General features: G+C 40.4%; 5 protein-coding genes and 31 non-coding genes across 42 annotated transcripts; 3 read left to right on the top strand and 33 right to left on the bottom strand.

Moving 5' to 3' along the window:
• Positions 1 to 127: 127 nt before the first annotated feature.
• Positions 128 to 246, bottom strand: LOC148786554 (5S ribosomal RNA). Its single transcript, XR_016062142.1, has one exon. It is a non-coding gene; the product is annotated as a 5S ribosomal RNA (ribosomal RNA).
• A 355-nt stretch (positions 247 to 601) lies between these two features.
• On the bottom strand, positions 602 to 720 carry LOC148786555 (5S ribosomal RNA). The gene has a single exon (XR_016068150.1). It is a non-coding gene; the product is annotated as a 5S ribosomal RNA (ribosomal RNA).
• Positions 721 to 1,075: 355 nt separating this feature from the next.
• LOC148786556 (5S ribosomal RNA) lies at positions 1,076 to 1,194 on the bottom strand. Its single transcript, XR_016068039.1, has one exon. It is a non-coding gene; the product is annotated as a 5S ribosomal RNA (ribosomal RNA).
• Positions 1,195 to 1,549: 355 nt separating this feature from the next.
• On the bottom strand, positions 1,550 to 1,668 carry LOC148786557 (5S ribosomal RNA). Its single transcript, XR_016062228.1, has one exon. It is a non-coding gene; the product is annotated as a 5S ribosomal RNA (ribosomal RNA).
• A 355-nt stretch (positions 1,669 to 2,023) lies between these two features.
• Positions 2,024 to 2,142, bottom strand: LOC148786558 (5S ribosomal RNA). The gene has a single exon (XR_016068151.1). It is a non-coding gene; the product is annotated as a 5S ribosomal RNA (ribosomal RNA).
• A 355-nt stretch (positions 2,143 to 2,497) lies between these two features.
• LOC148786559 (5S ribosomal RNA) lies at positions 2,498 to 2,616 on the bottom strand. Its single transcript, XR_016062143.1, has one exon. It is a non-coding gene; the product is annotated as a 5S ribosomal RNA (ribosomal RNA).
• Positions 2,617 to 2,971: 355 nt separating this feature from the next.
• LOC148786560 (5S ribosomal RNA) lies at positions 2,972 to 3,090 on the bottom strand. Its single transcript, XR_016068040.1, has one exon. It is a non-coding gene; the product is annotated as a 5S ribosomal RNA (ribosomal RNA).
• Positions 3,091 to 3,445: 355 nt separating this feature from the next.
• Positions 3,446 to 3,564, bottom strand: LOC148786561 (5S ribosomal RNA). Its single transcript, XR_016068152.1, has one exon. It is a non-coding gene; the product is annotated as a 5S ribosomal RNA (ribosomal RNA).
• Positions 3,565 to 3,919: 355 nt separating this feature from the next.
• Positions 3,920 to 4,038, bottom strand: LOC148786562 (5S ribosomal RNA). The gene has a single exon (XR_016062144.1). It is a non-coding gene; the product is annotated as a 5S ribosomal RNA (ribosomal RNA).
• Positions 4,039 to 4,393: 355 nt separating this feature from the next.
• On the bottom strand, positions 4,394 to 4,512 carry LOC148786563 (5S ribosomal RNA). The gene has a single exon (XR_016068041.1). It is a non-coding gene; the product is annotated as a 5S ribosomal RNA (ribosomal RNA).
• A 355-nt stretch (positions 4,513 to 4,867) lies between these two features.
• LOC148786564 (5S ribosomal RNA) lies at positions 4,868 to 4,986 on the bottom strand. Its single transcript, XR_016068157.1, has one exon. It is a non-coding gene; the product is annotated as a 5S ribosomal RNA (ribosomal RNA).
• Positions 4,987 to 5,340: 354 nt separating this feature from the next.
• Positions 5,341 to 5,459, bottom strand: LOC148786565 (5S ribosomal RNA). The gene has a single exon (XR_016062127.1). It is a non-coding gene; the product is annotated as a 5S ribosomal RNA (ribosomal RNA).
• A 355-nt stretch (positions 5,460 to 5,814) lies between these two features.
• Positions 5,815 to 5,933, bottom strand: LOC148786566 (5S ribosomal RNA). The gene has a single exon (XR_016068153.1). It is a non-coding gene; the product is annotated as a 5S ribosomal RNA (ribosomal RNA).
• A 355-nt stretch (positions 5,934 to 6,288) lies between these two features.
• LOC148786567 (5S ribosomal RNA) lies at positions 6,289 to 6,407 on the bottom strand. The gene has a single exon (XR_016062145.1). It is a non-coding gene; the product is annotated as a 5S ribosomal RNA (ribosomal RNA).
• Positions 6,408 to 6,761: 354 nt separating this feature from the next.
• On the bottom strand, positions 6,762 to 6,880 carry LOC148786568 (5S ribosomal RNA). Its single transcript, XR_016068042.1, has one exon. It is a non-coding gene; the product is annotated as a 5S ribosomal RNA (ribosomal RNA).
• A 355-nt stretch (positions 6,881 to 7,235) lies between these two features.
• On the bottom strand, positions 7,236 to 7,354 carry LOC148786569 (5S ribosomal RNA). Its single transcript, XR_016068043.1, has one exon. It is a non-coding gene; the product is annotated as a 5S ribosomal RNA (ribosomal RNA).
• Positions 7,355 to 7,709: 355 nt separating this feature from the next.
• Positions 7,710 to 7,828, bottom strand: LOC148786570 (5S ribosomal RNA). The gene has a single exon (XR_016061920.1). It is a non-coding gene; the product is annotated as a 5S ribosomal RNA (ribosomal RNA).
• A 355-nt stretch (positions 7,829 to 8,183) lies between these two features.
• Positions 8,184 to 8,302, bottom strand: LOC148786571 (5S ribosomal RNA). Its single transcript, XR_016068068.1, has one exon. It is a non-coding gene; the product is annotated as a 5S ribosomal RNA (ribosomal RNA).
• A 355-nt stretch (positions 8,303 to 8,657) lies between these two features.
• LOC148786572 (5S ribosomal RNA) lies at positions 8,658 to 8,776 on the bottom strand. The gene has a single exon (XR_016068069.1). It is a non-coding gene; the product is annotated as a 5S ribosomal RNA (ribosomal RNA).
• Positions 8,777 to 9,131: 355 nt separating this feature from the next.
• On the bottom strand, positions 9,132 to 9,250 carry LOC148786573 (5S ribosomal RNA). Its single transcript, XR_016061921.1, has one exon. It is a non-coding gene; the product is annotated as a 5S ribosomal RNA (ribosomal RNA).
• Positions 9,251 to 9,605: 355 nt separating this feature from the next.
• LOC148786574 (5S ribosomal RNA) lies at positions 9,606 to 9,724 on the bottom strand. Its single transcript, XR_016068044.1, has one exon. It is a non-coding gene; the product is annotated as a 5S ribosomal RNA (ribosomal RNA).
• A 355-nt stretch (positions 9,725 to 10,079) lies between these two features.
• Positions 10,080 to 10,198, bottom strand: LOC148786575 (5S ribosomal RNA). The gene has a single exon (XR_016068071.1). It is a non-coding gene; the product is annotated as a 5S ribosomal RNA (ribosomal RNA).
• Positions 10,199 to 10,553: 355 nt separating this feature from the next.
• LOC148786576 (5S ribosomal RNA) lies at positions 10,554 to 10,672 on the bottom strand. Its single transcript, XR_016068045.1, has one exon. It is a non-coding gene; the product is annotated as a 5S ribosomal RNA (ribosomal RNA).
• A 355-nt stretch (positions 10,673 to 11,027) lies between these two features.
• On the bottom strand, positions 11,028 to 11,146 carry LOC148786577 (5S ribosomal RNA). Its single transcript, XR_016068072.1, has one exon. It is a non-coding gene; the product is annotated as a 5S ribosomal RNA (ribosomal RNA).
• Positions 11,147 to 11,501: 355 nt separating this feature from the next.
• Positions 11,502 to 11,620, bottom strand: LOC148786578 (5S ribosomal RNA). The gene has a single exon (XR_016061922.1). It is a non-coding gene; the product is annotated as a 5S ribosomal RNA (ribosomal RNA).
• A 355-nt stretch (positions 11,621 to 11,975) lies between these two features.
• Positions 11,976 to 12,094, bottom strand: LOC148786579 (5S ribosomal RNA). Its single transcript, XR_016068046.1, has one exon. It is a non-coding gene; the product is annotated as a 5S ribosomal RNA (ribosomal RNA).
• A 355-nt stretch (positions 12,095 to 12,449) lies between these two features.
• Positions 12,450 to 12,568, bottom strand: LOC148786580 (5S ribosomal RNA). Its single transcript, XR_016068073.1, has one exon. It is a non-coding gene; the product is annotated as a 5S ribosomal RNA (ribosomal RNA).
• Positions 12,569 to 12,923: 355 nt separating this feature from the next.
• On the bottom strand, positions 12,924 to 13,042 carry LOC148786581 (5S ribosomal RNA). The gene has a single exon (XR_016068047.1). It is a non-coding gene; the product is annotated as a 5S ribosomal RNA (ribosomal RNA).
• A 355-nt stretch (positions 13,043 to 13,397) lies between these two features.
• On the bottom strand, positions 13,398 to 13,516 carry LOC148786582 (5S ribosomal RNA). The gene has a single exon (XR_016068074.1). It is a non-coding gene; the product is annotated as a 5S ribosomal RNA (ribosomal RNA).
• Positions 13,517 to 13,871: 355 nt separating this feature from the next.
• Positions 13,872 to 13,990, bottom strand: LOC148786583 (5S ribosomal RNA). The gene has a single exon (XR_016068049.1). It is a non-coding gene; the product is annotated as a 5S ribosomal RNA (ribosomal RNA).
• Positions 13,991 to 15,042: 1,052 nt separating this feature from the next.
• On the top strand, positions 15,043 to 30,804 carry LOC105172257 (Tetratricopeptide repeat (TPR)-like superfamily protein). Of its 4 annotated transcripts, XM_088885826.1 has the most exons (22): positions 15,057 to 15,232; positions 15,339 to 15,428; positions 15,546 to 15,758; positions 16,442 to 16,564; positions 16,657 to 16,740; positions 16,850 to 16,900; positions 17,518 to 17,610; positions 21,066 to 21,206; positions 21,293 to 21,373; positions 21,484 to 21,731; positions 21,806 to 21,977; positions 23,957 to 24,072; positions 24,162 to 24,219; positions 24,404 to 24,469; positions 24,598 to 24,810; positions 24,945 to 24,996; positions 25,195 to 25,568; positions 25,657 to 25,751; positions 27,830 to 28,072; positions 28,208 to 28,851; positions 29,127 to 29,330; positions 30,203 to 30,804. In XM_088885826.1, the coding sequence occupies exons 1-22, from the start codon at positions 15,230 to 15,232 to the stop codon at positions 30,379 to 30,381; spliced, it is 3,543 nt and encodes a 1,180-aa protein (XP_088741952.1). In that variant the 5' UTR covers positions 15,057 to 15,229; the 3' UTR covers positions 30,382 to 30,804. The 4 variants fall into 4 exon arrangements, with proteins under 4 accessions (XP_088741955.1, XP_088741952.1, XP_088741953.1 ...); XM_088885829.1 differs by lacking the exons at positions 29,127 to 29,330; positions 30,203 to 30,804 and having other exon boundaries at positions 15,043 to 15,232; positions 28,272 to 28,461; XM_088885827.1 differs by lacking the exons at positions 15,057 to 15,232; positions 15,339 to 15,428; positions 15,546 to 15,758; positions 16,442 to 16,564 and adding an exon at positions 19,762 to 19,848 and having other exon boundaries at positions 16,654 to 16,740; positions 17,515 to 17,610.
• An 18,994-nt stretch (positions 30,805 to 49,798) lies between these two features.
• Positions 49,799 to 60,026, bottom strand: LOC105172258 (myelin-associated oligodendrocyte basic protein). The gene is made up of 6 exons (XM_011093632.3): positions 59,182 to 60,026; positions 57,180 to 57,282; positions 55,495 to 55,550; positions 51,183 to 51,347; positions 50,213 to 50,326; positions 49,799 to 50,132 (listed from the first exon to the last, which is right to left on the bottom strand). The coding sequence occupies exons 1-6, from the start codon at positions 59,830 to 59,832 to the stop codon at positions 50,040 to 50,042; spliced, it is 1,182 nt and encodes a 393-aa protein (XP_011091934.1). The 5' UTR covers positions 59,833 to 60,026; the 3' UTR covers positions 49,799 to 50,039.
• A 4,131-nt stretch (positions 60,027 to 64,157) lies between these two features.
• LOC105172303 (putative F-box protein PP2-B12) lies at positions 64,158 to 76,235 on the top strand. 2 transcript variants are annotated; one of them, XM_088886077.1, is made up of 4 exons: positions 64,158 to 64,445; positions 75,405 to 75,493; positions 75,597 to 75,902; positions 75,955 to 76,235. In XM_088886077.1, exons 1-4 carry the CDS (start codon positions 64,158 to 64,160, stop codon positions 76,112 to 76,114), a joined length of 843 nt encoding a protein of 280 aa, XP_088742203.1. In that variant the 3' UTR covers positions 76,115 to 76,235. The 2 variants fall into 2 exon arrangements, 1 of the variants encoding a protein (XP_088742203.1); XR_016067928.1 differs by lacking the exons at positions 64,158 to 64,445; positions 75,955 to 76,235 and adding an exon at positions 75,092 to 75,301 and having other exon boundaries at positions 75,405 to 75,503; positions 75,597 to 75,732.
• Positions 76,236 to 79,296: 3,061 nt separating this feature from the next.
• Positions 79,297 to 79,369, bottom strand: TRNAA-UGC (transfer RNA alanine (anticodon UGC)). The gene has a single exon. It is a non-coding gene; the product is annotated as a tRNA-Ala (tRNA).
• A 10,723-nt stretch (positions 79,370 to 90,092) lies between these two features.
• LOC105172259 (zeta-carotene desaturase, chloroplastic/chromoplastic) lies at positions 90,093 to 106,303 on the top strand. Of its 3 annotated transcripts, none has more exons than XM_011093633.3 (14): positions 90,093 to 90,499; positions 90,851 to 90,975; positions 91,185 to 91,319; positions 93,422 to 93,494; positions 93,631 to 93,704; positions 100,127 to 100,231; positions 100,855 to 101,099; positions 101,194 to 101,281; positions 101,964 to 102,006; positions 102,091 to 102,247; positions 102,332 to 102,460; positions 102,543 to 102,615; positions 105,170 to 105,334; positions 105,793 to 106,303. In XM_011093633.3, exons 1-14 carry the CDS (start codon positions 90,346 to 90,348, stop codon positions 105,946 to 105,948), a joined length of 1,722 nt encoding a protein of 573 aa, XP_011091935.1. In that variant the 5' UTR covers positions 90,093 to 90,345; the 3' UTR covers positions 105,949 to 106,303. The 3 variants fall into 3 exon arrangements, with proteins under 3 accessions (XP_011091935.1, XP_088741961.1, XP_088741962.1); XM_088885835.1 differs by having other exon boundaries at positions 102,341 to 102,460; XM_088885836.1 differs by lacking the exons at positions 105,170 to 105,334; positions 105,793 to 106,303 and adding an exon at positions 104,048 to 104,458.
• A 7,553-nt stretch (positions 106,304 to 113,856) lies between these two features.
• Positions 113,857 to 117,859, bottom strand: LOC148786584 (uncharacterized). Its single transcript, XM_088885927.1, has 4 exons — positions 117,191 to 117,859; positions 115,833 to 117,136; positions 114,888 to 115,534; positions 113,857 to 114,233 (listed from the first exon to the last, which is right to left on the bottom strand). The coding sequence occupies exons 1-4, from the start codon at positions 117,857 to 117,859 to the stop codon at positions 113,857 to 113,859; spliced, it is 2,997 nt and encodes a 998-aa protein (XP_088742053.1).
• Positions 117,860 to 140,639: the final 22,780 nt, after the last annotated feature.

Genomic DNA, 140,639 nt, shown 5'->3' on the forward strand with positions numbered 1-140,639 from the left:
GATCGTTGGCCGCATTCGTGATGAGTCGGCCGTGGGGTCTCAGGGGGAGATATACAGGGGTTGGGGTGTGCGGAACGGTCGAGAAAAAGCAGGAAGCTGGACGGGTCGGAGGAGCATTTCGCAAAAAGGGGTGCAACACGAGGACTTCCCAGGGCGTCACCCATCCTAGTACTACTCTCGCCCAAGCACGCTTAACTTCGGAGTTCTGATGGGATCCGGTGCATTAGTGCTGGTATGATCGCACCCGCTGAGATATGCGCGCTTTAACCTTTTATGCTCTAGCAGCGGAGCGACAGGTGGGACGTCGAATCTTCCGGGGGGCGTAACTTTGCGCACTGGTGGAGCCACGCCGCGAGCAGCCTATGCACGCGAAGCTCGCCGCGAGCTCCACGACGTGGACAGCTGGGCTTGCCCCGTTGTGCCACATTTCGTGGCCCAAATTTTGCCGTTTTCGGTGGATTCCGGCGCGTTTTCGATCGTTGGCCGCATTCGTGATGAGTCGGCCGTGGGGTCTCAGGGGGAGATATACAGGGGTTGGGGTGTGCGGAACGGTCGAGAAAAAGCAGGAAGCTGGACGGGTCGGAGGAGCATTTCGCAAAAAGGGGTGCAACACGAGGACTTCCCAGGGGGTCACCCATCCTAGTACTACTCTCGCCCAAGCACGCTTAACTTCGGAGTTCTGATGGGATCCGGTGCATTAGTGCTGGTATAATCGCACCCGCTGAGATATGCGCGCTTTAACCTTTTATGCTCTAGCAGCGGAGCGACAGGTGGGACGTCGAATCTTCCGGGGGGCGTAACTTTGCGCACTGGTGGAGCCACGCCGCGAGCAGCCTATGCACGCGAAGCTCGCCGCGAGCTCCACGACGTGGACAGCTGGGCTTGCCCCGTTGTGCCACATTTCGTGGCCCAAATTTCGCCGTTTTCGGTGGATTCCGGCGCGTTTTCGATCGTTGGCCGCATTCGTGATGAGTCGGCCGTGGGGTCTCAGGGGGAGATATACAGGGGTTGGGGTGTGCGGAACGGTCGAGAAAAAGCAGGAAGCTGGACGGGTCGGAGGAGCATTTCGCAAAAAGGGGTGCAACACGAGGACTTCCCAGGGGGTCACCCATCCTAGTACTACTCTCGCCCAAGCACGCTTAACTTCGGAGTTCTGATGGGATCCGGTGCATTAGTGCTGGTATGATCGCACCCGCTGAGATATGCGCGCTTTAACCTTTTATGCTCTAGCAGCGGAGCGACAGGTGGGACGTCGAATCTTCCGGGGGGCGTAACTTTGCGCACTGGTGGAGCCACGCCGCGAGCAGCCTATGCACGCGAAGCTCGCCGCGAGCTCCACGACGTGGACAGCTGGGCTTGCCCCGTTGTGCCACATTTCGTGGCCCAAATTTCGCCGTTTTCGGTGGATTCCAGCGCGTTTTCGATCGTTGGCCGCATTCGTGATGAGTCGGTCGTGGGGTCTCCGGGGGAGATATACAGGGGTTGGGGTGTGCGGAACGGTCGAGAAAAAGCAGGAAGCTGGACGGGTCGGAGGAGCATTTCGCAAAAAGGGGTGCAACACGAGGACTTCCCAGGGCGTCACCCATCCTAGTACTACTCTCGCCCAAGCACGCTTAACTTCGGAGTTCTGATGGGATCCGATGCATTAGTGCTGGTATGATCGCACCCGCTGAGATATGCGCGCTTTAACCTTTTATGCTCTAGCAGCGGAGCGACAGGTGGGACGTCGAATCTTCCGGGGGGCGTAACTTTGCGCACTGGTGGAGCCACGCCGCGAGCAGCCTATGCACGCGAAGCTCGCCGCGAGCTCCACGACGTGGACAGCTGGGCTTGCCCCGTTGTGCCACATTTCGTGGCCCAAATTTTGCCGTTTTCGGTGGATTCCGGCGCGTTTTCGATCGTTGGCCGCATTCGTGATGAGTCGGCCGTGGGGTCTCAGGGGGAGATATACAGGGGTTGGGGTGTGCGGAACGGTCGAGAAAAAGCAGGAAGCTGGACGGGTCGGAGGAGCATTTCGCAAAAAGGGGTGCAACACGAGGACTTCCCAGGGGGTCACCCATCCTAGTACTACTCTCGCCCAAGCACGCTTAACTTCGGAGTTCTGATGGGATCCGGTGCATTAGTGCTGGTATAATCGCACCCGCTGAGATATGCGCGCTTTAACCTTTTATGCTCTAGCAGCGGAGCGACAGGTGGGACGTCGAATCTTCCGGGGGGCGTAACTTTGCGCACTGGTGGAGCCACGCCGCGAGCAGCCTATGCACGCGAAGCTCGCCGCGAGCTCCACGACGTGGACAGCTGGGCTTGCCCCGTTGTGCCACATTTCGTGGCCCAAATTTCGCCGTTTTCGGTGGATTCCGGCGCGTTTTCGATCGTTGGCCGCATTCGTGATGAGTCGGCCGTGGGGTCTCAGGGGGAGATATACAGGGGTTGGGGTGTGCGGAACGGTCGAGAAAAAGCAGGAAGCTGGACGGGTCGGAGGAGAATTTCGCAAAAAGGGGTGCAACACGAGGACTTCCCAGGGCGTCACCCATCCTAGTACTACTCTCGCCCAAGCACGCTTAACTTCGGAGTTCTGATGGGATCCGGTGCATTAGTGCTGGTATGATCGCACCCGCTGAGATATGCGCGCTTTATCCTTTTATGCTCTAGCAGCGGAGCGACAGGTGGGACGTCGAATCTTCCAGGGGGCGTAACTTTGCGCACGGGTGGAGCCACGCCGCGAGCAGCCTATGCACGCGAAGCTCGCCGCGAGCTCCACGACGTGGACAGCTGGGCTTGCCCCGTTGTGCCACATTTCGTGGCCCAAATTTCGCCGTTTTCGGTGGATTCCGGCGCGTTTTCGATCGTTGGCCGCATTCGTGATGAGTCGGCCGTGGGGTCTCAGGGGGAGATATACAGGGGTTGGGGTGTGCGGAACGGTCGAGAAAAAGCAGGAAGCTGGACGGGTCGGAGGAGCATTTCGCAAAAAGGGGTGCAACACGAGGACTTCCCAGGGGGTCACCCATCCTAGTACTACTCTCGCCCAAGCACGCTTAACTTCGGAGTTCTGATGGGATCCGGTGCATTAGTGCTGGTATGATCGCACCCGCTGAGATATGCGCGCTTTAACCTTTTATGCTCTAGCAGCGGAGCGACAGGTGGGACGTCGAATCTTCCGGGGGGCGTAACTTTGCGCACTGGTGGAGCCACGCCGCGAGCAGCCTATGCACGCGAAGCTCGCCGCGAGCTCCACGACGTGGACAGCTGGGCTTGCCCCGTTGTGCCACATTTCGTGGCCCAAATTTTGCCGTTTTCGGTGGATTCCGGCGCGTTTTCGATCGTTGGCCGCATTCGTGATGAGTCGGCCGTGGGGTCTCAGGGGGAGATATACAGGGGTTGGGGTGTGCGGAACGGTCGAGAAAAAGCAGGAAGCTGGACGGGTCGGAGGAGCATTTCGCAAAAAGGGGTGCAACACGAGGACTTCCCAGGGGGTCACCCATCCTAGTACTACTCTCGCCCAAGCACGCTTAACTTCGGAGTTCTGATGGGATCCGGTGCATTAGTGCTGGTATAATCGCACCCGCTGAGATATGCGCGCTTTAACCTTTTATGCTCTAGCAGTGGAGCGACAGGTGGGACGTCGAATCTTCCGGGGGGCGTAACTTTGCGCACTGGTGGAGCCACGCCGCGAGCAGCCTATGCACGCGAAGCTCGCCGCGAGCTCCACGACGTGGACAGCTGGGCTTGCCCCGTTGTGCCACATTTCGTGGCCCAAATTTCGCCGTTTTCGGTGGATTCCGGCGCGTTTTCGATCGTTGGCCGCATTCGTGATGAGTCGGCCGTGGGGTCTCAGGGGGAGATATACAGGGGTTGGGGTGTGCGGAACGGTCGAGAAAAAGCAGGAAACTGGACGGGTCGGAGGAGAATTTCGCAAAAAGGGGTGCAACACGAGGACTTCCCAGGGCGTCACCCATCCTAGTACTACTCTCGCCCAAGCACGCTTAACTTCGGAGTTCTGATGGGATCCGGTGCATTAGTGCTGGTATGATCGCACCCGCTGAGATATGCGCGCTTTATCCTTTTATGCTCTAGCAGCGGAGCGACAGGTGGGACGTCGAATCTTCCGGGGGGCGTAACTTTGCGCACGGGTGGAGCCACGCCGCGAGCAGCCTATGCACGCGAAGCTCGCCGCGAGCTCCACGACGTGGACAGCTGGGCTTGCCCCGTTGTGCCACATTTCGTGGCCCAAATTTCGCCGTTTTCGGTGGATTCCGGCGCGTTTTCGATCGTTGGCCGCATTCGTGATGAGTCGGCCGTGGGGTCTCAGGGGGAGATATACAGGGGTTGGGGTGTGCGGAACGGTCGAGAAAAAGCAGGAAGCTGGACGGGTCGGAGGAGCATTTCGCAAAAAGGGGTGCAACACGAGGACTTCCCAGGGGGTCACCCATCCTAGTACTACTCTCGCCCAAGCACGCTTAACTTCGGAGTTCTGATGGGATCCGGTGCATTAGTGCTGGTATGATCGCACCCGCTGAGATATGCGCGCTTTAACCTTTTATGCTCTAGCAGCGGAGCGACAGGTGGGACGTCGAATCTTCCGGGGGGCGTAACTTTGCGCACTGGTGGAGCCACGCCGCGAGCAGCCTATGCACGCGAAGCTCGCCGCGAGCTCCACGACGTGGACAGCTGGGCTTGCCCCGTTGTGCCACATTTCGTGGCCCAAATTTCGCCGTTTTCGGTGGATTCCGGCGCGTTTTCGATCGTTGGCCGCATTCGTGATGAGTCGGCCGTGGGGTCTCAGGGGGAGATATACAGGGGTTGGGGTGTGCGGAACGGTCGAGAAAAAGCAGGAAGCTGGACGGGTCGGAGGAGCATTTCGCAAAAAGGGGTGCAACACGAGGACTTCCCAGGGGGTCACCCATCCTAGTACTACTCTCGCCCAAGCACACTTAACTTCGGAGTTCTGATGGGATCCGGTGCATTAGTGCTGGTATGATCGCACCCGCTGAGATATGCGCGCTTTAACCTTTTATGCTCTAGCAGCGGAGCGACAGGTGGGACGTCGAATCTTCCGGGGGCGTAACTTTGCGCACTGGTGGAGCCACGCCGCGAGCAGCCTATGCACGCGAAGCTCGCCGCGAGCTCCACGACGTGGACAGCTGGGCTTGCCCCGTTGTGCCACATTTCGTGGCCCAAATTTCGCCGTTTTCGGTGGATTCCGGCGCGTTTTCGATCGTTGGCCGCATTCGTGATGAGTCGGCCGTGGGGTCTCAGGGGGAGATATACAGGGGTTGGGGTGTGCGGAACGGTCGAGAAAAAGCAGGAAGCTGGACGGGTCGGAGGAGCATTTCGCAAAAAGGGGTGCAACACGAGGACTTCCCAGGGCGTCACCCATCCTAGTACTACTCTCGCCCAAGCACTCTTAACTTCGGAGTTCTGATGGGATCCGGTGCATTAGTGCTGGTATGATCGCACCCGCTGAGATATGCGCGCTTTAACCTTTTATGCTCTAGCAGCGGAGCGACAGGTGGGACGTCGAATCTTCCGGGGGGCGTAACTTTGCGCACTGGTGGAGCCACGCCGCGAGCAGCCTATGCACGCGAAGCTCGCCGCGAGCTCCACGACGTGGACAGCTGGGCTTGCCCCGTTGTGCCACATTTCGTGGCCCAAATTTTGCCGTTTTCGGTGGATTCCGGCGCGTTTTCGATCGTTGGCCGCATTCGTGATGAGTCGGCCGTGGGGTCTCAGGGGGAGATATACAGGGGTTGGGGTGTGCGGAACGGTCGAGAAAAAGCAGGAAGCTGGACGGGTCGGAGGACCATTTCGCAAAAAGGGGTGCAACACGAGGACTTCCCAGGGGGTCACCCATCCTAGTACTACTCTCGCCCAAGCACGCTTAACTTCGGAGTTCTGATGGGATCCGGTGCATTAGTGCTGGTATAATCGCACCCGCTGAGATATGCGCGCTTTAACCTTTTATGCTCTAGCAGCGGAGCGACAGGTGGGACGTCGAATCTTCCGGGGGGCGTAACTTTGCGCACTGGTGGAGCCACGCCGCGAGCAGCCTATGCACGCGAAGCTCGCCGCGAGCTCCACGACGTGGACAGCTGGGCTTGCCCCGTTGTGCCACATTTCGTGGCCCAAATTTCGCCGTTTTCGGTGGATTCCGGCGCGTTTTCGATCGTTGGCCGCATTCGTGATGAGTCGGCCGTGGGGTCTCAGGGGGAGATATACAGGGGTTGGGGTGTGCGGAACGGTCGAGAAAAAGCAGGAAGCTGGACGGGTCGGAGGAGCATTTCGCAAAAAGGGGTGCAACACGAGGACTTCCCAGGGCGTCACCCATCCTAGTACTACTCTCGCCCAAGCACGCTTAACTTCGGAGTTCTGATGGGATCCGGTGCATTAGTGCTGGTATGATCGCACCCGCTGAGATATGCGCGCTTTAACCTTTTATGCTCTAGCAGCGGAGCGACAGGTGGGACGTCGAATCTTCCGGGGGCGTAACTTTGCGCACTGGTGGAGCCACGCCGCGAGCAGCCTATGCACGCGAAGCTCGCCGCGAGCTCCACGACGTGGACAGCTGGGCTTGCCCCGTTGTGCCACATTTCGTGGCCCAAATTTCGCCGTTTTCGGTGGATTCCGGCGCGTTTTCGATCGTTGGCCGCATTCGTGATGAGTCGGCCGTGGGGTCTCAGGGGGAGATATACAGGGGTTGGGGTGTGCGGAACGGTCGAGAAAAAGCAAGAAGCTGGACGGGTCGGAGGAGCATTTCGCAAAAAGGGGTGCAACACGAGGACTTCCCAGGGGGTCACCCATCCTAGTACTACTCTCGCCCAAGCACGCTTAACTTCGGAGTTCTGATGGGATCCGGTGCATTAGTGCTGGTATGATCGCACCCGCTGAGATATGCGCGCTTTAACCTTTTATGCTCTAGCAGCGGAGCGACAGGTGGGACGTCGAATCTTCCGGGGGGCGTAACTTTGCGCACTGGTGGAGCCACGCCGCGAGCAGCCTATGCACGCGAAGCTCGCCGCGAGCTCCACGACGTGGACAGCTGGGCTTGCCCCGTTGTGCCACATTTCGTGGCCCAAATTTCGCCGTTTTCGGTGGATTCCGGCGCGTTTTCGATCGTTGGCCGCATCCGTGATGAGTCGGCCGTGGGGTCTCAGGGGGAGATATACAGGGGTTGGGGTGTGCGGAACGGTCGAGAAAAAGCAGGAAGCTGGACGGGTCGGAGGACCATTTCGCAAAAAGGGGTGCAACACGAGGACTTCCCAGGGGGTCACCCATCCTAGTACTACTCTCGCCCAAGCACGCTTAACTTCGGAGTTCTGATGGGATCCGGTGCATTAGTGCTGGTATGATCGCACCCGCTGAGATATGCGCGCTTTAACCTTTTATGCTCTAGCAGCGGAGCGACAGGTGGGACGTCGAATCTTCCGGGGGGCGTAACTTTGCGCACTGGTGGAGCCACGCCGCGAGCAGCCTATGCACGCGAAGCTCGCCGCGAGCTCCACGACGTGGACAGCTGGGCTTGCCCCGTTGTGCCACATTTCGTGGCCCAAATTTCGCCGTTTTCGGTGGATTCCGGCGCGTTTTCGATCGTTGGCCGCATCCGTGATGAGTCGGCCGTGGGGTCTCAGGGGGAGATATACAGGGGTTGGGGTGTGCGGAACGGTCGAGAAAAAGCAGGAAGCTGGACGGGTCGGAGGAGCATTTCGCAAAAAGGGGTGCAACACGAGGACTTCCCAGGGGGTCACCCATCCTAGTACTACTCTCGCCCAAGCACGCTTAGCTTCGGAGTTCTGATGGGATCCGGTGCATTAGTGCTGGTATGATAGCACCCGCTGAGATATGCGCGCTTTAACCTTTTATGCTCTAGCAGCGGAGCGACAGGTGGGACGTCGAATCTTCCGGGGGGCGTAACTTTGCGCACTGGTGGAGCCACGCCGCGAGCAGCCTATGCACGCGAAGCTCGCCGCGAGCTCCACGACGTGGACAGCTGGGCTTGCCCCGTTGTGCCACATTTCGTGGCCCAAATTTCGCCGTTTTCGGTGGATTCCGGCGCGTTTTCGATCGTTGGCCGCATCCGTGATGAGTCGGCCGTGGGGTCTCAGGGGGAGATATACAGGGGTTGGGGTGTGCGGAACGGTCGAGAAAAAGCAGGAAGCTGGACGGGTCGGAGGAGCATTTCGCAAAAAGGGGTGCAACACGAGGACTTCCCAGGGGGTCACCCATCCTAGTACTACTCTCGCCCAAGCACGCTTAGCTTCGGAGTTCTGATGGGATCCGGTGCATTAGTGCTGGTATGATCGCACCCGCTGAGATATGCGCGCTTTAACCTTTTATGCTCTAGCAGCGGAGCGACAGGTGGGACGTCGAATCTTCCAGGGGGCGTAACTTTGCGCACTGGTGGAGCCACGCCGCGAGCAGCCTATGCACGCGAAGCTCGCCGCGAGCTCCACGACGTGGACAGCTGGGCTTGCCCCGTTGTGCCACATTTCGTGGCCCAAATTTCGCCGTTTTCGGTGGATTCCGGCGCGTTTTCGATCGTTGGCCGCATCCGTGATGAGTCGGCCGTGGGGTCTCAGGGGGAGATATACAGGGGTTGGGGTGTGCGGAACGGTCGAGAAAAAGCAGGAAGCTGGACGGGTCGGAGGAGCATTTCGCAAAAAGGGGTGCAACACGAGGACTTCCCAGGGGGTCACCCATCCTAGTACTACTCTCGCCCAAGCACGCTTAGCTTCGGAGTTCTGATGGGATCCGGTGCATTAGTGCTGGTATGATCGCACCCGCTGAGATATGCGCGCTTTAACCTTTTATGCTCTAGCAGCGGAGCGACAGGTGGGACGTCGAATCTTCCGGGGGGCGTAACTTTGCGCACTGGTGGAGCCACGCCGCGAGCAGCCTATGCACGCGAAGCTCGCCGCGAGCTCCACGACGTGGACAGCTGGGCTTGCCCCGTTGTGCCACATTTCGTGGCCCAAATTTCGCCGTTTTCGGTGGATTCCGGCGCGTTTTCGATCGTTGGCCGCATCCGTGATGAGTCGGCCGTGGGGTCTCAGGGGGAGATATACAGGGGTTGGGGTGTGCGGAACGGTCGAGAAAAAGCAGGAAGCTGGACGGGTCGGAGGAGCATTTCGCAAAAAGGGGTGCAACACGAGGACTTCCCAGGGGGTCACCCATCCTAGTACTACTCTCGCCCAAGCACGCTTAGCTTCGGAGTTCTGATGGGATCCGGTGCATTAGTGCTGGTATGATAGCACCCGCTGAGATATGCGCGCTTTAACCTTTTATGCTCTAGCAGCGGAGCGACAGGTGGGACGTCGAATCTTCCGGGGGGCGTAACTTTGCGCACTGGTGGAGCCACGCCGCGAGCAGCCTATGCACGCGAAGCTCGCCGCGAGCTCCACGACGTGGACAGCTGGGCTTGCCCCGTTGTGCCACATTTCGTGGCCCAAATTTCGCCGTTTTCGGTGGATTCCGGCGCGTTTTCGATCGTTGGCCGCATCCGTGATGAGTCGGCCGTGGGGTCTCAGGGGGAGATATACAGGGGTTGGGGTGTGCGGAACGGTCGAGAAAAAGCAGGAAGCTGGACGGGTCGGAGGAGCATTTCGCAAAAAGGGGTGCAACACGAGGACTTCCCAGGGGGTCACCCATCCTAGTACTACTCTCGCCCAAGCACGCTTAACTTCGGAGTTCTGATGGGATCCGGTGCATTAGTGCTGGTATGATCGCACCCGCTGAGATATGCGCGCTTTAACCTTTTATGCTCTAGCAGCGGAGCGACAGGTGGGACGTCGAATCTTCCCGGGGGCGTAACTTTGCGCACTGGTGGAGCCACGCCGCGAGCAGCCTATGCACGCGAAGCTCGCCGCGAGCTCCACGACGTGGACAGCTGGGCTTGCCCCGTTGTGCCACATTTCGTGGCCCAAATTTCGCCGTTTTCGGTGGATTCCGGCGCGTTTTCGATCGTTGGCCGCATCCGTGATGAGTCGGCCGTGGGGTCTCAGGGGGAGATATACAGGGGTTGGGGTGTGCGGAACGGTCGAGAAAAAGCAGGAAGCTGGACGGGTCGGAGGAGCATTTCGCAAAAAGGGGTGCAACACGAGGACTTCCCAGGGGGTCACCCATCCTAGTACTACTCTCGCCCAAGCACGCTTAGCTTCGGAGTTCTGATGGGATCCGGTGCATTAGTGCTGGTATGATCGCACCCGCTGAGATATGCGCGCTTTAACCTTTTATGCTCTAGCAGCGGAGCGACAGGTGGGACGTCGAATCTTCCGGGGGGCGTAACTTTGCGCACTGGTGGAGCCACGCCGCGAGCAGCCTATGCACGCGAAGCTCGCCGCGAGCTCCACGACGTGGACAGCTGGGCTTGCCCCGTTGTGCCACATTTCGTGGCCCAAATTTCGCCGTTTTCGGTGGATTCCGGCGCGTTTTCGATCGTTGGCCGCATCCGTGATGAGTCGGCCGTGGGGTCTCAGGGGGAGATATACAGGGGTTGGGGTGTGCGGAACGGTCGAGAAAAAGCAGGAAGCTGGACGGGTCGGAGGACCATTTCGCAAAAAGGGGTGCAACACGAGGACTTCCCAGGGGGTCACCCATCCTAGTACTACTCTCGCCCAAGCACGCTTAACTTCGGAGTTCTGATGGGATCCGGTGCATTAGTGCTGGTATGATCGCACCCGCTGAGATATGCGCGCTTTAACCTTTTATGCTCTAGCAGCGGAGCGACAGGTGGGACGTCGAATCTTCCGGGGGGCGTAACTTTGCGCACTGGTGGAGCCACGCCGCGAGCAGCCTATGCACGCGAAGCTCGCCGCGAGCTCCACGACGTGGACAGCTGGGCTTGCCCCGTTGTGCCACATTTCGTGGCCCAAATTTCGCCGTTTTCGGTGGATTCCGGCGCGTTTTCGATCGTTGGCCGCATCCGTGATGAGTCGGCCGTGGGGTCTCAGGGGGAGATATACAGGGGTTGGGGTGTGCGGAACGGTCGAGAAAAAGCAGGAAGCTGGACGGGTCGGAGGAGCATTTCGCAAAAAGGGGTGCAACACGAGGACTTCCCAGGGGGTCACCCATCCTAGTACTACTCTCGCCCAAGCACGCTTAGCTTCGGAGTTCTGATGGGATCCGGTGCATTAGTGCTGGTATGATCGCACCCGCTGAGATATGCGCGCTTTAACCTTTTATGCTCTAGCAGCGGAGCGACAGGTGGGACGTCGAATCTTCCGGGGGGCGTAACTTTGCGCACTGGTGGAGCCACGCCGCGAGCAGCCTATGCACGCGAAGCTCGCCGCGAGCTCCACGACGTGGACAGCTGGGCTTGCCCCGTGGTGCCACATTTCGTGGCCCAAATTTCGCCGTTTTCGGTGGATTCCGGCGCGTTTTCGATCGTTGGCCGCATTCGTGATGAGTCGGCCGTGGGGTCTCAGGGGGAGATATACAGGGGTTGGGGTGTGCGGAACGGTCGAGAAAAAGCAGGAAGCTGGACGGGTCGGAGGAGCATTTCGCAAAAAGGGGTGCAACACGAGGACTTCCCAGGGGGTCACCCATCCTAGTACTACTCTCGCCCAAGCACGCTTAGCTTCGGAGTTCTGATGGGATCCGGTGCATTAGTGCTGGTATGATAGCACCCGCTGAGATATGCGCGCTTTAACCTTTTATGCTCTAGCAGCGGAGCGACAGGTGGGACGTCGAATCTTCCGGGGGGCGTAACTTTGCGCACTGGTGGAGCCACGCCGCGAGCAGCCTATGCACGCGAAGCTCGCCGCGAGCTCCACGACGTGGACAGCTGGGCTTGCCCCGTTGTGCCACATTTCGTGGCCCAAATTTCGCCGTTTTCGGTGGATTCCGGCGCGTTTTCGATCGTTGGCCGCATCCGTGATGAGTCGGCCGTGGGGTCTCAGGGGGAGATATACAGGGGTTGGGGTGTGCGGAACGGTCGAGAAAAAGCAGGAAGCTGGACGGGTCGGAGGAGCATTTCGCAAAAAGGGGTGCAACACGAGGACTTCCCAGGGGGTCACCCATCCTAGTACTACTCTCGCCCAAGCACGCTTAACTTCGGAGTTCTGATGGGATCCGGTGCATTAGTGCTGGTATGATCGCACCCGCTGAGATATGCGCGCTTTAACCTTTTATGCTCTAGCAGCGGAGCGACAGGTGGGACGTCGAATCTTCCAGGGGGCGTAACTTTGCGCACTGGTGGAGCCACGCCGCGAGCAGCCTATGCACGCGAAGCTCGCCGCGAGCTCCACGACGTGGACAGCTGGGCTTGCCCCGTTGTGCCACATTTCGTGGCCCAAATTTCGCCGTTTTCGGTGGATTCCGGCGCGTTTTCGATCGTTGGCCGCATCCGTGATGAGTCGGCCGTGGGGTCTCAGGGGGAGATATACAGGGGTTGGGGTGTGCGGAACGGTCGAGAAAAAGCAGGAAGCTGGACGGGTCGGAGGAGCATTTCGCAAAAAGGGGTGCAACACGAGGACTTCCCAGGGGGTCACCCATCCTAGTACTACTCTCGCCCAAGCACGCTTAGCTTCGGAGTTCTGATGGGATCCGGTGCATTAGTGCTGGTATGATCGCACCCGCTGAGATATGCGCGCTTTAACCTTTTATGCTCTAGCAGCGGAGCGACAGGTGGGACGTCGAATCTTCCGGGGGGCGTAACTTTGCGCACTGGTGGAGCCACGCCGCGAGCAGCCTATGCACGCGAAGCTCGCCGCGAGCTCCACGACGTGGACAGCTGGGCTTGCCCCGTTGTGCCACATTTCGTGGCCCAAATTTCGCCGTTTTCGGTGGATTCCGGCGCGTTTTCGATCGTTGGCCGCATCCGTGATGAGTCGGCCGTGGGGTCTCAGGGGGAGATATACAGGGGTTGGGGTGTGCGGAACGGTCGAGAAAAAGCAGGAAGCTGGACGGGTCGGAGGAGCATTTCGCAAAAAGGGGTGCAACACGAGGACTTCCCAGGGGGTCACCCATCCTAGTACTACTCTCGCCCAAGCACGCTTAACTTCGGAGTTCTGATGGGATCCGGTGCATTAGTGCTGGTATGATCGCACCCGCTGAGATATGCGCGCTTTAACCTTTTATGCTCTAGCAGCGGAGCGACAGGTGGGACGTCGAATCTTCCGGGGGGCGTAACTTTGCGCACTGGTGGAGCCACGCCGCGAGCAGCCTATGCACGCGAAGCTCGCCGCGAGCTCCACGACGTGGACAACTGGGCTTGCCCCGTTGTGCCACATTTCGTGGCCCAAATTTCGCCGTTTTCGGTGGATTCCGGCGCGTTTTCGATCGTTGGCCGCATCCGTGATGAGTCGGCCGTGGGGTCTCAGGGGGAGATATACAGGGGTTGGGGTGTGCGGAACGGTCGAGAAAAAGCAGGAAGCTGGACGGGTCGGAGGAGCATTTCGCAAAAAGGGGTGCAACACGAGGACTTCCCAGGGGGTCACCCATCCTAGTACTACTCTCGCCCAAGCACGCTTAGCTTCGGAGTTCTGATGGGATCCGGTGCATTAGTGCTGGTATGATCGCACCCGCTGAGATATGCGCGCTTTAACCTTTTATGCTCTAGCAGCGGAGCGACAGGTGGGACGTCGAATCTTCCGGGGGGCGTAACTTTGCGCACTGGTGGAGCCACGCCGCGAGCAGCCTATGCACGCGAAGCTCGCCGCGAGCTCCACGACGTGGACAACTGGGCTTGCCCCGTTGTGCCACATTTCGTGGCCCAAATTTCGCCGTTTTCGGTGGATTCCGGCGCGTTTTCGATCGTTGGCCGCATTCGTGATGAGTCGGCCGTGGGGTCTCAGGGGGAGATATACAGGGGTTGGGGTGTGCGGAACGGTCGAGAAAAAGCAGGAAGCTGGACGGGTCGGAGGAGCATTTCGCAAAAAGGGGTGCAACACGAGGACTTCCCAGGGGGTCACCCATCCTAGTACTACTCTCGCCCAAGCACGCTTAACTTCGGAGTTCTGATGGGATCCGGTGCATTAGTGCTGGTATGATCGCACCCGCTGAGATATGCGCGCTTTAACCTTTTATGCTCTAGCAGTGGAGCGACAGGTGGGACGTCGAATCTTCCAGGGGGCGTAACTTTGCGCACTGGTGGAGCCACGCCGCGAGCAGCCTATGCACGCGAAGCTCGCCGCGAGCTCCACGACGTGGACAACTGGGCTTGCCCCGTTGTGCCACATTTCGGCCCAAATTTCACCGTTTTCGGTGGATTCCGGCGCAGTGGTGGAGCTATGCCATCAAAATCCTACACATGAGAATACAAACCATAAACACTAACAAAAAATTTTAAAAAGTGCAGAAAAGTAGAAAACATACCTTCATAAACTCTATGTTCTTGATTCTATCGACTTTCTTTTTAGACTTAATGGTCTGATTCAATATTTTTAATCTTAGTAATGTAAATCTCTCACGAAATAGGGTTTTGTCAGATTTTCTCTCTCAATCCGTCAAAATGAGAGCTCTGGTCTAGGACTGGTCAAAAGTCCCCTCATATATATGGATGGACATATTAGTTATAGCCTCCAAAAAATACGTCCAATTTAACCAGGGGGCAATGTGACTCCATGTTGAGAATACAGGACTTGAAATTGATATTTTATTATTCATAGGAGGATTTTGATATTTTCTCAAAGTTCAAAATGAACTTAGTCATAAAAAAGTATTTCATTTAAATATGAAAATAATTAATACGTGTGAAGTAAAAAAGTGAGTTCTAATATCAAGATCATTTTCTTGCATTTTGGCTCACCTTCCACTTTTCTTGCTCTCTCTCTTTCTAATCGGAATGGGTGGATCCATGGATGGGAGAAGTGCGTTTGCCCCATGTATGGTGGCTATGGTCCTTACATAGGTGCGACCCATAGTTGATATTGATGTAAAAAACTAAGGTTTAATTATATAGGATTATCATACAAATTACGATGTGTTGTCCAAAGTTTTTATAGCTGATATATGAATACGAGAAAAAATTAATTCTTTTTAATTGAAAACAAAACCAAATCAGTACGTATATTTAATGACGTTTGATTTTAACTAGGGGCCAAAATGATTTGAAGATTGGTGGCACCGTCCCGTTTTCACTATATGGGAATTAGTGCTACGAGTGCTTCGTAGGTAAAAGCAAAAACTTGAAGGGCACTATTGAAATATTTTCTGGAAGCTCATTCCTAAAGTAGCAATCTTCGTCACACTTCACCACGAGTTAGAGCATTCAGCAGTCGGACAAATAGGTTCAAATATGGTACTCTCTCTCTCTCTAGAATCTTATTTTTCCCTTCTCGTTATTTGGTTTATGCAAATTGAACTGTTATTTAATTGCTTTTTAAGGGATTATAATTTGATTTCAGGCCCTCGAAGAAGAAGACTTTTCTGCTATAAGACAGTTACAAGAATCACTGGACCACAATCCCAGCGATCCCTCCGTACATTTTAATTTGGTAAAGTGGTTCTCGCTTGATTTTCTCCTTCTTTGTGGTGTATGTGGGTGGGGGTTTTGGTGTGTGTGTGTGTGTGTGTCTGTGCGTGCTCCATTCACTTAGCGCTCTATGGCTCAGGGTGTGCTGCTATGGGAAAAGGGGGGAAGAACGCAAGAAATGAGGGAAAAAGCAGTGGAGCATTTGATGGTGGCAGCAAAGCTCAACCCTCAGAATGCCGTTGCATTCAGATATCTGGGTCATTATTATGCACGCATTGCCCCCGAGCCTCAGCGGGCTCTCAAGTGCTATCAAAGAGCTGTCGTCATCAATCCTGATGATCTGGAATCTGGGGTATGATTCTTTCATGATATATAACAGTTGAGCGAGATTTATCAGAGAATATGCTTGTTTTGGTTCTCTTTATTAGGCAGTTTATCAAGTTTTGGTAGGTAATAACTTAGCAGCTTCACTTTCCTGATCATGTTTGAATCTTTTTGTCACTATGATAATAAAGTGGCGTTGTTGTGATAAGATATGGCCTACCAAGGAAGGGAACTGCTATGCATGACAAGTTGCGAAAACATATCATGAAATATTTCACTTCTTTGTATATTAGTTAGCGATTACTAAAATGCATGAGTCAGGTTGGATTTATAATAAAATACTCAGCGACTCAGCGTGATAAATCTAATTTCATGTTATTGGTGGCATATTGTGGTTTTAGAATTCCGCAAGGCTGCTTTTGAAATTTTCTTTTTTTTGTATATCATAATTTCTTTCAGTTTATTCTGCAAATTTATTGTGGTCAGCCAGTCTTCAGTGTTAATTTCAAGAGTTTTAGTTTTTTAACAGGTTAATTTCATAACATGTTACTGTAAGAATTCATGATAAGAGCTGAAATTTGAAATTTGAAGGAAATTAATATTTTATAAGTCAACGTGCCAAAACATCATAATTAGAGAAATTACTATTGGCTGATTGGAAATTGAAGATTTGAAGTGTAAACAAAATCAATTCAAATTCCTAAATTGTAGGAAGCACTTTGTGATTTATTGGATGAGGGTGGGAAAGAGAGTTTGGTGGTTGCTATCTGCCGTGAAGCTACAGAGAAGTCTGCCCGGGCTTTTTGGGCTTTTCGACGGTTGGGATACCTTCAGGTTTTTGTGTTTCTGTATTCATTTTCTTCTTGGCCCTCTGTTTAGTATTCATCTCATATCTTTAATGGAAGTTGACTCGGTACTTCTTGCAGGCTCATCAAAAGAAATGGTCTGAAGCTATACAGAGCCTCCAACATGCAATTCGTGGCTTTCCTATGTCTCCTGATTTGTGGGAGGTTGTTAACACCATTTGTTGACTCTATTTAATGATTCCTTATAATTCTATGTTTCTGATTGGATGTGGTTATCAGTTCTAAATATTCTGCCTTCAATGTGCTTATGTAGACCTTAGGTCTTGCCTACCAACGGATGGGCATGTTTACTGCTGCACTTAAGGTGATTTCCTCTCTCTGGCTTTCTCTCTGTTTTTTATGGTCACATTGCTGTTATAAAAGAAATCATCCTACTGGTCATTTTTCCAGGTGTCTCTTATACTGTGCAAGCAACCAAACACATAGTTGTATTACATGTTATTAAATGGTTAAATTTATTTACATAATTTATATTCTTCCCCTAATTGATTTATCTGCTTTGATTGATCTCAAAGTTTCTAGATGAGATTTGAAAAAGTGAGAGTGGTATCGAATTAATGCTGTCAATGATTATGGTACTTTTGGAAATAAACTTTCTATTCTGAGGAAACAAAATCTTATTCGACATTCCAAAAACAAAATAGGAGCTTATATTTTCGGGACAAAAGGATGATAATTTATGTGCATGGACCTATATATGAAGGACTCCATCTTCCTTTTTCCTTTTGTACAAATTACTATCGATGCAAATTACTTAATGAAATAGTTTAATTTCCCAACTGACTGCCAATGTTATTAGTCTCTATGTGGTATTACATTGACAGCTATCAACAAAACTATATTACTAGATTACTTTTATTTGATAAGCCACATGGAATCCTAGTATGTAGTTACTAATGCTCATTTTGTGTTTTCAAGTAGTCCTATGGAAGAGCTATTGAGTTGGATAATTCAAGGGTTTTTGCGTTGATTGAAAGTGGAAATACGTGCTTGATGCTTGGTTCTTTTAGAAAGGTAAAATATTCTCTTAATCGTTTCTTTTTCTACCAGTTGTTTTGCTCAATAACCAGTGATCTGGACTGACTTGTATCGTAGCTTATCCTTCATGTTTATTCAGATTACTCCACTCTGTTTACATAGACAGTTCCTAATTTCCCTTTCTTTTGCTGGATGGTTAAAATGTGGATTAGGTCTATGGATAAAGTATTGTGCAAGTCTGAATTGGATAATGCTCCCTGCTTCATCATTTTATTCTTTATTGGGATTGGCATAAAGTTTCAAAAGAAAGCAAAAGAAAGATTTTTATGCATCTTGATTTCTCCAAAGGCACAGGTTGAGAGTAAATGACTTATGTATCAATGCACTTTAAGTGAGGTTACTATAGGAAGTTAACATCTGTTGTGAATATCGCAAAGGAAATGCTGGAGAAGTATTTTTTTATTTTTCTGTTAATTGAACCTTCAATCCGCAAAGTAATGGAAAGAGTGCAACAACCCCAGGAAAAGAATACACAAATCACCTGTGCAGTTCAAGGATGAGTCAAAGTCAGACTTGTTATTGTTGCCATGAGAATTTATAATATGCTTTTTGGTGATTCTGTAGTTCATAAGTGTGGGGTGATAAGAGTGAGTTGTTATAGACAAGTTCTCAATAATCTTTTCCACAATAAGCAGCAGAAGGAGAAGGATGAGTTTTTTGGTTCAGATTTCAGAAATTGCCATAGATGAAACGGGAGTAAATAACTAGATTTATATAATTTGTAGAAATATGAGTCTTTGACGTGCACAGACAAAATTAAGTTTGAGCGGATATAAGCAGCAATGAACTGTCGTCCAAGCTGTAAAATAACTGTTCCATATCTAATTCATAATGTACAAGTTAGAAAAGTTGGTAAAGACATGAATTATGGCATAAGAAAGTTTTGAAAGTAGAGGAAATAAGTCTGGATTTGAAAGGAAGTTATAGATCTTATAGTGGAAAGTCAACACATCATATCAAATTTTCATAACTATCGTATCTATTGAATTGAATGGTTTATGTATTTGTAAGTTATAACGGAGCTCCTAGTATTGGAAACAAGGTCTTTATTGCTGTAGTTCATGTCTTATTAATCCTGGACTAGTTGTACACAGGATCCCTGCCTTCAATTACTGAAAGGCGAAAATCCTTGTAACTTCTAAAACAAGGACCATCCAGGGTATAGCTGCGACAAGAGCCTTGTTTTAGTGAGTGTTGTTTTTGTGGCTCTGAAAGACAGTGTTCTACCAGAATCAGCTAAGATGTTGGTTTAACCCAATGTATCTTGTCTACATCTCTATTATAATTTGATTCTTGAAATTCAATTAAAGCAGCAAAACTCATTCTCCTATAATGTCGCACTTAAGGAATCTATTCTCTAGAATTTATTTCCAATGACTTTTCAAATTCAACCATCAACCTTACTAATGTAAATCTTTGTTACCTCAGTAAACACTTTCCTCTAGATAAAACCTCTTCCTAGCTGATGCCTGTCTGTTAAGATACAAATATTTTAACTTCTCGTCAGCTGATTACTAGCTTCTCCTCTAGCTAGTTCCTAATGAGCATTTGGTGCTTATAGGTGAAGTTGTAATTGTACTGTAAAGGTTATAGATTGACATTTGAATGATGTATTAACAGCATGTTAGGTGCAAGGTAATTTGGTTTGTTAGAAGAGTTTTCCCACTTTTCATTTGCTAAGACTAAGACAAGTGGGATTAAAGAGTCTAAGGTTACCTTGTTTCCCACTAGAAGTAGACTTTCCTGATTCACCCTCATAATTTAGAATGGAAGTTATCTTCTTAGTGCCACAAGAATTTACACTGTAGTATCTTCTATTTATTATCTTATGCACTCACACAGGCACTGTATGTCCACAAACTGACAATGTAATTATGCCTACATAACTATGTGTATACACGCACAAGTACACATGAAATATGCCCATACTTATAGATGAAATTAGCACAAATAAAATGCATATATATGTACGCATTTATGTAGGAAGTAGCACGATTAGTGGTTACTGTACCTCCTAGTAATATAAACACCCATATGTATTTTTATGTAGAAATAGCAGGATTAATGGTTATTGTGCTACCTAATAATAGAAATATGCCTTACAAAAAATGTTTTAACTGTGGACAGTAGCAACAATTGAAGCTGGCTTTTTCTGAGTTGCCTTCTAATTTGCTAGCTACTTTCACGATGCAAGGCGCCAACCTATGCATTCAGGTTACTTTTTTCAATACAAAAAGGCGCACTCTGTACATGCATATACAAAGATAGCAACTGCACGCTTAAGCTTAGCAGAATCTTATATGATAGTGATTCACAATATACATGAATGCCTGAAGTCTTGATCTTGATTCATGGTTGGTCTTATATTTACCCACTGGTGGGTAAATGTATTGATATACACTTGAAATGTTGAACAAAAAACAAATTTACCTGCGTGTAGGTAAATGTATTGATAGATACCTGAAATTTTGAATAAAGATTCAGATGGTGTCATTTGTTTATGTTTACAATATTGACAAGAGTTTCTCAAATAGTTAAAAACCAGTCTTCCTCTTTACTTAAGGGTTCAGATGTGTTAAATTTCTAAGAATTTGTATGCATCATAATTTAATTATTAATAACTAGGCTATTATTATGTGTACATAATTTATGAGCAAGTATATGCATATGTTTGGAGTAAAGTTGTTCGTGGTGGTGCAAGCATGAGCCATGAGTGTAATATTCGTGATTCATGACAAGCAGAATTTTATTCCTGTCCATATATGTAATTAAGTGAACCAAACAAATGATGAAAAATTCAATTTGATTCTATGTCCATAGCCAAACATTAAAAAAGAAAGACCATAATAACCGGCCCCTATGCCGTACATGACATGCTATTAGACTACCCTCATAATTCTTTTGGTATGGGGTCAAACCGTTTCAACATGTTTTGGAGGGAGTTTATAAAGAAGCAGCATTGTGGGCCCACCCGATTTATACTTGAAATTATGTACTTTTAAACTAGTTTATGTATTTATTGAATTATGATGGGGTGCTTTGATTTAGCCACAATTCAGATACCCGTAAGGGCTGGACATTCCAATCTAACTTTTAGAATCGGGGGAAACACGAAAAGTAATATATAATAATATGAAATCATGTCATTCAAATAGATAAAAGAGATAAGGAAATAGAAACTTTAAATAATGAGCGAGCGAGAGAAAAGAGGAAACAATAGATTATGTGAAATGTGGAGAGGAAAGAAGAATGGAAAAAATCTATATGGATAGTACCTTAACAGGGGTAATTTGATTGGTTCACATAAAATCACACCAAGTTAGTTATTAGGATGTTGCTGTATATGCAGTATATATAATTCTTGTAGCATACTGTTATCACTGTTCTCATTGTCTACTTTATCTTTTTCCTTTTATTTTTTTTAAATGAAGGGAATTGAGCACTTCCAACAAACATTGGAAATTTCACCTCACAATGTTTCTGCACTTTATGGGCTTGCTTCTGCACTTCTTGGTTTAGCAAAGGAGTGTGCCAATCTGGGTGCCTTTAGGTGGGGAGCCTCCCTCTTAGAGGTTAGTATCTCAAGTGAAGTCTTTCTTTCTTCTGCAGTTATTGAAATGTATTATGCTTGCCTGAAATAAATTCAAGCTGAACTTAGGAAGCATGTGATGTAGCCGTGCGTGGTACATCTTTAGCTGGTAACTTTTCATGTTCATGGAAGCTACATGGAGATATTCAGGTATAAACTTATCAGAGTTTTCCTGTTGGGGCAATACATTCTCGTATCTTCTTTAAGTTCGGTTTTCTACATGGTATGTTTGTGTATTGTTTTATTTCGTTTCCTCTTAGCTTATGTATGCCAGATGTTACCCATGGGCGGAGGAAGCCAGGCCCAGGCATTCTGACGAGATATCTTTCAAATCTTCTATCAATACATGGAAAAGAACCTGCCATATTGCTGCTAGAATTGCTAGTCACTCCTATCAGCGTGCTCTGCACTTGGCTCCTTGGTTGGCTACTTTGTATGCTGATGTTGCTGTAGCATCAGATCTCTGTTCGTCTTTTAAGGAGTCTCCAAAGACTGACCTGAATGTTTGGTAATTATTTGTTTTTGTAAAATGGATTTATGTTTTTATATTATCATTCTCTTACTCTACCATCAAATAACAAGGTCTGTGGCTGAAAAGATGTGCTTGGGTGCTTTACTACTTGAGAGCTACAACGACGAATTTTGGGTAGCACTAGGATGCTTGTCATATCACACTGCATTAAAGCAACATGCTTTAATACGTGGATTGCAATTGGACGTATCTCTAGCTGTTGCATGGGCATACCTGGGGAAGGTAATTACTAATCCATTAGAAGAAATATTGAAATGATTGTGATGATTACATTATGAACAGGATGGATAACCTTATATTACACTTCTACTGGGAGTTAATATTCAGTACCTTCAGATATTTCGGAAGAAATTGAGTAGTGACAATTAGGCTCGCAGCAAGCTTCAGTTACATTTCTACGTCAAATAACCTAGAAGAGTGATTTTAGATATTTTTGAAGACTCTGGCACATGTTGGCAGGTTATGTCCATTGAAGTGCTGATTTGGCATTGGGAACATGATTTTATATTTAGATAGTCATTTCTTTGAGTTCATTTTAACAATGCATTTGTAACAACTGCAATTGGGCGGAGCTAGGCTGATGGATTTCTGTGTTGAAGTTTGAGTCATTAAGCTTGCAACTTCATTTTTCATGCCATCATCTTTTGATTAAGGTCATTGCGAAAATCACATCACTGACCATGCTAAAGATAGAAGTGCTTTTCAAATCTTAGCATGGAATTTGCTTTGCATTTTATCAGCGACAACAAATTTGGGGTTGATGTTCGAAATCGTTTGATATCAAGTCCAGTCATGTTCTTGATGCATTGTTCTATACAAATCTTGTTACTGAGGTCTGGTGGTGTGTTCTTAATGTATTTGGTCTGTAGCTATTAATGGCACAATCAGTGCCAGTTTTCAGTAATGGTGCTGGCCTTTTCCTTAGTGCACCTCAGCGCCTTTTTCTGTGGTGCCCTGTCCTGTGGCAGCCTTTTCGAAGGGCTTGCACCGTGCTTGCTTTTTGGGATAAGAAAAAGGAAAGAAACCCCTAGCTTTTACTGATTGAGCCTCTTCATTGTCTCCACTACGTTACATGGCGTCTTGTTTTTTCTTCTAAATCATCTTCTTCCTTCTGTTTTCTTCTTTTTAACTGGTTTCTTGCCATTGCCTTCGTCTTCTTCTTTCCTCCCATTTCTTTTCTTTGGATTTTGCTCCTGCCATTTATTGTTCTTCCTGATTTCATTTTTTTTCTTCTTTCTCTCATTTTCTTTTCTTTTGGCACGCAGTTCTCTTCTTTAGTTTTGTTTATTTTCTTTCTCCTTCACTTTTATCTTTTCCTTCTTATTTTATTTTTGTCTTTTTCTCAAGGAAAAAATTACTCATTATTCTGGAATAATTTTTCCTTTCTTTTCTGAGTTTATTGTTGAAATTATTTGTATTAGTGATGTTGTTGATATATAAGAAACTGTTGAAATCATTCCTAAAATAGGGGAGATTATACAATAAATATGAAATATGTATATATTATTTATTTCTTTGATTATGCGGCTCACTTCGATAAGGCGCCATACTCCAAGTCACCTTGGCGTAGTTTGCCATGAGCCCTTAACAATTATGATTTGGTCCCCACTGAATCATGTTTGGATCAATAATATGGAAGAGGTAAAATTCAGAATATTACAAATTTAACTTTTTTTCCATCTACTGTGTAATGGAACATGACTTATCATTTTTAGGTTTTACATACCTTTCTAATCTAAGTGAATCTTTTACTTGGATTTCCTCATCCTGAAGTCAGAGTCAACTAGAGCTTGAGAAAGAAAGAAAAGAAATTCATGTTCTTTACCTTTTAACAAGCAAGACTTGGGGAATGATATAGTTCACCTTAGATTAACTTCTATTCCTTGTAATATTAGCAGTGTATTATGGCGGTATTGCATAAGTTTTGTTGAAGTGAGCCCTGAAAGATTTTACCTTGGCAAGTTTGAGGGGCATGTGCTTCTGTACTGTAAATCAATTGCTGGAGTTTTTATATTTTTTCGTTTCTCCAAAACGCTTTAGGAAACTGATTTAGCTCCAGTGTACTCATGTGCTTGTTTATAACACTATGTTCTAATTACTTGGGCCAACAGAAGTCTTCACTCTATTTTTCCTCTTGTTTTCTGCACGTGTCTAAAAACCCTCGACTCCTGCTAGAGGATCTCAATATTGGATTTTTACAGCTTTATAGGCGGGAAGGCAAAAAGCAGTTGGCCCAGCAAGCATTTGATCGGGCTAGAAGTATAGATCCTTCACTTGCATTACCATGGGCAGGCATGGCAGCTGATGCAGGTGCTAGGTAAATGTAGATACTCTTGGGGACTATCTAGATATTTACAATAGGCATGTTTTGTGAAGATGTAGTTTATACTTGCTTTCTTTTCTCAGAATGCTTGACCAGAATGAAGCATATGAGTGCTGTTTACGGGCTACACAAATATTTCCGGTATGATATTTTATACGCATGCTTGTTAAAGCCTGTGAGGTGGTCTTTTAAAAAGCAAGATAGCTTTGAAAATATTATTGTAGCTTATTGCTTGGTTTCTGCTGGTAAGCTTTGCATTTGTCAGACTGAAAATATAATTATTGAATGTTTCGAAAAGTTCACTTAAAGCTGTTATGCTGAATAGCTTGCAGAATTCCAAGTTGGTCTTGCAAAGCTTGCGATGCATTCTAGTTATTTGTCATCATCTGAGGTATTCAGCAATATTACATATCTTTGCAGGATGTTTTCTTTACCGCACGTAATGTTTCAAATCAGTCATTTTTCTACACAAACATAAAGGAAGCATTAAAAAACTTTATTTTGTAATGGCTGTCATAGGTTTTTGGAGCCATCCAACAGTCATTGCAGCGTGTCCCACACTATCCTGATTCTCACAATTTGAATGGGCTAGTGTGTGAATCAAGAGCTGATTATCAAGGTGCTATTACTTCCTACAGGCTGGCAAGATGTGCTCTAAAATCATTTGCGGGCGAATCATCAGAATCCTATCTAAGAGATATATCCATCAATTTAGCCAGATCGCTTTGCATGGTAATATTGTTTGATATCTTTTAGCAGTTCCAGATGCTTTATTCTAACCATAATACTTGAAAGTTTTATGCTTTTGGCAAGCATTCTTGCAATTCATTCTGATATTTATTATAAGATGCCATTTTCTGGTTTAGGCTGGAAATGCAAGTGATGCAGTTGGAGAGTGTGAATATTTAGGGCAAAAAGGTATGGATTATGGCTCTTATCTGGTAGATATGTTCTAATCCTGGAAACAGAGGAAATCGAGAATAATTTTTTGAAATGTTCGTGGTTATAATGGAATAAGAAGCTTATAAGAAAAAATTAGTGTGCTGTGAGTTGGAAAAGATGCTCAAACTTGGTAGTGATATGTGCTATCTCTGATATGCTTCCTTAATTTTCTAGGACAGCTTGATTCTGAGGTTCTGCAGATATATGCTCTATGCTTATGGCAACTTGGCAAGAATGATATGGCTCTGTCCACAATGAGATCTCTTGCTTCGAGTATTTTATCCTTGGAAGAAAGTCTTGCTGCTGCTTCCATTAGCTTCATCTGTAGGTTGCTCTACCACATTTCTGGGCAGGAATCAGCAATTACAAGCATTTTGAAAATGCCCAAGGAATTTTTTCACAGTTCAAAAATTAGTTTCGTCGTTACTGCTATTCATGTTCTGGACCCAAAAGATCAGCTTGAGCCTGTTGTTTCTAGGAGTCGTTCCTTCATTACATGTCGTGAAGATATCATCAGAATGCATATTTTAATTACATTTGGTAAACTTGTAAGTTGCCAATTTGTATAGTTGCTAATTTAGTGCTCATTCACTTAATTAACAGCCAGAGTAATTCATGTATTTTGGATCTTTTCAGCTCAAACATGGAAGTGACAATTCCCTTGGAATTCAGAAGGGAGTAGATCATCTCAGAAAAGCTCTTCACATGTACCCTAACAGTAGTGAGCTAAGGTAAATTTACTTTGGCAGCATAAACTTTCTGGTTGACTATTTTAAGCAACATATAGCATATTTGCCGAGCTGCATAACTGTATAACTGTAAACCAGATTATAAGAAGTCAAGGTATTCCATCCTTATCTTTATCTGAACATTATGCAATAATTGATTAGTTTGCAGTGTGTTATGGAAATTGATTATCATGGATCTGTTTAGGATATACTTCTTTGAGAGTCTAAGCTAATAGCTCTATATACCTAAGCATCAATAAAATTTAAGATTATTTCCAACAGAAAAAGTTCATCTATGTTTCCTCCGACTCCAACAGAAATTAAGGTTCACTTATATAGCAACTCAAGCTGGCTTGTGCAGTTGCTCTTTGTTTCAGCTCTATCTTCTGGTGGAAGTGCTTTATAGACTGCTATATGAAGGCCCACCAACTTATACAATAAACTGATAGTTCACTTGGTGAACTGAGGTCTGAATGCATGTTTGTATCTGGTTGCTCCTCAACAGTAGATGGAGTTTGGGATTACACACTCATGGTGGTTCATTCTGTTTAAGTTTCTGCAGCATGGTTCAAACATTGTTTATCAAATTCTGAGTCCATGACGCATATGTACTAAGCAGTACTACCAGTTTAAGCAAATGCATGCTGCTGGAATTTTAAAACTTTAAAAAGTTTAATTAACCATCCATCCCATGAAGAAGCTAAGTGCCTGTTTGGTTGTGTTATCAATGAGATTTTTTCCACTTTTCACTATTTGGGTGGTTGGGATTTTGTTTGGTCAAGCCATTTTCATTGAGAATGCATTCCTATTTTAATTCTCAAATTTTTGAAATTATAGGTCACATGGTTTGTCATACTTGTCTTATCTTGTCAACATGTCTTTTCTTGTGTCAAATCAATTAAAATTATTTCAAATGGCAAGACTCACTTTGATTATTTTATAATTTCACATATTCAATCAATTTGGTCATCTATCACATCAAAAATACATATACCTATATTCAACATTCTCACACCTATATACCTACATTTGGAGACAACTAATCCAAACATATTCTCAGTTTTCGCACAAAAACCAATAAAGTATTTCTACCCATTTCCAAATGTTGGAAACTGAAAATGAAAATGAAAACACAACCAAACGGGCCCTAAATTTTTCTTTACCCTACTTTTAAGCTAGTGTCTGGTAAACACAGTTACTTCAGTGTGCGGATTTCTTTTTTCACACTTGTAGTATGCGAGTTTCATGGACATTTCTTCTAAAGGTAATTAAGTTACCTTAATTAAAGCCAAGATCGAGCTTGCTGCACAAATAGAACTCGGGTCGCAGGTCTTTTGAGGCAGTGGTTGTAACCAATCTTATGATAGATGTCAAAATTTGTCTTCTTTTCAACTCAATTATTTTAGGTAAACAAATTGCAGAAAGTTAATTGTACTTTTTCATGAAGAATGAAATCTGATTTACTATAAAGTGAGAGCTTATGAACAACAGCAGCAGCTTTGGAGGACAAAATATGAGAAAGGGCTATGACTTAAGATTCTCACCGTCTATTTCTATGTTGTGCAACATAGCTATTTGTCCGTTGTATTTGCTTTTCAACTCTTCAAAATTTCCCCTCTCTGAGTTACAATCCTTTTTACTCATTGAGTTACAGTTTCTTCAGTTTTCTCCTCTCTGCCCGTACACCACTGCACGCCTGTATTTCTTTGTTTACTTTTGTCTATCTTTTGATGATTTTCTTTCTTTTTTCCCCTTTCTTTTGGTTGGTTTGGAGACGGGGCCTGCCAGTTCCTGTTTCCCCATCATTTCACCATCTTTAGCTCTACTTGTTCCTGTTTGCATTCTTCTAACAGTTGGAAAATATTTTGCTGCTTTTCATTTTCTTGTCCACCGTGCCAAGCTGCAAACATCAATTTAATTGTCCTTTTGAATTCTCTGGATCTTGTTTATCTAGGTTTAGACTTTCAGATTTATCCTACATTGCTAGAGCCATGCTGCTAGGATTTTTCTAATATATAAGAGATATTCTTTATATTGTATTATTGTGCTCAATGTTCAGCTGACTTAATTATTGCCAACAGAAATCTTCTTAGTTATCTCTTACTCTCAAGCAAAGAATGGAGAGATCTTTATCTTGCAACTAGATGCTCTTTCTTAGATTTGTCTGACAAGCAAAAGTACAAAGGCATAAAATCTGCATTTGAGATCCTTGGCGCTGGAACTGTTGCTTGTTACGCCATTGGAAGCCCGAAGGAGAAATTTCCATTCCCAACATGTAGACATCAACACCCTTCTGGCTTCGGAGCCATTCAACTGCTGCAAAAGTATGTTTCATCATGGCCCTCAAGTCCTCAGACGATTCATCATTTTTCTCTTTAATCTTCCATGGCACCTACTTTAAAAATTAGGTTACTTTCCCTTGCAAGTCCTCTGTATAAGAATTAACTATTCAAATATAGGTTTTTGCATCAAGAGCCTTGGAACTTCAATGCGAGGTACTTGCTCACGTTAAACTGTTTACAGAAGGCGCGTCAGGAGAGATTTGCTCCACAGGTTTGCCGTGTGCTAGAACGGTTAACAGCTGTTGCTCTGCATAATCAGCTTTATTCAAGCAAATATGTTTCGTGCCAATACCAAAGTTTTCAGCTTTTACTCTGTGCTGCCGAGGTTAATCTTCAACAAGGAAATAACAGTGAATGCTTCAGATATGCGAGAAGTGCTTTAGGTTCTTCAGTTGATAATAGCTCTCTCTTTTTTGCACATTTGCTACTCTGCCGTGCATATGCTGCTGAAGATGATATCATCAACATAAGCAAAGAATACAAACAATGCTTGGAGCTTGGAACTGATTTTCATATTGGCTGGATTAGTCTGAAGTTTATTGAATCTAGATATAGGCTAGGAGATGATTCTACCATGTTACCATTATGCTTTGAAGAATGCTGCAAAGATATCAAGCTTTCATGGAATATGTGGATGGCTCTCTTTAACATGGTGCAGGGTCTCATTGCGATTTGGTTTGGTGATTTTGTTGCGGCAGAAGAGTCCTTCACACAAGCAAGCTCTTTAGCTGATGGCGAGAGTTGTGTCTTACTTTGTCATGGTATCATCTTATGTATTTGTGCATTTTCATTCTTAAGCATTTTAAATTCTTCTGATGATTGCACTCAGATAGAACTGATTAAACGCTATAGCTGATGTAAATAAGAGGGTTTGAACAACTTTAAGTTTAGATTTTAAGGAGGATTTCTGTGTAAGCTCAGGGAACTTATATTTTGGGTAGGATGTCATCAACTGGAACAGACGGAAATTGTGCCTTTATCCTTTAGACCATTGCCCTGAGTCCTCCTTAAAGATATTGTCTTTGTTTGGATTCAGGTGCCATATGTATGGAGCTTGCCAGACAAAAGTGTGAGTCGCAATATATATCACGTGCCATAAGAAGTCTCATGAAAGCAAGAAATGCTTCTCCTGATCCCTTACCCATCATCTCACTTTTGCTGGCACAAGCAGAAGCTAGCCTTGGCTCCAAAGCAATGTGGGAGGTCAACCTCCAGAACGAATGGTTTTCTTGGCCTCCAGGTAAATTTATTAAATAGGCACTTGTTGTGTTTGCACTTTCACATATGATTTGGACCATATGATTGCCTTTGACAGAGTTTCAGTTCTTGGTATTTACATATATGATAAATTACGCATTCTTGTATTTAGTGTAGGAAAGAAATGACAGCTCTTGATATAGAAAAGGACAGGCATATTTTCCTGCGCCTGTCCCATGGACAATGATACACTCTTACCTGTTTCCTTCATGTTCTGAAATGTCTTATAGTCCCCAGTAAGTTATATTTACTGTAATGTTTTTACATGCACAAATCGAACCTACTAAAAATTGGTTAAAGAAAAAGTAAATGAAGCGGGAATGTCGAAGTAAAGCATTGTGCACAAGTAGATAGATCCCACCGGCTTAACTTAAGGCTGACAGAGTATCTGATATCAATACCGGGGTTGTGTTAGGCACTATATTTGAGTGCACTCTGTGCCAGAGTAGGAAGAATCCCTTGTTTGCTTTTAATTAGTGGGTTTGAATTCGTATCGGTTGATGCAATGAACCTCCAGTACCAATTAACTCATTAGACTAGTGTACTCAGTGTGGCCAACGACCACTGTTCTTTTGTTAACACAAAACCCAGATATTATCATCTCTGGTTCTGTATCGTGGCCGGTAATGCCTCCATGCTCCAGCACTCCAAGCTGTCCAACTTTAAGGGCAAAGCTTCAAACTAAGTTATCCCTTTGCTTTAACTACACGAGTTTATAGCATTATAATGTTTGTTCAAGCTAAAAGTGCTGATTTCTGAGTTTGCAGTATTTTTAAATTGGTTGTTACCCATTACCAGACAGACTGATTCGTACTTATCATATTTATCTGACTTATCTCCCATCATTACTTGCAGAAATGAGACCTGCTGAACTCTTATTTCAGATGCATTTGCTTTCTAGACAGCATAAGGACGATACTATGTCATCTCCCAGCCTAGGTTATGCTGATAGTCCACTCAGTTGGATTTTACGAGCAATCCACACAAATCCCTCATGTTCAAGATATTGGAAGTTTTTACTGAAGGACATGTGATGTAACTGTCGTGTAACGAAGGGTTTGGAGGGAATGACTGATCATGCTCGCTAATTCTCTCCTTATACCCTATTCTGACAAGTTCAGGCATGATGGAAGATAATAGATGAGTGTATGGTTCGTATGGTTGGTATGGTTCAGTGTCTTGTCATCTTTTAGGTGCGTATGGTTCAGTGTAGGAGGTTTTGATGCAACATGGAGAAAGTTCATTGTTTGACTGATCTTTTATGCTTGTTACGCCAAGCATGAGTGATTCTCCAACTGGGCGGTTTCCTACTAGCTCGTGCCTTGACGCTTGAGTCTAAGTTTAGTTTATACGCAGGTTTTTCCTGCAAGTGATGCTTTCTATTGCATTCTGTATAATGATTACCTGTAGTGTTATTTTTCAGTACTCTTAATCACTTGAATTTTCCGGCTTTTGCATTTATGGTTTTATTTATTCTTGATGTGGATTGGAAGACTAATTATGAGAGTTTGTAATCATGTCTTTATGGTATACCCTTTATTTCGGAAAAAAAAATCTGTACTACATAGATAAAGTTATGAATTTTAGATGGAAAAGTTGTCGGGGTGAGGACAGGCAGAATTACAACCAACTTTTATGAGATTTTGTATAATTATGAATATCCTCTTATTGTTTGAAAAATTGTTAATGCCTCCTGATTTTAGTTATCGTCTAACAATTAACTCCGTTCGTTAGGTTTTTATTCATTTTTTATGATAAATTAATCAAAATGTATTTGTGGATTAAAAGTTAAAATTTTAATTATTTTTTTTAAAAAAACTTATTTAGTTTTTAAAATGAAATTATTTTTTTTATGGAATAAGTGGATAATTTTCTTTTTATAATTTTTGAAATTTAGCCATCCATTTCGTTTAATTTTTTATAAGTTTTTATTTAAAATAAATAAAAAATACAGTAAGGGCAAAATTGATAATTTTATATCTCCATCTAAGAATTACATAATTTTATCAAATATCAGGAGGTATTTATAATTTTTAAATGATGAGGGGTATTTGTAATTATGTTAAATTTTAGGGAAGGTGGTTGTAATTTATCTTATATTTTATATGGGAAGTGTAATGGAGAATGCAGCATCAATTTTGGACAAAAGATTCGTACTTGAAAAGGAAGAGGAATAGCTATGATAGTGTGGAATGTAGCTCGCTCTTAAACTAAAAATTTTAAGGCTGCACTTGGATTAAATAGTTAAAATTATGAATTTTTAAATTTTTAATAACAAATACTTTGAATTTATTTGTGTGATTTTAAATTGTAATTTCAAATAAATCAATTGTAATATTGAATTATATTTTTGAATGTTGTCTAGTTGTTGTTGGGTATATTATCAATACCTTCCTAATTTGAACGATCTTTCAACAATCGGTCTCTATTAAGTTTTCATTTTTGAAATTTTTTATAGATTAAGAGAACATTTTTCTTTTACTTTTTTCAAAATTTTTCATCCTCCTCATTTGGATTTTTTTTTAAAAAAAGAAAAAAATACAACCTTAATCTAAAAAATTATATAATTCTATCAAACATGAAGGGATATTGATAATTATCAGAATAATGAGAAATATTTATAATTATGTTAAATTTAAGAAAAATTGTGTAATTTATCTTTTTACTTTTAAATGGAATCCTTTAAAATATTTTCTCCCATTTTTTTTCTTAAATGCAAATCCAACGAACTAAATGCACCCTAATATATTTACGAAGTGGTGATTTGGAAATTCTAATTCAGATTGTGAAGAAGCTCTCACAATGAAAAGGTATTCTGGGGTATGTTATATGCTTCTCTACAATTTTGGATTCCTGCACTTGTTGAGATTGATGGTATGTTGGCAAGGTTGGCACGGGTAGTTTGATTAGAGCATTCGCTGGGTTGCTTGGAGCAAATTGTGCCACAAAAAGGAGGGGGGCTATGTTGTCTGAGGGAATACAATCTTTTCTTATTGTCAAAGCAAGTATTGAGATGTTAGAATATGTGATCAAAAAGTCAATTTAATTATCTGCTATTCGTCCATCTTTATAAATGGGAAAAATTATTATTTTAGTCCGCTAAGTATGGCTAATTTTAATTTTAGTCCAATAACTATTTTCATTTTTGTTTAGGTCCAGTAACTTACGAGATTGCTTACTTTTAGTCATCTGGTAGATTTTCGGACAATTTTACTCCTATGAGTGCATATGGACTAAAATTGCCTTTTAAAAGTTGCATAGGGGTAAAATTGTCCGAAAATCTACTAGAGGACTAAAAGTAAGCAATTTCGTAAGTTATTGGACCTAAACAAAAATGAACATAGTTATCAGACTAAAATTAAAATTAGGCATACTTAACGGATTAAAATAATACTTTTTCCTTATAAATGTTATGTTATCCAGATGAATAGAGTAAGTATTCATCATTGGCTCATGTGTTTGTTGTGCTTACTACATACATAGAACGACATTTCAATGTCATAACAAATGTCCATAGATCACAAGGTTAAACTTGTGGAGTTGGGCTGCGCATAGGTTGACAACTATGAGACCAACTTTTTTGAGATAGACAACTGAGAGTCCTATAGAGTCTTGCCATAAGTATTGCAGTGTGTGTTTCATCGGCAGGAGATGTAGGTAGTCTATTCAATTTTAGTGGGTTAGTAGTCAAGGTAGTCGATTGACTGAAGTGACTTGCGAGAACTGTCATATCAAAGTCTTAAAGGCTTGGTCCGTATAACTGGAATTCCCAATTTCAATAGTACGGGATTAGTTCTTAGACTGAGGAATGGCTTGGGGATCTTATGGAATGAGAATGGTATAGGTTACCTCTTACAAGGCTTTTTTTTTTTTCTTTTTCATGTAAATCATAAAAGTAGGGCATGAACAATTGCGCTTGTGACCCCAAGCCTACCAGGAAAAGGTTTTTCCCAAACCCCATTCGAGAGTGATATGCTTTCGCAGAAATAGTGGTAGGGATTAATGACTAAAGACCAAGTTCCAACTTGAAGTTAATATTACTGTAATCTACAGTTTATTTTTCTGTTTAATTGTAGAATGTATAAGAATACATTAACTCCAATACCGATTGTCAAGGCTCAATCGTCTAGATACTTTGGTTATTTTCACTGGGAATCATAATTAAAATCTAGGCTTAATTGTATTTACTGCTCCTTATGTTGGGGGGTAGCAAATCAAGGACTCTAGTTAAAAGGGCTAGTAAATAATATCCCATAATTAAATGTTTTTTGGCAATTGAAGGACTTTGGCAATCGAATTTTTCAAAATGGTCGGAATCTGCCTACTTGGACACAAATTAGGGTTTCAATTTTGGGGGTTTTGCTGACGTGGTTGTGGTTTAAAAAGTAATTGCCACCTTAGACGTTGATGTGGAAACACTAAGCAAAAAAATAAAAAAGAAAAGACAAAACCCAAAATAAAACAAAAAACCCAAATTAAAGAAAGCGTATTGTCACTTTCTTAGATCGACACACCAAAAACCCTAATCCCCAACAGTCCCCATCCCTAATCTTTAATCACCGCACCTGAAGAAGACGATCAAACCATTGAATGGGCAAATAGAGAGAACCAAAGGCGAGAAAGTTGAAGATGATGGTTATAAGGAGTAAACGGCACTTGAACCTCCCACCTGCTTTAAACCGTAAGTTTACACTCATGATCTGTGGTCCCTCTTTGTTCCTTTCTCCCATAGTAAATATTATATGATTTTTGTGGCCCCTCTTGGTCCCCTACTGCATATGCATTTTAATGTTTCGAGGAAAAACATGTGGAGCATGTATATATTTTCTAATGTGTAGTGTTTCAGCATGTGGAGTATGCATATATTCTAATCTGCACTATTTCAGTATGTGGGGCTGAGAGATTATTAAATTTTATTTTTATTTATTTTTTCTGTTTTGAGTATGTGGAGTTGGGAGAATATTTTAATCTATAGTATTTTTTTTGCTTAGTCTGTTTTTTATGTTTCTGACTTATTATGTGGAGTTGTGTATGTCTTCTGATTTAGTATTATCTTTTTTTTGTTAGTTTTTTATTTACAAATCTTGACAGTAGTTCAACTACTGTCACATATTACTATGGGGGGAAGTTTAGCCCAACTAATTAAACTGTACCTTATTATATTGGAGGTGTGATTGCTAAGTTTGACTATGTAGAGTCAACTCACCTATGTCTTGCAAACCTGAATTTGTTCTATGATAAATTAGGTAGGGTTGGTGATAAGAGATATTACAAGAAAGTAAAGAATGATTTTCAGCTCCTAATTACAGATTCACAATGTTTAGACTTGGGGACGGAGTATAGGCATGCCAGGGATGTTCCAGTATATGTTGAAATGTTAAGTGAATTGGAGGTCGATGTTGATGTAGATGAGGAGAGTGATAAGGGTAGAAGGGAAGAGGCTGTTGATGTAGATGAGGAGAGTGAGAGGGGTAGAAGAGAGGATGTTCTGATCTAGATGAGGATGCAGACTTGTTTGATTTTGATTATGATCTATGAACAAAGGTAGATGATGATGACAAATTATTTTGATGATTATGTTAATGATAAAACCACTTCAGATTTACCAATTGATGATAACAGAGAGCTAACTGATGGTTTAAGTGGGTCTAGTGATGAGGGTGAAAAAGATATTATGGGTAGTGAATGTGACCTTGATGAAAACAAAGTTAGTGATGATGAGCATACTGAATCTAGCTATCCTATTTTTAATCCTATTGAGAAAGTTTATCCAACATTCTTATTGGGGATGAAGTTTAGCACAAAGGGTGAGCTTAGAAAGGCTATTCAGTTGCATGCAATTAAGACAAGAAGACATATAATTTGCACAAAAGTGACCCAAACAGATACTATGCTAAATGTGGTGATACAGAATGTGATTGGAGGTTACATGCTCGTAAAGTAAAAGATTAATGCACTTTTCAAATTAGGGATTACAACCCTAAACACAAATGTGCGAAGACTTTCAATCTTAAGAATGTAAAGTCTAGTTGGCTATGCGATAAGTATCTTGACAAATTCAAATCAGATCCCAAGAGGTCTATGAAGGGTTTTAGAGTGGATGCTATAAATGAGATTAGGTGTCATATTTCCAAAGATCAAGCTTATAGGGCCAAAAGAAGAGCATTGGAAAAGCTTGAGGGAAGTCCTAAGTATCAATACACAAGATTTGGGATTATACAGATGAGATTAAAAGAACCAATCCAGGTAGCATTGTCATTATGGGACTGAAGATGTGGGAGGGGAAAATAGGTTCAGTAGATCTTATGTATGTTTTGCAGCCACGAAAACTGGTTTCAGGGAGGGGTGTAGAAAACCACAAAGATCACAAAGTATATTTGCAGACATCTCAAGTGTAAATTGAAGAAGGAAAAACTTGTATTCAAGAAGAGAAAAATCAAAGAAAACAGAGCAGTACAATGCACATTTTATACAAAACAGAGCGAAGACTAAGTAAACTGATAACTGAAAACAACTGTTGCTAACTAACTCTGGAAACTAACAAACAAGAAGAAATCGCATTTCTAACTAATAGAAGCGTGTAAAATACATAGCGTCATATGTTAAAAGGTGGGATGTCCACGTTGTGCCTCGCTGTCAGCCAGCTCGTCATCTTCAACCTTCAGCTGGGTTTTGCTGCTGCTATCACTGAGAGTTGCTGCAGTTGCTGTATGAACTCGTAACACATATATATTTGTATTACAAAATTGATAGAACATATTGGGCTCCTTTGTTTGTTCTACCTATTGAGGTAGTGAAGATGATTGAAAAGAAACCCAAGAAGGTTTTATAGCTGGAATAGGAGGAAAATAGACAACAATGGTGGTTTAGATCAGGTAATCGCACAATCTCTGCTGGTGGATTAGGGATCAAATCTATATCTACAGTAAATAAAGCTCTAATCTGCATGCACCTATGAGAAATCTCATTTGGAGAGTAGGAAACGTCAGTTTGGAGAAAGTGGATGAAATATTAAAGATTAAAAGGAACTTTGTGTGGACAATTTCTACAACTAATGGATCTTGGAGCTGGAGGAAAACCATGAAGTTCAAGAGTTATAGTATTCCAATCATTCACTATCAAACTGGTAGAGGGGAAACACTTGGCTGTGGAAAGATCATTGGCATCCACTAGGAATACTGCAACAGTGCGTTCCTGGTGGACCATTACGTATCAGTTTGAATACAAAACCAAAAGTCTCCGTAGAGCTTCTCTATGCAGGGTGGCTTGGTGTTATGGCAGAAGAAGAATTTGAAATCATTTGGAATTTACGAAGTATTCAGGGACACAGGGATGTACGCTAATAGAGGTTTGTCACAACTTCAGCACTACAACTATTCTATTGGTTTCCCCCCATCGGTCACCTGGAATTCCCTTATCCTCAGATCTCTTAAGATTCCAAGGAACGTACTTTTCCTTTGGCTAGCAATATAGGAGAGATTGACTATATTGGACAAGAGTTGGTTACAATGTTTTTTAGCACAATGCATATTGTGTGATCATCAGGCAAAGGAGTCACATTCTTGCCTCTTCTTCAAGTACACGTATGCTACTCGAATTATTAGACATATCCAAAGATGATTAAGTGGAATTGGCCTTACAAACAACGACAGAAAGGTAATCGGTGGTTAGTTATAAACTGGAGATGAAGACATCTTGTGAGTACAACTAATTGAGTTGTCTCTATTTTATTGGTGTACCATGTTTTGTAGGAATTGAATACGAGGATATCAAAACGTGTTTCAAGGGTACCAATAGTTATTGCTAGACTTATACTTGAGGAAATTCGACATAAACTACCCATACATTATAATCCATTATCATTACAGGTAGTTTATATCTTTAGAATATGGATAATAGCCTGGTGGAACACGCTTAATTGAATGAATTCTATATATTACATGAGCTTTATGAAATTGACCATTAAGCAAAAACTAAAATTGATTAAACACCGACAATTTCATTCATCCCTCTGGTAAGTATCACAAAAGTTCAAATCATCTCTTAAAGCATTCTAATAATATTTTTTTGGGCAAATATAATTTTTATTAATAAAAGAAAAGATATAGTACAACAGGTATCCCTATCATATAGTATCCTCGACAGACCAAGGGATACGCCAATGTCTATACAATGCACATGTACTGACCGAGCTAGTTAACTTAACACTTAGTATACGCATTCGGACATCCTCCACAATTAATTGAGCCACAATCCTCCGGTGTCTTTCCCCGTGTTCAAATCTCCTCAAATTCCGCTCCCTCCATAAATGATAAACGCACGAGCCAAGTAATGTGCGATAGGCTATGTTGATGATGTGCTTCCCACGCCACTTCCTTGCACCCCAGTCAATATCCCTTGCCCAATCCCTATTGGGCTAAGGGAAACGAACCATTTGCTGAACAAAAAAAAGGCAATCTCTGCTATACCTACACCAGAAGAATAGGTGGTTGTGTGATTCCATCATATCATCTTGACAGAGCACACAGTTCCCAAGGTGGGATAACCAAAGTTTATCCGTAGTGGATAGTTTCTCCAGAATTGCAAGCCACAATATGAACATATGCCGCGGTATCTTCAGAGAATCCAAAAGTAGTGAAGTCCAGCCTACTTTCGATCCCAGTAGGCTCATAAGTCGATAAATGTCGTGGGTCGTGGGCTTCCCACTAGTACACCTCCATACAATGCGGTCGTCACCCCATAAATCATGGGCAAGGTATGTATAATCTCCACGTACTCCATATCCGTAATCAATGGCCAATGCCATTGTCCCTCATGAATAACGGAGCTCAGCATGATCGATGCATCCAATCCCAAACTAATAGGTCCGCGTGGGAATCTGTCCATAAGCGGGCTCAGGTGGTGCCACAAATCCTTCCATAAGTAAAATCCCCTACCATCACCAATACGATACTCCACCATTGCTCGGATCCACGGTGGTAGGCGTAAAGGTTTTCTCCATCCCATGGCCCTCTATGCTCCGGTAACGTCCAAATAGAATCCTCTCGGAGTCGCCCATGGAATAACCAATCCACCCATATAGAGGTCCTGTCACATCGAATCACCTCACAGAGTCTTTTTCACATGAGAGCTCGGTTAAGAGTACCAACCTCTCGGATCCCTTGTCCCCCTTCCTCCTTCGGTTTACAGACTTCCTTCCATGCAACTTTAGCATAACCACTATTGCTCGTCCCCTTCCAAAGGAAATCTCGCAAACGTTTCTCAATTTCCTTGATGATTCCTTTAGGAAGTATAAATGCAGAGCCCCAATAAACATTAAGTGCCATAAGAATCGATTTTATAATTTGCACCCTCCCCGCATAAGAGAGTGTGAACCCCTCCCAACCATTAATACGTTCATCAATCTTAATCAATAATGGTTAACAATCAGAAATAGTCAAACGAGAAGATAACAAAGGAAGGCCTAAGTACCTCATCGGGAGATGACCCTCCTGGAATCCCATTATCGCGAACATCTCCTCTTTGACACCCTGGCTGATCGTGATATGATGAGATGACTCTTCTCCACATTGAGTCGTAGGCCTGACCAAGTAGCGAACTGATCTAACCCAAGCTTTACGACCCGAATGGAATTAATATTTGCTCTGCAAAACCGAGCTGAAAGATCGTGGCGGTTTAGCATTTTCAATGGAATATGAAATGCATATCTTGCTCAATCAACTGCAATAAACCCAGATGCTACACTTCCATCACAAGCACAAAGAGATACGACAATAGAGGGTCACCCTGTCGTAGTCCTCTAGCGCCCGTAAAAAATCCATGAGGCTGTTCATTCATTTCCACCGAAAACGAGGGTGTTGTCACACACTCCTCGATCCATCTAGTAAATCCCATAGGAAATCCAAATAACTGCAGTACTGAAAGCAGAAAATCCCACTCCATCATATCATAAGCTTTGCGAATGTCAACTTTCAGTGCACATCTCGGTGGCAGCTAGGCCTGGTTGTATCTGACGAACAATTCCTGTGTCAACATAATGTTGTCCCCAATGCTCCGACCAGGGACAAAAGCTCCTTGACAGGGGCTAATAATCTTGTCTAACACCACACTCAATCTTTGGACAATGAGCTTTGCAATAATTTTATACAGTACATTGCAGCAAGAGATAGGGCGAAAATCACCAACAGATATGGGAGAATGTACCTTAGGGATAAGAGCCAAAAACGTGCTATTGATTTGCTTATGGGGGCCTTCGTCACCTCCCAACCGACAACCAGCCAAGCGGCTTTGCAGAACCCTGACAAATACCTATCCAGTCCTGGTGCTTTGTCCTCAGCAATATCAAAGACTGTAGTTTTAACATCATTCGTAGTGAATGGTTCAACCAGCTTGGCATTCTCCTCCTCCGTCAAAATATGTCGTGCCTACGGCCGCAAAAATCATAAGTCCAGCACCTGCTGGCGCCTATCTCCACCTAATAGAGATTGGTAGTAGGACATAAATTCGTGAATGACCGCATCCTGTTCCATGTGTGTCACTCCTAAGGCATCATTAATTTGCATGATCCGTCGTGTCGTTCGTCTCTGGGCTATCTTTCGAAAGAAAACCCTGGACCACAGATCTCCCCCTTTCAGCCATTCCATCATAGCTCACTGTTGTAGTATAATTTGTTCGAGCTTCGCTGCTTTAGCATAGACAATCCGACAGTAGTGTTCCAATAGGAGGAATAACTCCTCCTTTCTGTTCGAGCTAACCAAGTGTTCAGCTGCCTCAAGAAATCCCTTCGCCAACTGAACATTATGTGTCAGGTTCCCTTTTCTCCCAAAGTATAGGCTTCAATGCCTTTAACTTCCGAGTGATTGAGAACATAGGCACTCCAACTATCTCATGCTGCCAAATATTCTGCACAGCTAGGCTAAACTCTGGTAAGAGAGTAAGGTAGTTGTCAAATCAAAACATACCTCCAAATTGTTGATGATTGTCACGATGAATCACCAATGGCGAGTGGTCCGACGTATAGGGGGTAGGGCACGAGTAGAAAACTGCCGGAAACCTCACTGTCCATGTATCATTAGTGAACATTCGATCGAGCCACTCCATAAACTGCATGGGCTCGCACTTCAGTTATGCCAAGTATACCACTCTCCCTGCATAGGTAATGGCAAAAGAGCAGCATTCTGGAAACACGCGTTAAACTCATCCATTGCCAATCTTATATTTCCAGATGAACCACATACCTCACTAATATCCCTATGCATTGAAGTCATCCCCAATCAGCCACGGAATATCCACACACTATGAGGCCAGCATTCCAGAGTACCCCATAACTCCCACCTATCTGGGCAATCAGTGGCACCATACACAACAGTAATCATAACAAATTCCTGCAATGTTCTAATATTGACACGACAGTGTATAAATTGGTGTCCAACCTTAATAATATCCACATCAACAAAGTTCTCATCCCAAGCTATCCAAATACGATTCCCCACCAATACAGGATCCATAAACCACCTCCATTGAGGCAACAAAAAAGATTGAACATATGAAATATTATTCAAACGAACCCAAGTTTCTAGAAGACCAATGAAATGTAACCTGAATTCAGTTACAAAGTCCTTAATGGCCAGCTGATGGTCTCATTTGTTCAGGCCACGAGCATTCGATACTGCCACGTTCAACATAGGTCTCCGATTTTGGGGCTGCATGACTTAGGACCCCGTGGCGAGCTGTCTGTATCATCAAGTAATTGTAAGGCGTCAAAGGTATTATAAGTAACAAGTGCCTTACCCCTATCATCTCGGCTCGGTCCGGCTTCAGATATAGGGGGATCACAAACCATAGAAGTCTGCTCTTCCATTCTGCGTACTAGTGGTCTTATGTCCTCACCTCGTTCCGGCATCGGAGGTGCACCCATTTTTGCCACATAAACAGCAACTGGTGGTTTGACAGGTTTGGTTGCTTTGTTAAGAGGACACTCCTTGATTGCATGTGCAAGCGTCAAACAATTACTGCATTTCGGTGGTAGCCATTCATATTCCACGTCTACCTTGCACGGTGTCTCACCCCCCTCCTTGTTTGGCCTCATGATATTTATGTGCTTTGGCAATTTCGAGGAGACATCAAACATCACGCATACATGAGTGAAATCCAGTCTCGTGCATGCTCTTATAATCGCATCACGGTATAGCAGTTTACCCACTCCACTAGCCACAGTGCTAAGGCCATCTTCCGTCCACAATTCAATCGGAAGATGTCGCAATTTGATCCAAACGGGTACCTGTGTGTGTTTTAATTTCCTCATAACCATTCCTGGCTCTCATTTCTAAAGTACAATTGGCTGTCCTTGATACAGCCACGGGCCTCCTTCAATTACATCTTCCATAGCAGCAATAGATTTAAACTGGAAGAAGAAAAACTATTGGTAGTGGCAGTTACCTCTAGTATTCCTGACCAAATCTACACTGCATATTCCTTCAGGTGATGGAAGTACGGCCGCTTCCCAAGAAAATATCCTACTGCAGTAGCCTTCCATCATTTGGACCTAGTGCGAATGATATCAAAAGTTGGACGCATAATCACCTCCCCATTTTGCACAGTCGGAGCCATATACGAGAGGGTCTTACGAGTTGAGTTATGGAACGCATGAGCGATTTTTTCATCGATAGTCGAGTCTGAGCTTGCATGCAATTCAATATTTCCAACGAATAATCCCTTAGGAGCGCGAACCGCAAAAGGAGGAATTAGATTTTGCATGCAAGAATTCTAGATGATGTCATTGCTGACGTCAGCAGTTGATGTAGTGACAGCATCAATAGTGATGTCAGCTATCCCTATTGCTGATGCAATGAAGCTTGCATCAGCGATGATGTCATTAGCCCTCTCAACAGCCACTTCACCCGCCATATCAGCAGCCACCTCACACAAATCTGCCATGTCACCTACCTGTGCAAAATCAACCGCTGCCGATCGCCGACCACCCATAGACGGAACACCCTCCTCTGTTCTGGTGGAAAAACAGCAAGAACCCTTCGCTAGTGTTGCTACAGCCTGTTGTCGCAGATCAGTCTTCGTCTGCAGATTTTTCAACGACTGAGAGCGCATTTCCGATGGCAGTAACCTCCTCTATGCCTGGCAAACCACCTCCTCGCAGATTTTCCGACGACGGCTTCACGCGAAAATGCGCCGCCCATTTTGTTTTGAGATCCCGTAACGCCATCACAGATTTCTCATCGCCCTCGTCAATCACAGATGTGCTAGGCACAAGAATTCATCGAGGTTGAAGGGTTCTTCCTCCCGTTCACCATTGATGGAAGTTGAAGTTCCACAAAACCCTAGTTTTGGCGGCGCATCTAAAGACATCATATCAGTGGCCAAGATCCTATCTTTCTCGTTCAGAACCATTGCAGCCTCCCTCGCAGTCCCTTCACTGCCATTGTTGGTCAGAAAAACACGACTTGCCGGAAATTTGACGTCACAACTCTTCCGCTCCCAAAAACCCTAAACATGGTGTCTGCGTTTCAGGCATCAAAACAACCCTCAGTTCATGCCCATTCGAATCGGAATCGTCACTGCTCACCTCCACAACCCTTGGCGTCCTATTTTCCGGCGAAAAACCAGTCCTTTCAGCCAAAAAACCTTCACCCGTCTCTTCAACTTCTTTGCCGGAAAGTCGCCGGTTTCCTTGGTCGTCCTCCTCAAAACGGCCAGCCAACTCACCTCATCCCCGCCAGCCTGTGCCTCATCGTCACCCTCCACCTCGCCGGCGATTTGCATAGAAAAGGCATTAGTGTGTGAGAATTGTGGTGTGCTAGTGTGTGAGAGAGAAGAGAGAGAATTTTTGAAGAGTCCATACTTTCTCTATAAATTTACAATCCTTATACTTTTTTAGGTTTGGTTTCGTTTAACAAATAAGTCATCATTCTAGTAATATTACCTACCTAAGATTAATGGGTAACCAATTAATCCTAACACATTAATTGTAAATTGAACATCCGTATTGAAGGTTACTAATATCTAAACTTTTTGAAACACTTGATGCCACACTTGTCGAAAATACTATGTTTCCAAAGACTCCTTATAAAATTCAAAACTAGTATCCAACTCAAATTTTTAACACTGTCACAAGGCAAAATATCACTTTTGGTCCCACTAGATAGGCGCTTCTCACTTGCAGTCCCACACTTTACGTGTTCAACATATTTAGTCCCAAAATCCTATTTTTTTTAATAGAAATGGTCCTATTCCGTTAACACTAACGGAAACGGCACGTGACTTGTAGTCACGTGCCGTTAGTCAACTAGGGCAAAATATCACTTTTGATCCCACTAGATAGAGCCCTTCTCACTTGCAGTCCCACGCTTTAAGTGTTCAACACCTTAGTCCCAAAACTCTATTTTTTAATAAAAATGGTCCTGTTCCATTAACAACTAATGGAAACGGCACGTGACTTGTCACGTGCCATCGGTCAACTGGCAGCTAGCGAAAAAAACAAAAGACCAACTGCCAGTTGACTAACGGCACGTGACTTGCCATGTGCCGTTTCCGTTAATTGTTAATGGAATAGGACCATTTCTGTTAAAAAAAATAGAGTTTTGGGGCTAAAGGTGTTGAGCACGTAAAGCGTGGGACTTCAAGTGAGAAGGGCCCTAATTAGTGGAACCAAAAGTGATATTTTGCCCAATACCATAATAACCTACATCAAGATCATTAACGTAATTTTTTGGCTCAGTCAGTACTTGAACTGTAGTGAATTGCATACTGATCTGCTGCCAAAGAATGATCTATAATAATTTAACACTGAGCAATCCCAAAAGTTCCCAAAATAGTTTAGACTGTTCAACCTAAACTCCAATGTTAACTTACACCCTAGGTTAAAAGATCTTTTCCTAGTATAATTTAGATAGTCGCCTAATCTCTGATACCACCCTGTCACGCCCCAAAAGTAGGACTCTTACCTTAGGCCCTATTCTCGGGATGCGACCTAACCTAAATCGTAATAATAATATATTCACCAAAACTGACACTCGATAACTAGAGCAACTACGAGTCCGATCCATTCAGCCTCATCCCTACTGGCCTTGATCTCTTTCCTAGGTCCACCAAATCTCGACCTTATCAATTTATCATCTGAATCTGGAGGAAGAAATCTAAATTACGTAAGCAAAAGCTTAGTGAGGCCATGAGTGGGTGCACATGGAAGAAAATAGTCATAATTGAAAATTTGGTCAAAATAAAATATATCATATTGACTAACAACAATAACAATTGAAAATATGAATACCATATCAGGCTAAGGTCGAATCAACATGAGCACCACCTTATGTCTCTCAGACGAGCATTTACTATCTTATCCTCCATGTAGGGAGCGACCCCACGATGGCATAGAACTGACCATGCCTAGGTACATGGCGGTGCCAATCACATGCAGACAACCTCCAGCGTGTCCTTGAAAGGACACCCAAGTGGGAATTGATCGACGAAGCCTCAATTGGCAGCTCAATGCTACCTAGCGTGCCCTGTGAACCGTCCAGCCTTGGGACCATTGATTGCTTAGTTAGAACCACATGATTAAATCCACAAAGCTAGTCGAACAATTACATAAGGAATAGACCATTTAAATACCATATGCATATTCAATATTACGATGAATTGAACAATATCAAGATAAATGGGGCCTGTTGGACACTCATATAGACCTAGAGGTGGCTCCTAACAGAGGTTCATAACAAATACCAGTATACCACATGATGAAAATAATAATCACATTGTAGCACTTAACTCCACATAGTTCTAGAGGCCCATTTAAATCTAAATACATAGCTAAATATTGTATTCATTTTCGTTATTAATGGATAATTTTAAAAAATATTTTACTCAAGTTCGTCGCAAGAAACACTACTTTTGATAAGTACATATACTCTTGCATGATATACATAAACTCCTTCAATTTTACAATTACTAATATAATTTTAAATGACACTCACCATACTTCATCCATGTCGAATCGCAAAACTAATGTTTGGATGAGTCCTTTAGTCCACTGCATTTTAAAGTTATTTTCAAATGTGGTATCTATTCCGGCCATGTTAAGACTGCTAACAAGGGGTGACACGAACACTTCAACACTAAGTATTTTTCTTAATCACTCAGGCTTCAGAAAAAAACTTTTGTAAAGTGTTATCATGCTATCAATTTAATGTTAATTGTTAACTTTTATCTTTATAGTTCACATTGTGTTCTAATTAGTGTTTTGGAAGTGACAATTTTTTGCCAATTGATTATAGTTGGTTTCAGATATTTTTAAAATAGAATAGTTTATTGATTCTATTCTTTATGCTCATAGATGTAATTTACTTTTCACTTTATTTTGTTTCTGAACATTTTTGTTAAAAGTGTAATTTTATGTTAATTTTTTATTTTTTTCATGCCTAAATATTTCTAAACGTAATATGCCATCTGATCATGAAAGGATCACTTGCACTCAAAATCATATCACAAAACTTCAATATTTCCTTTGAAGAAATCTTACTAATATGTTGAAAAATATAAAACTTTTGGTAGAGTTTTCTTAATATGCTAATATATATCTTGTGGATGAAGAACGTGTCTCTATTATTTTCATATATATTTTTTTATAGGGCAAAATGCATAAAACCCCCCTATGTTTTAAAAAGTATGCAAAAAGCACCTCCCTGTTTTCAGAATAGGCTAAAACCCCCCTCATGTTTTGTTTTAGTCAGCAAAAAACCCCCATTCTGTTAGCAACTAACGGGAAGTGGAGAAGACGCGCGTCTGCTACGTTTGATAGTCTTTTCTGCGATTTAGGTTGATATTTAATGATTTTTTTGACCAAAATACCCCTCTATGGGTCTATATAACACACAAAGGGGTTTTTTGCTTGTTTTGTGTATTCTTTTTGTTATTCTCACCTTAAAAAATAAATTAAATTTTGGCATATTAAATTTAAATTAAAATATTAAATTAAATTATATTTAAATTCAAATAATTTTGTAATTGTTAATTATTAAATCTAACTATTATTTTTAATTAATTAAAATATATATTTAATTACAATAATTATTATTATAATTATTATTAATTAGCCAAAATATTTAATTATTATAATTATCTAAAATATTCTTAATTTACTAAAATATATTTTAACTAATATAATTAAAATTAATTAAAAAATTAAAAAAAAAAGAAAGAAAATTTGGTATTTCGCCCACTTTCGCCGGAAACTTCGAAACAATTTTTCGACGCCGTTCGGACGAATTTCCGACGCCCAATGGTACCATTAGAATCATCTCTTCAAGAAGAACATTTCCATACCTTCAATTTGAGTTTTCGTGGATCATAGAGAGTGGGCTCAAGCGACGATCGCCGAACATATTTTTCGTCGATTCATCTCCGTCTGATCGAATCTCGGTCTCAAACTAGCACCATCAGACTCGTCTCTTTAAGACGATTCTAACGAGACCAGCCTCACTCAATTTGGTAAAGAATTTATGAAGATATGATGATTTAATCGAAATCTCGTCGCCGGCGACAAGATGTGGTGGGGGAAGCCGGGGTAAAGGGGGTGGGGGGCAGTGGGGGGGGAAGGGGGTGGGTGGGGTAGTTAGTTATTTTTTTTAATATATAATAATAATATATTTTTAAATTTTTAAATTATTTATATATAATATAAATTAAATAATATGTTGAATTTAGACCTTTTATTTTTTTAAAATCTAACGGTTGAGATTAATTGATTAGATCTAACGATCAATATTTGATCAAAAAAATCCAACGGTCATTAGAATAAGAAATAATATATATTAAGTAAGGGTATAACGGTCATTTTCTAAAAAATTAACACCGTTAGTTGGATTTAACGGAGAGGGGCGATTAAGCTGAGTTTACAAAACACATGGGAGCTTTTAGCCTATTCTGAAAACAGGAAGGTCCTTTTTGCAGACTTTTTAAAACACAGGGGGTTTTATGCATTTTGTCCTTTTTTATTCCTATTGATGTACTATAGTATTTGTGATGCAAATTAATTTGGGTCGAAATCCACTCAATCTCCTTGGTCGAGCGAGCTGGTCCTCCAAGTGGTTCGAAATTGTTACCTCTCCCATACTAGTGATTGGATCCTGAGAAAAAAAGCAAATCGTTAGGCTTGTTGGGGTGGGACTCCAACTAAAATCCTCTGATACTTAAGTCAGTGTTTGGTTCTGATGTCGTAAAACAGGTCGCTTAGCGAACTGTAGAGCTGAAGCGACCAGAAAGTAAAAAGTGATGAAGTCCACTGACCAGAGGTATTTATAGAGAGGAGTTGGTGGTCTGGTTGGTCCAATGCGCGCGCTCCACGTGTCTCGGGTTGACCCGATTCGAACAAAAATGCGTGAATCCTTCTAGAAAACTTGTAATTTCGGATTCTTTTAGAGGCAAAATTGTCTCTCTACGATGAAATAGGGTTTTACCCACATCACAAATATTTGCTAAATCTATTTCTAAAATCTCATAGAGACGTATTGAGGCACTTTATTTCTTTACTACAAAATTTTCATCTCCTATTAATATTGCATTACATGTACATTTATTTTCTATAAAAGGTATCATTAAAAGATCTCTTTAAAACATTTATACCATGTTCTTGTCAATATTCAATTACGAAATGAAGACGCTAACTAAAAAAATTAAAATAATATAATTTCTCGTTCTAATTCTTTTATAATTTATGTGGTGTTTTTTTTTAAATATTTTAAGATATAATATCTATCGTTACAAACTTAAATTTATATTAGAATAATTATATTCAGCTAAATAAATATAATATGAATAATTAAATGGGCAATGGAAGTAAAAAAGAGTCTCTCCACTCATTGATGAATTTGTATAAACACCAAATAATTATCATTGGATAAAGTTTCACTATCTTTGTGATCCAAAAAAGGTTGATATTTTACTTTTTAGACTTTTGTCCTTTTATAGTTAGGATTTTAAAATTTTATAATTATTATCATTATGATATTTAATTTTCATTTCAATATTAGTTGATGAAATATATAAAAATGTTGATAATATTACTTAGTTTGATTTTCAATTATAGTTTTAAATTTTATATTAATTCCCTATGTAATATTTGATTTTTATCCTTATATTTGTCACAAAAAATTACCATTTAAATTACTCCATATTTCAAATTGGTTTCACTTTTGAAATAAGATTTGTTTTTAAAAAGGACAGGTTGAAAAAATATAATAATAATTATTTTATTTTTCCTTTTAAAATTTGATTTCTTATATCAATTATCTCTCAAGTATGTTTGTTGATATATTTCTTGTAATATTCTTTCTACTTAAAATATTAATTTTATTCTATTTTAATTTTTACCTTTTTTTGTCATATAGAAATTTTAGATTTTATAATTAATTCTATAATATTTATTATTCATCCCTAGCTATATATGTATTCTTAAAATGACCAATAGATGATCAAAGGCATGTCGCAGATGTATTGTACTGGAAAAGAGACAGCATAACATGTTTAAGTATCATGTAATCTAACATAAAAAAGTTAAAAGTTCTTTCAATTTTTTTCATTTCTTTTTTTGTATTATATTCCTATTCTATTAAGAGGTATTATTTTTACTCTTAAGTAAATGAATTATATCTAGATATAAACATGTAAACAATAATTAATAAGAGTAAGTACTATAATGTGAAAGTATTTGATATGCATTAATAAGCACATCATTTTACTTAATCACCCCTATAAAAAAATAATAGGGATAATTATATTTTCCTCCCAATGAGGTTTGGTATAATTACACATAAAACCCAAATAATTTGGAAAGTTATATATAGCACGTCTGAAATATGCTTTCGCCTAATATATAAGTCCCTCTATTAGTTAAAATTTCTTGAATTTATTAATTTGTAGATAGAGACACTGGTGGAGATGGCAGTAGTGCTGTGTAATAGTGACGATGATGATGGTGGTGAGTACTATTATAAAAATCTGTAGGACACAGAATGCTAGAGTACGAAAAGTTGGAGCAAACTCTTAAACTGGTGTTTGAGCTTTTGCTCAGAAAAGCTAATGTGAGAAGCTGAAGTAAATATTCCAACATTTCTGCAACTTCAGGTTAGCCATGACCTAAAAATATAGTTTAAAAAATAAAAATTGCAAATGCCCAGCAAATATACCATGGTCAATTACCCATCAACCCCCTAATTCAAATGTAAAAATCTTGAATCATCCCTTCATCTTTCAAATAAAGCTTCAAAAAATATATACTCTTTAACTATCAACAATATAATATAGTTTATTCTAACGCCTCTATAATAACATATATCAGTCTATTTGGACTTCTATTTTGTTCATTTACTTTGTTCAATAAATTAATGTAAGTTAGTAAAATACAATTCAATTGCTTTAAACTTAATAGGATAATAATATTAATTGCATGATAAGTCTTAAGTGACTTAATTATTTATTTATTTTTGAATGACTGGTATATATATACACACGTTTTGCTTTTTGGAAGCCAATAAGGGCATTGCATGCTCTACATCTTGCTCAAGCTCAATTCTTTTCTGTATTGAGGACTCCATAACTCTACAAATAAGCACTGGACAGTGAGTAGTTTGATACAAACCCTCTCTCCGTTGAAAGGGAAGATGTGCAGGAAACTTTTGTTCTCTCACAGAGGCCGTAATAAGGAGTAATCTTCTAGCAGCTCTCGTTCTGATAGTGTGTCATCTTCGTTTTGAGGCGTCCATAGCACCTCAACTGCCTGCATCGCAACAGTTACAAAATCAAACGACGGAAAGAATGTGAAACTAGCAGTACCGAGTGGCGATGTTATATTCTTACCATAATTCTACTTGATGGGATGGATGCAAGCTTTTGGAGAGCTTCTTTCAAGTCCTTGCTGTTATTGATAGAAGGTAGCTTGTGTGCTCCTCCAGCAGCCACCAAAATCGTGATCTGAAATTTTAATGTTTGCAAAAGACGATAGTTAGGAGAAAAGGGCTATGAAGGAGGGCTTGCTGTAAAACACAACTAGCTAGTCCAATCTTAATAGAGCATCGATCAGTAGGAGAAAGTGGGACACATGAGAACTTCAAGTGAAATTTTAGAATCAAAGCTAAGACTAACCGGTTTCATAACTGTGCAAAGATTGGAATTGAGTTTTCATTAGTAACTGCTTCAAGGAGAGAACCCCAAGTGAATCGATGATGAGAAGCAAAAATATGAACAGCACAGCTAGGTGGTAGTTACAAAAAAGAAACTACTTGATGTAAAATGGAAAATGCAGCACCTATTATTCTAATCGAGGCTTGTCTTATGAAAAACATAACAAGATAAACAAAAGGGGTATAAGTGATAAACCTAGCCGTTCTTACAGTAGGCAAACATTTTTTTCCTATCAAGCCAAAGATTTAAAGCTCTGGGAGAAATTTAGCAAATTTATGGATAGAACTGATTGATACTATTTTAAGCATAACAAATGACATAGATCAAACAAGTGAAGATGACATATTTCGTTCTCTTATGTCTGCTACGACTTGATGCCATCTGCAATTGCATATAAGAACAGCCTTTTGATGTGAGAGGCACAAAAGGTGAATAAGAAAGCCTAAATATATTTAGATATTAAGGTTGGCACCGCTGAGTTGGTTTGCAAAGCAGTACTGAAGCAAGAGGCACAGAGGATAAAAGAAACATTTCCATCGAACAGCTATACTCAATCATATATCATAATAGATTTAGACATTTAGTTTTTCCATTATATTGATTAGGACCTTGCACCAACACAAACAAAATAGTTGGGAGACCTTACCACTATGTACTCATTGCTAAATCCACTTGCTCTTGGGACCGTTAAGCTTTGCTTTTTTATGCTGTTGACATTAACAAGTGTCTCTTCATCAAACTTTCCACGTTCTTCAATAGAGAGTTGATTAAATCTTTTTTCCCCTTCTTCCATGCTTTTCTTTACATCAACCTGCATGTTATGAGGCCAGCTTAAAGTAAGTCTAAGGAAACCATGGCCCAAAAGAAGGAACCATTGCATTATCACTAGAAAATATTCTCTGTCGATCTGTGCTAATGGATGGTGATCCGGATGAAATCAAGTACATCACTTGTTCTGTTAATTTTTCTATACTTGAATTTGCATATGGCACATGTACGACCTAACACCATACAGATCAATAATTGGATCAGCCAAAATTTGTATAGCTTCTGAGATATTCTCTACCTATCAATTCAATGTTCCTATCCTAATTCACCTCAGCCACTTAAATGGCCAAAGAAAAATATATACAACAAATGTAACTTAACAATGCTGATTCTCCATGAGAGAACTATAAAAAATTGAATAAGAAAACATTGTTAAAATTACAATAAAGATGAAAACTCTCTACCAAGTACAGTGTGATTATCTTAAAAAAACATGATTCCACAGAATAAACTCAATTAGTTCGAGTACAGATTGGCTCCATGGAAAGGAAATTATGCCTATGTACTCTTTGCAGCTTCTTGTCAGGAACAAGCCGAAAAAGAAAAAACCAAACAAAGAAGAAGAGTTTAACTGCCGAAGTAATTATTTGGATTAAGAGAATATGTGGTAAACTACATGGCAAAGACAAACTATACAATGACCTGATAATCCCAAATGGAAATATCCAAGATAACCAGATCAAATCCCAAATGCTTATCAAGATCAAAGGAATGGGTAGATTAAAAGCAAGAAAAAGTACTGTCAATGTTCTTACTTGATTTGCTTTAATTTTGATAAGCATGTGGGATTTGATCTTGTTTTATTAGATCTGATTCTTGCTAATCATGCGGCTTTACTGAATAGAATGTTGTTGATATGTACAGCCTGATCCCAAATCACAAAGAGATCTTATTTGCAGAAACACAAGCCAAAAACAATAGAATCTAAAATATACCTCTTGTCTATATTACCTAAAAATGACTTGTCTATATTAGATAAGTAGCCTGATTTTCTTGTCATCCCTTGAAACACAATTTCAGAAATTAGATCCGTATATATGCGAACACTAAAACTCAGATGTCAATACTCCAGCAGCCCACTTGTACTATATAATTGATGCAAAATTATGGGACACATAGTAAGATTTCAAATATACATTCCCATAAAAATGAGAGAAGAGACTAAGTTCACAAATGAGTCAACAGCCTTCAAATTCACATTAACATACAGATAGTCCTTCTCCCAAGACAAAATCAAGCCGTTCTGCTATGAGATTAAAGGCATGTCATGTTGGATCCAGATAAAAAAATATTTTATCTATCATAATAGTTCTATATTTATCAGAAATCAGTATGAAAGATAGGATTGTCACACAATCATGATCTGATCAATAATAGAAGGGAGCAGATCCTCATATAGAACAAGGATCCTTATTATCTGTGGCTCAGTATAAATTGATTTAATTTCATTATACAATTCATTGTTCTATGTTTTGAGGGATTCTTATAGACCCTTAATCCCATCCACATACAAATATGGGTGAGAAAAGTCATTTGTAGGAGATCTATTTTGGACCAAGTTTACTATCCCCATTGATATTAATTTCCCAAATAATCATATTGACGCTCCCTTGCAAAATGGAAGGTTATACAGAAACCAACCTCCAATGTTTGAATAATACAACCACCCCAGCCTTCCACTCCGAATCATAAAAAGTCCTAAAACTACAATTTTACCCTCAAACTTTCTAGTCCATTGTTTGACCATTTTTAGAGAAAATACCTTTACAAATGATAGGGGCTTGTTCGAAATTATCATTTGGGGTGTGCATGTAACATTTTACAAAATATTTCAAATAAACTTGTCGAGTAACAAGAACCTATGTTCTTTCTTCTGATTTTACTAGGTTTGACTTATGAAAGAAAGAGGCTGATGACCAATTATAATTAAACCAATTTACCATTTTTCTCATACTTCATCCAATTTCCTTTTATATCTTTTAATTTTCAAAGAACATTTTATTTCTTCATGTTCTTGTAACTGGTTATAATTTATTTAAGATAAATTAGATTTTGCTATCCGAACTATACCCGTTTTTACATATTGGTATCTAAACATTTTTTGTGTCAACTTGCCATATATGATAATTTTTTTACTGGAAAAATATCACATCTTATGCATGTGTGAAAAATATCATATCACATAATCCTTAAACATCATATTTGCACTGCATGTGATTTTTTTTTTACAAAAAACTTAATAGAAAAATAGTTATAAATGACAAAATGCACAATTTCGTAAAGTTGAGATTGTAAGTTGATACAAAAAAATAAGTTAGATACCAAAGTGTAAAAACAGTCATAGTTCGAATGGCAAAATGTAATTAACCCATTTTTTTATTAACTTCCCTTTGCTGCCCATTTTTGTTATAGAGATAAATTTCATCTAACTATTCTATTTAACTAGAAAAATGGGAATGAAATATATATTCAATCCAGTAGATTAATAATTCAGGTTTTTCTAATTATTCTCCACTTTCAAATCAAATATACAAAAATTCAGTTTTCTATTTTTCTTCCCCCTTGTCCAACCCTCACCCACCTATCAAACCCCTTACCCCCCATCTACTCTACACCTTTTGCTTCATTCCCCCTTTTCCCTTGCCCCTCCCACCTCCCCCACCTACCCCATCCCTTTCAGCCTTTCCTTCTTTTTGTCTGTGTATATGCATGTACATAGATATGTCTATGTCAATATATATGTATGTGTCTATATATTTGTGTGTATCTATATATGTCTGCCTGTGCATGCATAGGTATAAGCCTGGAAGTATGTTTATGTATGAAAATATGGTAATCGGGTGTGTGTAGAGATGGAGAAAACAATAATAAGGGTAAAAGTAACTCTACTATTTTCAAATATTTTGGTCAATCTCGTTTTCTTTTTCTTGCCAGTGGACAGTGGAGGGCCCACTATGACATGTCACTCTTTCTCGCAACTACTCTTTACTTACAGGAGCTTTCAATACCATCGTTCAAACATTAGGAGTGCTTTTGTAATTGGACTATTTTGCATGGGATGTATTGTAGTTATACCTTAATTTAGTCCATATTATAACTAGGTATATCCAGTAATAGACTTCATAATGTTTTGGTTTAAATAAATATCCACCCAGGAACTATGCTTACAATCCATTCACCCCCTAAAATATAAACAATAATAAAAATCCCCCTAATAACATTTACCCTAATTTTTAGGATGGGATGCCATTATCATTAACCCTTTTAAATGTGTTCCTTACAACCATTCCTCAAACAAATAATTTGATTATTATAAAGCTTTTTATTTTAAGAAAATACTATTGAAAAAATTATAATTTTTGTAATCAGTATAGAAATGTGTAAAAACTCTATAAGCTTACAATCCTCATACCTTCTATATTTTCTGTTTAATAATTTACATAATACGTCTTTTATGCTGTTATACATCTAAATGTGTATAACCTTTTATAAAATAGTATCAATAATAATTTTTAGAAAAAGATGTGTTTTAGTCCATTGGCATATCAGGGTTTAAAAGAGAAAAAGAAAAATGAAGAGAAGTTGACATGAAAGCAATAAGAAGAGGGAAGAAAGGGAAAGGAAGACAAAAAAAACAGAGAGGAAAAGAGCGTGGAAAAGATGAGATGATGGTGGTGCAGAAAACCACAAAGTCAAGAAGCTGCCTTCTCTAGTCTTCTCTAGTCACGCGTGCCTTTCAATGAGGCACAAGCACAGTCAAGGCTCATGCCTTACTAAAGGGATGCCCCTTCACCTAAAAATGGCACCACGATCAGTGTTGATCCTACGTATGCCAAGGTGCAACCCTCTCTCACTTTCAGTGACTATGAAGAGAGCAAAAGGAGTAGGGAGTGGTGGCCCCCCTGTCCAGTCTGAGACTTTAATTTTCCATATGAGGTGAAAAGAACACCATATTATGAACTTCAAAGGTGCATCTAGATAATACTGAGAACTTTAAGATGTCAAAGAACAAGAAAAATTAATTTCATACATCAAAATTGAAGCCTGAACTTTTGGCTCTAGCTTTAGCTCAACCCAACCAACCACCAGCAATGAATAAATAAAAGAAAGGATCAATGGTTTTAACTTACTGATGAATAGGCGGAGATGCAATAATCGGGATGTCGAAGCAAAGCTAGTACCGTCTCTGCAGCCAAATTAAATTGTTCACCCTTTGCAATTATTTGGAAGAACTAATAGAACTAGCTGAAGAATATTAAAAAACCATGAGAAGCTCTAGTTGGTGCGATATCATTGGAAAAAGACAAGCAATATCAGGATTTTTAAGATCAATTAGAATACACAAAGTACCACACAACACATGCTTTTGCTTCATAACTTCGAGAAGAACTGACCAATAAATAATTACAAGGGAGAGAATCTGGTTGGAATATTATGTCACTGGAATAATCAATTGGCATGATAATCCCATGAGAAGAAGTTATCTTCACCATCACCTATAAGGAGTTCTTCCAATCCAGTGTTTACATCCATATAATCGTGGAGCCCTACTTTAGCAGGTCCAAAAGGTTCATTTTAGTGGACCAGAATTTTGAAAACGCAAATTCTATCTATTGTTATTATGTTACTCTGGCATACAAGATGAACAACCTTGGCTGGAGTGGAGTAAGCAGGACTCGTACAACAACCATAGACAAAGCCAAGATTATCAATGTTGTAACAGCTTGAATAATGGCAATTGGACTAATGCTGGCCCTGACTAATTAGGCATTCAGCAAAGACAACTACTCTAAGCACGATAAAGAGGTGTAACTGTTAAGCACTCAGTTGCATAGTAATTGTGTGATTAGTTGAAGAATAAAAGTTCATATCCCATGTTAAGGAATATGATAATTGTGCAAAATTTGAATATCTAAGTAAGAATGGATCTTAGACTTAAAATTTGTTAGGAGATTGGACTGCTCCAGAAGAGGATTGCTTGCTTTTGCGCAAAACAGGTACAAATGCAAAGAGGACCACATATGCATACGACAGAGGCCATTGAGGTGTTGATGACCAAACATTGATCATCCGTAGAGTGATCCTTATCACAATAATTCATCCCACATCTAAAGGTTTATGTTCCCAGTAGGTGCAGCTGCCTGTGGTCATAAAGGCTTTAACACAAGAAATTGCTGATGGATAGGGTATGAAGCCTAATGATCAAGGACAACTTGAAACTATGCCCAATAGACAGAAGAAAAAACGGGAGAAACTAAAAAAGGGAAAGGAAAGGGAGCATCTTTATTTATGTGGGATCAAATCCCACCAGATTTTAAGTACTTCTAAGAGTTTGACGCAAGACATGGGTGTAATCAATCTCATCTACTGTGAAGATGCATCAAAGTGTTAAGCAGAAAAGTGGCAGACCTTTCTATGTCATGGATACGAAAAGCCTCCGATAAGATATAGGTGGAAGACAGATGTAATTAACATGAGAAATCCATTAAAACCCTGTTTTACCCAAAATCGATTTAAAGATCAATAGAAGCATAACATGTATGTAGCACCCCCAAGTTGAAGCCAGATATACTTATGTATGAAGATGCCATGAGGCCCTTTTTCCCTAAAACAATTAGTTATTTATCAAGTAAATACATGTTTGTTTGTTTATAGAGCGATGGCATCCAAGCAGCAAGCACCTTTACTTCCAATTATTGACATCACCTTCTAATGGTAGTTATTTCTGTTCTATAAAATGTAATTTATCCTCTGTCCAAAATCAGAAATGAAGGTGCAAGGAATGGCCAGACAATTATCTGAAGAGACATGTTACCTGTCAATACGTAGTGTAGACCCTCTGAGGTGGATGTATCTGCTGTTTCGGCAATCCGGTTGAGATCCTTTTGGAGTGATCTCCCCAGGCCCAACAGTCCCACCTTGAACAAACGAAATGCAATACAAAGATGTAAGTAAACAAAAAGCAAAATCGAAGAAAAGAAACAACAAAAATGACATTAATTGAACAGAGGTTTTGACAACAGCACATAGAGTTCTAGGACAATTCATTGTGAAATCAAATTAATAATTTAATAAACCTTACTGAGGTTTTCCAACAGTGCTATAATGATTCTAGAGCAGTAACTCAATAGTGTAAGCCTTTAATCTGCTTACTGTTAATGGATTTAGCATTGAATAAAAATAGAAAAAGAAGAGTGTAAATTTGGAAACTGAGTTCGTTTACTTCATTTCTTTTCGATAGTGTTAATTTCAATTGGAAACTGGGTCCATCTACTTCATTTCCATTTGATACTATTTATGTTCTGCCATTTATCTTTTCAATAGCATTCCTCAAGTAGACATCAATTCTCGAGGCTCGTTGGTATCCTGTTTGTCACTCAATTAAACTTAGGGAGACAGTAAATTGGCAATTGCGCATATCTCTTAACACAATTGCTAAAGAGGAAAGTTCAAAAAATTAAAACTTGATATTGTCGTATCATATGATCTTTTCACTTTTCAGCTTTTAACCCTTCAAATTGTGAATATGCGTAATGTCAATGAAACGACATCTGCAGTTCACAACATCGATGGAGTTGCTCTTATATTCCCCAGTTGTTCTTTAAACTTTAAACAAATTAGATAAAGGTCAAGGCACCTCAATATTGGACCTCCATTGTAGCTAAAGACTAGGATACCTATGTCCTTTGCTTAGCTTCCTAAAGTCAGATTGGGAGAACATCTGTAGAACTCTCAGCTCCATGTGCGAAAATCCATCACAGAAAATGGTTACAACAAGATTTATGCCTGTCATTTACCTTCTCTCAATCAAGTGGTACCAAATAAAATCATTAGAAGTAGTACCTTGAGGAACTGATACTAGTTGCTCTTGTGTATGTTTCTAGAAGGTTCATACTGTTATGTCTTTTTATATCATTTCCTTGTGAGTTGGTTGCTTATTTTTCAAGTCTGTGGCTTGGGATCTTCCATAAATAGTGTTGAATCCCTCTGTCATCCCCTCTGTCACTCATCTAAACAAGTTAGGAGACAATAACCATATCTTGTAACAAAATTGCTAATAGAAAGAAGTCCATAGATACATGACCCTTGAAATCAATGAGCTTTTGGCTCTCAACTTTGGACCTTTCAAATTGTGAGTGTAATGTCAATGACACATCTGCAGGCTGCAACATTGATGGAGGAGCTTTTATATCTCTACTTGTGAACAGAAAATACTCTAAGATGAAATGATAGCACCAAAAGTCACTTTTCTGTTTCTGATCCATATTCTTGCCATCTAAGAAAACCCATTTCCACCCTTTAGTTAGTTCATGTAAGACATGTTATTTGACTAAGAATAGATTATTTCCTCTCCTTCCGGGAACCCCAAAATTCATCAGCACCAACATACTTTCATGGATATGAAACTTCTGTTGGAGCCAAATCTTTTAAAAGGGACTAATCTGCTGATTGAAGCATTGCAGTTAACCTTTTCACCATGAAATTCTATGAACTATATGTGGGTTAACTTTCTGCTTTCTCAAAGCATGATTTCCTGAAAATTGCCAATATCCATTTTCCCTTAGGACTCCAGCCAGCATATAGTATATTCTCACTGGGATTTCCGTTTTAATCATGTAATCTATCTAGGCTGACAGCATCGTTAGAACTCATCTAACCATGCTAAACCCAACAACCATATAACAAAACTATAATCATGCATCAACATTTCTAAACCCAATAACAGTACAAAACCAATTACCAAGAGTCAACAGTAAATATAAACTAAACGATAACTACTATTATGAAATGTTATCAAGTTGTTCACAAAACCGTACCTGCAGCTTGAGCACACTTGTTCTCTCAGTTGCCGTGAGCACACTGCTTTCCGAACCCTCAGACAAGAAGCCCGAAACCAAAATAAATGCAGCAAAGGCAGTCAAAATAAGGAAAAAACTAGACCCAACACCCACAGCAGGGCCAACATAAACCCCACCAAAAGGAGAAGGTGCATAATACGGCACGGAATAGGAGAAAGCAGATCCTGCCCCCGACCTCGGCACGCTGTAATCCCTCGACATTGACGACCGCGAAGAGAATGAATTTCCACCCATCCGTCCCCCAGAAGCAGCCAATGCAGAACACGGATCGTACATCAATAGAAGCCCGACAAGCACGGCAGCTGCCAAAGGTTTTCGCAATGCATTGAGGGCGTTTAGTATGCTTTTGGAGATAATCTCAACTGGGTTTTTCCTATTTTCTATTCTGACAGAACCAAGATTGTTAACAGCTTGACTGGCAGACAAACCATGCCTGCTGCTGCCGCCGGCGTCGTTGGTAAAGAAGCATTTCACGCTGAGCTTTTCGAAACTTCTACGAATCTTGAAATGAGCAAAGGAAGTGTGAGCCGGGAATTGAGGAGATTGATATATTTGGTTTTTCCAATTAAGGCTTGGTTCTTGTAAGAAAAGAATTGAGGCGGCCGCCATGGCTTCCACCTGTTTGATAAATCAAAATACGAATTGATCGGAGAGAGATTAAACGTTGACGATTACTGCGTTGCAGTGAGGGATATCTTGGGTGGAAAAGGAAGTAGCAATGGAAACCAGGAAACTGAAATCGTTGGTCTGGCGCAAAGGCACGGAGGGCGACCCACCCAGTGTGTGGGTTAGAATGAGAGACCCGTAGCTATTTATACAACACGCGGCATCACAGTTGTCACAATTATATCCCAAATATTATAATTTTAGGTCAAATTCTATACAGGGTACCAATGATCCAAAATGAGTAACAACCTTTTTCAGATATCAATCTATCCGACTCATAAGGAAAAAACTTGCATCAGTATCTTAATTCAAATATGGGTTTGATTCACACTCCATGTTCTAAAAAATATTGACCATCCAAAAAGCGCAAAAAGAAAAAACAGAATCTTTGTCGTATTTGTCTAAAAAAATGCATTAAGAAAGATGTATAGAACCTTTTAATGACATAGTATTTTTTCAACTCTCAAAATAGAATCTATTCCAAACATATATGCCAAAGGATCATTATGTCTATCATGCACTATGGTTCATTTATATAAATTATTTTTATTTTATAAAAATTATATATACATTTACTAAAAGTATTAATATTATTTATAAAAAATCACTTGTACAGTTATTTATATAAATTATTTTTATTTTTTAAAAATTATATACATTTACTAAAAGTGTTAATATTATTTATAAAAAAATCAACTTCATATGTGATTTCTGTAACTATGTAGAAGATAAAAATGATTTGTATATATAGATCATAGATGAAAGGTATGTAATTATTTTTAAAATTTATATTGGTATTCAAAATTTTGTCAATGATATTTTGATATTCAAGTAATTATAAATAAATAAATTTATACTTGAGTTTCACTTGTAATGATTTGCAACACCACAAGGTCAAAGGATCTTCAAAAAAAATTCTAATATCAACATAGACTAACCATGCATTAGTACTTTCATGCTTAAGTTACTGAAAAAAGTTAAAAGGAACTTGAATTAAAGTGAGAAAAATGACAAACTATATATATTCATATGGAGTACAAAATATAGCCTCAAAACAGTCTAAAAATCGAGATAAAAATGAAAAAATAAGTGAGAGTTTGAGAGTGAGGGCTGATGTTACCAATTAACTACATAAGACCTCTATTTATAGGCCTGTACAGAGCAGGTTTGGGTGGTTGCAGAATGTCGTACTTTGCTGAAAAACCCTTTGAGTTGGCTATCATCCAAAAAAAATTGTTTGTGATACGGATAAATATTAAAAGAGATGTGACTGCTTTACCAAATCATACCAAGTTTAGCAAGATTTTTGGAAAGCTATATTAGTGGCTTATCAGCTCACCCATCCAATTTGTGCGAATACAAATGAGATCTTTTAGTATGATGTTCTTGATATGTTGGCAAGTTATATGACGTGTCCGTCCAGCTATATGATGACGTGTTTTACCAAGTCATACCAAGAGTTGACTGTTTTACCAAGTCATACCAAGTTTAGCAAGATTTTTGGAAAGCTATTATTAGTGGCTTATCAGCTCACCCATCCAATTTGTGCGAATACAAATGAGATCTTTTAGTATGATGTTCTTGATATGTTGGCAAGCTATATGACGTGTCCGTCCAGCTATATGATGACGTGTTAGCTAAAATGGGCTTGTTTCTTATGCCTACTAGTTTAGTAAAGTAGGAGGTAAACTTGTGGGGCCTTACCTCCCAACTGATGGACAAGCTGCCCCTGGCTAGTTGGGCTGACATGTCTTGCTTGTGGGCTAGTCCATGAAAGGTTTAAGGGGCATCATTGCTCCCCCTCCCCCCACTCCAAGGGTGCAAATTGTAAAGTTGGACTGCTACAGTAGGTATGATATTCTGTAAAATATAAGAGACATTTCATGCTCATCAGCAGGACGAATCCCATTGGGCTTCTTGAGTAATGCTGACAGGATGAAAGACTCCAGTTGGAGAGTCCTACTACCGAATGGACAAGAGTGCGCGGATCTAGGGAATTTTGTAATTGACTTGGCTACTTAAATTTCCTGCTATGCTTTGTTGTTCTTGCAGGTTAGTATAAGTACTTAGCTGAGAAATACCCAATTTATATGCTACGTAAGAATGTTCCCTGCAGGAGTTAGAGTAATGCTAAGTAGGATAAGATAGGGAGGTTTCTCCGTCTCTTGCTAGTATAAATTACACAAGACTAGTTTAACCAGAAAACTAGGCAAATAGGTAAGATAATTCTTAATCCAAGTAAATAGGTCTTTGCTGCTATAAGCCTGTATGTTTAGGCAACCTGTTATAAGACCAGAAATATTGACCTACTTTGCTAACTGATGCATGCGTACTTGTTCCAGTTGCTCCTGTCATTAACGAGGATGATGTGATTTCGTTAGTACCAAATAAAGTATATCTCAAAGTAAATGAGTAAGGATAGAACTCAAGCACTAAGTTAGCGTAAGCAAATTTTATTAGCATTATGCTTAAACATATGTGCCAATAGAAGGCAGCTAAAAGCTGAAGTGAGTGTGTCAACTCATAGCTGCTTGTATGTTGTATATGCCAGCTAGTGATGACTGAGTTGGATGCATACGCTAGCCAGTGGTGGCTCATGTCACTGCCTACACCAGCTGGTGGCAACTTACTTAAGTGCATGCACCAACTAGGGGCGACTTATAGAAGCGTGTGCCCAGCTAGAGGCCACTAATGTAGAAGCATGTGCTAGTTAGGGGCAACTTATTAGGAAGGTGCACTGGTTGGTGGCAGCTTACATAAGTGTGTCTACCAACTAGGGACGACTTATGTAAAAATATGTCTACGCTGGTGGCGGCAGCTTATTTAGAGTCAGCACTGAGCTGAAAATGGCGCATGCAAGTAACACAAGATGGGAAGCAAAAATTGCATTTTTTCATGTGAAGTAATGCTCTGACTCGGAGTCATGGACATTAACAGTAATCTTGGCTTTAAAATGTGTAAATTAAAGTAAAGTGAAAGTTTTTGCACCCCTTGAATTTCCCACTTTATCCCATTTTTTTATTTCTCTTAGTCTACTTTTAGGTTTGCCCCCCATAAATTTAGGCAAAACTGCAAAATTAGTCCTATAAGTATACAGGTGGCAGAATTAGTCCTGTAAGTTTTAATTTAGTGGCCATTTTGGTCCTTTAGGACAAAATAACCCAAAAATTAGCCAGATGAATTAGGGCGTAGGGTTCCTTCTTAAATTCAATAAAATGATTGAAGAGTTCATTTTCTTCTTCAGGGATGTTATTAAATTTTTCAATTTCGAAAATATTTTCCCTCACTAATGCCCTATTTCCATGTCTAACAATATCGCCTGCTCGAAACCTACCTCCTCTCTTATTAGAGGAGGAATTCCTTCCTCTTCCCCTTTGGGGGAGCATTCCTAAAAAATAAAAATAATTCATTAGCCATCATAATAACCAACAATTTGCTGATAGTATAACAAATTTGCTATGCAAAGTTGTTTAATATGATTTTCTGCAGTGACGTCTGCATCTGAAAATTGTATGGAGAATGTCAGAAATAATTTCCTTGACTTTATCAATTCGTTTTCTGATTATTTTTTGGGTCTTTTGAATTTTGTCTAATATTCAATTGGTTCATCCCAGAATTTTAATTGATAAATAGGTCAATGTACTCCATTCATAAAAATTTTTTCCCCTATGACTAATTCTTCCATCCAAATATTTGGAATTTTTGAGGATTTATTCATTCCTCTAAATATTTCATTTCCAAATTCGTTCGGATTTATTTCCATCAATATGTTTCTTGATAGGAAATTAGGGAGATTATTTGTCTCTCATTTAATATGTTCAATAGAAAAATTAAATGGGGTAAGATGTGCTTGCCATCTAGCAAATATTTGTTTAGAAACATCATATTTAAAGTCTTTATTAAACATAAATTTAGTAGCAGAACAATCTGTCCTAACGGTGAATTCTTGATTAAATAAATCATTTTGAAATTTCAAAACACATTTAACAATAGCAAGAACTTCTTTAGAAACCGTAGCATAATTTCTTTGAACTGCTTTTCATTTTCCGGAATGGAATTTTCATAAATATTTTATAATATTTATTAATTTATAGTTTTACTTAAGTTAATTTAGCCAAACAGTGTCTTAGTCATGGGGAAAAAAATTATTAAAATAAAAGGACAAAAATGGGAATCAGACGCTTCTCTTCGCTATATATACTGCAGGTCTGGGGTTTAAAAGGTTCCAACATATCTGTTTAAAGCTTTTCGGTAGAAACGCAGAGAAAATGGCGGTGCAGAGTTGCGGTGATATACAGGCGTTGCTGGAGGATTGTATAGCCAACGTGCTGTCGCTGACCAGCCCTAAGGACGCCAGCTGGATGTCGGTGGTCGCCTCCAAGGTCCGTGCCGCCTCCCAGTCCGACGTCGTTTGGAGTCGCTTCTTGCCCTCTGACTATAGGGAGATCGTTTCCCGCGCAGTCGACGGCTACGACTGGTTGCTTGATGGATCTCGTTCTAAGGACATATACCTTCATCTATGTGATCATCCGATTCTCATCGATGGTGGCAGGAAGGTACATGTGTTTGTGATGGGTATACATATAACCCCCCTACAAAAAGACTGAAACGCCCTTCATTAAGGGCATGATGGTCATTTCCACGACCGGATCCGCGTGTTTTGTAACGGGCGGGTCGCAGAGGACCCGACCCGGGTCGCGTGAACCAACAGAAGACCCGGACAATGACGACCGTTCGATCAGAATGTGAATCAACAAGACGAGGCCACGTGGCCCAGTACTTGCCGTACAACTGTGTACTATAAATAGACCCCGATACGCCATAAATGAGATAACTGATATACATTAATTGCGATCGAACTTTGAGATAGAATATATTTCTCTCGATCAATCTAACTTGAGTGTCGGAGGGTCATTGTCGGGGACGTGCCCGACGAGCTCACGGTTCATGTTTTCATTCTCAGGGGATCCAAAATCTGATTCGGAGGAGTTAGTCAATCTGTGGTGAGATCATCTCAGGAGATCGAATAATTCGACCCGGATCAGTTGGCGCCGTCTGTGGGAACTTCTGAGAATTTTCTGTCATTATGGAGGGTTCATCGAGGAGAAATGTTGCTGAAGAGGAGACACCCAGGAAAGGAACAGGTACAACCATCCAAATCACTCCGGACGAGTTGCAAAAAATGATAGATGAAGCAAGCCGAAAAGCAATCGTAGAATACGAAAGGAGAACAGCGACCCACCTGGTCAAGGAAACTGCTAGAAGACAGCTATTTGAAAATGTGGAACCAATAAGAGAGTCAAGGGTGCAAGGGGAACATGAACACCGTAGTAAGCGACCGGCGTCGTCCGATGCATGCTCCAGCAGCCACGGACGCGCGAAAAGAAGAGAGCCGGTGATATCCAGGGCCGAAGTAGAAAGTGTGGGCAAACAGATACACAGCCTAAATAAACAGATCGATGAGTTGAAGAAGCGAGGGGAGATTGTCTCGCAGAACAAGAACTCCCCTTTCTGTAACGACATCCTCGTTCAAACCGTCGAGCCGGGGTTCAGGGTACCCGATCTGAGGAGGTATGATGGGATGAGAGACTCCCAGGAGCACGTGGCCGCCTTTGAAATGGTGATGAATCTTTACGGACAATCAGCCCCGATAATGGCAAAACTGTTCGCGACCACACTCACGAGGAAAGCTCAAGAGTGGTTCACAAACTTGCCCTGAGGAAGCATCGAATCCTACGAACAGCTCGTGCAAAAATTCAACTTCCATTTTGCGAGCAAGAAAAAATAGAAGAGGTCCGCCACACATCTCTTCAACATCCGGCAGAGAGAAGACGAAACGTTGAAAAATTTCATGGGTCGGTTTAACAATGAGACTCTGGAGGTGCAAGAGTTGAGGATCGATATGCTCGTGAGCATCCTCATTCACGGACTCAGGAAGAGCTCTTTCGCATCCGCCCTCGCACGAGATCCGCCCTTCGATGTCGAGCAGTTAATGGCGCTAGCACAAAAATATATCGACGAAGAAGAGATGAACGCGATGAAAGATTCGGAACGAAGGGAGCGGGAGTACATCCCCAGACGACCTCAGGAGGGCAGGGGAGGAGGAAATGACAAACCGAAAACAGAGAAACGGAAGGAGCCCAAGTACGTGCCGAAATACCACAATTACACTCCTTTGGCCATGTCTCGGGAGAAGGCCCTGATGATGGTAGAGAATGCCGACGTGCTGAAGTGGCCAAGACATATGAGATACACCCCCTCCAAGAAAACTTCTAACAAATACTGTCGTTTCCACCGGGAGAGGGGACACAATACAGAGGAGTGCTATCAGCTGAAAGATGAGATCGAAAGGCTTGTTAGACAGGGGCATTTCCGAGATCGCGTGCCCCCGAATTGTAGAATCGGTGGGGAAGGTAGGAGGAGCAGGTCGAGAAGTCGTGACCGCGACAGAAACCAGGGTCCATCAAAAACCGACAGGGCCCCGACGGGCGGGAACAACGCTCCCACCAAGGGCGTTATATACACGATCGCGGGAGGGTCGAAGGCAGGAGATTCGAGTCGGACACGGAAGAGATGCGCCCGAACAGTCGGATCGGTTAGGGAGAAGGAATTCGTGCTGAAGGTGGAGGACGAAGAGGCCATCTCATTTAACAGCTCGGACAGATTGAAGGAGGGTGGAGAACAGAACGACCCCATGGTCGTGAAACTAGATATTGCGAATTTCACCGTTCACAAAGTGTTGATTGATAGTGGGAGCTCAGCGGACATCATCTTCAAAAATGTGGTAGATCGGATGGGGCTAGAGAACGCGAGGCTTGAACCCGTAAAAACCCCGTTAGTCGGCTTCGGGGGAAGCGAAGTGGCCTCACTAGGGACGATTGAGCTACCAGTGTCCATGGGAGAGGAGCCAAAAAGAAAAACTTTGATGGTCAAATTCTTGGTGGTAGATACTCCTTTCACATACAATGTCATACTGGGACGGCCGAGGCTGAACTCATTCTGGGCGGTCATCTCCACGTACCATATGAAGATGAAATTCCCCACTGAATATGGAATCGGGGAAGTGTCGTGCGATCAAAAGGAGGCTCGCAAATGCTACAACTTGTCGATAAAGGGGGAGCCGAGGTCGAAGAAGCAGAAGGTCAGGGAGGATGCGGAGCCCCGACCGTATGAAGCCGAACACTTGAAACCCAGTGAGGAATACAGGGCTATTCAGCTTGCAACAGAGGATCCCAGCAAAACGACCCGGATAGGGTCCAGCATGAACGAGGGAGAGATGGCCATGATCGACTTCCTACGGAAGAACGCAGACATGTTCGCATGGAGCCCGTCGGATTTCACCGGGATTGACCCGGAGGTCATTGTACACCGATTGAACGTAGACCCCACGGCTCGACCTGTGCAGCAGAGGAAGAGAACTTTTAGCAATGATAAGAACGATGCTATCAGGCAAGAGGTCGAGAAGCTGCTGAAAGCTGGATATATATCGGAAGTCCAGTACACGAATTGGCTTTCCAATGTAGTACTTGTCCCGAAGTCTTCGGGAAAATGGCGAATGTGTGTGGATTTCACGGACCTGAACAAGGCTTGCCCTAAAGACCCGTACCCGCTACCTCGGATCGATACCATGGTGGATTCGACCGCTGGATTCGAACTCTTTTCGATGATGGATGCATACCAAGGATATCACCAGATCCAATTGGCAGAAGAGGATAGAGACAAAACCTCCTTCGTCACAGATAAGGGGACTTATTGCTATAACATGATGCCGTTCGGACTGAAGAATGCGGGTGCGACCTACCAACGATTGGTTAATAAGATGTTCGGTGATCTGCTCGGGAAAACCATGGAGGTATACGTTGATGACATGCTGGTCAAGAGTAAGAGGTCACAGGACCACATCAAAGATCTCTCTCAGGCGTTTAGTATAATGAGGTCGCACGGAATGAAGCTCAACTCGGACAAGTGCACCTTTTGAGTGACAGGAGGGAAGTTTTTGGGCTACATGATCAGCGAACGAGGGATAGAGGCGAACCCAGAAAAAAATCAAGCTATAATGGGTCTGAGATCACCCAATTCGATCAAAGAGGTGCAGAAGCTCACGGGAAAGATCGCATCCTTGAGCAGATTTATATCTCGATCGGCCGACAGAAGCTTACCGTTTTTCAAGGTCTTGAGGAAGCCTAAAAATTTCATGTGGACACCAGAGTGCGATCAGGCTCTGCAGGAGTTGAAGGAATACCTCACAAAACCTCCGTTGCTCGCGAACCCGAAGGAAGGGGAGACTTTATTCCTATACCTAGGGGTGTCCGAAAATGCGGTCAGCTCAGTGTTGGTGAGGAAGGAGGCCAGTAATCAAAATCCGGTGTATTATGTTAGCAAAATGCTCCAGGGGCTGAATCACGATATTCAGAGATGGAAAAACTAGCCCTCGCCCTAGTTGTAACAGCTCGAAAATTGCGGCCATATTTCCAGTCGCACAAGGTGGTGGTATTGACGAACCACCCTCTCAAACACGTGATGTCACGACCCGAAGCATCCGGAAGGCTAATTAAGTGGGCGGTAGAATTGGGACAGCACGACATTGAGTATCAGCCCAGAACGGCCCAGAAAGCGCAGGTGCTAGCGGATTTTGTGACGGAGTTAATAGGCGACCAAAAACGACCCGGAACGGTCGAGCAGCCTTGCTCGAAATGGATGCTGCATGTCGATGGGTCTTCCAACACGAATAATGGAGGAGCGGGCATATTGATCCAAGGACCCGAGGGTGTCGAGATAGAAGTGGCTGCTCGCTTATCGTTCCCAGTAACAAACAATGAAGCGGAATACGAGGCATTGGTACTAGGGCTGGAGCTAGCATATGAGGCAGGCGCTCGTGATCTGGAAGTTTTCACCGACTCACAGCTGATCGCTATGCAAATTGAAGGAGCATACGAGACGAGAGAGAGAACCATGACACAGTATAAAGAGATCGTGCAACGATTGATGGGAAAGTTTAGGGGATGTTCGGTTTCACAAGTTCCCCGAGCAGAAAACGACAAAGCGGATGCTCTATCAAAATTTGGTGCGGCAATGGATGGAATTCGGGATCGCAAAATCACAGCCCTAGTACGCGAGCAGTCGGCTCTCGTGGACAGAGCAGAAGTCCAGGTCGTTTCAACGACGGGATCTTGGATGAGCGAAATCGTAGGGTATCTTGAGGATGGTACTTTGCCTAGCGACCCGGTGGCAGCCAAAAGAGTCAAATTTCGGGCTGCTCGATTTACACTGTTGGAAGGCCAGCTATACAAGAGGACGGTGGACGGCCCTCTCTTGAAATGCTTGGATGAAGAGAGGGCCATGTACGTGATGCGGGAAATACATGAAGGAAGCTGTGACAATCATTCAGGGGCGAGATCGCTAGCTCAGAAAGTGATGCGACAGGGATATTTCTGGCCCACCCTAGTCGAAGATTCAAAGAACTTAGTGAGAAAATGCGAAAGCTGCCAGAAGTATGCTTCCTTAATACATCAGCCCGCGACCCCAATGGAACCAATCAAGATAGCATGCCCGTTCGACCAATGGGGAATTGATATCGTAGGACCCTTCCCACCTGCGCAAGCTCAGAAGAAGTTCATCATCGTGGCGGTCGAATATTTCTCCAAGTGGGTCGAAGCGGAGGCGGTAGCCAAAATATCCGAGAAGGAAGTTATCAACTTCATCTGGAAGAACATCATATGCAGATTTGGTATACCCCAGATACTGATATCTGATAACGGTACGCAATTCCAAGACAGGAAGATCACAGAATGGTGCAAGGAGCTCAAGATCGCACAACATTTCACGGCAGTCGCGAACCCTCAGGCGAACGGGCAGACCGAGGTGACAAACCGGACAATCTTGCAACACTTGAAGACGCGCCTCGAGAGTAAGGGATCGTGGGTTGACGAACTGCCCGGGGTCCTGTGGGCCTATCGCACAACACCACGAACCGCCACGGGTGAGACCCCTTTCTGCCTGGTATATGGGGCCGAAGCCATCATCCCAGCCGAAGTTGGGGAGGAATCGCAAAGAGTCATGCAATATGAACCCGAGGCGAACCGAGCCGAACGAAGCTTCGACCTCACTGTCATCGAAGAAAAGAGGGAGGCTGCATATGCCAGAATTTTACATCACAAGGGCCTAATGATGAAGAGCCACAATCGTAGAATTCGACCCCGCCAGCTGCAGGTGGGAGACCTCGTGCTGAAGAAAGTGGAGGCGTCAAAACACGTGGGAAAGCTGGAGCCGCCCTGGGAGGGCCCTTACAAAGTGGTCGAGATCAGAAAGAAGGGCACATACAGGTTGCAAGACATGCAGGGTCGCGATTTACCACGCCCTTGGAACATTCAGAACTTGAAGAAGTTCTATGCCTGAAGCAAGGAGCCTGCGAAAGGCCATCAACTGAAGGATCGAACAAGGAGCCTGTGAAAGGCTGTCAACTGAAGGATCGAACAAGGAGCCTGTGAAAGGCCATCAACTGAAGGATCGAACAAGGAGCCTGTGAAAGGCCGTCAACTGAAGGATCGAACAAGGAGCCTGTGAAAGGCCATCAACTGACGGATCGAACAAGGAGCCCGCGAAAGGCCATCAACCGAAAGATCGAACAAGGAGCCTGTGAAAGGCCAACTGAAGGATCGAACAAGGAGCCTGCGAAAGGCCATCAACGAGAAGACCGAACAAAAAACTGTACGTAGAGAGTTCTAGCAGATTACCAATTGTATATTTCTAAGGTTAGGAAGATCGTATCCATGTTAAACATTGCATTATTGAGGATTTGTAACTACTGTAATTTACCCAACGAGATTTATCAAATTTTCTTTGTTTTGTGCTTACATTCGTGCGTACATTACTATTATTATTTACTAAAGGGTCCAATATGCGATCTGAAAAAGACGCACTCGAGCTAACCGCGAACTGAAAAAGACGCGTCCAATATGCGATCTGAAAAAGACGCACTCAAGCAAAGCGCAAACTGAAAAAGACGCGTCCAATATGCGATCTGAAAAAGACGCACTCGAGCTAAACGCGAACTGAAAAAGACGCGTCCAATATGCGATCTGAAAAAGACGCACTCAAGCAAAGCGCGAACTGAAAGAGACGCGTCCAATATGCGATCTGAAAAAGACGCACTCGAGCTAAACGCGAAATGAAAAAGACGCGTCCAATATGCGATCTGAAAAAGACGCACCCAAGCAAAGCGCGAACTGAAAAAGACGCGTCCAATATGCAATCTGAAAAAGACGCACTCGAGCTAAACGCGAACTGAAAAAGACGCGTCCAATATGCGATCTGAAAAAGAGCACTCAAGCAAAGCGCAAACTGAAAAAGACGCGTCCAATATGCGATCTGAAAAAGACGCACTCGAGCTAAACGCGAACTGAAAAAGACGCGTTCAATATGCGATCTGAAAAAGACGCACCCAAGCAAAATGCAAACTGAAAAAGATGCATCCGAGACATATATTCCAAGAAAGATGCGCCATGCGAGTCAGCGAGAAGAACGACTGAAAGATGCAATGCGCAAATATAGCAAAATAAGCGAGCTGACAAAAGTTCATTTTCATTCAACAAAATATCATGTACAGGGGTTGTCAAAAATTCCCACCCCACCATCCTGTGTACAATAAATGAGGTTTCTAAGAATCTCTAGGATTTACATTTTGGCCAGTAAGCTCAAATCCTATTACAAAAAAAATAGATCGGGATAGATCAGGCGTCAGCTTCCGCCTCCAGCTCGGCCCTCAGGACCATAAATTCATCATCTTGCAGTTCAGGATCTGGGGGAAGGGGTTGGAGGTCGCCATCGAGCGAGATGTCTAACTTGCTGCGGTCAAAAGACTCGCTAAATCTGCCAAGTTTTTCGACCTGAGACAAGCAGGTCTCATAGCCTTTAGCGAACGAGTCCGCAGACTTGATCTCGAGTGCGGTCGTGAAAGTATCGGTTTTCAAAAAGTCACGAACCGTGGACATCCTAGAGCCGGCCAAGATACGTTGATGTTCTTCGATCGGAATGCGGCCGGCTTGACCCTCCTCAACCCCGCGCTTGCGGCCCTCCTCGAGTCCAGCTTCACGTCCGGCCTCGAATGCCTCTTTCTTGGCCTCCAACAGAGCCACTTCGTGCTCAGAACGGAGGATCTCTTTATCCTTCTTGGAAGCATCGAGCTCGGCTCGCAGCTTTTGAACCTCATCACTCAGCGCCAGCAGATTATCTTCCTGTTTACGCTCTTCCTCGTCTCGCTCGGCCAATTGAGCCTTGAGATTCTGCACCTTCTGGTCAAATTGAATGAAACTCCTCCAGTAATGGGTGCATTTAAGACTCAGGCTCCTGACGAAGGTCATGACCTGCAAGGTCGAAGACAGCAGATAAGAGGATCGAACTAACAGAAAACAGACCGATCAGCCGAGGTGTACCTGGACCAAAGAGTGAGCCGCGAACTCCTTGAGCCGAATGGGGCTGTTCGTCACCAGCGCCCCTTGATCGCGAACAGAAACGAAGGAATTATATACGGCAAAAGTGTTGTTTCCTGCTTCGCCATAAAGGGACGAGCTCGACATGTCATCCCATTCCGGGGGCGGCACGTTACCGCGAAGAGCCGCCCGGCTCTCTTCCCAGCACGAAGCGAGCTGCGCCACTCGCAAAAACTTATCCCGATCTTCTTCAGCTCCCGTCTTGTCCGCCGCTTCCTTAGCCATCCTGCTTAGCACACGCGGGCCTTGCGATTTGGGAGGAGGGGGGTGAGAAGGCTCTGCAGGCTCCTTGCCTTTGCCTTTGTCGCTAGGTCCCAGCTTGGATTTGGGACCATGCCCTTTCTTCGGGGAGGATCGTTTCCTCTTCTTGGACCCATCCTCGGGAGGACCTTGGCTTCCCTGGTCGACCCCCTGGTCACCATTGGCCTCGTCCAAATTTAATTCTAGCTCTGAGGAGTTGTAGCCAAGGTGACCATGGGCTGAAGGCGTCTCCTCGCTGTCGACCGAGATAGGCTTCTGAACAACTGGGTCCACAACCGCCAGGGCTTTCGAAGGAACTAGGGCAGGCGGGTGAGGGTCCGAAGAGCCTGCGACCCCTTTCCCCTTTTTCGTTGCATCCGAAGGGCCTGCGATCTCCCCCCCTTTCCTCGCTTTATTCTGAGATGCGGTCCTCCGCAAAGCCGTGCGCGAGCTCATGATTATACTATCTGCAAAGGGAAAAGTGAGTACGTGCAAGCATAGCAACAGTTGCAACAATAAAACCGAAAGGAGAATCACCTAGAGACTCTTCAATATGAAGGGAGGCTGGAGAGAGCCCAGATAATTGCAAAACCTTCTCAGTGAGAAGCTTCTTGGGATCGTACTTATAGAGTGTTAAGCTCCTTATCTGATCGCCCTCCAGCCCCCCTCCACCTATTTTTGGGGCAGGTTTATACTTGGTCCACTCATTTCTAAAGGGCCAAACACCTCTAGGAGGTCGAACAAAAATGTAGCAATCTAGCCAAGCTCCTACGTTCGACTTCAGGGCGCTCAAATACCCGCAATCAGGCTTGGCCGAGAGATAGAAATAACCTCGACTACCAGACCGCTTCGAAGTGGTGAAAGAATACAAACTCCAAAAATTGTCAAAACTGGGTTCTAAACCTAGAAATTGCATCATCACCACAAAAAGAATGATGTGAGTGACAGAGTTAGGAGAGAGTTGCATAGGGCATAGCCCCAACTTCTTCAAAATCGCGGCCACCGGAGGAGCCAAAGGAAATCGTAACCCGGCATCAAGGTGTTTGATAGAAAAAGCGCTAAAACCTTCGGGAGGGCGATGCATACGATCGAAAGTAGCCGGGAGGACAACTTCAAAGTCGGAGGGTATATGGTATTTCTCCCTAATCTTATGGACAGGAGTTCTAACCTTGCTAACCACAGCCTCCCAAGGGTTCTTGGCCAGTCGGTCTTGGAATTTAGCAAGCACAGAAGGGCCAGCATGTTGGTCATGGAGTTTTTCAGCAGGGAACTTCTTATTTCTTTTGGGAGAGGCAGAATACGACCCGTGAGAAGACCCAGACACCGACCTAGACACCGAACCCGACCCTGAACCCGAAGATGAGCCAGACCCAGACCTAGAAGACGACCCAGACCTAGAGGACTTAGACCCAGACTCGGAGCCGGGCGAAGAAGACTCAGAACCAGGTCGAGACTTAGAATTCGAGCTAGAGCGAGGAGGCATCGTACCTTTAAGCAGGATGGCTCTGGAAGCAGCAGATCGAATGCGAACTTGAAATCAGGAGTCCTGGTCGCTCGAAGTTTATGCGTGCGGTAGGTTGAATGTTCAAACGGGTGGTGTATTTATAAGCAGACCGCTCTGGGGAAACGCGCCTGAGATTAACCGAGGGGATTCTGCCACGTGTACGCGATCAACAGACGCGACGGTTCGACTTCCTCAAAGGCAACGAACTTGCACTTTGAAAAAGTGGGGGAGTAATGATGGGTATACATATAACCCCCCTACAAAAAGACTGAAACGCCCTTCATTAAGGGCATGATGGTCATTTCCACGACCGGATCCGCGTGTTTTGTAACGGGCGGGTCGCAGAGGACCCGACCCGGGTCGCGTGAACCAACAGAAGACCCGGACAATGACGACCGTTCGATCAGAATGTGAATCAACAAGATGAGGCCACGTGGCCCAGTACTTGCCGTACAACTGTGTACTATAAATAGACCCCGATACGCCATAAATGAGGTAACTGATATACATTAATTGCGATCGAACTTTGAGATAGAATATATTTCTCTCGATCAACTTAACTTGAGCGTCGGAGGGTCATTGTCGGGGACGTACCCGACGAGCTCACGGTTCGTGTTTTCATTCTCAGGGGATCCAAAATCTGATTCGGAGGAGTTAGTCAATCTGTGGTGAGATCGTCTCAGGAGATCGAATAATTCGACCCGGATCAGTTTGTTTGTTTTTTTATTATTGTTGGATCGAGATTCTATTTTTTCACGTTTAGATTGAATTGGCAACAAATTTCACTTTATTTGAAAATTTTCTTTTGCTGTCCCTTTTTCACGAAATCGGATGGATTTAACCTCATCGCAACCTTGGATCTTTTTCTCATGGTGATCGAGTTTTGAAATTGCATTTGTAAACCCTGAAATGTTCAACGATATTTGGTGCGTCAGACGTGTTGGATATTAGTTACTTTAAATCTGGCAAATAACGGGGGTGGGGGGTAAGGCAACAGACACCTCTCTTGAAGTCACTTTGTTCCTATCTTAATTCAGTTTCACTTGTTAGGAAATTGAAAAACTTTCTGTTGTTTGTTTGAGAGAAATTATTTCAGAGAAGCATAGGGAACCTGTGAGGTCTCTGGGCAACCCGGGACCAGTGTTTCTGGTCGTGGAACTGAAATCACATATGCTACCTCGTAATGTTATTCTGATGTTTAGCACCCTGAAATCCCGACGTTGTCATGGTCCCCATTATTATAATCCAGTCTACGCATCTGATTAGCCTTCTAATTGCTGCAGAGCTTTTCATTGGAGAAATGGAGTGGAAAGAAATGCTTTATGCTAGCTGCAAGAGAGCTTTTTATTGCGCGGGCTGATACTCCTCAAAAGTCAATCTAGGTAGTTAAAGCCGCCTGCGGAACTTGCTTAACTGTATAAATAGTTGGTGTTTGCTTTTTGCTAAATATGATGCTAACTTGTCTTGTAATTCAGGTTCCCCGAAGTAGCAGAGCTTCCTGATGTGTGCTGGTTCGAAATACGGGCCAAGATTGATACCAACTTGCTATCCCATGACACCAATTATGCACTATACCTCGTGTTCACTCGCAGGTCACGATTCTTTCGATTACCTGCCAGGTCTCAAGTGTTGATCCTTGGGCATGAAGCCCAAAAACGTACGGTTTGTATACATCCAGAAAGAGAACTGACGGGAAGGCGCATGGGGTTGTACTACCATCGTCCACCCCGTGACGATGACGACGAAGACGAATACATCCAGATACGTCGCGAAGACGATGTGTATGAGGGGCCCTATGCTGAGTTCCCCGGGGACAGGAAGTACCCCAAGCAGAGGGATGACGGATTGGATGGAAGTCGAGTTGGGAGAGTACATTGTCAGGAGCGGATATGATGGTGAATTGGACATCATTTTGACGAATGTGGAATATGGCAACTGGAAGGGTGGTCTCATTATCCAAGTTCTTGAGATTAGACCCAAGAATTGTAAATAGTTTAGTTCAGCTTTTCCGAGTTCCTTAATTTGTTTAGGGCCCTCTTGGGCGTATGATTTTGATGGCATTGACTTGTATGAATATTGTTATTGTTTCATCAGTGGGTTTTCTATTATTAGTATCTGTGGTGGCATGTTACTATTGAATTTGTTAGAAATCGAATCGAATTCTAAAATATATCAAATTAGAGCTTAATGCAAAGCCAAATTGATGAGAAATTTAAGCAAAGTTACATGTATTTTCATGGTTAATTTAATTCTTTTTCAATGGGTCTTACTTTGTTTTATGAACAATCCCTCTGTAAACAACACATTATTGGACGCACTGTGATTTAGTTTTTGGTTTTTCATGAATATATAAATATATTTTTTGGAAAAAAAAAAATTCAAACAATCCCCTTATAAAATCACAAATGAGCAAATTATACTCTTATGAAAAAAAATAAAAAGAAATAGTGGTTTATCTCTTTATATTTTTTAAAATACAATAATTAATATTTCTATGATTTTTAAAATGAAACAATTTACCTTCTTATATAAAGGGTAAATTGCTTCATTTTAAAAAATATAGAGGATAAATTGCTATTCGAATCACATCTTTTTACTCATGCAAAGCAAACGCTCTACCATTTGAGATACATCTTGGATGCATTGCAACAGGAAGATAACGCAAACATACTATAGCATTTATCAACAGAATATTTATCCTCAACTAAATGTACTGCCTCCGCATACTAATCTATAAAAAAATGCTTTACATGATCAAATATAGATGTGTCTTATTTATATTATTATAAAAAAAAATTATTGATCGTATTAATTTTTTATTGTCCCATTTTATCATTTTATTCATTTTATTCTTTAAAAAAAAGTTACCCATAATAGTAATTTTAATATTTTTTAATTATTATATAATTAACTTTTTTTTCCTCTCGCAACCCACTACATTTTTCTCTTTCATATTTTCCATTGCCCTCACAGATTTTCATAATGTTAATAAATCCTATTACAATTATTTTTTTTCTCTTACATAATTATTTTTCTTACAAGCTTCCATATTTTGGGTAAATACGTAATTAAGTTTTTTTCTTTCTTACATTACCTCACATTTCTTTTTCTCACATACTTATTTTTTTTTCCATCACCTCACTACTTTTGATGTCTTTTTATAATTTTTTTTCTCTTTATCACAAACTATTATTTTTTATATACTCATCGTTATCACGCGCAACAATACCTAGTACACCATAAAAGAAACGACAACCAAATGGACAATAAAATATGTTCATTCAGTGCATAAAACATACCAAATTAATGAAGTAATTTAATTTTAAATTTTTTAATTTAATTCAAATATTAAATTAGCAAAATTAATTATTTCAAGAAATATAGAAATTCAAAAAATTTAAATTTTTGAAAAAATGACAAAAAAAGGGCCCAGCGGTTCTACCGTCGGACCACCGTGCGTACAAACGGCCACACTCTGGGTCTTCTGCGGCGGAATTTTCGAAGGCATTTTCGATGAAGTTTTGGTGCTAATAAGGTTTTAGACGAAATTTAAAAGAACATGTGAAAAAGGCACTTCGAAAAATATTTCCAAACAGAATTTCCAACAAATAAACATTTCTATCGGATATTTGAATCGTTTTCGCACAGTCCTTTAATGCAGTCAAAAAATTTGATCATGGCATGAAAAATTAATATTTTATTTGGAATAAATTTTGGGACAAAATTTGAGGAATTTCAATTTAGAAATTTTCTACAAAATGTTTGTTCGAAAGTTAGATATTTGTTTTCGAAAATACATTTGAATTATTTTGAGAATTAAAATGCATTTGGGAGGGAATTTGGGATCGAATTGGTCAAAATTTTCCATCCCAAAATATTATGAAGAAATTGCGATGATGACCATCTAGAAATCCGTTTTAATTTAGAACAAGAAGTAATATGTGATGACGGCGTTTCCTACAGTTTTCATCTCCAAATATTTATTATATTTTATAACAATGTTTTTTTATTATTGTTTTAATATTTTATAAAATAAACTTATGGGGACCATAATTTATCAACTAAAATTATAATTAATTAAAAAATTAAATATTATCATTTTACAAAGCACCTAAATATTAAAGAAAATCCCAATCTAATAACTATGGCGGCAATTGGTCAGCCGACTTGGGATCTGTAAAATCCTTAGCTGCTAGTTACGCTGCTCTCCCTCGGTTGGGGCGTCTGTGGCTGGCTACACCACAGGGATAGTCTGTGGCATCCCCTTCTTGATACACAACGCACTCAAAATCAACATTATTTTATCGAGCTTGGTATTTAAGTCAGGGTTAGTCTGCGGCAAGACATCAGTGGATGAAGATGGTCGGGTATCTATGGTGCACAACCAGGTGGAGTTTGACGTCAACATATCGGACCCTATGCCGAAGCCTTGGCCCATTTCCTCCCGCGGCAGCCTCCGGCCCTAATTGGGCCACTGCTAGCAGATGAGGCCACCTTTCCTAGCGTGGGCTGAGAGGCACATTCTTCGAGCCTCTAATAAGCATCTAAACATAAATAAATAAAATTTATTAGTTAATAAATAATAAAAATTAATAACATTTATTATTAAATAACAAAAACCTTTTTTCTTAAAAAAATGTTGAAGAACGTACAACGACTTCGTTGGCCAGCTTCCTGCTCCAGGTGTTGTCCACTTTCTTTTTGTAGCAGTCAACAAATACTTGCATTCCTTTAGACGGACAACCAAGTTGTTCCTGCACAAATATTTGAATAAGTAAGAACTTTGTAGATTTACAATATTAATAAAAATAACTAAAATTATAGAAATTAAAATTTACTTATGATCTTCATTTTATGCATGTCAATAGAGGAGGACCCACCACCGTGTTAGATGATGCTAGCCACTATAGGGTTAGCCACCTAGTTAGCCTTATTCTTGACCAACTTTGGCTTAAACTCGTTGGAATCCCAGTACGCTTCGAGGGTATGCCAAATGTTGTTCCCTAACCAATTGTGTTGTGTACGCGTCACCCGGGCTTCCAAGAGCTTTTCACTGAGCTAGGTGCTTGCGTAGCTGTTAAAGATGTTATAATATAATTATTTTATCGAATTAATAAGTATTATGTCCAACGTAGTTTGTAATCGAAGTATAAAAAAGAATTAGTTAAATTTGATTGGAGATGCGGGGGATCGATCCCCGTGCCTCTCACATGCAAAGCGAGCGCTCTACCATTTGAGCTACATCCCCGATGCATCCAACAAGAAAGATATACCAAGAAATGCTATAATATGTATCAACAGATCCCTTTTTCCTCTATTAAATGTACTTCCTCCGCATACAATTCTGCAAACAAATCTTTACACAATCAATATAAATGTGCATTATACACTCTAAACAATAGATGCCTTTAGGATGGAATTTTCGACAGAAATTTGACATTGAAAAGATTTCTGATGCAATTTTTGACAATTTTGGGACAAATAGAAGACCGTGTGAAAAAGACACATTGAAAAATATTTTCAATGAACAAGCATTTCTATTCGAATATTTATAACGGTTTTCCAACGGTCCTTTAATGCCATCAGTAGATTCATCCATGGGACGCAAACTTAATGTTTTAATGTAACAACAAATGCCTACAAATCAATTGGATAGCCCATGTAGTTGGGCTGCCAATGGATGATAATTATAAAATCAACTTTTGAGGGTTAGTTGGAAACGTTGCAAATCAAGTACCTCGAGACTGAGAATCAAAAGTCTTGCAGGGACTTTCACTAAGTATTGAATTCCCTGGATGAGTGTCGTGTTTCGTCGACGACAAACATGGGATGCTTGTATAATTTTAGTGGGTTAGTTGACATCATATGGAAGGTTTGGAGGCTTGAACGATATGACTTGAATTATCAGCTCTGATAGTATGGATTAGTCCTTACACTTGAGGAATCGTGGATATCGCATGCATATGATAATTGTATATTGGATCTGGCGAGAGATAATTGTATCTTTGATGTGGTCATTGATGCGTACAGTTTTAGCACGAGTCTAGCGAACTCAGGTTTGGGCGTTAGGCATGGATTGCTTAAAGCAGAATTTGAAAGAAAGAGACCTGCAAAATAAAATGTTAGCACTCCGACTCTCAATTTAGTACTGGATTTGAAGAATAATAATTCGAAATAATAAAGTGTGTTAAGAGAATAAAGCATAATGATGGAAAAAGAGGAGTAAAGTTGCGTTTGACAATGCAATATAGGTGCAACAGAATAATAGCTAGATCTCTGTCGGTTGAAGGTATCCCCTGCCTGGCGATGAGTCCTCTATTTATAGAGGAGTGCCCTCCTTCATTAAAGAATTGATAGGACCCCCTTCTCCTGTGATGCGTGGATAAAATCGGTTGAGATAAGACCTGATCAAGTCCTATTTTTTAGGGATCATGTTGTTGGAATCACGGTTCAGGTTATGGAGAGAGTCCGCAGTGGAGGGAGACTACCAGTCCGCAGGGAGTCTGCTGGGTGCGAGAGTACAGGTTCCTGAGAAAAGCCTTCCAGACACGCGTATTCCAGGTCGATCAAAAAGGGGGCATACGTGGGAGCTTTGAATGCACAACACATGGATCAGAAGGTGATGTGTGAGCGAGAGTAGGGCTGCCTGTTCAGCATTTGAGCAGCAATCATTGGGCTCCCCTAGGCGGGTTTCCTCCTTCCCAAGCATTGGGGTCAAGAGGTAGAGTGTTGGGCCCTTTTAATTTGTTCTTGGGCCGTAATTTATTGGGGCACACCCATCATTCAGTCCCCCCTACTATAAGGAGGAGGGACGCCTCCAACTCCTTCTTAGAGTAGGAGTCCCTGTTTCCTTTGATCTAGGGGGGGTCCTTTCGTCAACTGGAGAGGGGTTCCTTGAAGAAACCTCCTTCATTGCTTGTTTTTTCCTGCCCACAAGCGTCCTTTTGATTGCCCATACTCGAGCATTGTGCTTCTGCCTCTGTCAGGGAACGATGGCTAGGCCTAGACCTAGCCTTCTCGAGTGTTGGGGGGTGATAACTGCCTCTACCACGCGCAAGGGCAGTTACAAGCCCCTCTTGTCATGGGCGGTTATAGGAGCGTGCCTTCAACTTCCTCCCCACGTCTTTAAACAGGTAACTCCTCCTTATTTCTTCTTCTTTCCTTTTTCTTGAAGCATCACAAGTTTTTTTCCATTAGAGAGCTGTGTAAGTATCTTGTTCCTCTTCCTCTAAAGTTTTTCTTAAGTACTTTTTTTTGTAGAATATGTCTTCTTCTGATGAGTCGATCCATTTTATGGGTGAGACCTTCGTGGACAATGATCCCTCGAAGGGTATTTCGAGAGGGATAAGGGGTCTTCCGACTTGTTTCCCTCGAGGCCGAAGGAAGAGTCCCCGCCAAGAGGCAACAGCGGCCTGTCGTTTGATCGATGAGGAGGACGTCGATCATGGGAGGGGGGTAAGGATGGAGAGTACTCTTCCCCTGGAGAAGAGGAGAGGGAGGTTTCTCCTTCGCCTCTAGAGTGGGGCTCTTCAGTCCTCAAAGTCATGGGGATAGAGAAGTTGATATGAGAGTATCATCTCTCTCCGGCTTTTGTCATCTACGCCCCCTCCCCCATGAGCCGTCCTCACCTTCATCCCCCTAACTGCTTGACCTTCTTTTCTGCTCAGTTGAAATCAGGTCTGCATTTCCCCATTCCCTCCTTTTACTCCGATGTGGCTCGTCATTTCGGTGTCCCTCTAAATAGTTAGTCCCAACTCTTTTAGACTTTTAGCTAGCTTCTTCATGGTTTTTCGCTTTCATCAGTTCCCCATTTCGGCTAGTATTTTTGCACAGTATTATCCCTTAAAGAGGGCAGAGATAAGTTTTTTTGTGTTCATGCCTCATCCTGGAGTTTCCTTCTTGCCTTCCCCCCATCTCCCGAAATACTGGAAGAAGAGTTTTCTTTTTCGTTTTGCCTTCTCGCCCTTGGTTCTTCCCTGACCACTAGATTCAAGAGGCTCTCCCTGCTCTTTAGGTTGGGGAGAGGTCCATTTCCCTAACCTCCTTGCTGGATATATTGAACAACAACCCTTATAATTGTTGGTCCCTCATTGATGAAAGGCTGCTGGGCCACTTCGGTTTAAATCCCTGGCTGGAACCTTTGGGGGACTCCCTATGTATTTTCATTAGTGTTTTTTGTATTCTCTTTATTCATGCTAGTTCTGGGTTATAACACCAGTTATTTTTTCTTGATTTAGAGAACATCATGTTCAGTAAGTTAATGCGGATCACGCTTTGAGGGTTCGAACTGGAGGGACCGCTCCTGCTCAATCTCCCAGAGGGACTCCTTGCTCCAGTGAATCTAGGGGAGGCGCACTGCCTCTCCCACCCTCGGTGTTACTCTAATGGGCTCCTCTAAGAGGGGGAAGCTAACTTCAGTTGGGGCATCCCCAGCCAGCTCTGCAAGACCACCTTTAGGGCTTCCTCCACCACCATCTCTCAAAGATGAGAAGGGGGTATCTCTTAGGTACTCCCGATCCTACTCTGCCTGCCTACATATCCGTCAATCCCTAGATCAGGAGAGGGGAAACAATGTTCCCTTGGTGGCTGAGCTCATGAAAGGGGTGTTGCCCTCAGGGAATAAGCATTTCCTATCTTCCCTGATGAGGAGGAACTGGAAGGGATAGCCTCCTCTTACATGCTGAAGGTACGATTCCCTTTGATTTTCCTTCTTCTTTCAAAAGATGGGTTCCTAATCTCTTTCTTCTTTTTGTTTGTCCATTTCTATTTGAAAGGAACTTTTGTTCCTTCCTCCCAGCACTCAACATGATGCCCAAAGGAGGAAGCTGGAGGAGAAGTTGGAGCGCTTGGGAGCTGAGAACCTCAAGCTCAAGGAGGATAAGAAAGAGGCAATGGGTCGTTCACAGTAGTTGGAGAAAGAAATGAAGAAGATGCAAAAAGAAGCTCAGGGCCATGAGGAGACCCTTAAGCAAGCTATGGAGAAGGCAGCCCTTAAGTTCCCCGACACAGAAGACGGGCAGTGCTACTTGGAAGGGTATTGGGCAAGTTGTCTGGAGCAGCTCAAGAAGTTTTAGGCCTATCAAAGGGAGTTGATTGAGATAGTAGGTAGATGGCTTCATAGCATGCAAGGAACAATTGAAAGTTATGGGTATCCTCCATCAGGAGAGGGCCTTCTTGGATATTACCACAGCCACGGACAATGCTCCGGATCCCTTTTCAGACGCTCTTGCTTCCGTGGGTAAAGGTCTCCCTCCTGAATCAGGTTTGTTTCTTAGATCGGTCTTCCCTTAATTTGATGTTGATCTTTTATCTTGGCTATTTATGATGAGTTGTTCTCTTTCCGCAGAGGAAGACTTAGATAATATACTGGGAGAGGTCGAAGCCGAAGTGAAGGGTCCTTCCCCCCTCGAGGCAGCAATTTACTCTATAGCACGGGACCTCTCAAGAGATGGAGCCCTGAAAGAAAAGGACTCCCATAAGGATGTTGATGCCTGCCCCCGAGGGAAAAGATGAAGGTCCCGCCTATGGGGAAAAAATTGATAATATAATGTGATTGTTGAACAAATCAATTTTTTTCCTTGCCTGCTTTCCCCCATTAAAAATGGGGATAAAACAATTTTATTTTCCTGCTTTGATGGGATGATTCGCCCCTGGCCATGGTTTTAGGCCAGGGGCCTTGAAATGCGATTAGATAATCTTTCCTCCTATACTTGCTACTTTCCTTGTGGAATGAGGTTTCTCCTTTGATATGTGAATATCCGCAGGTGTTGTTGTGAGCAGGGGTCCTCTTCCAAGTTTTTGGAGGCAGGTCTCCAAACCTCCTTGGAGAGAAAGCTCTTCATATTTTTTCTTTCACGAAAGGTGCTTCCATAATGCCACTTGGTTGGGGGTTATCCTCCATTTTTCTTGAAGGAGACCTTCTAAGATTTCCAGACAGGCGAGTTCCTTTCACCTCCCTTAGGGGGTGTTTCCTTAAGCTTCCTAGGTAAACAGGCTCCCTCCATTTTCTCGTGGGATGCCGCCTTAACTTTTCTCATATGTGAGTATTTGAAAAGTATATCATAAAACATGTATTTACACAAGAAATACTGAAACATAAAGCAAACGAGGGCTTAAGATGGGAGTCCAGAGGTCCTTTGGAAAGTGGAGGTGACATAAGCTTTGGCAGGGCTTACTCTTATATAGTTTTTATGCCTCGCTTTAATATATATAATACGTTATACCTTTCTGGGAAGGATGTCTACAGGTGTAGATTTGGTAAAGGAAGCCCTGCAAGAGGACTCGTTGGAAGGTGTCCTTCAGGAGGACAACTTTAGAAGTGGTCTTTTTGGAGGACCTAGTGGAGGGTGCCTTTTTCGGGAGGATGGATTGTAGGATGCCCTGCGGGAGGACATTTTTAGAAGGAGTCCCTCAGGAGGACTTATCCATAGGATGCCTTGTGGAGGGCATTTTTAGAGGGGATCCTTCAGGAGGATTCATTGGAGGGTGTCCATCGAGAGAACACATTATAGGATGACCTGCAGGAGGACATTTTTAGAGGAGTCCTTCAGGAGGACTTATTTTAAGGATGTCTTGTGTACGGTAGGGGCACCCTTCTTTATGCATAGTACCTCATGAGGTTATGAATATTCTAAGGTTCGTGCTAGCGGACGTCCTTCAGGGTCTTCTAGCTCATAGGTTCCTCATCCTCTCATTGTTATGACCTTGAAGGTTCTTTCTCAAGTGGGATCTAGTTTCCCTATCGGTTTCAATGTATCCATCCTTCGTACAACAAGGTCACCTACTTGAAGACTTCGTGTCTTCACGCTTCTGTTGTGGGCATTGATCATGGTGCTTTTATATCTTTGGATACGAATAAAGGCCCCTCTTCCCTTAGTTCTTCGATCAGATCCAAGTTTTCTTTCAACAATTCCTGGTTATTTCTCCTAGAGAAATGTAGTATTCTACGGGAGGGCACCCCCAACTCTGCTGAGATGCTCGCCTCGGTCCCGTCCACCATAGTGAAAGGACTTTCTCCTGCAGACCCTCGACTGGTTGTGCGATAAGCCCATAAAATATTAGTTAACTTTTTCTGTCCAAAACCAACTATAATATTCTTAAGTCAAATATGATATTTAATTAATTATTAATTTAAATAGTCAAACTCATAAAATTTTCCGATTCAACACTATATCAGACAATATAAATTATATTTAGTAAAAACACTACTCAAATAATATTAATATCTAATTAATCAATACTTAAATTAAGAAATTTCTTTCCTATTGCGATTCTCGGACGGAGGTAAATGGCCGAAATGTGAGTTCAAATGCAACCATCAATAGGTTTGTTATATATATCTATATTATATTATTAGTATTGAGCACCACTTTAGTGTCTCTCCTTTTTTAATTTATTATTATTATTTTTTAATTATCTCAGCAGGTGTTTTTTCTTTTTCGTCAACCTTCATTTTTTTCCTCTCTCGCAATTTCCATATTTTTTTTAAATAACTACCCACAACTTCTATATTTTTAATATTTTTTTATTTATTTAAATAAAATATATAATTTAAAAATATAATAATTACATTATAATATTTTAAAATAATTACACATAAATTTTGATGTGCCACACACACTAATTTTCATGAACAGAAAAGGGGATGATTTAGTCCAAACTTGTTGGCCAATTTGGGGGAGCAACATCTTATCCTATTCTTTGGTTTTTTCAAATTTTAATTAAATTTACTATTTAGTTCCTGACTTTATAAAATTATATAATTTAATCCTAAATATTTTATAAATTTTTAATTTAATTCCTTTGTATTTTAATATATTCAAATTTCAACTTATAATTAAATTAAATTTTTTTAATATTTATCTATTTAACCCATAATTATGTACAAAAAGGTTATGGATGTTACACTAAGGGTCTCTCCTTTTTCATCTAATTTCTTTTTATATTTATCAGTAATTTAAAATACTCTTTTTTTTTTTCGCCTTGTTGTCTCCATTGTTATGAATAATTTAGCAATAGTTTCATAGCCTTGCATTAGGCTAAGTATAAGAGTATGATAAAACAAAAGTTCAGAAATTTAAATAAGGAAACTAACAGAATTAAAGTGCTCAGCAGTATATAAACAACTTTTTATTACTAAGAAGGACGGGTTGTACAAATGCTTCTCCTTAAACTTATGAAGGCTTTCGAAGATCTGATTCAAACTAAACAAGAAGAACTATTTATAGAGGAAAAGGGAAAACTAAACGTACGGTCTAAAAAGAGATATGTCGCATTTGCATGGTATCCTCTTTTATTGAGGACATGTGTTGGCTGTAATTTGCCAAGTGTCACATGATTTTCGTCACGTGTCCATTAGTCAAAGTTCAAATTTGACTCCTGTTTATTGAATTCTTTGTCTGCCAATATTATTGCTTACATCATTCTTTTCATGATTTATTCGGATTCCGATCTTTTGTGATTATCTCGTCCTTGCTCTTTCAGAAGATTTTGAAGCTTCCATTTTTTATTTTCCCCTGAAGGCACTTCTCATTCCTTTGAATAATTGATCGAGAAGGTCTGCTTTAGTGAATTCTTCGTAAGGGTCTTGGGATTCGATCCTCTACTAAATAAGAAAATTTATTTTCTTTTTCTTCGAAAGATTTATATATAAACAATAGCTCGTGAATTATTGCTGCCACCCTCTTCTCCATCCTCTTCTGTGCCTCCAACGACCTTAGGTCGTACCCAAAAGGTATCTTCATAGTGCAACCAGTAAGGCAGCCTCTGCCATTTCCACATTGCAATTTTGCAATACTTCCCTTGTCTTAAAACAGGCGGAAAATTTATGATAAATAAAAATCAAATATACTTATTTTTTTAGGTAAATGTAAATTTCATTAAGTAAACTGTACAGTTGTACAGTACAATAATATTCAAAGTGTGGGTTCTCCCTCGACAGACCAAGAGATACACCATATTCTATAAATCGCACAAGAATTAACAGAGGGAGGTAATGTAACACTAAGTATCCTCTGCCGAACATCTTCTAAAATAAGGTAAGCTAGCGAGTCAGCCGTCCGATCCGTCTGCTCAATCGCCGTTGATTGCGCTCCTGCCATATATGATAGACACAGGAAGCCAGCAATGCCCGATATGCCACGTTTATGATATGTTTCCCTCTTCATTTTGCTGCTGCTCAAATAATATCTTTTAGCCAATTACGATTAGTAAAATACTTATCCACCGTATATAGCAATTTAGTAATACTTCCCTTCTGTACGTGCTCTTTTTCCCTCACTCTTTCAATTTCACAAACACCTAAGCTGCTATCCTTCTCCGCTGTCTCAATGTACTTATTCCTAGTTAATCAGCATCAAACAATCGGAAAAACTGCGGGTGCTTTATTCGGCAATCTAAATTCTAACCTTTTTCAACACAATGTACATATTTCGTGTCTCAGACTTAAATCGAGAAATAGATGATGAAAGGAGGGAATCCGTATGAAACGCAAGAGCCTAAATATTCATTAATGTTCATCTAATTTCTAGTGTCATAGATCATTGTTAGTCGGCTACTCATGGTGACTGAAAATTTTGATTATTGATTAATTAAAAATAATTAATTAAATTTAATTTAATTAATTGTTATGTTAGACACAAACTCGAGTTTAGTTGAGGGTGAACCTGAGAGTAAGATACAAACCACTAAAAAATTGGTGGAATTAATTCTATAATAAACGAATTAATTTAATTGGATTAAATTAATTCAAGGAGAATACAAATGATTGGATCATTATAGAAAAATCCATTTGATGGATAGCTCAAGAATTAATTAATTGAATTATTTGATTCCGGGCTTAGCACCTTTAAATTAATTGGATTTGATTCAAGTTTAGGATTTGAACAATTCAAAAGCACTAAACAATATCATTTGTTTGGAATTGTTTTATTCTTGTTCTTTTCGCAATAGATTGGAATTTCGATTTAATTTTTTATGGTGTGGACAACTTAGATGAATTCTATACTGAATTAAAGTGAACAAAATAAAAAAATATAAAGGGAACAACACTCGTTGCTAGTCGATTTAAGAAACGAAAAGTCAGAGTTTCATTTAAATTTCTGTAATTTTCGCCTCTAGCCACCTGTCAGCATGTTTGATTTATTGTTATGCTTGTTGACAAATATCGAAAGCCTGAAAAATTCAAAGGGAACACCCATTTGAAACCGATTTTAAGTTCAATAAATTTCACGCTTCCATTCAGTTTTCGGGTCATTTTTTCAAAAAATCGATTTATTCAAATTTATATTTTACATAAAAAAGAAATAAAATTATATCCCCTTTTAGTAACCCTTTGGATCTTAATTTAAAGAGATTAATGGTCCATATATTCTCCTTATTGAAATTTATGGCCAAATTTTTGAATGACTAAGATATACTGTTTCCATTTACTACACAAATTAACAATTAATTTTCAGAAGTCATAAGTGGATTTCTTAATTTAATTATAGGGTTCATATTCAATATATAATATAATAATTTAATAAATATTCCCCCCAATCCCCACCACCCTAATTAGCCATTAAAAGAAATAAAATAATGAGCAAAACAATTATAACTTATAATAGTAAAAATATTTTTAAAAAATGTTGTGTGTTGTTTTATACTTTTATGTATCAGTAATAATAAAAATAAACTGAATTTTTGGACCAATGAAAAAGATTTGGACCATTTATTTGAAAATAAAGTGTTTTGGTTATCTCACTTGGATAGCTGCTGTGTTCTTTGTACGAATGGTGCAGTGGAAAATCACAGCCACCTAATCTTTCACTGCCCCTATTCAAGAAGTTGTTTGCGGGTGATACGACTCACACTTCGCTTCCTTTGGCCGAACTGCCCATGGCCTACTGATGTGTTGTGGGCTGCTAGCAAATGGAGGAGTAAGCACGTGATATCTGCGTCCTATCGTGCCTTACTTGATTCCTTGATTTATCACATCTGGCGTGAACGTAATCTTCAACGTTTTGATGGGAGCCATCGTGATTCACGGACTTTAGGTACACTAATTTTTAAAGATGTGTGACAGAGGATTCGTAGTGTTCAATTTCCTTATGTTGTTAGAACATCCGCACTTTATCGTTTATGGCAAATTTTCTTGAGGAATCCACCTAATTGATGCTTGTTGTATTGTACTTATGTATACTTTTACTTACATTTATTGAAAAAAAATAAGTAAGAATATTTTAAACATTTCATCTTAAAACTCTGAATTAGTTCATGCAAGTATGTTGTGAACATCTTTTCTTCAAAAATGTTTTCACAGACAGTATTGACTTTTTTCTTTTACTTTGGGCGGAGAATGTTTTTTGACTATTACCTATTTGGGATCATTACAATCCTGTTCTTTTAAATTTGTTGTAATTACACTTAATAATTTTTGTGGTTTGAAAAATAATATCCAACAACTCTTGAGTTTTGCTTTCATCTAACGAATAAATTTCTTCATTAATTAAAATTAATCGAACTTGTGAATATTAACAAAATAATAATAATAAATAAAACTATATGCATCCCAATTGACTTATTACTGATTGTAGGTTAGATAATTTTTTTTACCTAAATTACCCTTATATATTTTCGCGAGTTAATGTATTTGAGAAAGTATATATTAACTGTTATAAGGGTAGTTTAATTGGAAAAAATTATTTTGACGTGCAATAAGTCAGTAATAAGTCAATTGATGGTAAATATCAATTTTCATTCAATTTTTTAATTAATAAAAAAACTTATTTATTACACAAAAATAAACTTCGAAATATAAGAGGTAATTCTTTAAATTATAAAAAATTTAAATACATAATTACATCAGGTCTTGCAAGAGGGCAGTGTAATTATCCGTGACTATTTTATAGTTGGTTATATTGTAATAAAACCCCTCTAACAGGGGTACAGGCTACAGAACGCCAGAGAGCACCCCCTCCCCCCCCCCCCCCACCAAACCCCGCTCTCTCCCCCAACCAACCAAACCTTAGCACCACTGTTATGCTCACGTTAACTATCTTCTGCTGCTCAAAATTCGGTTTGACGTCCTGACAAAATTCACTTTCAGCATCTACATCTCTCTGGATGCCCAACGCAGTTGCCTAATCCATCCTCCCGCTTCCGCTCATTCTCGACGTTACAACTCTTGATTCATTTGCTTCCCATTTCAACGCTCACAAGCCCATTAGCAGAAAGAAGAAGTGCATGGCTGCTGCTGCGGCTGCTTCTCTTTGCCTGCGGGCCAATGGAAACCGGGTTCGTTTCCGAATTGAGCCTTCTGCTACCCATTCAAAGAGGCATCGCATGCTCGTGGTTCGTTCTGATTTGGACTCAAATGTCTCTGACATGAGTGTTAATGGTAAGAGTTCTTGAATAAACTTCCCAATTATGTGTACAATGACTGGGAAGAGGCGGGGACTTGTTGGTTTACTTTTGTTTGTTTGATCGACTCTCTTTCGTTTTCCCTCCTTTTAGTCACCTTGGTGCTTTGGCTTTTGTTGTAAATTTTGGCGATTGAATCAATTCTCAAGGTGCTACTTGTTATTTTCCAGTTTTTGTTGATGACTTTACATCATGATTTCGTTTTTCATCTCTAAACTGAAAACCAACCCCTCATCTTTTTTGCTACTATTGTTTTTCTCTGTTATTATTATTATTATTTCTGAAAAGAATTTGTTTCTCGCAATAAATTTGGAGCTTCACCTTGCAGCTGCAAAAGGTTTATTTCCACCAGAACCTGAACGTTATCGGGGCCCCAAGCTCAAAGTGGCCATTATTGGAGCTGGGCTTGCTGGCATGTCAACTGCAGTTGAGCTTTTGGATCAAGGCCATGAGGTTTAGATTCAAATGCCACCTACCTCCTACCCCTACTCCACCCCAATAAAAGCAAGTAAAGAAAACCGTAATCAGTTTGACACCCCTGGCTCCTCATTTGTGAAATAGATTTAGATAAAGTCCTTTATATTCCTTAGTAGGATGCTAATTTTGGTTTTTTCTTGTTTGTTCTGTTCGAATTATGACATGGATCACTTGGATATTTGCAGGTAGATATATATGAATCAAGGTCTTTCATTGGGGGAAAAGTGGGTTCTTTTGTAGACAAACAGGGTAATCACATAGAGATGGGACTGCATGTTTTCTTTGGTTGCTATAACAATCTTTTTCGCTTGATGAAAAAGGTAAAGTTATTTTGATATTAATTTTCTGGATGTCTATGTCAAAATGTTATTTCATATTTCCTCATAGCTTACAAGTCTTTATGATTCACCTTTCATTTTCTCCATGTGCTTTTTCTTCCTTCAATTAAAACAAAAAGCTTATTGAGTTTTATATAGTTGTAGAAACGAGTCTATAAATAGGCCATCACGTTTATACGGAATAAGAAGACATGAAATAGAAACTTTTCTCTTATTCTCTCAATTATAGTTTCTACTGTTTCAATTCATCACCATCATTTTTATTCCATAAAATACATTATCAGCACCAGAGTTTATACTCTTAAGGTTAATAAAGCCATCTAATCATCAAAAAGTTTCTGTAGTGCGATTTAACATCCCAGGTAAATTTTGAAGTCGTTGATTGTAGAAATATTCTAATGTATGAAAATATATAGTGAAATCGTTCTTTGGTTATGAGTTTCATTTTTTCCATCATTTCCTTTCCTACAGTTACTTTTGTATTCGGTATTTGATCTCAGCATTAGGATCATGATTATATGAGTGTGTTAATTTGATTTATTGGGCATAATGTCCAAGGTGCTTGGTTGAAGATTAATTTTATGAAAAGAGAGAAAATGGTATATAATAAAGGTCAACTAACTTTATTATATATTTTAAGCAAACATTGTTATTGTGTCGCCAATTACACACTTTGGTTATACTTACTCACGTCATATGACACAATGAAAAAAATTATGGTTCAACCAAAATATATCAAGGTTAGATTTGTCTAATAAAGACAGGGTTTGTTACATGGTTCCCCTTGCCACTACTGGAAATTACAAATTCCCCCTTGAACGGGGGCCATCCAAAGGGTTTATTATGGATACATAAAAAATTGTGGAGTTTATCTGCCAAAGTCACTTCATATTTCCTCATAAGTTATATATCTTTTGTGATTGATCCTAATGTTGATGCAATAAAAATCCATTTCTTCCATGTGATCATCTTCCTACAACTAAACCAGATGCAAGTTTTGAGTTACATGTAGCTGTAGACATGAACCAACAAATAGGCCATTTTATTTTTATTGGAATAAGAAGAAATGAAATGGAAAAGACTTTCGCCCATTATCTCAATTCTAGTTTCTCCATTTCAATTGTTTGCCATCTTATTATACTTATTTTATAGTAAAAGTTAACTTATTCCTCCTCACTGTAACAAAGATGAGTGCTCAATTTGTAGGACAAATATGCTATACTGTGCGCTAATGTCCTTCCAATAAACTAGCTAGTCATATGTTAATTCATCATGCTCACACATGTGGAATAAGTGATTTAAAAGCTGTAACCTGCCTTCTTGTATCCATTTGAGTTTTATTCCCTCTTCACCATGCTAGAAGGAAGATCACGTGAAGGAGACATTGCTTTTGGTTGGGTTATGCACAAGATTCAAGAAATGGAACAGTGTTTTTGTAATGTGTTAAGAAAGCAATAGACAAAAACACAAATGTGTATGCCAGTAGCATATTGCTGCTAAATCTACTATAGACCCTCTTCTTCAAAAGGGAAATCATTGTATGCGGCTATTTTTTGCTTTAGTAAGACATTGTATGCTCTCTACCATACCACGTCCATGCTTGATCTTCAAGGTGTTGCATGGATATGCCGCCAACATTTCCTTCAAATATTTGATGGTGACACATAATATTCATTAAAATAGGATACATCTTCTATTCCCTTAAGAATTGTCACTGAACTCCATGCTGGCAGAGGTTGTTCATTTAATTCCTCATGAAACTTAAAATGATGTGTTTTTCATTGCTAAATGTTGTAGGAGTCATAAGTACAATGTTGTTTTATTTTTGTTTCGTACGAAGATCTTTAAAATATTTACTCTGGACGGTTTGGTATGGATGCGCCTAATGGACCGTGGTTTAGTGGTTGCTCCGAACAAAATGCTGCTGTGTGTAATTTCTGCTGGTGATGCCCAGATTAAATAAGTTCTGCTGGCATCAATAATCAGCATAGCCGAGTTTTATTTCAGTGATTGCTTATGCGGATTGATGAGTTAATATTTTACTGGAAATGGTCCTTATTAATTTTCCTGTCTGTTTGGTGCAGGTCGGCGCTGATAAAAATCTGCTTGTGAAGGACCATACTCACACTTTTGTCAATAAAGGGGGTGAAATTGGCGGTATGATTAATACCTAATACAACAGTTACCTATGTATTTTTGTGAAGTAAATGATCCATTGGCATGTAGCTTTGAACGAACATGTAATCATGTCAAACCATTTGCATGCCTAATCGAAGTACATATCTACTTGTAGAACTTGACTTTCGTTTTCCGGTTGGAGCACCTTTACATGGAATTCAAGCATTTTTGACAACAAATCAGCTTGAGGTACTCAATATTCTATGCATGTTTGTACACTATTACGATTTGGTATTCCCACTGTTTTCCTGGTAAACATTTTCATTTAAGAAATTCTACTTCTAATTTGTCTTATCTGGTGCGACGTAGATAGAGTATTTGGGTTCTTTTCCCTTTTGTGTAGGGTCTTATTCTTGTGATAGAGAACTTCCCTTCCCTTTGGTTTCTGTGAGCCTTCTAAAGTTAAATCTTTTGGTATGTTTTAAGTAAAAAACTTTCAAGAACTTTTTCATGTATTCATGTCTGTGAGTGTTTTTCCTTCTTCTCAAAATTTTCTTAGATGTTTTTCATGATGCCAATATACCATATAAGTTTAGGCCCCCAAATTGTAAGTTGATGAGGCGTAGAGGCAATTTAATTTGTGATGGGGAGAGTACAAGTTGCTTCCAGTTATACATCTCCAACCATCAGTGATATTGGAAACACAATTGAAGTGTGTTCCACCTACCCTAATGCTTAATTCACCTCAGCTGCTTTGGACATTAAATTTGATGGATGCCTTTTTCTGGAATCATGTTCGTCATAGTTGCTCTTAGCCTGTAGACATGAATATTATTACCTACTACATAATTACCCCTTCTGCCTCCTACTAGTTTCAAAAACCAGTGATTTCCTTGTTTATTACGACTAAGTAATAAGTTTTACTTGGCAATTTCTGCCAAATATTGTTCCATTGCAAGCGAACATCCCATTCAATTTATTAGGAAAAACAACATGTAGTTAGATCCATTTCTCGAATATTCAATTCCCAATCCAAGTTTTAAATAACATCACAATCACCTAACAAAAGCCAATCGAATCTAATTTAGAAATGCAAATATACTAATTTGATAAGCTATTGTTCTTTGATCAATTCAAGTTGAGACATTTAATTTTACATTTCTCTCTTCATCACATGTTGAGTCTTCTAGTTTCCCCGAAGGTTGAGGGGGATGTTTATTTTTTGGTACACATATTAGCTCCATAGCTTGACAATACATAAAACCAAGTGCATTTAACATAATTTTCAATCAAATAAGTTCACTCGTAGCATTTAACATAATTTTCAAATCAAATAAGTTCACTCGTAGTCATAGTGCTAGCCATTGCTCTATACTTAGACTTGGCACTTCATCCTATTACTTCTTGCTTTGTCTTGTGTTTTCATGACGTTGTAAAAGACCCCTCCATGTTAAAAAAGATATAACTTAAAGACCCTTATGTTAACCCTAAACTGTGCATAGCTACCGCACCTTTAAAAAAATCACCTATGCACTTCCTTTATTATTTAACATGACCTTTATACCCTTATTTGTTTGCATTATCAACAGCTTTTAAATCTTCAAACTCATTAGAATTCTAGGAGTTCTATGTGCTAATAGACTATTTAACCCTTGGTTTATAATAAATAGTTTTTTAATTATTACAAAATAGTATATTATTTCTTATAAGCGTATTAGCGGTATTAAGCATATTACATGTGTTAGAATTGGTCCAAACCCATTTTTTCCCTTTTCTTTCATTTTTCCCTTCTCCTTTTTGTTTCTTCTTCCTTACAAAAAAGTGGGCTTTTTCTATTTCTTATAAAAAACAATTCTAATATTTAAGACGCTCGAATGTTTTTGTGGTATACATAAATGTGTAACACATGGACATATAATATATGTATGGGGCGATGGATTATGCTGGAGAGGGGGTAAGGAATTATTTGGTGAGTCTTGTTCAATTCTTGATTATTCTACCTATGATCTTAATACTAATTCTTGATATTCTTATTCTTTTTGGGAAAGGAGTTAGACTTGTACTGGCAAATACTCTATGCATCTCTTTGTTTCATATGATTCTTTTATCTCCTTCCTCTGAGCCCTTACGTCATTGTTGTCTTCAGTTTTATCCCATTGCTCTGGGTTTAAGCTCAGTGTTCCTAAGTGGAAAGAAGCCATGGTTGATGAATGAGAGCCTTGATGGAAAAATGAGATGCTGGAACTTGTTACTCTTCTGTTAGGAATGAAACAACTGGGGTAGTAGGATGCAAATACATTTTGCAATTAAACATAAGGCTGATGGAGGATGCGATAAGTTTGAGGCCCATTTGGGGTTAAAATGATTCATCTAGATCTGTGGTGTTGATTACCAAGGGACATTTGCTTTAGCTGCAAAATGAACACTATTAAAATTATTTCTTTTGTGTAGGTAAATCTTGGTTGTGATTTGCGGCAATTTAACATAAAAAATGCTCTGGATTATGGGTTTACATGGAATTCCTCCAAGATCTAAATAGTGATTAACTGAAGGTAAACTTTTTTGTGTGAAGAAGACATTACACGGCATGAAGCCATCAAGTAGAGTATGGTTTTTGATAGGTTTAGTAGCCATGATCACCCCCCACCCCCAATTTTGCGAAATTGTGTACAGACTCCTGTTAGAGTTGTTAAAACAGAAAAACTACCAGAAAAGACTTTTTTGTCCCGCCTGAAAATGGACAAAGAATATAAGAAGTAGCAAAAGAAACATATAAATTTAAAATTTGCCCCCCTTCTTCTTTTGTTCATCTTTCTTCTCTCTTTTATATATTTCTTCTCCCCTTTATGTATATATCTCTCTCTTTTATATTACATGTTCTCTCACATTTGTCTTGGATCTTCGATCTGATGTCTCTCATTTTTCTTCTCATATACATATATAAACATACACATCCATAGAAGTAGACACACACATACCTCACAACACAGAGATATATGTATATACACTCATTTACGCACACACACACACACATGTACGATCTCACCCATTTATGTGAGGGCACCACTTTCTCTCTCCTCTGTCTCACACACACACGCACATATATATATATATATATAGATTTGTATACATATACACCCACACATACCTATTTACATACTCCCAAACACATATGTGCACGGACACACCTGTTTACAGACACACATAATCATTGCATACGCATATCCCTTAATTTACACACACTCACACACATGTAATAAGTAGGAAAAATTTCCCACACCTTTTAGTTTATTTTGTTGATTAATCATATGTATCAAAAGCAAATTATTTATTATGGTACATTAGCTTAATGATGACAGTTGCAGCTTAAATTATATTATAAAAAGTGAAAAAGAAAGAGAAATTAGTAAAAATGAAAAAAAAACAAAAAGTAAAATTTCGTTAGGTAAAATAACAAGCACAATGATAGTATGTCCGCTTATATGTGCAAGGTAGAAGTGCATTTTGTTCAATCAGAATTGGTCAAAATGGTAGTCCAAAATCCAAAGCGGAATGTTAGATATTCACTGTTTTTGATACTTCCGTTGGGGGGGGGGGTGGTTGTTACTGCATACATCACTGATAGGGTGTTTGCATGTAGTTTTCCAACGACGAGGCCAGTTATAATATGATAAAGCCACAGGGATTCAGTAGGTAATTACCTTTGTCATGCATGCTGATGATATGTGATTACAAGGGATCATGCACAAGAAATGGTAGATTGAAGAAATATCTAGCTTAGGTATATCAAGGATTTGGGTAAATTGCAATATTTCTTTGGATTGAAGTTGCTTTAATGAGTAAATTTTTATTTGTCAACACTATATTTTAGACCTTGAAGAAACTGAAATGTTAGGTTGCAACATATATTGGTTTCTCTATAAAGACATCTCATGAAACACCAAAGACATTCTTCACATCCATTTGATACATAAGTCAATCCTGATGAGCAATTGAGGGCAATTATTCCTGGGAAGAGTTAGGAAGAGTGACTGTGAAAAAGGTCATTCAGCCCCTAAGTTTAGGTTAACCTTTTCTGACCAATGTGGCTTATCAATCCATTGGTGGTGCCATCAGCGTGATATTTAATGGTGAACACCGAGCACTGAGTAAGATCTATACTAGAAGGAGTTGATATGAGCTTCCAAGCTCCCTCTACGAGGGTCAGAATCTGCTTTGATTCACCTCCGGGAAGGGATTTTTCTTCGTAAAATCCTGCTTGATTGAGCTAAATCGAGAGAGCTGCCGAAGGCACGAACGACAGACTCCAGTTGTTAGAGCAGTGACTGACTTCCTAGTTGGAAGGCAGGAACGGTTAAGCATAGGGGGTGGCTCCTTTCCTGACTCCTAGCCAGTTTCCCGTTAGCCCAAAAGCGTTAGGGGAACTGGCATAGCTGAAAGGAAGGAGGGTCAGGGGCACAAATCTCATCTATGGCCAGCTTCCACTTAGAATACTATAGAGTCTCATTGTAAGACTTGGAAATAGTTTGGGAAAACAGAATAATAACTGTTTTTCCTGGCTCCAACTAGAAAGGAAGCATACAATGTTTTCCCAACTCACATGACTCACACTCAAATAATAGAAGTTGCTTCAACTTGGAGAAGGATGCTCAAGGTGACTGTGTTTACTGAAATGAGGAGACAAATTGGAAAGACACTGGGATCTACAGGTGTAGTAATTGTGTCATAATAATCAAGGCCATAGTTTTTAAAGGCGCATGGCGCAAAAGTGTCGGAGCGATGATGCATGGCGCAGAGCTCGCCTTTTTAAAGAATGGCACATATTTGCATTAATAAATTATATGTTCATATATTAATATCTTTTAACATCAGTATTACTTAAACAATTAAATATAAACACTAGAAATAATATTAGTCATTGTACCATAAAAAAATATGTAGAACAACTAGTTAGGGATAGTTATGGATTTTATGTTCCTTTTTTGTTTTTCTTTTCTATTTTTCAGCTGCATTTTCTATTACTTTCTTTAAAAGAAGTAAGTTTTTTTATTTTTCTTTTACAATTTTCTATTACTTTTTTTAAAAAAATAAATTTTTTTGTTTTGTTCCAATTTTTCTACTACTTTCTTTAAAGAAAAATAAGTAAAATGATTGGGCTTGAGCAAGGCTGGAAAAATATATATTCCTATTCATTTTGTTTTCTAATTTTTCTTTCTCTTTTCCCCCTTTTCACCTTTCAAACAGAAATGTCGATGATCACGTTCATAATCATCACCATTTTAGATTTAGTAAGCTGACTATTTGACAATATAAAGTAAAGAGAACTCATTAAAGAGTAAGAGATCTAGTGGAATAAACAGCACCGTAACCAAACGCCGAAAAGTAATGAGTTGTTATCAATGCAGATAGGTCACAAGGAATTAGAGAAAAAGAAAAGAAACTAAGATTTAGTACAGCGATATAAGTGGTGGCGCCAGAATCTGATATCCAAAACTTAGAGAAGAAGTAGCAAAGAGACCTGGAGATGGAGAAACACTTGGGATAGCTGAGTTGGCAGTAGAATTGTGCAGAAGCTTTTGATGGCTGAATTAGAAATCAGGTTGCATTTAGAAGCCAAAAAAGCATGTCGGGGCAAGATCTAATGCTGAAGCTGAATTTAGAGCAATGAGGGGGATGGCGGAGATCCCAAAGATTTGTATGCAACTTTCCTTGATTCTTTCTCAATTATGGACTGTGTTAATATTCTCATACTTATAGCTGATTCTTTGTTGTTCCCATATTACTGGGGTAGGTTTTTATAATTTTTAGGAGAGATTCTAATTGACTATGACTGATTTACGTCTTTGAAAAGCTCCCTTTGTACTATCTTATAACAAGAACACAGAGTTCAGTCTACTAGAAGCATTATACGTGTACTCAATAATGTTTCTGAAAACTAAAACAGAGTTAACCTTAATTCTAACCATACTAATTGAATACAATGGATAATTAGTCGTAAAATAATAAACTTTTACAAAGATAACACATTGTTATTTCAAGACATCAGTTGTTAATTCATCACAATGAATATTCAGATAATAAAGTTACATGAAACTGGGGCTTAGTGTATCTTATCCTAGTCCATACGAGATAATGGAAGAGGGCTGGACTTTTAAGCAGGGACACTATGTGAAGCGCCTGATGTTTGAAGTGCTTTTTCATGACCTTGGAAAATAAACATATTGTAAACACTTGCTTGAGGCAATAGTTCGACGGCCCAACTGTTGTATTCATGAACAAAACTTTGACGAAAATATTTCCTATATTAAATGAGTGTGATTGTACTTTCGCCCTTCTCTAATTACCTCCGGTAAAGTAGTTTTATTTGATTCCCATTGGACATGATGGCTTCCTGGTTGTTACTTCTTCTACTGCCTGATTTCATTGCCTCTTTGCTTGTTATTGTTTATCTTCCATTTTCCCTTTTAAGTTTACATTGTGATACGATATCTTGTGCTCAAATTGAATGTGCAGGACCTTTTATTACTATTTCATAATTAAATAATGGTAGTTTGTTCTCTTTATCACGTAAAATACAAGAGCAAGTTATTGTTGTCATACAAGTTGAAGAAGTCTGTCTACATCTTTAATAAATGAGATTTTCTAAATGTGTTCCTCCCTCTGATTTGCAGCCTTTTGATAAAGCAAGAAATGCTGTGGCTCTCGCCCTTAGTCCAGTTGTAAGAGCTCTTGTGGATCCAGATGGAGCAATGAGAGACATCCGAGATTTGGATAATGTTTGTCTTCTCTCTCATAGGCTATGTTCTTTTCTTTTCATTAAGTGCTTGAGCCAAATTGCACAAGACAGGATTAAAGTGCATTAGTGTGCAGTAAAGTCCTATCGACAGAGAGATCTTGGATATGCTTTATGTGCATCAAAATATGGAAATGAGAAACAGTGAATGCTGCATGCCATAATTCTCTACTGGTCACTACATCTGTCTAAAACCTCAATCCTTATATTTTCTCTTGTTTGGTTTATCTTTCTTCCTGCCCCTCCTCCTCCACCACCTTCTGTTATTACCTTCCATTTGAACCTATTGTTTCTACAGTAGACTGATTACAAGAGCCTTTCTCTTCAACCAGGTCTACTGGTCTTCTTGAAGCTTTCTACTACCTCAGCAACTGACTGATTGTCTGAGATGTTGATTCCAAGACATAGGGTTATTAGATTAATATTTGAAAGTGGTTGGAGGTCCTTGACCTTTCCACTTCTTCATTCTTGGATCATGCATAGGCATTGGAACAACTCATTGTTGACAAATTACGTGACATTTTGAAATTGAATAAGCTGGTGCTATAAATTTTCATGCTAAAATTTCTATATGTTACTAATCACTTAGCTGAGTATTTAAAACAGATAAGCTTCTCTGAATGGTTCATGTCCAAGGGGGGAACTCGCAAGAGCATCCGGAGAATGTGGGATCCTGTTGCTTATGCCCTGGGATTCATTGACTGTGATAATATTAGTGCACGCTGTATGCTCACTATATTCGCACTTTTTGCCACTAAAACTGAGGCTTCCCTACTTCGCATGCTTAAAGGTTCTCCAGATGTTTACTTGAGTGGTCCCATCAGAAAGTATATCATGGACAAGGGAGGCAGGTGAACTAAATATGTATTGATATGAAATCATTGTTTCCTTCTGGTTTGGTCTGTCAGTTATATAAATCCTACTCACATGTGTCTACTAGCGCAGGTTCCATTTAAGGTGGGGATGCAGAGAAATTCATTATGATAGATCTGCTGATGGGGATATATATGTAACAGGGCTTGCCATGTCCAAGGTACCTGATCTTGTTCAGATCATTCTTTTTTTCCTTGTCCAAAATGATCTTTAGTGATTTTGGTGGCAAACTTCAGCTCATTGGATTCCAGAACTTTAGATGTGTTTGTAAATTCATGTGGACGCAGTAAATGGTTCTAAAGGCACAAACTTGTCACCCTAATTGCTATTGAATTTACCTGTCCTTGATATGTGTCGTTCATTGTATATTTAGCATGACTACTCAGCAACTATAGGTGACATTTGTCTTTAAGTATGTTAATTGAATTATAGATAATTACATATCATCAAAATTGTCTCCATCAGTAGCACTTCCTTTGTAAAGATTAAACAGCAAAAGAACGAATCTGTCTCTGATTCTTAATTATGTTTGGGAAGTGAAAATGCGAATAGATATATTATTACATCATGTATACATTTTTGGATTTCCAGGTTATATATATATATATTAGTATTTATATGGTGAAACTATGAAATATCTTGATATTCTTCTTTCAGTACTGTAATGAAACTGATTAGAATGGAAACACTTCTTTTAGTTCATTTGCAAGACTAGAAGCATGTCGTAGTTTTATGGTTGTGCCCTAAGGTTGATCTCTATAAATCATAATGAAATATTGGTGTGAGTATTACATAGTGCTTGGCCAACCATGAGGACTGATGAATATTACTTCTTTATTCAGGCTACTGAAAAGAAAACCATAAAAGCTGATGCCTATGTAGCAGGTTTGTAGTTCAACCTTGCCTATGTATCTTGTACTCTCCAGTGTGTCAGACCCAAGTTTCTAGAAAATTGTAATATGATTGCAGCATGTGATGTCCCTGGAATTAAAAGATTACTTCCTCAAGATTGGAGGGAGTCGCAATTCTTTGACAATATCTACAAGCTGGTTGGAGTACCTGTTGTCACAGTTCAGCTGCGATATAATGGCTGGGTTACAGAGTTAAGGGAGTTGGAACGTGCACGGTGAGCACCAAGATTTACAGTTGTAGTTTCTCTGCATTTGTAGCTTATAGACATACTTTTTCCTTCAAACTCTGATATGGTCAGGCAATCAAGGCAAGCCATGGGTCTGGATAATCTACTTTATACCCCAGATGCAGATTTCTCTTGCTTTGCAGACCTTGCTCTCACATCCCCAGAGGATTATTACCTGCAGGGCCAAGGCTCATTGCTTCAGTAAGCAAATGCTTCTATGTTTGTCTATGTTCCTGTGATGATGGTTTTCTGCTCGGTCTTATTATGTGGTGGTTATTTACAGATGTGTGCTTACACCTGGGGACCCTTACATGCCTCTACCAAATGATGAAATTATAAGGAGAGTCTCAGAGCAGGTGGGTGTTGTGCAATCCCTAAGGTCTTTTTACAAACTTTGCCTGCCTCATAGTCGAATCTCAACAGCTGTGAGGAATAATTCTATTGAAAAATAAAATATTGATTTAGTTTGAAAAAGGTTTTTTTTCTTTGTTTCCCTTTTCCCCCTATTTTTTTTTTGGGGCGGGGGGGGAGGGTGGGGGGCGCGGCGTGGTCCTTTCTTCACTGCTCTGTACCATGTGCGATGAGAGAAAACTCTATATTGATATTATTGATACTATTTCAATTATCTCTAAAGTATTTTGTAATATATTTCTCGTAATAGTCCTATTACTTAAATTTTGATTTTATTAGAAGTTTATTTGTTATATTGCTTTGTAATATATTTTTTGTAATAGTCTTTTTACTTAAATTTTGATTGTTTTTTTATTTTACTTTCTAACTTCTAACTTCTAACTTCATACAGAAATTTAAATTTTATAACTGATTGTATGATGTTTATTTTGCATCCCTAGCTATATATGGGATGATCAATGAATTTTATAATTATTCTATTTCACTTTCCAGCTTTCAATTTTTCATTCTTTTTAGTCTTCTCCCATCCTATTATTATGGGGTATTTTTCCACTCTAGTAAATAAATAAAATCCAGATATAAATATGTAGTGATAATTAATAAGAGTAAATATTGTAATGTAAAAACAATAATTAATAAGAGTAAATTTTGTAATGTGAGAAATAATTAATATAGATTTAGTAAGCATATGGTTTTACATAATCACCCTAGGAATATGATAAGATTAATTTAGGAAAATCGAAAAAGAAAGAAACCTTTAGGAGAATTCGTACTTTTATAGATATATAGATATAGATATATTAATTGCATATAGCTCTTACAGTTTATTTTCTTTTCCAAGAAAGCTAATGAGCTTGTTATGTGGTTAACTCAATGAGCTTGTTATGCATAATATGTGCAAGTGAAAATTTAGAAGGTGAAAAGAAATGGACCAAATTGATGTTTACATCTAAATATAGTGCTACCGACAGGAATTTGGATTTAAAATATAACTCGATATACTATTAGAAGTAACTTTAATAATCTAAGACACTTTATTGTATTCTTAGGAAAAACATTAGACCATTGGTTAATTGAACAGTAGACAAGGTGTAATGGGAATATGACAAAACATAGGGAAGGTGCCTATAATTTGAAGAAATATCAAGGTAGATTTTTGTCATTTATAGTAAGAAAAATCATTTTGTTAGAAATTGTTAAATAAGAAGAAAAGAAGGGCTTGAATATTATTGAAAAACTAGTCCCAAATATAGTGTTAGGACTAGCATAGAAATACAAATATGTTAAGGATATGATTGTTCTATCTACTAAAATGTCAACCACAAATGAGGAAAAATATGTAGATCTCCTAACAATCTTCTAACACTTCCCCTGAAGGTGGAGCATATATGTCAACCATGCTCAGCTTGCTAAAACTGAAACTGGATAGTTGAACACCTCTACTATTTGATGAAGAATTAAATGGAGTACGAATTCTTTCACTCATTACTCTTCGTGGATGAAATGACAATCAACTTCAATATATTTTGTCCTTCATGAAATACTGGATTGCTCGCAATATGAATAGCTATATAATTGTCACAGCACATAGATAACGGTTCATTGTACAAGAACCCCAATTCTCCCCATACATTTTTCAACCACATCATCTCACTAGCATAGCCTGTATTCAGCTTTTGCACTGGACCGAGCAACAACGGTTTGCGATTTGCTACGCCAAGTAACTAGGTTTCCCCAAACATAGGTGCAATATCCAGATGTGGATCTTAAAGAGCCAACATAATTAGCATCTAAATAGCTCTCGTCTTTATATGACCATGCTTCTTGAAAAGTAGACTACGGGAGCAGCTTTGACATATTTTAGTGGGGAGACATATTAGTTTCCGGTTTATCCAAAAATTAATTAACTAACTATGCCCATAGCAAACAAGATGTCAGGTCTTGTTGCATTCAAATATATTAACTTCCCAACCAGCTGCTATACTTGGCCTTGTCTTCAAATACGTAGTATTGTTGTCCCAAAGTTCAAAGTTGAACTCCGTATGAGTATCAACAGGTTTAGTGTCAAGTACACCACTTTCTTGGAGTAAATCAAGAGCACACTTTCTTTGGGATAGACAGACACCATTTTTGCTATGTTGGTTATGTTGTGAGGCTCAGGAGCAAAGGCGACTGCCAGGATACAGGAATTGAGGGGTGGGGAGTAGGTTTGAAAGTATTTTGCACGAGATATTTATGACGAATGTGGAAAAAGTGGTATAATGAGAATGAATTTCATATGCTGATAGGTTCGGGAACTAACTTTCTGAAGGTTAATAGCTTGGTAATCTGCTCATTTCGTCTACTTTTTGTTCTATCATTTGGTGGACTTCATTTTTCATCACTTATTTATGCTAGAATAAAATTATCTGTAAGTTAACTTTCATTGACACTATGGTTAAGTCCTATAACTCGACACCTGAAAAAAGTTATATTTGGTATGGATCTCTTTGGTATCAGGTTTTAGTTCTATTTCCATCATCTCAAGGTCTAGAAGTCACATGGTCATCCGTCGTCAAAATTGGACAGTCTTTATATCGTGAGGGACCTGGTAAAGATCCATTCAGACCCGACCAGAAGACACCAGTGAAGAACTTCTTCCTTGCTGGCTCATACACAAAACAGGTTGCCCTGCCTTTCCTTATACAGTTGATTCTATTTAATAGGATACCCGAAATAAAAATATCCAGATTCGGTTTGGTCCAAGTAAAAGTTTTTTACTATGGTGATAGTACAAATCGAATTGACCTTTTAGAAATGTGTAAAGGATTTTAATTAGAACGTTGTTTACTGTATTAGAGTGTTATATATATAATAAAATTAAAATACGAAAAGTTGGAACCCATCATTCTTCTCTCTGATAATAGTCGTTGCAGATCATTAGTTTTATCCTCGTTCTTTGATGGTAACAAACAGCCTTTACATCATTGAACCTTTTTCCTAACAGCTCGCTTAACATTATTTGATGGAACATGAAATCTGCTGATAGCCCATGATGGCAGCCTTGAAAATGAACTATATGCACTTACAATCTTATTTTGTCATTGGTTTTCTTTTTGTTACTGGATGTTCTATTTTTACAGGACTACATAGACAGCATGGAAGGAGCAACTCTGTCTGGTCGACAAGCGTCTGCTTACATATGTGATGCAGGAGAAGAGTTGGTGGCGTTACAAAAGGCTCTCGCTGCGGTTGAACTGAAAGACGCAACTACATCTGACGAGTTGAGCCTTGTCTGATTTAAACAATTCTCAAGAAATTCAGCTCCCAATTACCTGTAAAGTCAGCTGAATACAGTAAGTACCATGCAGTTGCGAACAGAGCATCAAAAGAATTATTCTAATATCATATGAGTTAAGAGAGCTAAGATGTAAAAAATGCACAGGAGATAATGCTGACATTTTGGACCCCCAAGCATCTCTACAAGATCTATGATGTGAATTATTTGTGTATTTATCCGAGCACAGGGCTTGCTTAGAGATGCATAATAGGTTGATCAAGCTGTAATTTCGTATCTGATAGGTGCTCTATGCATTTGATTTGTTGAAAACTGTTTACACCCTCTGCAAATTGGTCCAAGATTCACTTGATTCATTCTTTGCTGGTAATTTGTTGATCTTCCATTTTCTTGATTTCCATTGAAGCTTTAACTTGTATGTTTGTGTTTTCATTTTCAGTTTTGAACAAGTTTTTGTGAAAATCAGAGGAATCAAAACTGGCAATAGATGAGGACATTTCTCTGTGCATTCTGGAGAACATTTTTTGTGAAAAATATCTAGTAGAAATTAATTGAATCTCACGAGCTTAAGAGAACTCATAGAGCTCTTTAAATAATAGTACAGATACAAGACTGAAGAAGAAAACCAACTCCCTAAACTAATTTGCTAGCTAACAATACACGTCAGCCTCTAGCTGGAAAAACAAAAAATCTAACTACTAACAAAAAACATGAAAGCAGAAGATGCGACAATAACAGAGCTCCTCTGCTGCAACTAGTGGTGAAGTAACCCATCTTTCAACATCCCCCCTCAAGCTGGAGTTGGGGGAAGGCAACCAAGCCCAGCTTGGACAAAGCAAAAACAAAGGCTGGAATAGGAAGTAGCTTTATGAACAAATCCGCAAGCTGTAGCTTGCCACAAATGTGTGAAGGAAGAATAAAGCCCTCTTTATACTTTTCGTGGACTAAGGGGCAATCGATTTCTGAATTCAATAAGAATGAAATCTACTGCAACTCACATACAGTAGCCCCCAGGCTTCTGTATTTTGCCTCAGCATGGACCGTGCGATAGTGGGTTGCTTCTTAGTTTTTCAGGAAATTAAGGCATTACTCCCAAGAAAATGCAATATCCAGTCAGTGATCTCCATGAATCCATGCAGCTCGCATAGTCAGCATCATAGTATGTTGTGAGCTCGAATGAATTAGATGATGGAAAAAGAAGACCTTTCTCTTAAGTAACGCATCAGATGAAGTGCAACATCCATATGAACTTGACAAGGGCAAAGAACAAACTGAGTAGTTGTGATGTCAGGACGAGTGAAACTCATTATAACAGCCTGCCCACTAGGCGCCGATATGGTTCACGATCAGCTAACACAAAAGTGGCGGTGGAACTAAGCTTGAGCCTCAAAGAAAGAGGAGTAATAGGCATAGAGAGGACAAGAGGCCTGTGTCTTGTACAATGCCATGTATAAATAACTGAGGTGCCAGCTTCAGACCTTGCTATCTCCAAGTCAAGAAAATACTTGGCATGCTCAAGGTATTAATGGTGAATTCTGAATCCAGATACTTCTTGATAGCAACAATCTGAGATTCAGATGCACAATGAGTTGCAAATCGTCCACATATACTAACAAAGCAAGTAAACTATCTGAAGTGTGCTTGATGAACAAACGATAATCATGTAGGGACTGACATAATCCATAAAAAAACAACTTAGAAATCGATTCTTGATTCTACTGTCTGGAGGCCTGTTTGAGGCTATACAGTAACCTTCTCAGTTTATACACCTTACCAGGCTGAATAAAGGAACCATCTGTAGGGGTCATATATATATCTTCGTCTAGATACCCATGCAGAAAAGCATTATTGATATCCACCTGGTGAATTGGCCACTTATATGCAGAAGCTACAACAAAAAATGTTGTGACAGTCACAACCTTTGCCATTGGGGAACATCTGTAAAGGTAATCAACCCTTTAATTTGGTTGAATCCTTTGGCAACCAACCTAGCCTTGTATCTATCCACACTCCCATCAGCCCTTAGTTTCACTTTGTACACGCATTTACTGCCTATAACTTTCTTACCCTTGGGCAAGTCCATAACCTCCCATATTTCATTCTTTGCTCTTCTAGCTCCTGCTACATTGCTTGCTCCCATTCCATACACCCTTTTACCTGCAAGTAACTCCAAGGTTCTTGGATAGTAGATAAAGCAGCAATAAAACCTATATGTGGGGATGTAAGACTGGAAGGCTCAATGACATGTTCAAAGGAGGAATTACAATGGAAATCATTCAGCCAATTAGGTGGTTTGGTGTGTCTTTGAGATATCCTGGGACATGTAGGATTAGAATCATGAGCAGTAGCTGAAGAAGATGGAGGAATAGGTTCAATTGTTTCTGGAGAAGGAGTAGAAATCTCGAGGGAGGGGGGGAATTCAGGAGCATCAACAGGAAGGATAGGAAGAGGAAGAGGACATGACTCTAAAGTAGATGACAAAGACTGATATGGGAATGTATCTTCATGAAACACGACATCCCTAGAGATGATGACTCTTTTGTTGTAAATATCATAGAGCTTAAAGGCCTTTTCACCCTGAACATAACCAATGAAGATGCATTTGAAAGCTCTTTGATCGAATTTTGATTTATGTGGGCTGCAAAAAACAAGCATCCAAAGGTTTTGATATTGGCATAAGATTGATGTGTGTTATATAATAGCTCAAAAGGGGATTTCCAGCCCAAAGTTGCTGAGGGTAGTTTATTGATAATATGTGCGGATGTAAGAATAGATTCACCCCAAAAATGTCTAGGTAAATAGGATTCAAACATCAAGGCTCTAGCTACTTGGAGTAGATCTCTATGTTTTTTTTCAATAACACCATTTTGTTGGGGTGTATAAATGAAACTTTTCTGATGTATAATGTCATGTTTTTTGTAATAGTTGTTAGCAAGGTTGGCTTAGGAATTCGGACCCACTGTCAGTACGAATAGCTTTGACCATGAAACTGAGTAAGAATTTTGGCAAGGAAATTGGACAGAATTTGTACTGTTTGAGACTTATGACGCATGAGAAATGTCCATGCAACTCTTGAAAAATCATCAACAATTGTCAAGGCATAATGACATCCGGATAATGAGGATTGTTTATAGGGACCCCATATGTCTATATGAATCAAATCAAAAGATTTATGTGTGGAAGAATCACTAAGAGGAAATGAAGCTCTAGATTGCTTTGCTAGAGGACAGATTGAACAAGTGTGGATTTTGCTTATGTTGTCGGATCTCAATGCTAGTATATAGCTAAGGACAAGAGGAGTAGTGTGGCCCAATCTCTTGTTCCACAAGGAGTATAATTTTGAATCAGAAATAGAACAAGATGTCTCAACATTATTGCTTTGCAACTGATGACAGTGATCAGAAAAAAATGAGTCACTATCAAAAGGTAAGACTTTCTTACCTGCTTGCCTACTGCCAAGGTTCTTTTAGCTTCAGCTCCTGCATTATGCATGAAGCGGTAAGAAACAAGAAACTCACGTGCAAGGACTTGCACAATTGGTCAACTAAAAGGAGGTTATGTTTAAAGGAATGAATGAATAAAACAGTCAGTGTTATATTGGGAGAGAGTTTAACGTCACCACATTGTGTGGCCTGTGTTACTCTGTTATCAGGACGAGAAATGATTAGAGGATGATTTAAAGGAGTAAGAGAATGAAAGAACCTTTCATCACCATACATGTGGCTTGTAGCTCCAGTGTCTACAATCCAAAAACTGGAGTTATTTTTGCTTGGAACAGAACCTTGTAGCACCATACGTGCCATCTCATCAATCTGCACAAAATGTACTTGCACTGGATCTTGTGGCGCCTTGTTCTGCACCATCCTCAATGCCTCCATTAGATCATTAATTAGATCATTACCTGCCACATGTGGTTTGTCCAAAGGTTTGAACTGTTCTGTATCAACAACATGATGTGCTCTTCCAACATTTCCATTCTTCTTCTTCTTGGAGGTCTTTATACCATTCTGGAAAACCATGTAATCTGAAGCAGTTCTCTTTATTGTGTCCCGATCTTGATCCGCCTCGATCACGTTTGACCTTGATCAATGATCTCGACCTCCCACGTCACCGATTTGGATCTGTTATCCGGAAACAAAACACAAAGCTAGTCGGGATCGTCCTGACGACGATACTCCGATGCTTAAGTCAGATGCTGAGATCGAAGGTAAAATTTGGCGATCTAAAATATAAGTGTAGAGAAATAGTGTGCCTTCTTTCAGTGGAGACTTGGAGTATTTATAGACAATGGAGGATGGGACCCACTTGCGGGACAGGTGTCAGCTCTATGCTCACCCATGCAGTGACTAAGCTGCTTCTTCGATGGACACCTGTCCGATGAGTATTGCGGGTCGGATCCGGGTCCCCTAGGCCCGATTTGAGACGTCATCAAGCCACAATGTGTCACATGCGATCCTGTGACCTCACTCTGCGACCTTGTTTATGTTCTTTATCCACTTCGACCTGCGATCTTCTATGCGACCAACCAGCAACACCTTATTTTAATCTCTTTTTCCTTGTGACATCCTCATCATAATCCCCCCACTTCTTCCAAATGTAATTTATTACATTGGGAGAAGTATATCTCTTCCAATTTGGGTCGAAAGAAATTCTTGCAAGGTCGCGTGTTTAATGCTATTTTATAACCGAGGGTTGAAGCCTTGCACATGTACCGTCATCCATGATCAGAAATCGAAGAGTCCTGCCACACTAACCCTAATCGTCGCATTAATGAAGCGCCACGTGTCAACAGTCCATCGGTCGGCTCAATCATCGAAGCGCCACGTGCCATACATCCGCTCATCCTGGAAGGGCGCGTCTTCCCATACAGTGGTCTATATATACCCCTCCTTTTCAAAATCCGCCTGCTCCATCACTTCGCCCTCGAGGTCGTTGCCAGATTCCCAACGACCTGCCTCCTCGATCTTAACAAGGTACCATGTCTTCCATTAATCCGAGCTTTTCCTTTTCTATTTCTGCGACTTCCCCTTTGCATGAGGAACCACCAGAGGGACCCTCCGTGATTAGGTCTAGGTCCAGGTCTAGATCGAATCCTTCCAATAACTCATCTGACGATGAGACCCCTAGGCACGTTAGATTCCAACAAGCTTTAGATAACAACCTTTGGATTGGTATTGTGAGTAAAGTGAAACAATCTATTTCCCAAATAAAAGAGAAGTACTTTGTCCCACATGATTCGAAGTTTTGATCCCTCGCTCTTTTGATCGCATGCATACACCTCCTAAAGGTTTCTGTACTTTATCGATCGGCCATTTCGAGGCCGGTCTGCGATTGCCTTTAGCTCCCCCTGTAGCTCGCATACTCAAGGGGTTAAGATTAAATCCCATGCAATTATCCCCTAATTCCATTAGCCACATTGTACTTTTTGTCATAATAATGCGAGCTTTCGATCTCGACCCCAGCTTTGATAACTTTTGGTCGCTCTATTCTTTTACCACTTCCACTAGGTCGGCCAATAGGGATTTTTTCTATCTCACCTTTCGTAGACAATTTGAATATTTAGAGCCTCTTAAGTCCAACACCGGTCCTTGGAAGGATCGCTTCATCTTTGTGCGACCTGCACCTGGTCAAAAATGGCCTTTTACTCTCAAGTGGTCTGCAGAAAAACTCGAACCAGTTACCGAAGGAGAGGGTCTAGATGGGGATTTGATTAATAGTCTCGCTTCTAACCCATTTTTTTCCAAAAAAGTTGCTGACTGAAGAGGTTTTCTGTCTTGCGCGCCTATCTCGTGCTTCTGTACCCATCACCGGGTCGTTAGGTGATTCACTACCCTCTCTACTAGCTTTCTTCTTTCTCCTTTTTTGCTAACTTTTTGAGGTCGTGATTTTGCAGAGACCAAAGTTATGTTAGGTTGCTTGACTCAACGTGCTCAAGCTCGCGAAGAGCGAGCTGCTCAGGAACGAGCTCAGCAGCCCCCTACACATGATCGTGTTCCGCGTCGTCCTACTCCTCAACGACCTGATCCAGATACTTCGGCATCCCCGACAGCCGAGATGCAAAGGCCGGACACCCCAATTGACGTTGGCAGCAAGGAGATTCATCCTCAGGACCTCCCTCCTCAGCCAGTTCGAGATGCTTCCCCCAGCACTGAGATGGTTAGCTCGCAGATCGGAGGTGAAGCTATTGGTTCTAGCCGCCAACGGAAGCGCAAGCACAATTCCCCCCCCTAGGTCTAGGCATGGGAGGTCGCATTTTAATAGGCGATCTGAGGAAGAAAACGCTACTGCCTGAGCTACTAAGGACGAAAATCTCGGTCGCTTGAAGGAGGTCGAGGAATGGGAAGTGTCTGCCCAGGCTGCTCATCGCACGGAGTCTCAAAGGTCGGCTGAACTGACTGGGACCCGACTTGCACCCAACTGGAGGGTCTCCAACCTCAACACTATCCTGAACAGCGAGGCGGGACAGGAATCTTATGAGATTTATAGGCACACCAACCTACCCCACGACCAGGCTGCACTCCTCTCCTACCCCTACCCTTGATTGGAGCAGTTTGGTGCCCACGCCTTGGCATAGTTAATCGCTTTGATCTCCGTATTTATCTCAACCTTTTCTCTTCTGATCCGATGTACCATCTCTGCAGGCCAGATCTTTCATGCGATCGCTTTCAATCAAGTGTACCGTCCTTCGCAAGCGTCGCCAAGAGGCCCAAGAAAAGTATCGCGAGCTTCGGAATGATATCCGAGCGAAAGAGAGGGAGTGGGGAGAGGAGCGTCAGCGCCTCGACGAGGTGAAAGTAGGTCTCGAGGTTGAGGTCGCTCGACTAAGGGAGATCGTGGAGTCACACGGTATTGAGGTCGCTAGGGCGCGTGAAGAGGGTCAGAGGTCGAGCTTTTCCGCTGGCCAGGAGGCTAGTCTTGTGCAAGGTCGCACAGAAGGTCGGGAGGAGTTTTTAAACTCTCCTGAGTTCGCCGCTCGAATTCGCAGTGCTCGGTTGGAAGGAGCTCGAGATTTTTTGAAGACTCCAGTCTTTGATACAGCGGTCGAGATCAAGGCGAGCGTCTACATGATGCAGGGTTTCAAAAAGTGCAAAGGCTCAAGCCAATAAGCTAGAGGCGTTCGCTGAAGGGTTCGATCAAGACAAGCTCAACCCCTTTGTGGATGAGAACTTTCAACCATACCCCGTAGAGCCAACCCCTCCGATTGAAGGAACTGAATTCGCGAGCTTAATGGAAGATGTGGAGGCCATGGATGAATGAGCTCGACCACCTGACCTTGTGACCAGCATTCCTGCAAATATTTTGAGAATTTTTTGTATAGACCGAGGGTTAGAGAAACAATCATATTTTGACTGTTCATGCTTTTTGATCATATATTTTGTAATGACTTTTTTGAACTTTTGCCATGTTTACCGACTTTATCGATTCAATGCATGATAGTTTCCCAATTTTCAACGAACGTGTAAATTGTGCTCTTGAATGTTTGGATTAGATGCCGGTGCAGCGTTTTTCCTCAAATCATAAAGATCTTATGAACGGATGATCAAGTGATCTCTGATTTCTGTGACCTCTCCCAAGTACTTTCGCTCTTTTTAGATCAAGCGATCATTTACAGGTCCTACGATCTTTTCCAGATCGAATGATCTTTTTCAGATTCTACGATCTTTTTCAGATCGAATGATCTTTTGTAGATTCTACGATCTTTTTTAGATCCTGTGATCTTTTTTCCAGATTCTAGAATTAAACAGATAGATCAAACGCTCAACAAGATAGGTTGCAGGAAAGGAAGATGATAATATATATATGCAAATGATCTTTTTCAGATACAATGTACATGGCTGTTCACCGGCCTCGAGCTAGACCTTTCTCAGGTACAAAAGAGATCACTATTTACATGTGGATACATGACCTTTTATAGGTTCACAATTACGCATAAAATTTCTTCATGTTTTGGATGTTCCATGGTCTGGGTAGATCTCGACCCTCCATATCCTGCAGGCGGTAGGTGCCTCTTCGTTTGATCTCTGTGACTTTGTAGGGTCCTTCCCTCTGGGTCAAGCTTTCCCACGTGTTTCGATATCTCCACTTTCTTCAGAACGAGGTCTCCAACTTGGAATTGTCTGGGTTTCAATTTTTTGTTGTAACTTTTCATCATCAAACCCTTATGGTGCAGCATTCTCGCGTATGCGACCTCTCTTTTCTCCTCAATCAACTCCAAGTCCAACAAGCGCTCCTCGTGATTGGTTGCAGGGTCATACATAGTCACTCGATGTGATTCCTCGCCTATCTCTGCAGGAATAAGAGCTTCAGTACCAAATACAAGCCAAAAAGGAGTTTCACCTGTTGAGGATCTAGGAGTAGTTCGGTATGCTCACAAAACCCCAGGTAATTCATCCAACCATGATCCTTTGGAACTTAATCTTGTTTTCAAATGCTGAAGGATGGTCCTGTTAACGACCTCGACCTGTCCATTCGACTGCGGGTGTCCTACTGCGGTAACGTTTTGCTGAATTTTTAGTTCTTTACACCAATTTGTGATTTTCTTCCCTTGGAATTGAGTGCCATTATCTGATATTAAGATTCTAGGGACCCCAAATCGGCATATGATGTTCTTCCATATGAATTCAATCATGTTCCCCTCTGTCACTTTAGCTACAGCCTCCGCTTCTACCTATTTGGAGAAATACTCCACAGCTACCACAATAAATTTTTTCTGAGATCGTGCGGTGGGGAAAGGCCCTAAGATGTCTATCCCCCATTGATCGAAGGGACAGGCGATCTTAACTGGTTCCATTTGGGTCGTGGGTGCATGAATTTGCGCTGCGAATTTTTGGCAAGCTTCGCATTTTTTGACTAACTCTTTCGTATCTTTCACCAGGGTTGGCCAGAAAAACCCTTGCCTAATAACTTTTTGTGCTAACGACCTTCCCCCAAAGTGATTACCACAACTCCCTTCATGAATCTCTCTCATCACGTATTTAGCTTTCTCCGTATCAAGACATTTCAACAATGGTCCTTCTATGGTCCTTTTGTCTAACTGTTCATCAACCAATGTAAAACGAGCTGCTCTTGCTTTCAATCTTCGTGCAACAATGGGGTCAGCAGGTAAAATTCCTTCTTTCAGGTATCGAACGATCTCATCCTTCCATGACGGCTTTTCGTTTACCACATTAACGTCAACACTTTCAGCGATCGCGGATGTTTCTTTGATCATCATAGTTATCTTGCGATCTCTGATCCCCGAGAGAGTAGCCCTAAACTTCGATAGTGAATCGGCTCTGTCATTTTCATGTCGCGGAATTTGATGCACTTGGCATTTATTAAACTTAGATATTATGGATTTCGCTTTGGTATGATATAGTATCATGCTTTCCTCCTTGGTCTCATAAATACCCTCTATCTGCAAAGCAACAAGCTGCGAATCTGTGAACACTTCTAAATCTTTTGCACCCGCTTCTAGTGATAACTCCAACCCCATAATAAGAGCTTCATATTCGGCTTCGTTGTTAGTGACTGGGAAAGATAGTCGAGCGGCGACCTCGATCTCTATGTTTCTTGGATCTTGTATCAATATCCCAATTCTCCATTTCCTGCATTAGAGGATCCGTCCACATACAACATCCATTTTTCTAGCTCGGGCTCAGTCTCAGGCTCGCCGACGAGCTCGACCATGAAATCTGCTAATACTTGTCCTTTCAATGACGTCCGAGCTTGGTATTCAATATCAAATTCCCCAGTTCTACTACCCACTTCACAAGCCTACCCGAGGCCTCTGGTCGCGCCAACACATTAGCGTTTAAGAGAACTATGCGATGACCTTGGAAGTAAGGTCGCAGTTAGCGGGCCGTCACAATAAGTGCAAGTGCTAGCTTCTCAATCTGTGCATACCTTTTCTCCGCCCCTTGCAACACCTTGCTCACATAGTATATCGGACTCTGCACCCCACCTTCTTCTCTAACCAAGGCTAAACTAACTGCATTCTCAGAAACGACCAGGTACACATATAACACCTCATTTCCCTTTGGATTTGCAAGCAGCGGTGGTGAGCGCAAGTACGTTTTTAAGTCTTGAAATGCTTGCTCACACTCGTCAGTCCACTCAAAATTCTTGATTTTTCTCAACACTTTAAGCAAAGGTAGATTTTGATATGATGATTTAGAGATAAAACGACTGAGGGATGCGAGCTTACCGGTAAGTTTGTGGACTTCTTTGACGATGGCTGGCGACTTTAGCTTTAGTATTGCCTCTATCTTCTCGGGGTTCATCTCAATTCCACGTTCACTGACTAGGTACCCCAGAAATTTTCCCCCTGTCACTCCGAAAGTACATTTCATCGGATTTAGTTTCATTCTGTACTTCCTGAGCATCGCAAAAGTTTGTTCAAGGTAAACTATATGATCATGCGACCTCGAGCTCTTTACCAGTATATCATCAACATAAACCTCCATGGTTCTCCCTATCTGATCTTCAAACATCCTATTCACTAACCGTTGGTATGTGGCCCCTGCATTCTTCAGCCCAAAGGGCATCACCTTGTAGCAATATATTCCTCTTTCAGTCACAAAGGAAGTCTTGCTCTGATCCTCTTCTGCCATGAAAATCTGATGGTAGCCCTGGTAAGCATCCATCATGGAGAATAGTTCATATCCTGCCGTCGAATCCACCAATGCATCAATTCGAGGAAGCGGGTATGGGTCTTTCGGGCATGCCTTGTTCAAATCCGTGAAGTCGATACAAACTCTCCACTTCCCTCCGGGTTTCTGAACTACAACAATATTGGATAACCACTCGGTATATTGAACTTCAGAAATATACCCTGCATTTAACAGCCTTTCCACTTCTTCCTTAATAACTTGGTTTTTCTCTATGCTAAAATTTCTCTTTTTCTGTTGTACAGGTCGCATGGTAGGGTCCACATTTAGCCGATGCATGATCACTTCAGGTGCCACACCCACAAAGTCAGACGAACTCCACGCAAAGACATCAGCATTTTTCCTTAGCAGTGATACCATCATTGTTTCCAACTGCTCGCCTAAATGCAATCCTATTCTGGTAGTTTTAGAAGGATCTCCTTGGATCACCTCTACAATTTTATGGGCCTCAGCTGGCTGAATTCTCTGAGTTTTCTCTTCTGGTACCTGGTCTCCTCCCCCAATGACATCTAGTTTCCTTCTTTTATCTGTGCTTTCACCCTTTTTCAGGGATAGATTGTAACATTTACACGCTTCCTCCTAGTCGCAGATCACCTCACCTACTCCGGCTTTGGTTGGAAATTTCACTTTCAAATGGTACGTAGACACTATTTCTCGGAAAGCATTCAGCCCAGGTCTCCCCAGGATGACATTATATGCAAACGGCGTGTCTACTACTAAAAATTTGATCATCAGCGTTTTTCTCCGAGGTTCCTCCCCCATGGATACAGGCAGATCAAGGGTTCCCAACGGCACGATCTCAGTTCCTCCAAATCCAACCAGTGGGGTCCTCACAAGTTCTAACTGTGCATTCTCTAGCCCCATCTTGATCACAACATCCCTGAGGATGATATCTGCCGAGCTTCCATTATCAATCAAAACTTTCCGGACGGTGAAATTGGCTATATCCAGTCTGATTACCATGGGGTCATTCTGCGACCCCGCTTTTCCTACGACATCTTTAGTTCTGAAAGTTATTTCTTCCTCTGGCTCGATGCTCGCGACCAACTGATCTCTCTGGTCACTTCTATTTTGTCTCTTCCTAGATCTTCTAGAATCACCTCCTTCAGGTCCTCCCGCGATGGTATAAATTATGCCTTTCACAGGCGCACTATCTCTTGGGTTGACCTCTTTCTGAACTCCCTTTCCACGATCTTGAGCCTTCTCATGACTCCTGAATCGGCTTCGGATCTTTCCCATGCAGTGACTAAGCTGTGGCTCCATGCTCACCCATGGGTGACTAAGCTGCTTCTTCGATGGACACCTGTCCGATGATTATTGCGGGTCGGATCCGGGTCCCCTAGGCCCGATTTGAGACGTCATCAAGCCACAATGTGTCACATGCGATCCTGTGACCTCACTCTGCGACCTTGTTTATGTTCTTTATCCACTTCGACCTGCGATCTTCTATCCGACCAACTAGCAACACCTTATTTTAATCTCCTTTTCCTTGTGACATCCTCATCAGATCTGTTGCACTGATCACAGTACAAATTTTTCTTGTCCACAGGTTCCTTTCTTTTCATAAAGTTCTTAAGACCTATGTTCCCCTCGAGGTTCAAAAGTTCTAACCTACATTGCAGAGTTCTCCCAACCTCTGCAAATTCTAGATTCACTTGTCATTGTCAATCGACTCTTGAGACCATAGAGTTGACCTTTTAACCTTAGGAAGAGGTTCAAGTACCAAAATTCGGTTCCTTATGTTGTCAAAGGAATCATTCAACCCCATAAGGAACTGAATCAATTGACTTGCATCATCCTGATCAACTTTAGTCTTATTGCAGCCACATTCACAGTTTCCACAACTACACATTGTAGGCAGCATCAAATAAAGTAACTCATCCCACAACTGCTTCAATTTGGTGTAATATGTGGTCACAGTCAAACTACCTTGTGACATAGAAGTAATCTCTTTTTGTATTTTATATAGAAGTGTACTATCACACTCTCCATATCATGCTTCCAACTCTAACCACAATGCACTGCGCAGAACTGGCATATAAATGCATTTACAATATCTTTGGATACAGTACTCAATATCCAAGTCCTTACAGTCGAATAAGTGATTCTCCATTGTCATAGCTCCATGAATGAAGCTAAGCTTGTTTCTTCTTTAAGTGCGATGCACACAAATCTGCTCCATGACAACCAGTGATTATTGTTCAAAGGAGCAGAAATCATAACTATTCTAGGTTGGGTTTCAGAGGTAGTATTCGAAGTGCTTGTCGTTCCAAATAAAATATCAAAGACACTATGATTTAGAACAATGATATGCAGAGACCATAAAAATGATGGCTCTCATACCATGTGAAAATCAGAGGAATCAAACCAACGATAGATGAGGATATTTCTCTTTGCATTCTGGAGAACATTTTGTGAAAAATATCTAGTAGAAATCAATTGAATCTCATGAGCTCAAGAGAACTCGTAGAGCTCCTTAAATTGTAATACAAATACAAGGCTGAAGAAGAAAACCAATTAACTCCCTAACTAATTTGTTAACTAACAATGAACGCCAGCCTCCAATTGGAAAAGGAAAAATTTAACCACTAACAAAATTGATCCGACTCCATCACGTTTGGTCACGATCTACGATCACGACCCCCTCACGTCACTGATCCAAACATGTTATCTAGAAATAAAAAAAAATTAGTCGGGTTCGTCCCGACGATGACACTCTGAAGCTTAAGTCAAACGAGGATCGAAAGAAAATGTTGCGATCTAAATGTGCAAGTGAAATGTGTGTGTAATGTGCACCTCCTCTCTCTGCAAATCGGAGTATTTATAAGCAGTGGGGTTGTTGGCCCACTCTTGAACATGTGTCACCTTCATGGCCATGCATGCAATGACTAAGCAGCTTCAAAGATGAATATCTGTCGGGGCCAATTAGCGGATCGGACCTGGATCCGCCCGGCCCGATAGAGACTTCATCAAGTCACAATGGGCCACATGCGATCCAACGATCTTGACGTGCGATCTCCTAAATGTCTTTTATATTGGACTATAATATCAAATAAATATATTTTCAATAAAAATAAGTATAATGTTTTCACTTTAGTGAAAATGAAAACATAAACAAACAGAATTGTATTACACTTAATGTATTATGTTACACTTTCTAAAAAATCTTTTCCTATGTGTATGTATTTTCAACTGCTAAATTCATATAAAATAATATTAAATATGACATTCAATTAAGGGATATTTTCTTTTTGTTCTCTATATAAAGTCATTAATGAATAAATAAAATAACTAGCATTATATGTAAGTTTTTATAGTTATTGAAATGATATATTAACTTTTATTCTTTTATTTTTAATTTCTTAATAGGGATATGACTTTTCAATAAAATATCAAATAGATAAAACAACTCTCAACAGTCTGCCTTCCCCATTTAGCCTAACATGTCTAGCTAACTCATGGGCATGCGAGTTAAACTGATGTCTGACATATTGTACTGACTCGTGAGACAGGAAACAGAAGTATATTCCATTTGTTCATAATAATAGTGTAGTTTTCTTCTATCCTAAATGTGCCATGACTCGTAAGATCACAAAAGGGTAGAAGTAGCATCCACACTACATTATCGTGGATGGAAGGCTTAGAATTATCAAACCATTTGATTTAATTCCATTTTGGGCCTAATATTTACTTGGACCATCGAAGTGAAAGTTCAAGTTAGTTGTGGCCGAGACCTCATCATTATAACATTTTGCTTGACAAAGTTTTAATGATTCAGTATAAACGCATTCCAAACACATCATACGTCAAAAATAAAAACCCCAATCAAAAGTTGGGGGAAGTACAAAAGGAGGGAGAAACCAAGCCTTATTACCAATGCTAAAAAAATTGAAAGAAGGAATTAAAACAAAGAGGCAAGCAGGCCTCACCCAACATAAAAATGAACCATACGTTCGGTCAATGGGCTTTGTGATCATCCCCATTGTTTATCCAATAAACAATAATTAACACATTTATATATAAAAATGTTAAACAAATAAATACGATCCATGTATTTAACAATTGATATCCAATATCAAATACCGAATTAAAATATACTTAAATTAAAATATAACATACTAATAATGCAATTAAAAGATGGATATCATCCATACATCCAATGTACAATTTTTTTTTTGTTTGTTTGGAAACCATTTCCAAATTAGTTTAAAGTACAATTTAATTTTAGAAAAATCCGATTTAACTAAAATTAAAATTAGCCAAAATTAATAGTTTTAGAAAAATTGCATAAATCAGGAAAATCCAATTTTCTGGAAAAAAAACTGCATAAAACGGCCTAACCGTTCGATACAGCAGACGGTCGTCCGTTGCAGGCCGCACGCGCGCGTTGGGCATGCGCCTGCGTGTTGTCGCCCTGCTGGCACACATGCTACAGGGGGTGCGCGCCCCGCAGGGCAACAATGGTTGTAGTGCTCTGCTTTTCAATTTATTTTTTGAATTTCTGTAATTAAAAATTGAAATAAAATCATGCATTTATAGAAAATCCAATTTTCAAAACAAAAGTGCATAGATATCCATAATTTAAAAGCAAAATTAATATATATTTTCTAATATATATAATCATGCTTCAAAGCCATAAAACATGCTTTCCAGAAGCAAATTAAATACGTTGTTCATGCTCAACACATAATAACATGTTAATCCTAAAGCCACAACACCGAAACGGGCTCTAATACCACTAAAAGAATAGGTATGGCCCAGGAATACGACGGAAGCGTGAAATAAAAAATTTAAAATCGGTTCAAAGGGGTGTTCCCTTTGAATTTTCGGGCGTTCGGTGTTTGTTAAAAGCATAATAATAACCATATAAATAGCTAGACATGTGGCTAGAGGATGAAACAAAAGGTATAGAAACATAATATGAAACTTTACCTTTTGTTTCTTTAGAAAAACTGCAACATGCATTGTTCCCTTTATGTTCTCCCGTTCCGTTCACTTGAGAATTCAAACTAGAATTCCTCTAAGTTGTCCACACCAAAAAATGGAAAAGGTATAGTTCTTTTTCTATTGCTAGATAGAACAAAGAACAAGAAGAAAAACAACTCCAAACACAACACTATTGTTTAGTGCTTTTGGATTATTTTTGTGTATTCTAATTTGAATCCAATTCAATATAGAACAAAAAGGAGAATATTTGTGTTGGTTATGTTGGATATATGTGTAGTTTTGTATATCACATACAATTGAATTCAAAATTCAATAACTACTAAGTTTGCCTCCAGAACAAGCAATACAACCACATGCATAACCTCCAACCACGATGAAATAGCTCCTCCATCATGTTCATCATGGAGAGGAGTTTCAACTCCTTCTTAACTTGCTCTAACACCCTCAAATGGGCTTGGATTTCAAATATGCACTGGGCTTGATTTAATCAAATTAAATCAAGCCCAACCAAAGTCCATTGGACAATAATTAATTAAATTAATTTTAGCCTAATTAAGTTCAAGGATTCATTTAATCCAATTAAATAAATCTGAGACAAATACTAATTAATTGATTCAATTAATTAATTAAGTCAAATCTAATAAATTAATCCAATTAATTTAAAGGTGTTAAACCCAAAAATTAATTAATCCAGTTAATTAATTCTTGAGCCATCCATCAAATGGATTGCTAAATAAATGATCCATCATTTATATATATTCTCCTTGAATTAATTTAATTGGATTAAATTAATTCATTTCTTCTTGAATTAGTTCCACCAATTCCATAGTGATTTGTGTGTGACTCTTTAGGTTCATCCTGAGCTAGTTTTGGGCTTGTGTCTAACACAATGATTAATTAAATTAGATTTAATTAATTTATTTCCAATTAACAATTAATCAGAAATTCCGATCACTATAGGTGGCCGTCTAGCAATGGTCCATGACACTATAGACTATGTGAATGTTGGCGTGAACATTGAGGATCCCGAGTACCATACGGGTACGATCCTTCCATCTTCCGTCTCCCGATCTAAGTCTAGGGTATGGAATTGGGCATCGGTTCTCATTCTGGACTAGATACTATGCTCGATAACTCGAGATGCGTTTGCTCTATTGATTGACGTAGGAAACCATTTCCTACTCAACCAATTCCTGAAGCCATAGACTCTAAGAACACGAACCATCTCAGAGCGCATAGGAGACTCGGCTGTCATATACTGAAAGGTTACGAATTTTATCTTGGAACCTACCGTTCTCACTACATATTCTGATTGTACTGAACAAGACTTGTAATGATCACATCCAAGATACGATCATCTTTCGTCAAATCCAAGATACAACCATCACATGCATGCAACTGCCATGGTACCTCAAGTCCAAGGACTAATCCCATACTATAATTGATGAGTAAAAAAAAAATGAACTCTCAAAATTCTCTCTCTTCTCGCACACATATTAGCACACCACAAAACACACACACACATGTCCTAGCTACTACACCCTTGGCCGGCGATGAGGAGGGGGCTCCAGCCGATGAAGGGGAGGTCGAAGGTGATGATGGACGACGAGAGCTGGATTGTCGTGGTCAGATTTTCAACGACCGGTGAGTTTTCACGCGCAATCCGAAAAGTCGCCATTGGAAGATGAAACGCCACCTAAGAAAAGTGACGATCTGGTGCTTGAAGAAGATGACCCAAAGGTTTTAGAGGTTGGGGATGGCATGTCGATGGAAAGAGGAGCAAACTTGATCGGGAATGATGAGGTTTTGGTGCGCCGCCCTAAACTAGGTTTGGCGGCGCACCTTCAAGGGACAACAATGGCAGACAGAGGTTGGAGGAGGATGGTGCGTTCAACATGGTTGAATTTATTCGTCTAGCCACCACTGTGATTGATGCCAGCGACCACGACGCGACGATGGCTCTGTGCGAGTCGAAAAACAAATGGGAGGCGCGTTTTGGTAAGGAAGTGATGACGCGTTGTTTTCCGGCGAGGACGATGACTGTTGATATTCGGGTGGCTAGGCCCCAAAGATTATAATACATAATTGTAGGATTAATTGACAAATTCTTATAAGATTTAGTGATTAGTAAATAAATTATAGACCATAATTGAAATATAATAAAATTTGAATAAATTAAATTGGAGTTTGTTATAATATTTGGGGGCAACTTATATTAATCAAGAAATTTAGGAAGGACGTAATGAATATTTTGAGAAAAGTCTAATTAATAAATAAAATAATAGTAATATTATATATATATTAGTAAGTAATATATATATATATATATATATATATATGAATTAGAAAGAGAGAGTTGAGAGTGGGCTTGGTGGGCCATCACCCCCACCGCCTAACTCTCTTCTCTCTTGATTTGCACATACACACACACACACAACACATAACACACACACACAAATGCAATTGTGAAATTACAATTCTTTGGAAAGAAAAAGAAACCGAGGTAAGAAAATCCTAATTTTAATTTATATTAATTCATATAATTGTATTTAATTAGTCCGTTTATTAAATATTGTGTATATTGAGTGATGTACTATTTAACCGGAATATTTTACGAGTTTGGCTATTTAAAATAGTGTTGAATTAAATATCAAATCAGATATAAACATGATATCGTTGGTTAATTATATTATTAAATTTATTAGATTTGAATATTACTATAACTAATTTATACAATTCCATAGGAATTATTAACCAAATACATAATTCTATGTATTATTGTTTAATTAAATTATATAATAGCGAGAAATTGATAGAAAATTCATAGAAATATTTCTGAAATTATATTTAAGAAATATTATGTTATTAATGAGGAAAAATGAGGGTTTTAATGATAACTTAATTTAAGGATGTTATTAAAAATGATAGATATAAATATATAAGGGGTTTTGGTTAAATGAATTTCTATAAATTACTTGATAAATTATAAATATCTTTATGAAGCCTAGAGGGTCTAGTTACTACAAAGAACTAGAACGAAGATTTATATTTCGATAGAAAAGAAATATTAAAAAAATTATTAAAAATTGTACAAATAGTATTTAATATTATATTTAAAAAAAATTACAATATTCTCGATATACTAATTGTTTGTGGTATAACTCATTATAGGATATGAGGATAAGGTGACAATTATCGATTGAGTAGATAAAAGCGTGTGAAGTCGAGGTAAGTAAATAATTAGTATTATCTATATATGTCTCCTTTATTTGTGGTATTACTGCTATATAAATTTGTTGTTCATGCTGACGTTGGTTTATCTGAAAATATATGAGTGATGAATGATTTAATTTGATTGACAATATTGTGTACGTAGAATGAGAAAATACTTGAAATATTATGTTTGTTGTTTGATGTGTTGTGGATGCCTGAAAATTGAGAAGATATTGATATATGGTTTTACATGACTAGTTGCTTAGAAGAATGGTGATATGTTGAAATGAGGGAGTGGTGGAAATTGAATATAATTGTGGTGTGAATACCCCTTGATGTGTTGAAAAGCCTGTAAGGCGAAATGAAATAAAAAGAGCTTTGATGCGATATGAGAAAGAAATTATATGAAAAGAGCTATGTTGCAATATGAAAAAGATGTAATATAAAAAGAGCGATGTTGCAATATGAAAAAGATGTGATATGAAAACAGCGATGTTGCGAAATGAAAGAGCTATGATGCGAATTAAAAGAGCTATGATGCGAAATGAGATTGATGAGCTAGCTATTAAGGGGATTCACTTGAAATTGTATAATGGTGAGATCGAGTTGATGGGAAAAACATGATATCACCTTCTAGTAAGCAAACTAGGAAAAAAAGGGAAGTTTAATTGATTGTTTTATTGTGAGATCGCTATGTGGTGTAATAAAGCTGATTATGTTGAGATTAAATTGACTATATTTCATGCATGTTGCCTACTTATCTTGTTTGAAGTTGTGTTTGATATACATATATAGATAGGGGTGGTTATTTACTTACTGAGTGACAGACTCACTCCTCTGCTGATATTTTCTTTCAGGAGTAGACTTTGAGGTGTCTGCCTGTCGAAAACTAAGTATACACGCTATACTTAGGATGGTCGGGCCAGTATGCAGTTTTCTCCTCTTTGTCAGTTAGAGTACAAATCGTATTTTGTTCGTATAGAGAGAACGTAAGCATGGGGATTACTTGTGGAGTTTGATATGTATATATAATGTTGTAGGTTGATTCTACCTGTTATGATGTGTTGGAATTACGTATGCGTATTAATTAGATGATTGTTGCCTATATATATATATAAACACAGGAATTACTTTAAACATGACGTTTAGGGAAGATATAGCCTTAGTAGCGACAGGGGGTGCTACACTAGGGGACTGCGCCAGGCTTGGAGACGCCTCTTGTCGCCGGTGTTCATGGAAAATCGGAAGGGCGACGATGGTTTGAAGGCGCCAGGTTTTTCGCTGCCTCAATCTTCTTTTCCGACGACAATGGTGACCGGACTGCTGCACAGACGATGGGCAGTGGACTGGTGGATGATTTCCAGCGTTCTGGAGAGAGTCCGACTAGTTTTTCATCGAAGAAGTCGGCGCGTGGGATAGATGTGAAGCGCGAAGTGGTGGTGTGTTTGGATGATGTAGGTGGTGATGTGGCAGGTGGTATGGCAGCTGACGCCAGTTGCTGACATAGGTGATGACGTCATCAGACATGGCAAAAAAATCAGTTGCTATGAAAAGGGCTCCCATTCCTATGGGTTTTTTTTTGTCGATAAAATCCCGTTACATGCATGTTCGGAACCGGTTGTTGATGACAAAATCGCTTATGCATTCAAAAACTCCACTTGTAAGACACTCTCGTATATTGCTCCTACTGTGCAAACGGGGAGGTGATTATGCGACCATTGTTGTATGTTATTCGCAAGGGTTCTGAGTGGTGGAAGACCATGGCGGTCGGATACTTTCTTGGCAAAAGGCCATACTTCCACTATTTGAAGGAGTTCGCATTATCGGTTTGGCCGGACTTGAAGGAGGTCACCGCAACGTCAAACGGCTTGTTTTCTTCTAATTTAAATCAATTGTTGCTATGGAAGACATTATTGAGGGAGGCCCATGGTTATTCCAGGGGCAGCCAATCGTCGTGCAAAAATGGGAATCGGGAATTGTACTGAGGAAGCTTAAGCATACGCAAGTCCTAATTTGGATTAAATTACGCCACCTTCCGGTGGAACTATGGATAGAGGAGGGCCTTAGCATGGTGGCTAGTGGAGTGGGTAAACCCCTCTACCCAAATGCTATTATGAGAGCATGCACGAGACTGAATTTCGCTCGTGTATGCGTTATACTTGACATCTCATCTAAATTGTCAAAGCACGTCATTATTATAACGCCAGATGAGGATGGGGGTGAATCGCCATATAAAATTGACGATGAGTATGAATGGCTCCCTCCAAATGTACCAATTGTATGACGTTGGGGCATTCTACTGAAGATTGTGCGTTGAACAAACCCAGCAAACCAGTTAAGGCACCGATTTCCGTCTATGTACCAAAAGTGGGGGCACCACGTGTACCACCGATGCCTGAACGAGGGGCCGAGGAGCCAGTAGACCATAGGGAGGAGGAGGAGGCAGTGGTTCGGAAGACCCCTATAAATGTCGCGGGTCCAAGTCGAGAAGAAAGGGGTAAAGCTCTTATTATCTATAATTCCTTTGATGCTTTACAATTACTTGATGGTACTGATGACACTGCACAGGGTCCTACGTCATGCAGCCCCACGATTGGGGATCCATGTTGAACTTAGCAGTATGGAATGTGCGTGGCCTGAACAAAAGGGACCATCAGCTGGAGGTCAAAGACATAGTTGCTGAGTTCAGGTTACATTTTCTTGGTCTATTAGAAACACGTGTTCGCATGAATAATATTATGTGCATTCAATCTTGATGCCTCATTGGAAATGGTATGTGGATCCCGTATCGATTGATAAACGTATTTGCATCACTTGGGATGATAATTTTGTTGATGTTGATGTGATAGAGGTGGGGACCCAATTTTTACACTGCCGTGTCACTATTAAAGCATTGCATGAATCTATTGCTTTTACTATTGTATATGGTGTTACTGAGGTCCCAGATTGGCAGGAACTCTGGGGTTGTCTGGAATCCTGGCTTTGCAGTATACAAATATTCCCTAGCTGGTTGGTAGGGATTTCAATGCGGTCAGGGATCTTAGTGAGGTATGTGGTACGTCTGGCGATATTAGGTTGGCGATGGATGAGTTTAACACGTGCCTCCAGAATACTGCACTTCTGTCATTACCAATGCAGGGTGAATGGTACACGTGGCATAACAGGAGTGTTAACCCCCGCAACTTGTGGAAACAACTTGATCGGATGCTCACCTATGATACCTGGACTGTGTGGTTCCCAAACGTTTTCTATACTTGCCTAACTCCTCGCACGTCGGATCACTCACCGATGGTGATTTATGGGGACAATTAGCAGCAATTTGGAGGTATGTTCCGGTTTGATAACTTCCTTACTCTCTCACCGGACTTTATTCCTAGCGTGCAGAGTATATGGCAGCATGAGATAGTGGGAGTGCCTATGTTTTCCATCACTCGAAAACTTAAAGCACTGAAGCCTATCTTGCGAGAGTTGAGAAAGAACAAAGGAGACTTGTCACATAATGTTCAACTGGTGAAGGGATTCCTTGAGGCGGCTCAAATCCTGGTGAGCTCGAACAGGCAGGATGAGCTTTTCCTTCTTTTGGACCATTGTTGCCAACTTGTTTATACCAAAGCGGCCAAGATTGAGCAGATTGTGTTACAACAGCGGGCAAAGATCCAATCGATGAAGGGCGGGATCAGTGCTCTAAGGTGTTCTTTCCCAAGATTGCGTAAAGACGGACGACGCATCAGATCTTGCAAATTAATGGCGCACAAGCAGTTACACATACGGAGTCGGATGAAGTCATTAATGAATTCGTCTACTATTACCAATCCTTGTAAGGAGGCGTGCGACATCAGCAGGTGATGGATTTTGGCTATCTTCGGCCTTGGGCATGGCACATTTTGACAGAGGAGGTTTGGCCATCTTATTGCACCTTTCATTGTGGATGATGTTACAAATGCAGTTTTTAATATTGCTGAGGATAAAGCATCGGGACCTGATGGATATTCATCGGGCTTCTAAAAAGTTGCATGGCCGATTATGGGGCAAGAACTTACGAGGGCAGTATTGGACTTCTTTCCTACAGGGTGGCTTTTCAAGCAAATCAATAGTACGCTTGTGGCACTTTCCTAAGGTACACATCCCTATATCAGTTGCTGATTTCCGACCTATCTCTTGTTGCACTGTACTGTATAAAATTATTGCTCAACTTATTGTCCAAATATTGAGTGTGGTATTGGAAAAGATTGTCAGTCCCTGTCAAGCTGCCTTTATCTCGGGGAGGAGTACAGGGTATAATGTTATATTAGCACAGGAACTTCTCACTGGCTATAACCAAGTTTGCCTTCCACCGAGATGTGCTTTGAAAGTTGATATTCAGAAGGCATATGACACTGTGAAATGGGACTTCCTCCTAGTAGTATTACAGTTGTTTGGTTTTGCTGAGGTATTCAGAAGATGGATCGAGGAGTGTGTCACATCACCCTCGTTTTTGGTGGGAATGAATGGGAAGCCGAACGGATTTTTCGCGGGTGCTAGAGGACTCAGACAGGGCGATCCCCTATTGCCATATTTGTTTGTGCTCGTCATGAAGGTGTTGCACATGGGATTCTTGCAGTTAATTGAGCAGGATATGAATTTCACATTTCATTGGAATGTGAGGCATCACGGGTATTTCAGTTGGGTTTGCTGATGACCTGCTACTATTCTGCCGATCCAATATTGACTCTATTCGGGTCTTAAAGGATGGGTTGGATCAGTTTGCTTCGTGGTCGGGACTAAGACTCAACATTGAGAAGAGTCATCTCATTATTTTTCGGTCAGCCCAGGATGTGAAAGAGCAACTGCTAGGGGTGGTGGGATTCTAGGAGGGCCACCTACCGATGAGGTATTTGGGTATGCCCTTGATTTCTTCCAGGTTATCTATCTCTGACTGCCAACTATTATTAACTAAGATTGATGAACGTATTAAGTGTCTATTGGGCTTCTGCTTTGATACTGCCAAAAGGGGTCCTCAGGAAGATTGAGAAGCGATTACGGTCTTTCCTATGGAAAGGTACAGAAAACAGTGGACGTCAATTTCGATGGACTGGCTGTTTAATGGGCGCCTATGGGATAGTTTGGTTTGGACTATACCGGAGCAGAAGGGGCCATGGGGATGGAGGAAACTCTTGTGTTTGCGGGCCTGGCTGCGATCAGTGATGGAGTATCGTATTGGTGATGGGAGTGAATTTTGCTTATGGAAGGACCCCTGGCATTCACTCGGTTCACTTCTAGACAGATTCCCATGAGGGCCTTCCAGCTTGGGACTGCATGAGTCTATCATGCTGAATTCAGTTATCCAGGAGGGTCAATGGCATTGGCCATTGATTACGGACATGGAGTGCTTGGAGATTACACACGCGTTGCCTCGTATCTATGGCGGGGCAGACCATATTGTTTGGTGATTTTCTAGTGGAAGCCCCACCACTCAGGAGCTCTATCGGCTTATACCACCAAGACCAAAAGTAGGCTGGACTTCACTACTTTCGGGTCCTTTGAAGATTCCTCGACATATGTTCATACTTTGGCTTGCGATTTTGGAGAAGTTGGCTACGACGGATAAACCGTGGTTATCCCACCCTGGGTATTGTGTGTTGTCCAATGAAGACATGGTGGAGTCACACAACCACCTGTTCTTCCATTGCAGATTTAGTAGATGATGCCTCAGCACTATACGATACATTCTACGATTTCAGTGGCCCAATAGGGATTGGGCAAGAGATATTGAATGGGGAGTAAGGAAATGGCGAGGGAAATATATCATCAATATTGCCTATCGTGCCTTACTTGGTTCGTGCGTTTATCATACATAGAAGGAGAGGAACCTTAGACAATTTGAGAATTAGGAGAAGCCTCCTAGCGTGGTGGCTAACTTAATTGTGGAAGACATACGCCAGCTTATACTTAGTGTTAAGTTAACTAGCTCTGTTAGTACATGTACACTGTATAGATTGTGGTGTATCCCTTGGCCTGTCGAAGAGACACTTGATGAGGAGCACTGTTGTACCATATTTTTTTTTATTAATAAAAATTACATTTACCCAAAAAAAAAAATAATCCTGTACTATAGGAGCCAGGAAGATCTAGTCATACCGACCAAGCCTCCAAGGCTTCCATATAACGACATCCCGCGAGTTAGTTCAATCGGCTTGACAACCTTGTCAACCACCTACTAACATTGCATAGACGTCCAACGTCTATCACCAATGAAACACGACACTCATTCAATGAATGCAATTTTAGTGCAAGTCTCAAGAGGACTCTCGATGCCCAATCTCGAGGTCATCGACATGGAATGTTTCAAACCTAACCTTCAAAAGTTGGTTTCATGGCCACCATCCAATGCGCAGCCCAACAACATAGGTTGTACAATATGGTTTGTGGGCATTTTTGTGATGTTAAGATTATAAACATAATTAGTGAGCACAACAAAGTTAGATAATGAATACTCACTTTATTCATAAATTATGTTACAATTACACCGAAATTGTCAGATTAGATTACATAAAGGCCAATTCAATTGGCTTTTTGGTTACCTATTCTAACAGAGCGTTCTCAAGAATGAACCCTGTTCCAAACGAATGGTGAAAACAACTAGTAGTTGCTCGGCAAGGTAGATGGTGTACGGCTATCGTTCAGGTAGGAACACAAGTGTCTTCTCTCTAAAGATAGTTCACACCACCTATGATGGAATCTTTTTTAACCCTATGCTAGTAGGTGTTAAAAGATTATGATAGATCAATAATTGATCGATGGAGAAGACAAGAGAACTCGTTTCTCTTTTGAGAGTTGAACGAGAGCAAAGGGAAGCAAGAGAGCAAGTTTTTGTGTGTTATGTTCTCTTGTGAATTTCAACCAAGGCTCTATTTATAGAGTTCCTTGGAAAGGAAAAGTTCAAATTATATTCCTCTTCTTCAAAAGAGGAAGACAAGTTGGATTCTCCTTATTGAAAACGGACAAAACTATATTGTCATATTATGAAGAGAAGTTCAATTTTACTTCTTCTTCTCAAGAAGACTAATCCAATTTTGCTTTTTATTCTTGAAAAGAGACAAAACTATTTTGTTATATTATGAAGAGAAGTTCAATTTTGCTTCTTCTTCTCAAGAAGACATATTTGATTTTGCTTCTCCTTCTTAAAGAGAGATAAAACTATTTTGTCATATTATGAAGAGAAGTTCAATTTTACTTCTTTTTCTCAAGAAGACAAATCTGATTTTGCTTCTTCTTCTTGAAAAGAGACAAAACTATTTTGTCATATAATGAAGGAAAGTCCAATTTTGCTTCTTCTTCTTCTCAAGAAGACAAATACAACTTTGCTTCTTCTTCTCAAAAGGACAAGTTCAACTTGTCTTCTTCACAAGAAGACAAGTTCAACAAGACAAGTTCAACAAGACAAGTTCAACTTTACTTCTTCTTCTCCACAATCAATCATATTAATTATTTCCAAGAATTCATCATGGATTCATGTGTGACCCTTTAGGTTTACTACTTAGCTAGACTTGGGCTTGTATCTTGTACAATTTAATCGGCAACTAATTTTCTCAGATTAATTAAATTGTATTTAATTAATCACCCTCAATTAACTCCTTACTTAGAGGGTACTCATTACCATGGGTGGCAATCTAGCAGTAGTTCATGGCACTAGAGAATATGTGAATCTTCGTGAACCTGTAAGTTGTGCATGCCATATAGCGGTCCCTCCATCAAGCTATTTCCTGATCAAAGTCTAGGGTATGGAATTCCTAACCGGTTCCCGTCTCGAACTTTGATATCTATGTGTCCATTCTATTTTTGTGTCTCCTCAATCACCATAGAAAACCCCTTTTCCTATTTGATCGGCAGTCGTGGCCGCGGACTTGTGAAAAGTACACAACATAAAAAACATAGGAGATCGCCATCATTTCATGATTGGTGATGGATTGTTTCTTGGAACACACCAACCTCCATGCATGTTCTGACTGCATTTATACAGAGCTTTTTGGTAACCACGTATATACATAGCCACATCAGCCATGACCAAGATACAACCGCCTCATACACAAGTTTACTATGGCTCCTCAAGTCAAAGGACTAATTCCTGCACTATCACAGCCAAAGAGTTCTAGTCTTATTGATCATGCCTCACTTAGCTTCCATATGACAATTCCTGCATGTCAGTTCAGTGAACTTGATAAATCCTTATCAAACACCCATTAAAGTGTGCAGACGCCATACGTCATTGTTTATGAAATCGACAACCATAATATGAACGCATCACTTTGTGCAAGTCTCTAAGGAATCATGGTCAATGCCCTATCTTGATCAGATCTTTGACTTGGAATATTTTAGATAAACCATAGAGGTCAATTTCATGGTTATCATCCTATGCGCAACCCAACCCCGTAGTATCATGATCTGATGGCTTCAATCAAATGTGTATAAGTATTATATAAAGCAAGTTGGCCAAAGAACAATTATGATATTAATATTTTATTGAAAAGATCATTTAGAATTAATGACAATAAGCCAAAAATTGGCTTGACGGTTACCAATTCTAACAAAAGGGACTTTGAACAGGGAATCCACTTCTCCATAAAAAACAGGCACAAGAAAACATAAAGCAACCTCTAACTGGGTTTTATAGGAGCACAAAAAGCCAACAGGGGATTATTGGGACGATATTAGACAACAAGAATTATATTCTCCAAAGAAGAGAGAATTCTCAATTTCTGACGGATTTTCATTTTAGTCTATTTTGAAATTTTTGAGCGATAGACCCTATCGAAATCGACTCCCTGATATTAATTGGTCATCTTCTCTTATCCTCTCTTGCTCTTTCCTACTGCTTTCTTCCTCCCCTCCTCCACTCTCTTCCTCACCATGATGGGAGACAGAGTCAAAAGAGGTTGAGTTCCAGCAGGGGTAGCCCTGTCTTTTGATCGTGAAGACACAACCCAACTAAAGATTCCAAGACTTCCTTAACGGTACATTTATTTATATTATTGGAAGAAGAAAAGGTGAAGAAAATAGGAATGGGAAAAAGATTACCTGAAAACTAATATAGGAATGACAAAATGAGGACCAGAGGCAGAACAACTCATGAAGCAAAGTAAGAAACCTACAAAGCCAAAGAAAAGATTAGAAAATTGAAGGAGAATATGAGTCTTTTCTAGAAATTAAAAGCACAACAATCATTGTACCTTTCTCAAATCAGCGCTTGCAAAATTGCACAAGAAATGAAGAGTTAACTATATTTTAAGGGGACCTCCAAGGAGTTATGGCAACTCTAAGACTCTCTCTCTCTCTCTGCCAATTGTGCTCCTGCAACCAATCAGGACGTTGCTTCATTCTCTCTCTCTGTGTGCCAATTGTGCTCTTACAACTAATCAGGATGTTGCTTCATTTTCCTTTTATTGAAATAACATAATAAAAAAAAATTCTGATGGAAATAGCATAAAATGGATAACCCTCCTTCAGCATGACAAGACGCATCCTCAGTCGAGCAAGACCAGCCGTCTCAACTCCTCCAATTTGTTGGAATTGGTGATCAAAAGCCAATTAGATTGGCTGTTTTGAGAAATCATTTAAGCAATCTTTATTTAAGTAATATTATCCCGACGAATATGGTAATTATTTATCTCTGGTACATGTGTCTGTTGTGTTTACCAATTACGTTAAGCATTGCTTTGACGACACAACAGATGCCCATAGACCACTTAATAACCCATGTAGTTGGATTGCGCATTGGATGACAGCTATGAAACTAACTTCTAAGGGTTGGTCTAAAATGTTCCAAATCGGGGACCTTGAGACCAGTCATCGAGAGTCCTACTGAGACTTGCATTAAGTATTGCATTCATTGGATGAGTGTCGTGTTTCATCGACGACGGACATTGGACGTCTATGTAATTTCAGTGGGTTAATTGACAAGATGGTCAACTGACTCGCGGGGACTGTCATATGGAAGCCTTGGAGGCTTGACCAGTATGACTCGAATCCTTAGCTCCGATAGTATGGGAATAGTCCCCAGACTTGAGGAATCACGGCAGTCACGTGCATACGATGACTGTATCTTGGATCTGGGCAAGAGGTGATTGTACCGCAAATATGATCATCATAACCCTTGTCCAGTGTAGTCAGAGTATGTAGCAAGGATGGTGAGTTCCAAGAGGATCCATCCCCTGTTAGTACTTGACAAAGGTATCTCCTATGCACTTGGAGATGCATTCACGCTTTATGAACCTGTGGCCACAATCGTTGATAGAATAGGAAAAGGAGGTTCCTATATCGAGAAACTTGGCCTAACGCGATCTCAAGTATTAAGCATAGATGCCTAGTTTAAGATGAAAATCGACACCTAATTCCATGCCTTAAACTAAGGCCAGGAGGCGTTAGATGGAAAGATTGTACCCGTATGGACTGGAGAGCCTAAATGATCACACGAAAATTTACCTAGTCTCTAGTGCCATGGACCGTTGGTAGATGGCCACCCATGGTGATGGACTTTCTTGATTTTAATTAATAATAGTATTGGACGATAGGCCAAATCTAACTGAAAGGTGAACTTAAAGAGTCACACACAAATCACCGAGAAAGAACAGGAAATTAATTTCATTAGATGTAAGTAATTAGATTACTCATACACGAGGATCTATTGGATGGATGACCCAAGTTTGAATTAATTGGATTAATTTAAATGGACTTGTCTTTATTTAATTAATAAATTGGATTCCATTAATTAATAAGAGACAACTTGGGCTTGAGTATTTAATTGGATTAAATACCTAGTGGGCTTAATTAAATGAATTTTATTAAAAATTGAATTTAATTAAAATTTATTGGCCTTGAATTTATTTTACATAATATCGTCCCAATGATAAAGGCCCATTAGTAAATTTGATGGAGGGAAAATTAACCAAAGAATTGCATTTTTTGTAAAGTGCTAGCTTGACCATAATTAGACTCTTCTCCATTTGAAATGAATTGAAGAGTTGCCTTATAAATAATAGAATGTATCTAGACATATTTTTATTTATCTATTTTAAGGTATAAAAATATATAGTGTATGATTATTAGGGTAACAATTCATTACACAATACAACAACAAAAATATTCTCCTCCATCATAATTCGGTCTCCCCTCTCCCTCCCGAAAAGGATGAGTTTGTTTATCTTGATTCATTCTAGCAAAGGAATCAAGGTCTCATTTTTCGGTGTGTTGTTGATCATCTTTGGAGGATTCTTACGTTGGAATCTTGGGTGAACATTCAATGAAACTAACTGGTTGGAAGCTCCAAATTTAAGAGGTAAATTTCAATTTTTAATTTATGCTTCTATTTTACTTTTTTCAAACCATAGCCTCGTATGATTATATTTTATTATTGTGTAATTTTCATACTACATCAAATGCCCCAAAACTCCAAGGGTACACCCCTGGGATTCGTTGTTTTTTATGCTTTAAATTTAATTGTTATATGCATTTCGTTACCGCTTCCACTAGTGCGTTCCCGGGCCATACCACGCATTCCTGCAAGTGATATCGGAGCCCGATTCGATGTATAGGCTACCAGTTTTATGTGAATAAACATGTAAACATGTTTTAATGGTTTTCGGAAGCATGTTTTAATTGCTTATTTTATTGATAATTATGTGTAGACATTAACTTGTTTATTTTTGTGATTAATAGGATTATTTAAGTATTTGAGAAAAATTGGATTTTTCTATACATACTTTGTTTTCATTTTTTAATTTATTATGTGGAATAAAAAATAAATAAAAAATTTAACAAGTATTGTAGCAGCGCACTGCCGGCCGCCGCTGCATAGTGGGCGTGCGCACAGGCAAGCGCGCACTACACAGGCGCTACGCGCGCGAGGCCATCTTGGGGAGGTCTTCTACACGCAGGCACTGGCGGGCGTGTTTTGGCATGGGAGCCAGCTCACGCGCATGGCTGTAAGCCAGCGGCGGTCGACTGGGCCGTTTTTTCGCCGTTTCTCCGAAAGATTGGATTGTCTGATTTTCTGTATATTTTCTAAAAAATAATTAATTTTTCTTATTTAATTTTTTCTAAAATTAAATTGGTTTATTTTTGTGCATTGGATGCACATATTTTGATCATTCTTTTAATTGCAATTTTAAACTTGTATTTTTTGCATATAATTATTTTTATGATATTGGATATCATGGTTTCTATTATACACGGGCTGTATTATTTTTGTCTAGCATGTTTAATTGGATTATTATGCTAGTTGGATGAAAATGGGTGATCACGGAGCCCTTGACCATTTGAACGTAATTATTTATTTTGTTTATATTGGGTAGGGCCCTGTGTCCTTTTATTATCTCTCTACTTCTCTCATTTTTTGCCTTGGAATAATAAGGTTTGCTTTCCTCCCTATTATATACTCCCCCCGACTTCTGATTGAGTTTCTTTTTAAATTGTAATGAGAGTAGAATAGGTTTTTTGTGAGACTTTTTATTTTTTACAAAAGCAAGCCCATGGAGAAGAAGGTCCATAGAGGAGGAGGCCTATGGAGAAGGAGGTCCACGGTGGAGTTACAAGGTCCATATCTATATGTTGATGGGTAAATTGCATTTGGCATAGCATAGGGCCACCCTACACAAACCTTAGACTTATTGCGGGCTCAGTGGGTCGCATAGGTTGGGCTCGTTATCATCCAGAAAGGGTGTGCTAGGTTATTTTGCATGCGATGCTTTTAATTTAAGTGTTTTTAAATATTTGATATTTATGTATGCAAAACAATAATGTGATGAGGTCTTGGTCAAAACTCAAATTTAACTCTCACTTAGTTGAACCAAGTTAAAGTGTTAGGGCCAAAATGGACTTGAATCAAGATAGTTTGATCTGTCCAAGATTCCCATCTACAATAATGTGGTGAGGAAGTTGCCACTACCCAAGTGTGGTCTCACGAGTCGTAGCACATTTCGAATAGAGGCAAGTTGTACCATTATTGTGAATAAAGAAACACGATCACTGTTTTCCTGTCTCATGAGTCGTGGGGGGCTACATTTGAGGTGCGATTTGGTTTATGGGTTGAGCCCAACACTAAGTAAATATTAAGCCCATAATGGAGTTGGATCTAAATGGTATTTCAATATGTCCAGGCCTTCGATCCATAACAATATCATGAGGAAGCTATCGCTACCCAAATATGGTCTCACGAGTCTTATGGGCGACAATTAAGGTGTGATTTGGTTGATGGGTCAGGCTTAACATCGAGTAGCATGATTCGCTTGGAGTCCTCGGGATCATGTGAAGAGGTGAGGCAAAACATCTTGAGAATCTCATGGAATGAGAATGACATTGGTTGCCTCCAACAAGACCTTTTCCATGTGGGGCATGGTAAATTGTTCCTTTGGATCACAATCCCACTAGGAAAGAATTTTTCGAAACCCCACTTGAGAGTAGTGGGATTTTGTAGAAATAGTTAGAGGGATTAACGACTAAAAGACCAAGTCGTAACTCAAACATAATATTACAATAATCTACTCATTTTTGTGCTTTGCGTTTTCAATGCATGTCTAAGATCCGCTTTCCAATTTTTATTTATTTTTGAGATTTATATCATGGAACACAATCAATAAATTGGCTGTGAAAATCAGAAGATTGTTCTCAATTTCCAAACCTGGGTTATGTCATGGATAAGTCACTTCCATCGGACTTGTGAAAGGTGTCCTTACTTAAAGAACATTTGACGTTCAGGATTAAGGCATGAGGACAATCGCAAAGTCTGGGTCATACCTACTTCCGTGATCCATGAGCAGTAAGACAGGTTGGACGTTATTGGTCCAATAATGCTCCACATAAAATGAATTTATGCGGCACCGAACCAGCATATTAGATATGCCGCGACGGAAGCATTTTTCAAACCTAAGATGACTGAGGGTTGTGTGTACATAAACATGGGGTTAAGATGCTAACCTTTGTGGAGAAGCTCTAAGACCTCAATGTTGATCTTAAAAGGAGATGTGCATTGACGTAACCCTTCAGTCTCTTCATCCCCCCTTCAACCTATTTATCATGAACTTTAAATGGGCTTAAGAAGACCATTCATCTGTTGATAAAAATGGTTGGACCAATACGAGGCAACGTTTAAACAATATGCACCATCGGTATTCAATTTGGATGCTTCGACCTCAAGAAGCGAAGGCAAGTGTGTCGGACGTCGAATGAGAAAGAAGGATGGAGCAAAGTTAATCGCTGTAAGCGATTTGAGTGCTCCTGTCTAGATGCGCAAGTGTAAAACTAAAAGAAAAAATGGTTCAGGAGTCAAGATTTACATATGATGTTTCAATAAAGTGCCAAGGGGCATTGAAACAGAGAGTATCGTGAACTCTTCTTCACCCAAGCTATGGTATTTGTTGAGCAAAGATAATTACCATTTCTATTCCCAAGTGTTGGACACTTGCTCTCGGAGCGGATTACTGCAAATGGTTTGTAGAAATGAAAAGCAATAGAAAGCTAAAACATATAGTCTTGAAGTTAGGTGATAGACCATTACTGCAAATGCTACAAGACTAAGTGGACTCAGCCATTAGTATTTATGTTAAGATGGTATACAAATATATATATGATCAAGGTTTTGTTTGTCGATTGTTGGACAAATTAGACTACAAACTTGATCAATAAAGTTTCTTTTGAGTCTACTGAGTTATTAGTTGTCATACTCCATGTCATAATTAGATCATGCACGCTCAAAACAAATGACTAAATAGATAGTCAAGAACAAAACTTACAGAGAATGGCATGCATAAGCTAGGCCATATCCCTCTAGTTAGGATAAGTTAGGTTGGAAGATTTAAAGAATCTAGAAATAGATAATTTGAGCTTACTAACTTATAAATCCTTCCTGAAAAGGATGAAAGCTATGAAAGCACTTTGTGGGACAAACAAATGCTTGTCAAACGATCTGTTGGACTGGATCCAAAATAGACATTTGTAGGTCACTAAATACATAAAAATCAGTAAAGGGTTCACAAGTCTAAGGGCTTCTGTAAAATTTGTGAATTAAACTTAAGGTGAAGAACCAAACTAGTTGTGGAAACAAACCCTTTTATTGGATCAAGGTGGTGTATTTAGTGGGAGTTCTTGAAATATCTAAATGAGAATGAAATTCTCATTCAGTGAAATCCTTCCTGAAGAGATGATGTTGAACTGTCTCTGGTGAGGAAGAAATCAAACTGTGATTGGACATAGTTCGATGGTGTTTCACTGAATTACCTGGCCCATCTGGATATGGACTTTTAAAAATAATCAAGTTGAAAAATATGGCATTTCTTAAGATCGTGATCCAGACACCATATTTGATATGGATTGGCAAGCCTATATCGTACAAAAGGTCTTGAGTATGAGGAATGGTCCTCCATACGTAAAGAGACTAGTGGAGGCAAATTAGACTCTGAGTCTGATTTGTACAGGTTCATTATCAAATAGCGCAAACATTAATGGTAACCTAATCTTCATTGACTATATTCATGTTCTCCGAGGGAACAATCAAAAAGTTTCAGTTACATAAAAAGGTACGAGTGCCTAAATCTAACAGGACAAAGAAAAGCGATGTAAGACATCGATCCAAATAAATGGCTTGGTGCCATAAAATTCTCTATGGAGTTCAAACAAGGTTTGAACGTCCTATATATAGAATACTTGTTTTGACAAGTTCATGAGGTACATGACTCGGTCAAGAACAAGGTGGAAAGTCAGTGGGATCTCAATTGTGTTCGTAGTGTTTTAGATGTTAAAAACATATTTGACCATTTGGAATGATAGAAAGATGTTGTGGAACTCTAAAACACGAATATTGTTCATAAAATTCTCTATATAGGAATTGGATTTCTATCTAGGGATAAGCTATCTA

Source organism: Sesamum indicum, linkage group LG10 (genome assembly GCF_026168435.1).
Source record: "Sesamum indicum cultivar Baizhima isolate 11 linkage group LG10, ASM2616843v1, whole genome shotgun sequence".
Lineage (NCBI taxonomy): Eukaryota > Viridiplantae > Streptophyta > Magnoliopsida > Lamiales > Pedaliaceae > Sesamum > Sesamum indicum.

Excerpts from the sequence above, each read along its gene's own strand:
- LOC105172258 (XM_011093632.3), bottom strand. The coding sequence starts at position 59,832 with ATGGCGGCCGCCTCAATTCTTTTCTTACAAGAACCAAGCCTTAATTGG. Across the intron at positions 57,283-59,181 it reads CAAGTGTGCTCAAGCTGCAG|GTGGGACTGTTGGGCCTGGG; the intron begins GTACGGTTTTGT and ends CGTTTGTTCAAG. Across the intron at positions 50,133-50,212 it reads TCCCATCAAGTAGAATTATG|GCAGTTGAGGTGCTATGGAC; the intron begins GTAAGAATATAA and ends GTTGCGATGCAG.
- LOC105172303 (XM_088886077.1), top strand. The coding sequence starts at position 64,158 with ATGGCGGTGCAGAGTTGCGGTGATATACAGGCGTTGCTGGAGGATTGT. Across the intron at positions 64,446-75,404 it reads TCATCGATGGTGGCAGGAAG|AGCTTTTCATTGGAGAAATG; the intron begins GTACATGTGTTT and ends TAATTGCTGCAG. Across the intron at positions 75,494-75,596 it reads CGGGCTGATACTCCTCAAAA|GTTCCCCGAAGTAGCAGAGC; the intron begins GTCAATCTAGGT and ends CTTGTAATTCAG.
- LOC105172259 (XM_011093633.3), top strand. The coding sequence starts at position 90,346 with ATGGCTGCTGCTGCGGCTGCTTCTCTTTGCCTGCGGGCCAATGGAAAC. Across the intron at positions 101,100-101,193 it reads ATCATGGACAAGGGAGGCAG|GTTCCATTTAAGGTGGGGAT; the intron begins GTGAACTAAATA and ends CTACTAGCGCAG. Across the intron at positions 102,616-105,169 it reads TAAGGAGAGTCTCAGAGCAG|GTTTTAGTTCTATTTCCATC; the intron begins GTGGGTGTTGTG and ends CTTTGGTATCAG.
- LOC148786584 (XM_088885927.1), bottom strand. The coding sequence starts at position 117,859 with ATGGAGCCACAGCTTAGTCACTGCATGGGAAAGATCCGAAGCCGATTC. Across the intron at positions 115,535-115,832 it reads TTGCAAGGGGCGGAGAAAAG|GAAATGGAGAATTGGGATAT; the intron begins GTATGCACAGAT and ends CCTCTAATGCAG. Across the intron at positions 114,234-114,887 it reads GATTCATGAAGGGAGTTGTG|AGATAGGCGAGGAATCACAT; the intron begins GTAATCACTTTG and ends TTATTCCTGCAG.
- LOC105172257 (XM_088885826.1), top strand. Across the intron at positions 24,073-24,161 it reads GCAGCTGATGCAGGTGCTAG|AATGCTTGACCAGAATGAAG; the intron begins GTAAATGTAGAT and ends TTCTTTTCTCAG. Across the intron at positions 29,331-30,202 it reads ATGGTTTTCTTGGCCTCCAG|AAATGAGACCTGCTGAACTC; the intron begins GTAAATTTATTA and ends CATTACTTGCAG.